The sequence below is a fragment of the Pleurodeles waltl genome, chromosome 7, assembly GCF_031143425.1.
Source record: "Pleurodeles waltl isolate 20211129_DDA chromosome 7, aPleWal1.hap1.20221129, whole genome shotgun sequence".
Classification (NCBI taxonomy): domain Eukaryota; kingdom Metazoa; phylum Chordata; class Amphibia; order Caudata; family Salamandridae; genus Pleurodeles; species Pleurodeles waltl.
In genome coordinates this window covers 1,539,217,660-1,539,361,838 of record NC_090446.1, presented here as the reverse complement: position 1 = coordinate 1,539,361,838, position 144,179 = coordinate 1,539,217,660, and positions in this window count along the sequence as shown.

The following is a 144,179-nucleotide window of genomic DNA, read 5'->3' as shown; positions in this document are numbered from 1 at the left end:
GCTGTGATGATTCTAGTTAGGGAGGGTGTGGAAGCACTTCCTGAGGGTACCCCAACATATACTATGATGGTTGAAAAGAGGTTACATACTTGCGTTTAGCTTTGTCAATGGTGCAAAATCACTAAAAAATAAGGGTGACTAAGCTTTCCTAGATGAGGTGCATTTAATTTAGGGATTATTAGCAGATTAAGAGAAGGTCTGAAAGAAATGAAGCCACATATTTGAAACAGAGATTTCAAAGATGAGCTAAGAGAACAATATGAAATTCTACAGAAACAGTTTGGGATGAGCTAGCACCAATATGGAGGAAGGGTATAGCAGAAAGGACTAGATCATATCCTGTACTTACAAAGACCAGAAAAAATAAATATTCTGAAAAGTTTGTGAGGAAAAAGATAAAAGGAGAAAAAGAACTGAAAACTAAAAATTTGATTCAGATTTTGATTCAAGTGATCACATGTTAGAAGAATTACTGGCTATGTGTTGCTATTTTATGCAGGTCTGATGCCAAATTATGGAGCTCAATTTCTTGACAATGAAACTATAGCTAGACAGATCCAGGTGTTTTGCAAACAGTTAGGGGGTTGTTACAACTCTGGAGGAGGTGTTAATCCGTCCCAAAAGTGACGGTAAAGTGACGGATGTACCACCAGCCGTATTACGAGTTCCATAGGATATAATGGACTCGTAATACGGCTGGTGGTATATCCGTCACTTTACCGTCACTTTTGGGACAGATTAACACCTCCTCCAAAGTTGTAATAACCCCCTTAGTCTGATGCAAGTAGGATCCTAGAAATATATTGCCACTAATGACACAATCAATTGCTGCACAGTCAGTTTATATCGTGCCTGTAACTCAGCAAGTAGTCACTTGTGCTGCAACACAAATGAGTAGAGCTCAGACGGTAACTGGAACAGATGATTTAGTTACTGTAGTCACAACTCCAGCATAGGTTACTGAAATAGTTACATCACAAACAATGCCTGCACAGATTATTCGTACTCACGCTATGATGGTTCAACAACCCCAATTGGTTACACCAGCAAATGGGTTCATCCCAACTTCAGAAAATTCACAGATTGCAGTATGACTCCACCTCAGATCATTCAAGCATTAGGAGAGACAAAACAATTGGTCATTATGACGCAAACAGTACCAGGGAAATATAAATTAGAAGGTGGAATATTTCCTCCTTTGAAGAAGTTGTCAGAAATTATGTGAAAGTAAAAGATGCAGAAAGACTGAGTACTAATTCAAGTCCAGACATTAACCCAACTCCTCAAATGAAGAGACTTTAAATGTGCCAAAACTGAAAGTTGAATTAGAAGAGATTCTTAGAGTGTGTTTGAATCTTGACCACATAAACTAATATCAAGAAAAAAAATGGGTTTCCTTAACTGTTCATGATAAATTAACTGAACTAGCAAATAAATGTGATGTGGATATTACTAAAAGCGTACGATTGCAGAGAAGTTTCATGGTAAAATTAGATGATAAATCAATTGTGCACATGCGTTTTGCCAGGATTGCAAATTCATATTACTGAAATAATAAAATGTGCATGCAAATGGAGTGACTTTCAAAGCAGATGGTCACAAAAACATGAAAAGAAAAAGAAAGAGGTAGAAGAAGTCAAGAAGGAAAGAAAACAAACAGCTTGCTCCGACAAGAAAGAGACAACTACAATCATATCCTTCGAGTCCTTTGTAGTAGTGGAGACCTGGCATTATTTACTGACAATTTCCTGAAATTCAGAGAAAGTCAATGCAGTGGTATACACAGGTTGAGAGATTTGTCAAGATTTCTAAAGTATTGTGGGAAGATTTAAATAAGTTCTTTGATGTTGCGGTTCCAAGTGATTTGTGGGCAGAATGTAAAATTGCTGCTCAATGACCAGAGACAGAACTACCAAGAATACTGTCACAAATGCACCGTCCTGTGTGGTGATGTCTAAATATAATGAGAGGATTAAATTTCTAAAGGCTAGAATTTCACCTAAAGATTTGCATTATTTGAAATTGAACTGAATACAGCATGAAGTTAGAGAAACTGTGCATGAATACTATGAAAGGTTGATGAAGGAATTTCAACAGCATACAGGACAGACACATTTTGATCCAACAGACATGGGATTTTTCATTATCCAGTTTGTGTTAGGGCTGAAACCTCAAATTTGTCCGAATAAACAACAGAATGTGATTTGTTGACAAATAAAGTCTTCGGATGAGATTCTGAAATATGTGCACTATTGCAGTGGTGAGCAGGAAATGAAGCAGGGTAAGAGTAAGGAGGAGTTTATATTGTCAGTGACTAAAGGCCCGATTTAGATGTTGTTGAAATACATCCTGCCGTTGGTTTTCAGTGGGATAATCTGTTCTATGGCTAGGTGGTCCACCCGCTCTATTTAAATACTGGCAGGCCCATACACGAAAGTCTGTCGGCAAACAGCTGTCACCACCAGAACTTTACACCTGTGTTGATGGTTCCATAGGCAACAAGCGGCTTGTGGCAGGACCACAGCCAGTTTTACCACCGGGCCAATTGTGATGTGCCTTTCTGCCAATGTAACTGTGGCAGCTAAACGTCCACACCCGAGTTGGTGGATTAGAATGGACATAAGATGAAAACTTACGTTTTTCTCTTCTTTTCACTTCCCTTTATGCAATAGACCCGACTGCACAAGTCTTGCCTTTGCTGCTGATATAGGACCACTACCAAACAAACCCAGTCATCACCAAAACCAAAGGTAGTGACTGTTACCTGTGACCATCGGCATTGTCTGTGTACATTAGCTGTGAATTCATGCATGTTTAAAAAATACTTGCAGACAACAGTACAATGGCGTGCAATGCCTATGTGTGTAATGTGGTGGTTTAAGAAATTTAATGAAACACACCTCTAGATATTATTTACATGTACAAATTTGGTTCCAACTGACTTCATGCTAAAGTCACCTCTAAACTTTAAACATGTGTTAGAAATTGGGTCTTTGGTTGGCAGTCAGGTTACCCCCTGTCCAAGCAAGGACCCTCACTCTAGTCAGGGTAAAGGAAAATCATCCTCAGCTAACCCTCGCTCACCCCCCTTGGTAGCTTGGCACGAGCAGGCAGGCTTAACTTCAGAGATCTAGGTGTAAAGTATTTGTACCAACACACACAGTAACTTAATGAAAACACTACAAAATGACACAACATAGGTTTAGAAAAATAGAAAATATTTGCTTAAAAAAAAGACCAAAACAACAAAAATCCAACATACGCAAGTCAAGTTATTAATTTTAAAAGAAAACAAGTCTTAAATCCTTTTGTAAACAGGTAAAGCACTGTTAGCGTTGAAAAGTACCTTGGTAGCATCAAAATAACATGAACGGGCGAGTGTGCGTTGAAAAAGGTAAGCAGTGCGTTGATTTCTCACCCTCAAGCGAGATCGTGCGTCATTTCTCCTTCTCCGGTTGGCAGGAGAGCGGCGCGTTGATCTGGGCACTACTTGGGTCCGGGCAGGTGTTGTGTCATTTTTCTGTGCCCAGCAAGGTGCGCATCGAAAATCCGGCCACATGGTATCCGAAAAACTTTGCAGTGTGGGTTGCGACCTGTCAGCCTCCGTCACCAGTGTTGTGCGTCGTTTCTCCAGCTGCGTGGGTTGATCTTCCAGCCACGCTGTAAGTGGAGCATCGAATTCAGCCGCAATGCCAATGGCGTGTCATTTTCCAGCCACGCTCAGGAGGTCACGTCGAAAATTTCCCCGGTCTGTGCGTGGATTTTCAAGCTTAGTCTGCCAGCTGTATCTGTCAAGGCCCCAGGAACTGGATAGGACAGCACTTGGCAGGGCAGGAGTCTCAGCAGAGAGTCCAGTTGCTGGCAGGGGAAGTCTTTGATGCCCCTGAGACTTCAACAACTTGAGGCAAGCTCAGGACAAGCCCTTGGAGATTTCGTCACAAGCAGGAATGCACAAGAAAGTCCAGTCTTTGTCCCCTTTCACCAGGCAGACACAGCAACCGCAGGATAGCTCCACAAAGCACAATCACAGGCAGAGCAGCACTTCTCCTCAGCTCTTCAGCTCTTCTTCGGGCAGAGGTTCCTCTTGATGTCCAGAAGTAGTCTGAAGTCTGTGGTTTTGGGTGCCCTTCTTATACCCATTTTGCCCTTTGAAGTAGGCTTACTTCAAAGGAAAGTCTCTCTTCTGTGTCAAATTCTGCCCTGCCCAGGCCAGGCCCCAGACACACACCAGGGGTTGGAGACTGCATTGTGTGAGGGCAGGCACAGTCCTTTCAGGTGTGAGTCACCACTCCTCCCCACCCTCCTAGCACAGATGACTCATCAAGATATGCAGGCTACACCCCAGCTCCATTTGGGTCACTGTCTAGAGAGAGGTGCAAACAGCCCAACTGTCACACTGACCCAGAGACGGAATCCACAAACAGGCAGAGTCACAGAATGGTTTAAGCAAGAAAATGCCCACTTTCTAAAAGTGGCATTTTCCAACACACAATCTTAAAACCAACTTTACTAAAAGATGTATTTTTAAATTGTGAGCTCAGAGACCCCAAACTCCACTTGTCTATCCGCTCCCAAAGGGAATCTACGCTTTAATCATATTTAAAGGCAGCCCCCATGTTAGCCTATGAGAGGGAGAGGCCTTGCAACAGTGAAAACCAAATTTGGCAGTGTTTCTCTGTTAGGACATGTAAAACACATTTGTATATGTCCTACATTAAACATACACTGCACCCTGCCCATGGGGCTACCTAGGGCCTACCTTAGGCGTGTCTTACATGTAAGAAAAAAGAATGTTTAGGCCTGGCAGGTGGGTACACTTGCCAAGTCGAATTGGCATTTCATAAATGCACACACAGTCACTGCAGCGGCAGGTCTGAGACATGATTACAGAGCTACTAATGTGGGTGGCACAACCAGTGCTGCAGGCCCACTAGTAGCATTTGATTTACAGTCCCTGGGCACCTCTAGTGCACTGTAATAGGGACTTACCAGTAAATCAAATATGCCAATCATGGATAAACCAATTGCATACACATTTTGTAGAGGAGCACTTGCAGTTTAGCACTGGGGAGAAGTGGTAACACACATCAACAACCTGGGAAACAGAGGAAAAAAGTTAGGGGAGACCACGCCAAGGATGCCAAGTCTAATACATGTCATAGATGTAGCAGTCACATTTCTCCTTGTGTAGTGCAGATTTTGTATATCATTAGATTTGATTTAATTCTAAATTTGTTTGTTTTCATATGTAATGTGTATGTGTTTATCATTAACACTTATCAGTTTTAATAAAACACACCTGCATTCACGAGTTACAAAAATAATAACAAATGTAATATTGGTGTCTGTCATGATGATGAATACTTGCACCAAAATTAATATGTTCATCACAAATGTTCATCACTAATGTATGCACTATTCAAATGTGTCAAAAGAAACCCTGTTTTTTTCACTGTCACTATCATACTCTCTTTTTCATTAATAACAGAAACATCAATCAATTATTTCTATTCAATAAATAATGCCAGGACAAACTTTGTGAAAATTAAACATTTAATTCTAAAATGAGATACGTCTTTTACAAATTATGAAATCAAAGAAAACATAAATGTCCAATATTAGATGATGTAGTGCATCAAAATATGGGTCTTTTGCTCAATACCTTGCCTTCTGATTTCATTGACAATGGACAACCTCCTCAGTCAAGGGCATCTAGTGGGTAGAGCAGGCACATCAGTGATGTTTCTTGGGAGGGGTGGGTTTGGATTTCTTTAGAGTCAGGGCCAGGTAATCAGTAAAGGTGGTTGGAGGAGAAGGGTTAGAAGTGGCCGGAGAGGATGAGGTTTGGAAGGTAGAGGGAGCTAGAGTGGGTGTTGGATATGTGTCTGTCTGTTTTGCAGGTTCGTGTGGATCTGGAGTATGTAGTGCATGTTTGGGTGTGTGGGTCTTGGAAGGTGTGTGGTGTTCAGGTGAGTGTGTGAATTTGTGTTTGGGGAGTGTTGGTGTGTTTGTGCTTTTCTATGAGTGCGTATGTTTGGATAAGTGTGGTGTTGAGGTGGTTGGTGTCGTTGTGGTGCGTGTGTCTGTATGTGTCTAGATGCTTGTGCGTCTGGTGTATGTTTGGATGTGTGTCTTTTTGTATGTGTACTGTATTCAGGTGATTGGGAGTGTGTGCATATGGTGGGTGTTTTGCATGTAGGGGTGTGTTTGTGACTGTGTGGGCTTGGGTGCTTGTGATGTGGAGGTAGATGTTGTGGTTGTGGTGCTTGAGGGTGTGCTGGAGGTTGTTGGTTTGGTTGTAGTGGTGCATGTGTCTGTGGTGGTGGGTGTCATGGTTGTGTGTGCAGTGGTTGTGGTTGTGGGTGTGGTGATTGTGGGTGTGGTGGTTGTAGTTGGGGCAGTTGTGACTTTCGAACTGTGAATGACATCCAGGAATGACACCACCTATTGCATTTGGGTACCAAGATCCTGGATGCTATTCAAGATTGCTGTCTGCCTTACAGAGATGCTGTGTAAGAGGTCAATATCCTCTTCACTGAGCACATCTGGAAAGACGGGGAAGAGGGGAGATGCATGTGGCAAAGGAGACCCCAGCCCTCTCGGATGGGTGGGTTTGGGCAACTGGGGGGGGCAGGAGGGTGGGTGGAGATGGGAATCTGAATAGCTGACAAGGTTACAGACTTTAAAGGTCCTGTCGAGTCCACTAGGGACTAGTCTTCTGTGAAGGCCTCTGAAGAAGATGCAGAGATACTGGCCTCCGTGCCAGTGCCCTCACCTTCCATGCCACTGTGTCCATAAGTGTCCGATGTTTTTCCACCCGACACGCAATGGCCAGCTGCATTCTGGCCTTCATGGCCAATGACTCCTTCGCCTGCTGCTGCAGATGCTGAATAGACATGTATAACATTTTTATCTTATCTGAGCAAATAAAAATCGTCATAAGGTTATCTAAAAAAAAAATCCTAATTTCAAATTTTCACCTGATTAAAGGCTACAAAACGTAGGTATACTTGGCCATTACCCCATGCATTTAGGGAACATATTATGGATCCGTTTGCTCACAGTTTAGGAAATTATCATAATTAGTACCATTTCCTTTTAGGTCATTTCACTTAAACACTTCAAATTCGTCATCAAACTGTTTAACACATCTGAATGCTACAGATTGGTTGTTTAGAATAGTGAGCTCATGTCACAAAATAAATATCTAGCGATAAAAGTTTGTAACATGTACATTGTTCATATGCAAAAGTTCCTTTCAATAACTCCTGTACTCCAACATTTATTCATCAACTGGACATAACAAAGGACAGAAAATGTTTTTTGGGGTTCATGTAACTCTGTCACCGATGTGTACACATTCCTGTCTGTTTAAATCAATACAGTCTGTTGAAACAGACTGGCTTACATGCACATTTGAGAAGTAATAAGGCCTCATTCCTGTCCGATACTGTCTACATGAACTGACTTGGATTTTGCTGTGAAACCATATTTATAACAAGTTTTTGCTAAGAAATGTTGCCATTTTACTCATGTTTCCAGTCCTTTTGGACCAGATGCTTATTATCATTTGGTCATTGTACCAACTTATCAATGTATAGTCAGAAACATAAACTGTATCACAAGTGCATTGCATGTCATGTAACCTGTAATAGGACCAACATTACCTCCTCACATTTGTGATAGAGCATCTCACCTGACAGAATCCTCAATTGGGGCATGTTTGATACAACTGTCCCTCATAACATAGACACAATGCAGGTATCTCTTTTTTCTTATGCATGCAAGTGTCTGCTCATAACAGTCCTTGAGTTGTGATAAGGAATCCAGTGGCAACCTTTACCACAAACCAAGACACAAAACACATCATCAAACACCTTGTGCAAAACTTACACCTTCCATAAATCCTCGTGTTCATTGAATGTATGTCAACTTTTATGTTGATGCCAGAAAACTGTATTGTAACAAAAGATAGTTAACCAACAAGAAGAACTCAAAAAGCCAACTTTCCCCCTTGATGCTACTGTTGGGCTCTCAACTGCCCATCAAGGTCCAGATAGGCCACTGCAAGTATGTGTGTCATTAGGAGGGTCAGTGTTTGGCGCACATGCTTCCCATGTTGGTAGAACTGGCTGAGCTGAATTTCTGATGACTTGTGGGTCCAGCGTTGTACATCCTCCTACCTTTTTTAGCAATGCATGCTGTACGGCTTGTAGGTCCCTAGAGTCCACACCTTCTTGGTGATGGCCTGCCATGTCTCTTTCTTTTGATTGGCGTTCACCTCTGTGGATGAGAAAAAATAAAGAAAATGTGTTTTGTGAGGTTTTGTTAGTCTGTATTGCTGTGACACAATTTTGTAAAATCTCTCACAAACATATCTAAAATGTTAGTACAAATTATTTACCAAAATTGTATTTTTCCTATGCAATACTAATTTGCAGTGAATTTGTTGAGTACCCTCCTCACTTTTAATGTCCTCATTTTATAAATCCAGGTAATAAACATTATTTAGTCCAAGGGTCTGAAACATTTCCTTTAGTGAGAGCTACTTCTGATCAGTACAAATCCTTGTGAGCTACTGAAGGCTAAACAACGTGTACATTGTTAGCACACACCCCTACACATAGCTTCATTGGTTTAGGGTCTGACTTAGAACTCAGCAGAGGGTTTACTCCATCACAACGTAACAGATATCCAGTCTACCAAAATCTAAATTCCATACGACATAGTAAGATTTAGATTTCAGCAGATGGGATATTTATCACCGTTGTGATGGAGTAACCACTCTGCTGAGCTCTAAATCAGGCCATTAGTGCCTTATCTTTTCCGAGCCAAATGCAATGGACCTCATTATGAACCTGCCAGTCTAATGACCATCAGGGTTGCGGTCGTGGTCGCACCGCTGCCAATGAGGCGGTCCGAGCATCATATTATGACTGCCGTAGTAGCGCCGCGGTCGGACTGCCAGCACCTCCAGAGTGCAACTTCATGTCGGTCTGGCGGTAATGGTGGTCCTAATCCACCAGGGCAGCGCTGCAAGCAGCATTGCCCTGGAGGTTACGGCCCTCATCTCCACCAGCGGTTTCATGGCAGTAGCACCGCCATGAAAGGGCTGGCGGAGACAGGGTGCAGGGGGCCCCAGGAGGTCCCCAGCATTGTCCATGCACTTGGCACCAGTACATGGATAATACATATAGATTCTCATTTACCAGAAAATGGGATACATTAATAGTGAAAAAGAAAATCTGACAAGTCTAAAACCTGAACGTTTTTTCTTGTACTTTACATGTCTCGCATTTCTTCATATGGTTGTATGTTGCACTTTTACTTATGGTTAAGTGTCTACTGGCCACTGGAAGTAAGGTGCATGCAGTTTGTAAATTGAAATCTTGATTTGTGATTAAATTGAAGTGAAAAAGTCACCTTATTCATTCTGATGAATTTTAATTTCAATTTACAGAGATTTAAATTCACTGTTTCAAATCATTATGTTCCCAGCCAAATTATTTCATTGACTACACACCAATCACGACACTTCACTGAGGAACTCAAAGTGACAAATTAGCATGCCTTAAAAAACAAGTTACTTAGAAATACATATTAGATTCAGACATGTAGCTGTTCATATGGGTTAATACACAACTGGTTGTAGAGGGACAGGACCTCCGAGCTGAGCTGTTCCATCTCCTCAGCAGAGAAGTTAGGGGCTCTTTCACCTGCTTTGCCCGGCATTGTGGCTCCCAGAGGTCGATAACAGCAGAAAAAAAGGAAGAGCTGTTGGCTGCAGTGTTAGGAGGCAAGTGACCTTTTTCCCTAATGCTGCATGCATGTACATGGCATATGTGATTGTCAATGGAGATAAACCCAGCCATTGGCTTTTGTGCATTGCCGTTATACACATTAGCCTATTGCTGTGTCCGTCATGGAGTGTTACACCTACTACACGTTCAAAGTCTGTCTACGGCCGTCAGATTGCCAATGTCCTGACAGCAAGATCAGGCGGCCAACAGTTTAGGATGTGAACAAGTGTAATTTGAAATATGAAGTGCATCACCACCACTAAAAATGGTGGCTAGTTTATTTATCAATGAAAAAATTCTACATTACTGTTTTTTAATACATTTTACACATTATAATGTAAAGTGTAGCTGTGTTTAAATATGATAGTGACACAATTTACTTTATACCAAATAATGTGTAAATAATGCAATTCAAATACGTTTACACATTATTTTAAAAAAAAGTCAAACATGAAAATTTTTATTCTAAGTTTCAAAATCACTAAAAAATGATGCATACATATATGTCACAAAAATAATTTTAAAGTAGACATGAGATGTGTGTTTATTATCAATGTATTGTTTTACCCATTTTTAATGATTTTAAAAAAATTTAATGCAGACATATGAACCCAGGGAGAGGTAGAAGATGACAGACCTTCCCAGCATAGAAGAAAGGGATAGTATCAAGAAATTCAGATTGAAAAGGCAAACTATTCTGGATTTTTGTCATCAGCTGGAGCCAGATCTTTTGTCTCACAATAGGAAGCCCATATTCATTAAACCAATAGTGAAAATCATGGCAGTACTCCATTTTGTGGTCACAGGATCCTTCCAATACACTGTGGCAGTATCTGGAGGCATGTCACAACCAACCTTCAGTATGCTACAAGAAGCCCTTTCTTCAATGATGAAACATATCAACAGCTTCATCAAGATTCTACGACATGTGGATTTTGCAAATTTGAAGTGAGATTTTTATGCTTTGGTGGCTTATCACATGTGGTTGGAGCAACTGATGGAACATATATTGCCTTAGTGGCACCACATACCAGGGAAGAGGTATACCGCAGTCAGGTCTTCCGTTCAATCAATGTGCAAGTTGTCTGCTCACCTGATTTGTACATCTGAAGCGTGTGTACCATTTCCCAGGGTCAACACATGATTCCTTTGTACTTCTGAACAGCAGCATACCCCTTAAATGTCACAACTTGGACCTGAAACGGCTTGGCTTGTTGGTGAGTAAATATGCCAATGGGGTAATTTGCTCTATTTATAGTTAGGAAGGTACAATGGGATGAGCTATTTTTACTCAATATGTTTTTAACTTCCATATAGGTGACTCAGCTTATTCTAACTGACCGCGGTTGTTAGCACTGCTGAGGAACCCAACAACTCTAGGGGAAGTCCGCTTCAATGAGGCCCATGGAAGAATACTGAGACCAGTGGTTAAGACCGGTGGAGCCCTCCTCTACTCATCTGATAAGGTGTGCCTAATCACCATAGGCTGCTGCATGTTGCACAACATAGCCCTCTGATGGGAAATTCCATAGATCACAGAGGATGGAACCATGAAGGGCCACTGGGTGAGGATGTTGAAATGCTAAATGAAGATTAGAGTGGTGAAGAGGAAGGGACTGATGTACATCAAGATGGCATTGATAACTCCATCACATGAGTATAAGTTTACCTTTACATACTGTTAAATTAAATGTCATAACAACTTGTGACATAATTATCATATCGGTTTGTGCTAGAGATTTTTTAGGAATGGTTAGTTCAAGAAAATCCAGGGTAAAGATGTTTGTTATAAAAAGTTTGAACGCATTGAAGACTGGGCTCATTCACATTGGCTGCCTGAGATTGTACTAGTTGACTGTGTCCTCATAACTTGTCATTTGAGTGTATTTTGCCATGTAAAATAATTACATTTTTGTTGTTTTTAATTTTTAGGATCCTACACAAATGTCATCTTCATTTGGACATTTCAAAGTTGTGACATTTGTAGTTATATGATGCTGTTGCAAAGTACAAAAGGAACATGGCTTGATCCTGAGGAAGACACACACTTTGGATATACATATCTTACAGAAAGACAACTTGCACAGTAATTGAATAGATATTATTGAGATTGCATTTTACTTGTTTTCTGTTGAATATTGCCAACAAGGCAATATGTGCTGCTTAATGTGCTCTAACCACAAGTATAAAGTGAGCCATAGCATTTTCCTCTCCCTTCAGCTTGGCTGAATCCTCACTTTGTGCTAAGTGTATGAAGCTGTTGAAGTGTCTCATCTTAGTAGAAAGAACCTTTTGCAGCACCCCCAGAAAGTTGGATGTGACATTTCACCAGATAATGCCACAGTGTGCGGAAATGATCTTATGGCCACAAAATGTAGTAGTACCATGATTTCGACTACTAGTGTTTATTTATGTGGGTTTCCTATTGTGATGGAGGATGTCTGGGTCCAGCTGATGACATGAATTAGTAATAGTTTGTCTACTTAATCTATTTATTAGGATTATATCTCACTCTTCCATGGTGTCAGGGTTTTTAGCAGTGAAAATACAACTGACACAGACTATTTAGCTTATGCATTATTTGTGAATATTTTCAGAATTTTTAAGAAACAATTATTTCTTACAGGTTTATGTAATCAATACATTGAGAGTTGTGATAGGTTATTTTTTTCCTATGGGATAAACATTGCATTATTGTAATTTTGTTTACTTTATTTTATTTCTTGTTAGCTTTTTGAAAAATAATGATGGAAGGAAGGAATAAAGAAAGGAAATACCACAAGAAATACAACATGAGTGGTTGACTTTGTGGTTTTTGAATGTATTGAACAAACAGAGGTAAACATAAAAATGTGGAAAACCAAACCCAAACAAAACAGTCTATCAGGGTGGATGAAAATATTCTTGTAGAAGCTGAATTATTTGGAGTTTAATGTACAAAATACAACTGCCCTCAAAATATGTAAATGAGTCCACAGGATGACAGGGAGTCAAAACTGGAGGAAACTAGGTTCTGCATCTCTTGCTTGTGATGGTGGAGGTCTTGCCATCCTCTCCGGGTGGTCTAGATGAACATCCTGTCCGAGAGGGGGATCCACAGTTGCAGGGGTCGGTGGAGCTGTTTCCTTTTGTGTCAGGGCCTCCCTGTCTGTGGCTGAGACTGATGTATTTTGTCTAGAGGTTGAAGCACCACAGACAGGGAAAGAAGGTAAAGGAATTACAAACAATCAGAAATTAAAAGTATTGATTGGACATCAAATGTGCGTTCAGCTACAAATAAAGCAACTTAACAATTAAAAAATGATTAATAAAATGATTAGACTATTCTGTAATTTTTTGTGATTTACACATACAGGTTCATTTGCATACATGCAAACTTCAGAGATGTCCCGAAAAGCAAAAAGTTATTTAGAAAGTGTACATTACGTGTACCAAATATCCAACCCAACAATAGCGAGAAGAATTGAGAAGTAAACCATTCCAAGGCCAGCAGGCTAAAACTCAGACTATTGGATGACTAAGTAGAATTAATTGCATTCATCATCACATGAACATTGCAAGGTAAATTGTTCATCAATGCTACTTATAACCAGCATAAAACAGGACATTATTGACAATGTTTTAGTCAACATAATATGATTTGTAAAAACAATTACCTCAATTCAATCATATGACAAGGTAACAACATACTTGAAACACCTAAAAAATTAAATGTTCATAGATGGCATAAAATGGTGGATGTCAAATGCATAACACTTTGACTTCTGTGCATATATGGAAGAAGAGTGAGAATGGCCACCATCGCATTGCAGTCTTATTTTCCAGAGACAAAAACAGGGCATCATGGTAGTTGTAATCATTTTTATTAACTATTAACAACACTTGTAAATATGTCATTTAAACATACCTAGTAAAATGTATGCAGTGAAAATGACCACACATTTACAATATGTACACACATATATGAATGAGGTAAACAGATGAAAAGGAAACTTAGGAGCACACTTTCCTCATGTGGAAACAGATGGAGTTTAGAGCCTGTTTTCTTAAGTGCATCACCATACATTGAAACAAACCTATGAACTAGGTAAATGAAAGGAATGATCCATAGGGAGCAACACATAGTGATCATTGTTAAAAAGAGAGATACTACCATGATCATACAAATTTGTTGATAACTAAACACTTTGATACTTTAAAACTTATGTATGTTTTAATGAGGGTGTTGGACCTGGCCCTTTTTGTAGGAACATCCTCAAACGTTTTGCCTCCTTCATCCTAATTTTGCTGAACAGTTTTTGCTTGCTTTAGGACTCCGGACAATTTATCACTGCTAACCAGTGCTAAAGTGCATATGCTCTCTGTGTAAATTGTATTGGTGATTGAATTATCCATGACCGGCATATTTGATTTGCTGGTAAGTCCCTAGTAAAGTCCCTAGTAAAGTACACTAGAGGTGCCCAGGTCCTGTAAACCAAATGCTGCTAGTGGGCCTGCAGCACTGGCTGTGCCACCCATATTAATAGCCCTATAAACATGGCTCAGACCTTCGGTGTCTGTGAATGCAGGCTTGCACTGCCAATTCAACTTGTATATCCACTTGCCAGGCCTAAACCTTCCCTTTTTATACATGTAAGGCACCCCTAAGGTAGGCCCTAGGTAGGCGCATCGCAGACCCGACCTGAGAAGAAAACCATGCACAGCCTCACTTATGAGTAAGGGATCGATGCATCGCTGACTTTTCCGACGCATGCTCTCCTGTGTGGCTTTATTTTTTATATAAACCAGGTACTTTTTATAAAATTAATGTTTCCATTGTTTTGCATGGAGTAACACTTTTAGACCCTCATTACGACCCTGGCGGTCGGTGGAGAAGTGTCAGTAAGACCGCTAACAGGCTGGCGGTAAAAAAAAAATGGAATCATGACCATGGCAGTTACCGCCATGGTCAACTGCCACTTCTCCACTCCGACAGCTGGGCTGGAGACTGCGGTCTCCAGCCCGGCGGCCGTCACCAGACCGCTGACGGTATCAGGACCCTGCATACCACCATAGATTTCATGGGGTTTGGAACCGCAACGGAATCCATGACGGTAGGCTCTATAGGGAATTCCTTCCCTGGCACTGATAGGGGTCTCGCCTACCCCCTTCCCCTCCTCAGAGTCCTCCCCCCACACCCACGACCTCCCCACCACCCCCCAAAGGTGGCAGGACCCCTCCAAAACTCGACACACACAACCCCCACCCCCTACACGCAACTACACAGACACGCTGACATACACACACACATATGCGCACACATTTCCCATACACACACCACACCCCCTGCATGCATACACGCACTCACACACCCCCTCTACACACTCACACGCACCCCCCATGCTCGCACACAACACCCCCCACCACCTCCCCTAACGGACGATCACCTTACCTGGTCCGGTGATCCTCCGGGAGGGAACGGGATCCATGGGGGCTGCTCCGCCGCCAGCTTCCTGTCACCAGAACACCGCCACACCGAATGCTGGGTTGTGATTCAGTGGACAGTGTTCTGTTGACGGGGCGGTGGAGGTGGAGCAGCCTCCACTTCACCGCCGACCGCCAGTATGGCTGCTGGCAGCTTTCAATCCGGAAAGGGGCAGAGGGCTGCCAGCAGTCATAATATGCTGTGCGGAACACCGCCACCACTGGCGGTCTTCAGCACGGCAGTACCTCGGCGGTCTTGCAAAAAGACCACTGAGTTCGTAATGAGGTCCTTATTCTTTTGAAAGTCCATATCTTGACTTGTTCGTTTTGGTGTAGTTTGATTTAGATAAATGTTACATATTTTCCAAACAGGAGTGGTGTCCATTTTGTAGTGTTTTCACAGTATTACTGTGTGTGTTGGTACAAATACTTTACACATTGCTTATGGGTTAAGCCTTTCTGGTTGTGCCAAGCTACCAAGGGGATGGGTGGGGGGGGTTAACCAGGTGTGTTTCTCCTTTGCCATGATTAGTGAGGGTCCTTGCTTGGACAGGGGGTAACCTGACTGCCAACCAAAGACCACATTTCAAACAGATGGGATAAAAATATTAATACCAGCTAACTTAAGGGCAGAAACTACATTTCCGATTAATGAGACATTGATAAGTCCAACATACCAGTCTCTGCAAGACCTTCTCCTCCCAGGGAAAATGTTGTAATGGTGGGCTGGGGGAACCAGCACCAGTCCCCTGGGGCTCCAGGTGAAACTTTGAGGCCAGGGAATGCATTCTCCACTGCAGGTCATTCCACATGACCCACAGGGGTACATGGGGAGTCCTTCGATTTTTAACCAGATTCTGAAAAAGAATCAGGAAACATTGAGTTTCCCTCAAACTTTAGTCCCCAGTGGCATACTTTTTAGTTAAGAGCAAAAAAAAAAGGAAGAAAAAGAAAGGAAGGCCTAACTATGAAAAAGTAATCCTTTTAAATGATCAACTTCCTTGCCCAACCAAAGTTGGCATACATCATCATAGGGAACCTCCTCAAACAGTGATACCTAGTCACGGTGTGAGCTACAACCCCTTCACAAAGAGGGAGGAGCTCTGCTGATGTTTTTAGAGGTATGATAAACCTCAGACGATGAGCAGGATGTTGTCACGATTCACCCTTGGCTTACTGTCCGGATCAGAAGGGGATGGTGTGCGGCCCTGGTTATTGCCAGTCCTACTCTGGATGAGGTAGGGGTGACCCCTTCTGGTGGCCATGGTGCTGTTGACAATAGTACGCCACCACAGTCCGTGCCCTCCAGAAGGAGTCCCAGAGGAAAAACCCCAAGTGGAAAAACCTCCAACAGGAACTCCCTGGAACGAAAAGGAGGACACAAGGAATTAGCACTCAGATGTCTAGAAATACTGGAAAGCAGAGGAAAAAAACTGGAGAAACTGGAGACCACCACAGCAGAAGTGTTGCAACACAGTGAGAAGAAGAGTCAATTCCCCTTGTATACCCCTAGACAGGAAGTGATAGACAGGAAGAAGTAACACAGCCATGTTGGATTGGGAAGGGGCTATAGCAACAGATAGGAACAGATACCATAGCAAAAAGGGAACAGATGCATGTAGGGAAAAAGAGAAGTGAATGATGTGCTAGGAAGGAGAAGGCATGGCTCCATTAGCCAGAAGGAGGAAGAAAAGAAAGCCTTGGAATGGGGCACCCGGTAAGTGTGGGCCTCGAGGGGGGGACGCGGACACTCCACGTCAACATCTGCGCCGCGCGCTGTGCGTGGCGAGGACCTATGCCCAATCCTGGGCACCAGGCCCGGCCGCGGCAAAGGGAACAGCGCGTGGCCGGAAAAAAGGACCACAGCGGGCCCGCAGCCCGAAATACGGACCACCGCCTGATCAAGAGACGCTGCGGGCCGCAGTGGCACAACAGATGTAGTCAGGAGAGCAGAGTATAAACAAAAGAAAAGATGAGATAAGACTGACCCTAGGGTACACAAGTGCTTTTATTAGTGCATCCCTGGGCCAGGATTAACAAAAAGAGAACAGGAAGGATTAAACCTTTCTTTTCATATCACAAAAAGGTTGACATGTTTCTGCCTAGAACCCTCAATGGAGGTGTTGCAGCATTCTTCAGGACTTATTGTGAAACTTCTGCTTAGCTAAGTGTTCAAAAAATGGAAATAAATATAAATTGAGACAATAGGGTGTAGATAGAACCATTCCAGTGGTCCTTGTAAGGATTCAGTCGATAGAGGAAATTGGAGGATCCACTGGTGGATACCTGTGAGAAACATGTGTGAAATATACCACATATGCCATATACAACATACTATACAGATAATATATCAACCAAATCAGCGGTATCCTGTATCCATGGCACCAGCAAAATTTATAGCACTTGGTACATAGCGTGAACGCGTGGTGTGCCCATTTAGGTCAAAGTATCAATAAAATAGTAGAAAGGTAAAGAGATCAAAGTAGAGCTGCAACAGTCGGGTTTAGCGTCTCAGCTAATGTCCTGGCTAGGAGGTCAAGGTACATTCTGTCCTACAAGTTGTACATAGGGAAAGGACAGAGAAGATACAAACAAGGAAACATAATACAAAATAAGAAAGAGAAATAAAAAGACTCCTGGCAGAGTCCAAGATAAAGGCAACTCATTTATCTGGCAAGAGACCCGTGTAAAGTTCCCAATAGTCTCATCCTGCCTCATGAAACCGAAAGCAGATATATACTCTCATATGTCAAGAATCCTCCTCAATCAACACATTCATTACCCATGTAAAGGGAAACATGATTCTGTTAATATTGGAAAAGTTGATGTGGATGTGCACCATGATATGATCACATATAACAATAAAATCACATCACTATTAGTGAGTTCCCCCGTCAAGAACTCTGCAATAGCCCTAGTCCAAAAAAAGTGGTCAGACAGGATCTGAGACCTGGTCTGAGGTTACTGACAGGTCACAGGTGGGATAGCACATAACCAGCAGACAAACTTGCGAACACAAAACTCAGATCAATCCCACAGATAGGCGAAGCAACGCCACAATGGTCTCAGGATATTGGCCCTAATAGAACACACATGGCCCGAGGGGTGTGCTCATTCCCAAACACCATAAAATCAGATGCCACATGAAGTCAGGAGCACACAGGCAATCAGAACACAGCACGTACTGTAACATACAATGATCATGCGCCCCTCAGGCCAGATATCTGGACACATTGCCTGCTGCCCACATTGTGTCCATGCAAGGTCGAGGCCCACCTGCATTTGTTACCCGGATACTATTTATAACTCTATGACAACTGTTCACATTCTTCACCTCAAAAGGAATGCTGTAATTGTTTTATTGTACCCAAAAAGCTGTATAAAACACCACGCAGATCAATTGTACCTTGAGGCAGTCCTCAGGCCCTGTTTCTGTAACTGTTCTCCCGACCGTAATGTTTAAACAAACCGTTCCTGTTTTACTAAATGTCTCTTGTCTTTTGTTATTTCAACATAAATTCACATCTGCGCAACAACCCAACAACGTCTAATTAGTGATAGACCAAATGGGGCACCTAGTTAATACAATGTGCATTTCTATAAACCTTGTGATGTACACACACATGGACTCTGTATCAATAACCCACTCAGTGTAACATTGTGAACTGCACATTTGTGAAGGCCAATCACCCACATGTTACATGCAGACTATAAGGGGTTACCTGACATGTCTACATTTCACAAAGGGGAAAGTCAGGAGGCTCAGACACACAACCACTTTATCGCTAAACTCACCTCGCATAAAACGTGTCCTCAGTCAGGCGCCGACCACAAGCGGCCGCTTCGTGCCCCTGCTCCTGCTTCGGGATTGAGGACAAACAAGAACAGCAGTTAAAGCCGTTAAATTAGACACACTGATGTGTCGTAAGCGCCCTAAAACAAGGAAGAGCTGTGCACACACGCTGCATCACGTGACATACAGGAAAGCTGGGCTTTGTAGTATACGTATATCCAATTGTAACCTACCCTGAGACTGCAGTCGCATCAATCCATGTTCAAGGTTTCTTAGATCGCCATCACACAGGCACACTGCATCAGGCGACAGGTAGGGGTGCTGGGATTTATAGTGCAGTGTAACTAATCTGATTTTCTTTGGATTTTACCTCCCCAAAGACCTCATATGTGTGATCTGATGTTTATCTTGTGAGAGGGGAGAGAGCTGATAGAGCCCAGAACCTTGATAAGTAAACTAACAAGGAGACACGCCTAGGTCCATGAACCTTTGGACAACGTTCGGGGACTTCCCAGTACGAGATATCTTTTTGGCATCACAATCAATATGACAATAACTCAATCAATATTCACAATAGCTAATTATTGAGCTAATCAATAACATTTAATAAGAATCAATAAAGTGAACACACCATGACCTTTCAGTCATGAATAACCACACCAATTTAGTTAGGAGTTGGAATATTTATTTCCCTGAATCTAACATCACCTCCATTTATCTCATTAGCAATTCATCTCATTAGTAACTCTTCAAACTTTGTAATTAGAACACAATTAATCAATGCATAGAGAATATTTATTCAGAATTATCACACCATTAATAAGAAGCAGCTTAGCAAAGTCACAGTAGCACAGAATTCAACAAAGCAAGAACCCAGTCATTTGTCTATTTGCATCAAATATTTGTGAACACCTGAACTAACCTCGAATTAGCATCAGCTTGTTGGGCTTCATGCAAAACAATTTAGCAAACACAAATTTGGAAAACATCTAATTATGGCCTCTATCAAAAGAGCAGTTGGTACCTAGAAAGAAAAGGCAAACAGACAATTATAATTATCATCAGATAGTTACCAATCCAACGAATCGGCAAACAGCGTCAGTCTTCGTCCTCAGGACATCAGTCGATTCACCATCAGCATATATAGGACAAGCCAAAGTCTCATTATGGTATATCTAAAGAATAAGGCTCTTCCCTCATATGGAGGAGAAGTAAGGGCCAGATGTATGAAGCGTTTTGCATGGCGCAAACTGCGGAATTCGCAGTTTGCGCCATGCAAAACACGCATCGCGATGCACAATCCCATTTTGCGAGTCGGTTATGACTGGCAAAATGGGAATGCGACTCGCAAATAGGAAGGGGAACACCCCTATCTGTGATTCGCATCGCGATGCAGAATTGCTTTGTGACCGCGAACGCGGTCGCAAAGCAATTCGCAGTTACAACCAGTGGTCACCCTTTGTGAATGTCGCCCAAAATATTTTTTCAGAGCAGGCAGTCCAATGGACCACTGCCTACTCTGAAAAAATGAAACCAAATGTTTTCATTTTCTCGAGGGTATTGCAACTCGTTTTCATTTAAGGTAAAACTGCTTTATTAAAAAAGCAGTCACAGACATGGAGGTCTGCTTTTTCCATCAGGCCATCATCCCTGTGAGTGCAGGGAATCGCAAGGGGGTCGCAAATTGCGACCCACCTCATTAATATTAATGAGGTGGGTCTTTGCAACCCCCTTGCGATTCGCAGAAGGTGTCTGAGACACCATTCTGCATATGATTTTGCAACTCGGAAATTGCGAGTCGCACCGACTCGCAATTTCCGAGTCCCAAAATCTATTCTTCCTACATCTGGCCCTAAGTATCAGTAAGGACTTAGATAGAGGATGGTTAAAGCATCAGGAAGAATAAATGGCAAAGTCTCAAAAGAGCAATGGCAAAGTATGGCTTAAAGTAGAATGTCCGAATAATGGCTGATTTCTCATCTGGTCATGCGGTTATATCAAAACTGTCGAACTAGCCCTTAATTCCCCATTGGATAATATTTGGTGCATTATTATCTCTGTCCAATAATTCTCCATGCACCTCACTAGAATCTTCCACAAACCACAGTTCTTATGCCGTTGATTGGCTCACTTTATTGACGTCTTCATCGGTTGGAATGTCAGGTATCAAAAGTTACACTTTACGCTCCATTCAGTAGTCCCATTGTTTTCTCCTACTCCAGGCAGCCTTGCACCTGTTACGAATTACACTGTTGCATTCAGCAAGAATGTCTCCTTGAGCAAGTCGGGTCCCATGAGAAAGAATTTAATACGGCTACACACACATATCTAGCCTCTGGAAAAGTATAGTTTTGTGTCCTTCAGGAAAACAGCACATTGTACGTTAGAGAAATATAGTTTAATATGAGACCAGGCAGCTAGGCCCAGACCCTCGCTAACTTAATCCTAGTAATTAATTTAGCAAAACCCAAATACATAGCTCTAATTATGAGATGCTAATACAAATTCAAACATTAGTACATTATTAGTTCATCATTAATAAGTTTCATTAGTCTTCGTATACATTGGTGGCCACTCCCCTTGGGCACATTTCAAACACATTCATTATTTTCTACGTTAACACATTTTCTATGCAGCTTCATTACACAATCTTTGCAAGCCTTTTCATGTTAATATTGATTTTAAAGGACACCCTCCAACAGAGCCATGATTGGTAGCAAAAGCATCCCTGTTCACTTTACTTACAATTTAACCTCCCCACTAGCCTTGTATGTGTTGACCACTGTTCGAGATTTCTAGCTCGCCATTAATGAATAAAATGTGTGATCATTGGAGCGAGCTCACATAACAAAAATAATGGCAGTTCTGGTTTGTAACCCTGTGTCTTTGTAAAGATTACACATAGTGAATAGATACTGTCAATGCTGCAAATGGTAGTGGGTGTCAACCCAAGCGGACATCATGTATTGACAGGGACTGCCTCATCCAAAAGAACTCTGTTAGATCTGGCAGTTCTAGGCATGGTTTCCCCTGTACTTTGTGCTTCTGACCTCCGGTTGTTGATCCTGTGCTAAATTTCATTTTTTGCTGTTTTCAGGACTTTGGGCACTTTACCACTACTGACCAGTGCTAAAGTGCAAGTGTTGTCTGTCTAAATTGCATTGGTGATTGGTTTATCCATTATTGGCTTACTTGATTTACTAGTAAGTCCATAGTAAAGTGCACTATGTAAGCCCAGGGCCTGTAAATCAAATGCTACTACTGGGCCTGCAGCACTGATTGTGCCACTCACAGGAGTAGCCCTGTAAACATGTGTCAGACCTGCCACTGCAGTGTGTCGGAGCCTTACTACTGGGTCTGGCCCATGATGTGCCACTGGCAGGTCATTTGGGGCAGGACAAGGCCTTTGACAGGCTTGTCACCCTCTTTGATTGGCCCCAATGAAGAAAAACTCTGCTGCATACTGCAGGACCTGTGAAACCTGCTAGGTGAGTGGCAAATCTGGAAAGAGGTGCAAGGCTGCTCTTCAACCATTCCCTGTCGTGAGCACCCCTTTCGAGCAGGAGGGCATTGACATTTTAGGGCCTTTAGATCCCAAGACAGCCCCTGGGCAACAGGTTTATCCTGGTCTTGGTGGCCATGACACCTGGTACCCGGAAGCTATCCCTCTGAGTAGGGTGACTGCACCCACTGTGGCCAGGGCACTGATGGGGATCTTTACCCATGTGGGTTTCCCCAAGGAGGTAGTTTCTGACTGGGGTACCAATTTCATGTTGCTGTACACGAAGAGCATGTGGAAGGCATGTGGTGTTACCTTTACGTTCACCATGCCTTAGCACCCCCTAAGCAATGGGTTGTTTGAGAGACTCCACTGTACCCTAAACGGCATGATTATGGGTCTCTCTGAAGCAAAGAGGCATAAGTGGGACAGCTTGTTGCCATGCCTGTTGTTTGCTTACAGGGAGGTAGAGCAAAAGGAGATTGGCTTCAGCCCATTTTAACTTTTGTATTGGCACCCTGTGAGAGGGCCTCTGGGAGTAATATCCCAAGAAGCCGCCTTAGGGTGTATTCCGTTACATGCTGGCCTTCAGGAACCAGACAGCCGGTTTCCAGAAACTCACTCAGGAGAATCTGGAAGCTAGCCAAGAGGAAATGAAATATTGGTACGAGAAGAATGCCACTCTGGTTGAGTTTCAGCCTGGCCAGAAGGTGTGGTGGATGACCCCGGTAGAGGCCTGTGCTCTCCAAGACTATTGGTCTGGGCCATTTGAGGTGAAGCAGTTCAAGATTGATGTCACCTACCTGGTAGACATGCAGGCTCCTAGGAACCCTTTGACGGTACTGCTCGTGAACTGCCTCAAGCCGCACTTTGAGAGGTCCGAGTTGACCATGCTCTTGGTCATGGATTATGGAGTAGAAGAGGAGTGTGAACCTCTCCCCGATCTCCTGTCTGCCAAAGAGCAGGATGAGTCAGTGGATGGTTTTAACCTCTCCCCTACTCTGACTCTAAAACAGCAGACTGAATGTCACAAGTTGCCGGGACAGTTTGCCTCCTTGTTTTCACTCACCCCTGGGGTCACCTATTGGTGCACCCATGACATTGATACTGGGGACAGTCTACCTGTCTAACGCAAGTCTTACGGGGTGACTTACAGAGTGAGAAACAGCATCAAGGAGGAGGTCTCTAAGATGCAGGAGTTGGGGGTGATTGAGCACTCCAACAGCCCTTAGTCCAGTCCTGTGGTTCTGGTCCCAAAGCCTGCTCCGCCTGTTGTCACACCTGAACTGAGGTCCTCTGTTAACTACCGGGGGCTGACTAATGCACTCACCATCCTCTGAACCTATGAGCTTATTGACCAGTTGGGAGTTGCCAAGTTCCTTAGCACGTTTGATCAGACGTGTGGGTACTGACTGATTGCCTTAACTGAGGGGGCCAAAGAGTTGTCTGCGTTCTGAACACCACAGGCTAACTACCAGTTCCAGGTTATGCCCTTTGGGTTGAAGACCGCCCCTGCTACCTTAGAGAGGCTGATCAACCAGGTCCTGGCTGGGATGGAGGGCTTCAGAACCCCCAACTGAATTACATTGTTGGCATCAGCTTTGGCTGGGAGGACCACCTTGTACTAACTCCAGGAAGTGTTGAGGGCCCTGAAGAGCACAGGACTCACTATCAAGACCATTAAGTGCCTGATAGAGCAGGGGTCTGTGGTGTACTTGAGACACCAGGTGGAGAGAAGCAAGGCGGTGCCCCCAAAGGCCAAGATTGATATTATTCTGGCATAGGCACTCCCCCAAGACCCATACACAGGTGAGATTTATCAAGGGATGTGGCACCTTTGTTGCCTCTTGACAGAGCTGAATTCCGGGAAGTAGCTACGTCAGGACATAGATGTGCCATACCGCTTTTGACACCCTGAAGGAGGCCATGTGCACTGGAATTGTGCTAAAGGATCCTGACATTTCCAAAGAATTAGTGGTCTGGGCACTGAAGAAGCTAAAACCTACTTGTTTGGGACTCACTTCTGGGTTCAGACAGACCACTGGCCCCTCAGATAGTTAATGCAGATGAGGGGTGAGAATCCTAAACTGTCATCTATCTCCTTACAGGGAATGGGCTTTACAGTGGAACACCACCCTGTCACAGGACACACCAATGATGATGGTCTGTCCAGGTTCTTCCACCATAGTGATAAGAACTCCCATGAGATCAGGTAGTTCTCCTCACTTTAAGCTGGAGGGAGGGACACATGTTAGACCTGTCAGCTCATGGTGTGGTTTCCCCTCTAGTTATTGCTTCTGAACTCCTGTTTTTTGCCCTATTCTAAATGTTGATTTTGCTTGTTTTAGGACTCTGGGCACTTTCCCACTGCCGACCAGTGCTAACGTGCAAGTGACCTCTGTCTAAATTGAATTGGTGATTGGTTTATTCATGCCTGGCATATTTGATTTACAGTATGGATATATTTGTAGGTCCATACTAAAGTGAACTATGTGTGCCTAAGTACTGTAAATCGAATGGTACTAGTGGGCCTGCAGCACTGGTTGTGCCACTCACATAAACAGCTCTGTAAACGTGTCTCAAACCTGCTACTACAGTGTCCGTGGGGTGAAGTCTTCAACTGCCAGTTCGACCTGGCAAGTGTACCCACTTGCCAGGCCCAAACCTTCCCTTAGTCTACATGCAAGTCACCCCTAGGGCAGGCCCAAGGCAGCCCCATGGGCAGAGTGCAGAGTATGTCAAAGGTAGGACATGAAATTCTGATAAATTAATTTTGCTCTATTGGAAGGCCTATCTCTCCCATAAGGTAACATGGGGATTGCCTTAAAATATCTTTTAAGTGTAATTTCCCATTGGGAACCTATCGGGATATCGGGTTTGAGGTCTCTGAACTTTTTGGTGAAGTGGTTTTTAGCTTGTCAGTTTGAAAATGCCACTTTTAGAAAGTGGATATTTTCTTTCTTAACTATTCAGTGCCTCTGCTTGCTGCTGAATCTATGTCTGGGTCAGAGTAGCAGTTGGGCTGTTTGTGAATTTACTCTACACAGTCACACAAAGGGAGCTGAGGTGTGTCCTGCATTTGCTGATGGGTCTTCCTGGGCTAGAGTAGTGAGAGTAGTTGAAACCTGCACTTGAATAGGGATATACTTGTCCAGTCTCCAAAGCCCTAGAGTGTGCCTGGGGCCAGGACAGGGAGAGGCAGGTTCTTGTGTACTGCAAAGGCTTTCCTTTGAAGTTTACATAATTCAAAGGCAGAGATGAGCATACGTATTGGACAGCTGACTCCAGAACTTCTAAACTGAGGACATTATGCCAGGGAGAAGAGCTGGATGCTGGAGGAGGACCTGCCAATCTGCCTGTTGCTTTGCTGTGCTGGCCTGCTGTTGCTACTTCTGCCCTGGGAGTGAAAGCACTGGACTTTGCTTTCTACATCCTGCTTTCCAAGGTTCCCCAAGCTCTTGAAATGAGCTTGCTTCCTGTCTCAGGCACATCATACACTGCATCTGCCAGTGCCTGGGGTCTTCTGCATAGACTCCTGACTTGCCATGTTGTCCCAAATCCAGTTCCTCAGCCCTTGGAAGTAGAAGCTGGTAACCTAAAGTAAAATCCATGCACCAAGGCCATAGCAGCAGAAAAATTGATGTAGTACCAATTGATGCAGTACCAAATCCATCATTGTTGTGCATCTGGATTCTCCATGCATCATCCCTGGGCATCATTTTCTTCATCGACGCTGCACTGCAATAAGAATTGATGCATTGCCAACCAGGCGGAAAAAGAATCTACGCATCTCCAACCCAGCAGGAAAAGAATCTGCGCATCACCCGTCCAGCGGGTGAATAATTGACGCATCGCTAGCTTTTCCAACACATCACCTCCTTTGCAGCCTGCATCTTATCTATTTTTGACATATTCAAGGTACTGTGTGTTATAAAGATACAACCACTGATTCTTCAGAATTAAGGGCCAGATGTAGCAAACTTTTGCGAGTCACAAGTGGCCCGATTCGCTATTTGCGACCCCGCAAAATCGGAAATGGGATGCAAAAATCCCATTTCTGACTCGCAAAATGCGATGCGAGCCGTTACCGACTCGCAAAATTAGCGACCCAATTTTGCGACCCGCAAATAGCAAGTCGCAATTTGCGAGTCGCAAACCATATGCAATAGCAACTCGCAAATTGCGACCAGTCGCAAAAAGCCCATTTTGCACTACCAATTTACCACTAACTCAGAGCAGGTGGCAACCATTACCAAAGTATAAAAGGAGACCCAGAAGGCATCTGGGTTACTCAAGATAGCGGAGATATACCTGATAGCAGTGAGGAGGAGAGCCCACGCCGCACAGCAGAGGAGGAGCAGGAGCCAGAGACAGGAAAAGATTTACAGAACAAGGCAGACCCTCTTCCATCAAACTGAGGAGGAAATTTATGACAAATATAGACTTAGCAGCGCAGCTATGCTAAATTTAATAGACTTACTCAAAGCACAGCTAGAACTCCAGACTGTGCGCGGCTGCGCCATCCCTACGCATGTACAAGTGCTATGCTTACTGCACCTCTTGGCCTCGGGTAGCAATCAGGAGGTCATTGCTGTGGCAGGTTGGGTATCCCAAAGTGCACTATCACAGTTCTTTAGAGCATTCCTAGACGCCTTACTCACACACATGTCCCGATACATATACCTACCCAGGAATGAGGCAGAAATCAACAGTACCAAGTTGGAATTTTACCGGATTGCCAACTTCCCCATGTCATAGGGTGTGTAGACGGGACACATATTCAAATATGCCCTCCTGCAAACCTGGAATATCTGTTCCGCAATAGGAAGTGTACCCACTCACTCAACATACAGGTGGTATGTGACGCTGATTATATCATCACTGACATGGTTGCCAAATTTCCAGGCAGTACCCATGATTCCTACATTTTTAGGCACAGTGGGATACACCAACGCCTGGAACGTGGGGAGTTTGGAGACGGATACCTCCTAGGTAGAGCTGAATACACCTTGCAGACATGCACACAGGTCAATGTGCAAACCACCCATGCCTTGCTAACAGTGTACGTTTTGTGCCCAATAGGTGACAGTGCATATGCACTACGTCCATGGATACTGACTCCGTACTTAACACCCAGCAATGATTGCGAGAAGCGATACAACAGTGCACATAAGAGGACCAGGAACATCATCGAGAGAACCTTCGGACTGCTGAAAGCAAGGTTCAGATGCCTCCACCGAAGTGGAGGTGCCCTCCAGTATACCCCAATAACGGCATTCAAAATAGTTGTTGCATGCGCTATCCTGCACAACATTGCCACCCGACGTGGGCTACCTCTCACCCCTGAAGACCCTGATTCTGAGGATGAAGAGCTAGAGCAACCACATCACCATCATGGGGATAGGAGCATCGCAAATCAAGGCAGACTGAGACAGGAACACATTGCAAACCAATACTTTGGAAGGTAAGTGCCAACTTCTACCATACTCACCAACATAACAAAGAGTCCATGTGTTAAGTGGAAAGAACAAATGATTTAATAAGTGCAAATAACCAAACTATGTACATGAAAAACAGTTCAGGGGCTTCAATAGTCCACCTGGCATGGGACACATTGACATCATGTGCCCCAACCCCAGGGACAGTGTGGAGCTCACACCCTACGGCGGGCTCGGCCAGCCTGGCTGGTACTAGGTGGGTCAGCAATGCTCTGCCTTGTGCTTCCACTACGTAGCACCCTGGTGTCACCGACAGAGACACTGCTGACAGTGGAGCCCTCCTCACTGTCCTGTGGGGTGTTGCCTGTGCCCCTGGCCACCTGCCGTGCCTCCATTAGGTCTATTGCATGGTTGATACGGCCCGGTCCCCATGCCACATCACCCGCAAAGTGGCCCATGTCCACCTGGAGGCTGACTGTTCGCCTAGACAGCCCAGTTGTGTTAACAGCCAGCCTAACTATAGAGGAGGCCATCCTGTCCAGGCGTTGCAGCAGCTAGCGGTCCCTGCGCCGTGCACTGTCACTCTGTGTTAGCAGTCCTGCCACCAGTTCGCGCATAGACAGTGCAATGTCACCTGTGTTGTTACCAATAACCTGCAATTCCGAATGCACCTGTTGCATACTGATGGCATGATTTCTTTCAAAGCGCTGCAATACCCCACTAATCCTCCTTAATTGTTGATTTTGCAGGCGCTGACCCCGTAGCAGTTGGGCCTCTGTTGGTGCTGTGGAGGCATGCCCTGACTCTGCCTGCTGCTCTGCTGTTGTTATCCTACATCGCCTGTGCAGCGGGGGAGGCTCTGTATTGTCTGACGTGGCACTCTGGCTCGTACCTGGTGCAGGCTCGCACACCACTGTTGCAACAGGTGTTTCCAGAGAGGGCATGGTGTTGGTGGTGCAGGTAGCAGTGTTGTCTCCTCTCTGTGCTGGCTTTAAAAGTGATATCTCTACTTGTGTATGTTGGATTTTTGTCATTTTTGTCTTGTTTAACTCAGATAAAAATTGGCTATGTTTCTAAACTTGTGTTGAGTAATTGTGTGGTATTTCCACTGTGTTACTCTGTGTGTGTGTGTATGTGTGTGTTACGAATTACGAGCAGTGGAATGCACGAAGGGTGCTGTTGCACCCGCTGCACCGCCAATGCCGTAATAAGGGCCACTACGTCTATAGGGACTTGAGCACAATTTTAATTGCACACTGTTTCTGTGGGTACTTGAGAATGACTAACGTAAGATGGTTTTTCAAGAGGGACTTAGGGCCAGATGTACGAATGTCCTGAATCGCGACTCACAATTTGCGAGTCGCAATTCAGGATGCAGGATGGTGTCCCTGACACCATCTGCGACTCGCAAGGGGGTCGCAAAGGCCCACCTCATTAACATTAACATTGCGACTTGCAGCACTCCCAGGGATGGTGGCCTGCTGGAGACAGCAGACCACCATGTCTGTGACTGCTTTTAAATAAAGCAGTTTTTTTTTTTTGTAATGCAGCCCGTTTTCCTTAAAGGAAAACGAGATGCGTTACAAAATGAAAAAATGAAACGTTTCAGTTTAATTTTCATTTTTTCAGAGCAGGCAGTGGTCCAGAAGACCACTGCCTGCTCTGAAAAAAATGTTTTCCAGGCCATTCTCAAATGGGAAGGTTCCCTTTTGCGAATGGGTTACCACCAGTGTGACACTGGTGGTAACTGCGATTGCTTTGCGACCGCGTTTGTTCACAAAGCAATGCAGCATCGCGCTGCGACTCACAATTAGGAAGGGGAACACCCCTTCCTAATTTCGACTCGCAGTCCTGTTTTGAGAGTCAGTAACCAGGTTACCGACTCGCAAAACGGGAATTGGGCATCGCGATGTGGGTTTTGCACGTCGCAAACAGCAAAATTTGCTGTTTGCGACGTGAAAAACCTTTCCTACATGTGGCTCTTAAATATCACTATTATTAGCACACTATCTCCACATGGACTTGAACAGAACTTAACCAAATAGCAACGCTATAGGATTCTAGGCACTAGTACAATCACACCTTGTCCGCGGTGACTTGACTATGATTAATTTAACATACTATCTCAAAAGGTACATAAATATTACTATCATTAACGCACTATCTTTACAAGGACTTCAACACAAGTTTAGACACATCATCTCTGTGGTGACCTGGGCATTACTATAATCACACACTGTCTCTATGGGCACCTAGGCATCACTACAGTGGCACATATCTCTGTGTATTTGGAAATTACTAACCTGACACATTATATCAACAACGGTTTAAATATGACTATCATTAACACACTATTTCTACATGGACCTGAACAGAAGTTTAATCACAAACTATTTCTCTGGGAACCTGGGCATCACTATAATCACATTCTCAAAGGGAGTTGAGAGGAAAGGTATGGGCCAAGACTCATCTTCCCACAGAGCCATATACATAAACCTACCAGGTACCTACAAGGTACCTACAAGGAGACAAGCCCAGATAGATGCAAAGCTAACTCTCGACAGGGACCAGGAAAATGATTAGTTTCCTAAGAAAACCCTCACCAGTAGGGTTACCCATTAGTGGCATGCTTCATCATCGGGTCCTTCACATCCAGCTGTGGAATAGGGTGTGCTGCGATCAACAGAGTACGTGGGAGCACTAGTTTATTTGACTATGATGACGTGGGAATGGGAGGGGGGTCATGAAAAGGTTCAAACTACCTGCCTCCAGGAAAAGCCTATGTTTTAATACGTATTCCTGTGGTGGTATGATTAAAAATTGAGTAAACAGAACAGATAGGCTTATGCTATGAACTTTCCTTTCAAACTGATGTCTACACATTTCAAGCCTACCCCTAGGCTTTTCATCAGGACCAGCAGCAGCTCCCTGGTGCCACTCCTTATAACTAAAGGACAGCACCAATACACACCTAATGTGTAGGTATAAATAGTTAATACTACACCTATTAGCGAACTTGATTCAGATTAAATACCTGGAAAACATAAAAAGGAAGAGTTAGCCTACCCAAGGCAGTAAGTTGCTGCATGCACATAAATACTGTGCCTTCCTAATCCCAACAATACCTTCACACATGAAATACACTTGTGATGCCAAAAGATCAATGAAGGTGATCGCACTCAGTGATGCCTGACCAAAACATTGAGAGAATGACACAACACAACATGTAACACATAAACAGTGTAGATTCATACATTACAGATATTGGCTATGGGTATCATGGATCCTCCGAAGGGAGGGTGGGATTCTAGTCACACTCTGCAAAAGGGAACAATAAGTTATGGGCAAATAGTGTTTTACACCATTGTGTTACCTTTAGGTAGCTGCTGTTCCAAACTGCGTCTATACTCACAACTCCAAAGCTCCAATCCTGCCTCTGAACCTGCATTGGCCCTTCCCAGTGTATTTAAACACTAGCAAATGATGTACGCCTGCAAACCGAATCCTCGTTGCAGTGTCTGACACAACTAGACTGCTCCGGAATACAAAATGGCAGCCAGCATGGAACACCGGGAGATCAACCTGCTGGACCATTCCTTGTTACCTAAATGCTGGCATAAAAAAAAACTGCACTACTCTGGAATTGTTCCCAGGTCTAAACTAAAGACTGCTTTCTTGTGAGGAGAGCAGTAAAAAATACAGAAAATACAGAAAAAGGAGCTATTTGCCCTATATAATATACCATAAACTGATTATTATCAAATATAAATGCTTATCCCTGTGGGGACCTGGACATTACAATAATCACATATCCTCTGTACAGGGACATGAGAATGACTCATTTAATACACTATTTCAACAGAATCTTAACTATGACTATCATTTACACACCATCTCTATAAGGACACAAGCAAAACTTTAATAACACATTTCTTTATGGTGATGTGGGCGTCTCTATTATAATGCACTATCCCCATGTGTACCTGTAATCACCCAATTTCTCTGTAAAGATTTGAGAATGTCTAACCTAACACACTATCTCAAGAGATCCTTATATAGGATTGTCAATAACACACTATCTCTACATGGACTTGAACACAAGTTAATCACACACTATTTCTATGGTGACCTGGGCATCACTATAAACACACTATCTCTGTGGTTACCTGGGCATAACTTTATTCACACAGTATCTCTGTGGTGACCTGGGCATCAGTATAATCGCACACTATCTCTATGAGGACCTGGGCATGAATATAATGACACTCATTCTATGCCTAACCTAACACACTATATTAAAAGGGACTTAAACAAGACTATCATTAACACAAACTCTCTCTGGGGACTTGAAGGCAAGTTTAATCACACACCATCTCTGCAGAGACTTGGACATCACCATAATCACACAGTATCCCTGTGGGAAAGTGAACATCCTTATAATTACAGACCATCTCTTTGGGAACCTGGACATTACTATAATCACACAAAATCTATGTGGGGACCTGGACGTTACAATAATCACACACCATTTGTACAGGGATGTGGGAATGACTCACTTTAATACACTATTTTGATAGGGTCTTAACTATGACTATCATTTACACATTATCTCTACAGGGACTTAAGCAAAACTTTAATAACACACATCTCTGTGGTGACATGGTCATTTCAATGATAATGCACTATCCCTATGTGTACCTGGGCATCACTTTAATCACACACTATCTCTGCAAAGAGTTCAGAATGTCTAACCTAGCACACTATTTCAAGAGATCCTAATATTGGATTGTCATTAACACACTATCTGTGTATGGACTTGGACAAATGTTTAATCAGACACTATCTCTTTGGTAACCTGGGCATCACTTTAATCACACACCATCTTTGTGGATACTTCGGCATCACTATAATCACTCACTATATCTGTGGTGACCTGGGCATCAGTATTATTACACACACATCTCTGTGGTTACCTGTTCATCACTTTATTCACACAGTATCTCTGTGGTGACCTAGGCATAAGTATAATCACACACTATCTCCATGAGGACCTGGGCTTGAATGTAATGACACACTTCCTATGCCTTAACTAACACACAATCTCAAAAGGGACTTAAATATGGCTATCATTAACACCTACTCTCGCTGGGGACTTGAAGACAAGTTTAATCACACACTACCTCTGTGGGGACATGGACATTACTATAATCACACACTATATCTGTGGGGACCTGGACATTACAGTAGTTACACACCATCTGTACAGGAGCGTGAGAAGTACTCACTTGATACACTATTTCAACAGAGTCTTAAATATGACTATCATTTTAACATTTTCTCTACAGGAACTTGAGCAAAACTTTAATACCACATTTCTGCGGTGACATGGGCATTTCTATAATAATGCAATATCCTTATGTGTACCTGAGCATCACTTTAATCACCCACTATATTTGTGAAGATCTGAGAATGTCTAACCTAGCACACTATCTCAAGAGATCTTTATATTGGATTGTCATTAACACACTTTCTCTACATAGACTTGAACAAAAGTTTAATCACACACTATCTCTGTGGTGACCTGGGCATCACTATAATCACACACCATCTCTGTGGTTACTTAGGCATCACTGTAATCACACACTATCTCTGTGGTGACCTGGCCATCAGTATAGTTACACACTATCTCTATGAGGACCTGGGCCTGACTATAAGGATTCTCTTTCTACTCTAACACACTATTTCAAAAGGGACTTCAATATGGCTATCATGCGAACTTAAAGACAAGTTTAATCACACATCCCTGCGGGGACTTGGACATCACCATAATCACCTCCTATCTCTGTGGGGACTTAAACATCACTATAATCACACACTATCTCTGAGGGGACTTGACCATGACTATCGTTACACGCTATGTCTGTGGGGACTTGATTATGACTATAATCACTCACTATCTCGATGGGGACTTGAACATGATTATTATCACACACTTTATTTGTGGGGACTTAGCACATGACTATCATCACACATTACCTCTGTGGGATCCTGGACATCATTATAATCATACACTGCCTTATCACACACCATTCCAATGTAATTATTAATATTACTGCTATCACAAATCATCCCTAATGAGAAGATGTGCTCAAGAGACAAATGTTAATGGCCACGAAACCTCATTGCAGGCACTGTTAAGTCCTGGGCCAGTAACTCTAAATGCTTCAGGCCCCTTATTTCTTATCATTTGTGGGCACTTAGGAATAGGAGGAATGCTGGAATTATGCACCTTTTAGTCGGCTTTCATTAGGACACGTTTGAAAAGCAGTACTATTAAAATCCATCTGGTGATAGCAAAGACAGATGGAGTTTCTCTTATTTGAAAAGACCATTGTGATTTTTGGACAGCATCTTAAGGTAATTACAAATAAGCATACATTTATTCGATACAAATTGATAACTATTCAGTAAATTCTCACTATTGTAACAGAATATCTAAAAAACGATTTTCTCATTACTATCATCACACGTCATCTCAGTTTAGACACTAACATTACAGATCAACTCCAGAGAGTAAAAGTAGTCTAGTGGCTACCTCAAGAAAAAAATAAACTAACTAGTTAACTAACTAATTAGTGTGATGAACACTGGTGTCAGCTACCTATCTGTGAACATGATTTAGCAGTCTTTTCCTGTGAGAAATGTATTATTAGCAAAACCTATTACGTTTGTACGCTGATCTTGTACAGAAATACATATCTGAATAGGGTACTTTTGTAAAGCATTTTAAAATACATATGTAGCCATGTACCCACAAATACATTGAATCACATATGATCACTATGGAACATGTCCCCACAAGGATAGTAACACATGTTCAAGTCCCCATAGGTATGGTTCTGTGCACACGATTAAATAAAAATATATTTGCTAATTTGAAGTAGGATCCTGTAATATGAATTGTTTCTTAACGATTTTCTGCTATTAATATTTTTTTTAAACACTGGGAAAGGTTAGTCCCCACAAGGCAGGTTACCACACATAGGGCCAGATGTAGCAAGCATTTTGCATGGTGCAACCTACGAAAATTGCACTGTGCGCCATGCAAGATGACGTTTGTGATGCTCATTCACAATTTGCGAGTCGGTACCGACTCGCAAATTGTGAATGCGACTCACAAATAGGAAGGGGTGTTCTCTTCCTATTTGCGACTCGCATCGCTATGCTAAATTGCTTTGTGACCGCGAATGCGGTCGCAAAGCAATTTGCAGTTACCACCAGTGTCATATTGGTGGTAACTGTAGGAGGCTAGCCTGGCTTGTAGTGGGTACCAAGGGGTACTTACACTCTGTGCAAGGTCCAGTTATCCCTTATTAGTGTAGAAGAGATGTTTCTAGCAGCTTAGGCTGATAGAAGGTAGCTATAGCAGAGCAGCTTAGGCTGAACTAGGAGACATGCAAAGCTCCCACTATACCACTGGTGTCATATGCACAATATCATAAGAAACCACAATACACAAATATACTAAAAATAAAGGTATTTTATTTATATGACAATATGCCAAAAGTATCTCAGTGAGTACCCTCAGTATGAGGATGCCAAATATACACAAGATATATGTACACAATACCAAAAATATGCAGTAATAGCAAAAGGAAGTGATGCAAGCAGTGTAAAGTTACAGTAGATTGCAATAGGAGCACATAGGTATAGGGGCAACACAAACCATATACTCCAAAAGTGGAATGCGAACCAGGAATGGACCCCAAACCTATGTGAGCTTGTAGAGGGTCGCTGGGGCTGTAAGAAAAAAGTGAGGGTTAGAAAAATAGCCCACCCCAAGACCCTGAAAAGTAGGTGTAAAGTGCACCTATATTCCCCAGAGAGAGCACAGAAGTCGTGATAGGGGAATTCTGCAAGGAAGACCAACACCAGCAATGCAACCAAAGTGGATTTCTGGACGAGAGTACCTGTGAAACAAGGGGACCAAGTCCAAGAGTCGCGACAAAGTCGAGAGTGGGCAGATGCCCAGGAAATGCCAGCTGAGGATGCAAAGGAGCTGCCCCCGGATGGTAGAAGCTGTGGATTCTGCAAGAACAAAGAGGGCTAGAAACTTCCCCTTTTGAGGATGGATGTCCCACGTCGTGTAGAAGCTTGCAGAGGTGTTTCCATGCAGAAAGACCGCAAACAAGCCTTGCTAGCTGCAAGGGTCGCGGTTAGGGTTTTTGGATGCTGCTGTGGCCCAGGAGGGACCAGGATGTCGCGACTTGGATGAAGGGACAGAGGTGGTGCCCAGAAAGTCAGGGAGCCCTCACAGAAGCAGGCAGCACCCACAGAAGTACCAGAACAAGCACTTGGAAAAGGAGTGAACCGGGGCTCACCCGAAGACACAAAAGGGAGTCCCACGACGCCAGAGGACAACGCAGGAGGTTGTGCACTGCAGGTTAAAGTGTCGGGGACCCAGGCTTGGCTGTGCATGAAGGAAATCCTGGAAGAGTGCACAGGAGCCGGAGCAGCTGCAAATCATGCGGTACCCAGCAATGCAGTCTAGCGTGGGGAGGCAAGGACTTACCTCCACCAAACTTGGACTGAAGAGTCACTGGACTGTGGGAGTCACTTGGACAGAGTTGCTGAGTTCCAGGGACCAAGCTTGTCATGCTGAGAGGGGACCCAGAGGACCGGTGATGCAGTCTTTTGTTGCCTGCAGTTGCAGGGGGAAGATTCTGTCGACCCACTGGAGATTTCTTCAGAGCTCCTGGTGCAGAGAGGAGGCAGGCTACCCCCAGAGCATGCACCACCAGGAAACAGTCGAGAAGGCGGCAGGATCAGCGATCAGGTTGCAGTTGTCGTCTTTGCTACTTTGTTGCGGTTTTGCAGGCGTCCTGAGCAGTCAGCGGTCGATCCTTTGGCAGAAGGTGAAGAGAAAGATGCAGAGGAACTCTGATGAGCTCTTGCATTCGTTATCTACAGAGTTCCCCAAAGCAGAGACCCTAAATGGCCAGAAAAAGAGGTTTTGCAGCAGCTCCAAAAATTTAATCCTGCAAAGTCATTGGCACTGGTTGCAGAGTGTCTTTTAGGGTAGTTGTATCCTGTCTCAATAGAGTGTCAGCTTTGCTATTGTTGCTACCAAGGCGGAAGGTGAGGACAAAATTAAACTCCACAAAGAATAGTCCATCAAAGTTGTCTGGGGCTTAAAGCTCGGGCTCACCAAAAGAATTGTAAACACTGTGATGGAATACTGAGCTCCTAATAAGAAATTACCTAATTCCTTAGAGACAGGGTGAACAGCAAACAATTCTTTTTCTGCTTTACTGTAGTTATGTTCTTCTGGAACCATCTTTTTGGATAGTTAAGCTGCTGGGTGTAGTTGGCTCGTGTCCTTATCTCTTTGAGATAGACTTGCCCCTATGGCACTATAGGGTGCACCAACTCCCACAATAAAAGGCCTTGAGGTATCTGGTTTTTGTAGGATAAATTCCTGCCACTGCTGGAATGCCTCGTGAGTTTCTGAGGTCCTTTAGAAAGGTTTTCGTTTTTGAAGCTATTTGGTCAAAGGAGCAGATTTAGCTGATAAATGTTTGATAAATCTGCAATAAAAGTTCTCAAAGCCCACGAATCGTTAGATGTCTTTTGCATTTTGTGGTGTGGGCCATTGTTTAATCGCTTGGATCTTCCTTTTCCTAAGTAGTAATACCCTATGGGGTTAGAATGAAACTGAAATATTCCACCTGAGTGGTATGAAACTCACCTTTGTTGAGCTTTCAAAACAGACCTTGTTGTCTGAGGGTGGCAAGGACAGTGCGTACATGAGTCACATGTTCTTCCATTGATGCTGAATAATTCATGATGTCATCAATATATACTTGGACAAACTTGTCTAGGAACCCCTGCAGTATATCATTAACAAAAAATGGAAATGCTGCAGAAGTGTTACAAAAGCTGAAAGGAATCACACAGTACTCAAGTAAACCATACTGGTGCAGAACTCTGTTTTCCACTCTTTTCGCTCCAAATGGTATGCACCACGAAGGCCCAGTCTGGTATTGATGGTTGCAGACCTTAATTGGGCTAAACGAACTGGGATGAGAGTCAAGGGGTACCTTTTATTGACTGTGGTGGTATTCAAAGTCCTATAACCTATACATGGGCGAAGTTTGGCATTACCTTCAGTATGAAGGAAAGTGGAGAATCAGCGTTAGATTTGGATGGGCGAATTATGTCATCCTGTAGATACTTATCTATATATTCTTGCAAGCTCTGGTTCTCTTGCTTGCTTAAGGCATATATTCTACTGCACTGGATCTGGGTTCTGAGCACCAGATCTATTTGGCAGTCATATATTCAATGGGGAGGCAGGGTTTCAGCACTGATGGCCTTGAAGACAAGTAGTTGGATACCAGGCGGCAATGCCAGCAGTCAGGGCCTCCTTGACAGCACGTCATTTCTAAGACTTCAATGTGATGCGTAATACGTCCTGATGTGAGAAGGGTACCATCCACAGCTCATACTGTTTCAGGTCTTCCCTTTTTTTCCGACTCGAATGTTTAACTTTGCACAGTAAGCAGTGTCAATGAAGTTGCTGGTGGCCCCTGACTCCACTACTATGGTTGCCTGTTCTATCTTTTGGCCAAGCAGTAGTTAGGCCTTTAACGTTAAGTAGGGAACTGAAGACTGTAACGCGTTTGACACAGATTGGTCAGGAAGTATTGCACATTGACTCAGCAAACCATGATCAGGAGACTTTGCGCATTGGTTCGGAGAATCCTCCTGCTTCTTCCTCGAGCTCCTTCGTTTTCCCATTCCTTAGTAGAGTTTTGTATGAAGGGACCCTTGTTTCCTGATGACTTGGGTCATACAGGACATTCCCTGACAAAGTGTCCTTTTCATCGCAATATAGGCGCAAGCCTCCTTTGCAGCGAGGGTCTTTGTCTTTGTAGTGTGGGTAGTTTTACATATCATTTGCGCGTTAGCTTCAGGCTTTAGGCCTTTGTGCACTTTGCCCTGGATGTATTTTATTCATTTGCTTGCAGATTAGAGCCTCTGTGCACTTTGCTCTAAATGCTTTTTATTAGGCTTCGTACTGTTATTTTTCAAATAGCCAGTTCTACAGTTTTGTTTTTTATTCATATCACACTGTTTAGCCTACTTCAGCACTGGATTTCTCCATAACACATTCCTGTTCACTCTGTGCTTCAGTCAAGGATACAGGGGGTCATTCTTAACCCCGCGGGCGGCGGAAGCCGCCCGCCTGGCGGGAACCGCCAGAAGACCGTACCGCGGTCAAAAGACCGCAGTGGTCATTCTGACTTTCCCGCTGGGCTGGCGGGCGACCGCCAAAAGGCTGCCCGTCCAGCGGGAAAGCACCAGCAACGATGGAGCCGGCTCCGAATGGAGCCGGCGGAGTTGCTGGTGTGCGACGGGTGCAGTTGCACCCGTCGAGATTTTCAGTGTCTGCCAAGCAGACACTGAAAATCTTAATGGGGCCCTGTTAGGGGGCCCCTGCAGTGCCCATGACAGTGGCATGGCACTGCAGGGGCCCCCAGGGGCCCCACAACACCCGTTCCTGCCATCCTGTTTCTGGCGGTGAAAACCGCCAGAAACAGGATGGCGGGAAGGGGGTCGGAATCCCCAAGCAGCGCCGCCGTGGAGGATTCCCTGGGGCAGCGGGAAACCGGCGGGAAACCGCCGGTTTCCTTTTTCTGACCGCCGCGGTCAGAATGGCCCCAGAAGCACCGCCGCGGTCAGAATGACCCCCACAGTCTGGTACATTGCCGATAGACGTGGTAGGAGTTTAGACTTGGCATTCCTGCGTAGGGACATTTTGTGATCACGCTGACATCTTAGTTATAAAATCACTTCCTTGTCCCAATACACGCAAGAGGGAGATTCCGACCAGGGAACCACAACTAGACGCTGACTGCCTTGTTGCAGATGCTGAACCAAGATCACAGGCCTTTGCTCAGGTATGAGGGCTGATGTCTCCCCAGTGATACAGACAGGCAAGCTAGAAGCTCAACATGCTGTGCTCTAAATAGAACAAGCAGAGGGAGAGTGGAAACTATTAGGCACTATGATAGCTTTGTTCTTATGTTTTACTCTCCTGGTGACTATTTCAATCCTACTGTGTTGTATTGTTCTGGTTATTGTGGCTCACGCCTTATTATCTAAAATACAGTTGTTTTATTAAAACATTATATAAAACTTATACTGTCTTTGTCATTTGTATATGAGATCATATTGTAAATGAGAGAGTTGGTTTGGATCTGAGTGACCATGACTTCCCTGAGAAGTTCCAAAGATGTCATGCGCTCGGCTGCCCAATCATCTCTTCCCCGTGGGAGAAATGAGGCACTGCTAGTTAGCCGGAGCAAGAACTGGATTTAGGGTGACAGAGTTCTTTAAACGTGGGTCAGACTCAGTCCCCAACACCGTTATCGATCCTGCTGCCTAGAAATCCAGTAGTCTAATTTAGGATAATGAGAGCCCACGCGACATCTTCTTTGGTGAGGATTCTACAATCTCCTCTGATGTTCATGGGCTGGCTAGTTCCCTGGACTGCTGTGGTGGCTTTGCTCTTGAAAATCCATAAATGCAGAACTTGGGTAGTTTCTTGTCACCTTTCTTCTCGGAGATACAGAAGTCTAATCTCAGGGTAAGAGCTACCAGCTCTTTGCAAGTACCTGGTTGATGGTCTACCAGGGCCACTGAGGGCCTGATTTAGAACTATTAGACGGAGTAACCCATCCGCCCAGTTCTAGATCAGGCTCTAGGTCCTTCATGTCATCACAGAGTCCTTGGTGGTATAAGGCTGCCCTTTTTTTTACCTGATTTGTCTCACAAATCAGGTGGCTGAAATAAATGAGATGTGAAGTGGCCCCGGACGTAAATATAGAAGCGCCTACCATGAATAGGGGAGACGCATTGCGTGAGGTGGTACCCGATAGGAATATCATAGATATCCATCTGAAACAGAGAACTCTCTCCTCCCCAACAACCTAGATGACGGACTACCCTCACCAATTACAGAGAAGGTGTGTTCCCAACCCCAGCAATATATGGAAATAGTTATACTTTATTGGAATGTGGCAGGCCTAACTAACAAGATTAATAATGAGCTGGGTGAACTTCATTGAGGATTTCCCTTGTATATGCCTTCAGGAGACTTGGTTATTAAATCCTGTTCATATAAATGGTTATAAGACATTTCACGCCCCAGCTGTACAGACCAAACATGGCAGGGTAAAAGGAGGTCTATGCACATATATTTCCAATAAGACGTGGTTACACAACCCAAAAATGCAAATCACAAAACCCCATTATCAAATGATAGAGTGTAATCTGGATCAGAATACACAGTTAGTACTTATCAATTTCTACAATAGTGCACCACCAAGAGAAGTCCTTCAAATTCTAACAGAGATGGGTGAGGATTTAGAGAAAATATGTGCAAGTAATAGACGTGAGGGGGGGTGATTTTAATGTCCATCTCTGTAAGGAACCTACGGGAAAGGTGTGCGGTTGGGACACTGAAGATTTCGGCCTAAGGCCTCATTTTTCACATACCATCCAAGGAGACGTAATGAACTCAGTGGCCCAGAAACACAACCTGTCTCTTGAAAATGAATTACTTTCTAAAGAACTACAGTTTAAACCAACCTTTAATGGAAGGGGCGCCGACACAGTGATTGACTATATTCTAATGTCAACCCATTTTGCACATTATTTTACTAATTACATAATTCATGATATTGCAATAAGCGATCATTTCCCTCAGAGCCTGGAACTCTCACTAACTCCTGCCTCACAGGCTAAAGCCGGAAAGGTAACGACGGTAAATGATATTGTATTAGCCCCGGGTAATGGCTACACATTGAGATGGTCTCGGACTGACCCACAGGCATTATTGAAACACCTACTATGTGAACACAACCAAGCGTTCCTTGATTGCCTTAGTGAGGATACAGCTCCAGGAAAATGCTTAAGTGCTTTCCTCCAGATAACGCAAGGCATGAAAGAAAGCCCTTACGATCAGGCCGGGAGGGGCAGGGGAAAAAAAAAGGGAAAACGGCTGGTGTGATCATGATTGTACGAAAGCTCATACGAGACTAAAAAAAAAGCCCTAAGTGTCCCTACAAAATGCCCGACTGTAATACGTACTTGCAGACAGGCATACAAGACAACCATAAAAAAAGAGGAAATCTGCTTTGAGAGGAACGTTATGGGACAACTTACACAGAGCTAGCCTCATGAAAGACAACATCCTCTTCTGGAAAACAATAAATACTCTTGTTCCAGGTAACAGCGATACCCCTAGAATGGAAATTGCAATCTCGGAAGAGGACTGGATCACGTATTTCTCTAAGATATATTCCCAACCTAATGACAGAGTCCCTCCGGACCTTTTAAAGGCTCCAGACTCTCAGGAAGACCCACACCTAGCAGTAACACCTCCGTTTAGCCTAGAGGAGGTAGTGGAAGCCATAAATACAAGTAAAGCGTGGAAAGCGCCGGGGCCCGATGGCGTTCCAACCGATTTATACAAAGCTAATACGCAACTTTCGGGCCCTCTATTGACGCAGGTATTGAGGGCTTTCTGTACACAAGGCCCTCCATTGACATGGCGAGACTCTATTATTATGCCTCTATACAAAAAGGCGACCACCTTAATCCAGCTTGCTACAGGCAAATTTCTCTCTTCGACACATCAGCCAAATTAGCGGGAGAATAATTCTAAATAGACTCCAAACATGGGTGGAAGGAAACAATATTTTATCCTCAGTGCAGTATGGCTTCCGCACAGGACTAGGTACAGTGGAACAGGGCTCGAATTTAACCATTTTAGTGGGGAAGTATACAAAGATCAGAGAGGGTAGTTTGTACCTGGCCTTCATAGATTTATCCTCAGAATTTGACTGTGTTCTACACGAGAAGCTATGGGACATCTTAAAAAGAATGGGGGTTAAACCAACAATAGTTCATTTTATAAGGGACCTGTATACAGGGTGTAGAGCAAGAGTAAGGTATGGGATGAGAGGGGAATGTACCAGGTCCTTTGGCATACACAGAGGGGTGTGCTGAGGTTGTGTTCTTGCTCCACTCTTATTTTCATTATAAATAATCTAGAAAGTTAACTGATAAGCAAATGTAAAGACCTTCCTCAAATAGGTAACCGCCCTGTCCCCGCACTCGTTTACGCAGACGATGCAGTACTTATGGCCAGGACACCGCTAGCCCTTCAAAAACTCCTAACCACCTGTATAAATTTCATGACAGACCTGGGACTTACAGTCAACTGCTCAAAAACTTTTATAATGAACTGTGGCAGGAAACTGAGTAAGACCTATAATATTACTATTCATAAGGACAAGGTGAAGATAGCTCCTACCTTCTCATATTTGGGTATAATGTTTGATAAACAGGCCACTTGGGCACATTGCATGAAAACAAAAAAAGATCAGATTATTAAAACAATGGCGGCCTTGAAGATCTTTTCTAAAAAGCTAGGGGGGATTACCCCACCAAATATGGTAAAGATCTATAAAGCTAAGTGCATTCCGGTGGCTATTTATGGAGCATGGATTTGGGGGTATACCAACTGCAATGCGATTCAGACAGCGGAGAATGATTTCCTCAGATACTTGCTAATGGTACCAAATAGTACATCATCATACATTAGTCATGCGGAACTTGGTGTCCCCCTTGTAGTTGATCTGATAAAGATACAGCCATTACTTTTATGGCACAAAGTGTGGACCTCTGAGCACACTGGACTAAATAAGGCCATATTATCCAACTGCATAAGGCTAACACACTCGCTTAGAGTTCCGTGGCTGAGATACATTATAACCTTTTTTTAAAATATGGGTTGCAAAGACTATTACTTAAATCCACAATCACTGGAAAAAATAACCAGGAGAGAACTGAGGGCCTTGACACTGAAGCACTTGGAAGAACAGAGATGGGAAGCTGAATCAAAAAAGTCTACTGTCATGTTTAACCAACTAATTCTGTCTACGGATGCTGTCCAGCCTTATTTAGCAAGTGTGGTAAACCCTCGACACTGATTTGTCCTCACAAGATTACGTTTAGATACTTTACATCGGCTAGTAACCTTTCCGACCATGAATGACTGGAGTACAACTTTAAGAGTATGCCCTTGCGATGCGAAGGCACCCCAATCTACAATGCACGTGGTCCTCTTCTGTAAATTTTATGATACACAAAGAAAACGTTTTTTATAGCCTTTTTTTAAGATCGACCAATTTGCATCAGTGTTGTGATGCGTATTTTAGCCTACAGACTTTATCCTCTATTGAAATGTGTGGAATTTTAGCACATTTTCTTTGCACAGTACTGACTGTAAGGAAGTCCATGGGTGCACTGGACTAATTTTATTGGAACGCCTAGAATTTTTGGTAAACTCCATACTTCTCGGGAATAACTGCAATGAAATTCGTTTCTGCACTGGTTTAAATTTACTAAGGTTTATATACCTGTATTTGAATGAATTAAGGATGTGCACTATTACTTTTTGCCTTATTATTTATCTTCTTACTTTTACCTTTTTATCACGCTATATATATAAATGTGTCACTATTTCATACTTTTATGACTTGTTGAAAGTGAAATAAAGTCTGTTTGATGATGATGAGATAGAAGACCAAGGGCCACATTTATCAAACATTTTTGCAAACACAAAAATACATTTTGGTATGTAACAAATCCAATGTGCGATTCAGTAACTTGTTGCCGAATCGCAAATTTGATTCGCGACTACATACTGATTCCGTATTAGGAAGGGGCATGTCAAGGGCATCCCTTCCTAATACCAAAACGCAGAGGTATTTATGATTGTTTTGTGACCATGAATGCGGTCGCAAAACTGTCGTAGATACCACCTACTTCAAGTAGGTGGTAACCCATTCGCAATGGGGAAGGGGACCCCAAGGGACCCTCTCCCCTTTGTGAATGCATGCAAAACAAATGTTTAAGAGCAGGCAGTGGCCCCACGGACCACTGCCTACTCTTAAAAAATGAAAAGAGAACTTTCCATTTTTCATTTTTAAACACATCCTGTGTTTCTTTAAGAAAAACGTGCTGCATTTTAAATAAAAAATGATTGCTTTATTAAAAAGCAATCACAGACATGGTAGCCACCATACCTGTGATTGTAGCCACTCGCAATGGCGCGCAAATTGCGAGCTACCTCATGAATATTGATGAGGTAGGTCAATTTGCGAGCACTTGCGAATCACAGTATGAAATTCCTGGCGTTTCATACGTTCCAATAGCGATTGCTTAATTGTGATTCACTAAAAATCGCAGTTAGGTAATCCCTATTGTGTAGAATGATACATCTGTCCCCAAATCTTTATTGCTCTGATTAATCTCCAGCTGCTCTCGGTCAGCTGAACTGATGACACTTCTGCAGTCAAAACGTTTTTCAAACTCTGCCTTAAAAAATCGCCAGTTATATAACGGGCTATCTGAATTGACCCGTGCAACTGCCCATAGGGCATCATCTCCCATTAGATAGAAAATGAGGAAGGCTATTCTAGGCACAAGGCAAAGCTGTGGTTCTCACTATGAAGTGCATTTGGACCTGAGTCAAGAAGGTTTGGACTCAGTTTCAAAGAGAGGGAGCACACTGCCTACACTCCAGCAACAAAGTATGACTCCAAAGCATCATGGTAAATGCAGTCAAATTCGTAGTCCGTTCAGAAAGTAATGAAGTTTTTCACCTCCGTAGGTGCAGCAAGTGCTCTATATCCCTGTACACATGTTTCTGGGTTTAGCCCATCATCAGCAGGGAACAGCATGGTATAGGAGCTTGCTTGAAATTCCGCCAAATGTCTTCTCAGGTTTAAGTACCACTCCTGGTGCACGGGTGCCTCCCAAGGCCCATCAGCTGTGGCTCAATGGTGCTGTCAATAAGACAGTTTCAAAGAAAGGGAGCCCACTGGACTCAGGCAGGATCTCCTGTGAATCTTCCGACTAAAGGCACATGAGTAGAGACTGTGACAGACTCTATAGATGGACTCTAATTCGATGTATGAGGTTGTAAAGGAACGGTAGCAAGCAGACCTACTTGGCCTTGTAATTGTGAGATCTAGGAAAAACAAGCGCCAAAGCATGCCTTCTACCCTTGATTCAGATGAGAAGATCCGATGCTCCTCGTGTGTTGGAGTTGATTTAATCACTATTACTTGACTCAGGGTGTGGTCCGTTTTTATACCAAGGCCCTTGGCAAGATGATGGCCGTATTTTTTGAGTCTTGCAAAACATTGAAGGGCATGACCTGCAACTCAAAAACAAAATTTATGCACATGATAGCGCTGAACCTTTCATCGCATAGTTGCCCATTTCCTATCAGCACCTGTCCCTTCGTGGGAGACCATATTGCACTTTGCAGTATAAGGCAATTACTTTTCTCAATTGTGTTCATGTGCAGAAAGAGCAGAGTGTCTTGGCCTGTCTCTTGTCATATGGCAGGGTTATAAAATGTCAACTCTGTAGCACACTGTACATGATAATTCTTCCTTTGTCATATAGAGCTTCAATTCTGGGCATGCTCATAGTGATAGTGTCTCAGTTTTGGGCATTCGCGTCCTCCAGCTCTCCTCCCGTCACAAGGCTGGCCGTTTAACTCCAGGGTAACCGTGCTATCCCCGTTTCTGTTTGCGTCTTCCGTTTCCTCGTTCCTCTCCTTCTCGTCTCTGTCGGCGTTCTTGTCTTTTTCCGTGTCGCGCGTGCAGAGTCCGTCATCTTTTTCTGGTCTCTCGAGAACCCGGATATCCGGGTTCCCTATGTGGCTTCCGGTGTCGCCGTTGCCCAGATACCTGTGTTAGGCGTCGTCCCCGCGGCAGGAGCAGAACACCACTCCAGAATCTGGGGCATCAGGAGCCGGGTTATCGGATAACCGGCTACAGTGGCACTGGAGAAGAACTGGTTGATAACGTGACTAATGGAAATGTTTTGTGAAAAACAGAAACCCTTGATGAAGCAGGAGAAAAAACAAGTTCTGGAGTGGAGACAAGAAGTAACGCACATATTGAAGAATGGGCAAAGACTTACAATAGAAAGAAATCAGCATGTCAGATGAATCAATACCACCGACAATCCATAAAAAAGTGACACAGAACATGACCAAAGCACACTCCAAAGGTAAAAAAGATCTGGAGTGCCTTGTTGAAGATATTCTTCACCTGAATGGAAATACTATATAAACGAAGTTTTGAATGTTCTAAAATCTGATTTCTATTTGTTTGGAGCAAAGAACTGCCAGACCCATTTTGAAAGTCTTTGTCTGAAAAAGAACTATTGATCAGTAGCTACAAAACTGAAAAATTAAGAGACTGAGAAATTTTCAAACTGTTTATTGAAAGAAAAGACTGGCAAAAAAAAGTGAAAAATAAAAAAAAAGAGTACAGGGGCTCGAGAGAAAGCTGAACTGTAGAGATAACATTTTAGAAGAACACAGAGAAGGATTAAGGATTGTTTAAACAAAAACAGATGTAATTAACTAAATTAAAGACTAAAAGAAAATAATTTAAAAGAAGAAAAAATTCTAAATGGAGAAGATCACTAAAAGATGAAAACTAACCTGAAGGAGATCTTGTTCAACTTCACTGAAAATTAAATTGCTGTAATTACACTTTATTGGTAGTAGATGTGAGTACAGAGACAACAGGTGTATCATCACTAAAGATAAATTCAAGATATTTTTTGGAACCTTACAGACACTTACGGTTTTAGTAGGAATACCTATAGTATTAGTTATACACTTTGCACCTGACACAGAGAAGGAGGTGCTAGAATATGTAAATGCAACATCTGAACCAAGTACAGATGAAAATGAACTGGAAGCATCATTTATAGATTAAATGAATGAAGATTATTCAATGAATGTTTACTCGATATTAAAATAAGAATATACTAAGGCTATAGATGATAAGAATAGATACCTCTTTGCACACATGCCATCCTCTTCAGAACAGCAGGTTATTTATCAACATATTTCACTTTGTTATGCTATCTTTTGTAGCATCCTTCTTAGTATACTATGTAGGTAACAAGATTGTGAACATTATTACTCAAACGTTGACATGGTACTTCCTAAAGTTCCACTATTGAAAGGTATGAATTTACACCCACAATCTGAGGAAATGGAGACTGCATGGTATTACTTTAGACCTCTTCTTCCTGTAAACACAGTTAAAGCTTGTGAGAGAAATCTGACATGCTTAATGAAGAAAACGCTTTTATTCTTATGTTAAAAGAAAGAAAGGAGTAACTTGCAAATATTGCATATAAGACAGAGGATGTCCAAAAAAGTGTACGGAGAAAAGAAGAGGTAGAATTCAGAAAGAAAGTATTTGTGCCTAAGCTCAAACTAGATAAAAGGCACAAAGGGAAACAATGCGTGTTTAAGAGAAGAATTACTGGAAGAAAGACACCAGTAGGAAATACTAATTGTGAGCATGTGTTTGAGTTGTGCAGAGAAACATGGCACATTTTGCAGAAGGACATCCCTTAATACACAGATGACTTATAAACTCTGGGCAATACTTTTTTGTGTGGAGAGAATGAATGTATATTTGAGTTTGTCTGCTTAGTGGGATGTTATTCAGTATTTAGACTTACTTATTACTTATCACTTATTTGGAAAAATCATACCTGATGTAGGAGAAGTTTTGAAGGATGAGAAAAAAAGAAATTTGTCAAAAGTTGTTTGATAGATTAACAACTAACACTTCTTGAGCTATATTATTAGGAAACACTTAGGACCTCATTTACAACAAACCGGTGTATTGATCACGATGCGCCAGTTTGCTTGCGCCACCCAGAGACCCCCCTAAAGACACCATGGTAGCTCTGTATTTACAACACAGGACACCATGGCGCTTGTTAGCACAGATGCATCAGAATATCTAATGCAGTTGTGGTGCGATGCTGGACAAGTGCCAAATAGTTGGACAGTAGTCCACAAAGCCCAGGAAGGCCCGTTTAAAACAGCCTAGTGTCACTTTAACGCCTGCATTAGATATCTTTTCAGCTGTAAAAAGGAGTCTGCAAGATGCTCAAGATGGAAAACTGTTGCACATACATACCAAACAAAAATACAAAGATTGTAAAATATGCAAAAAATAGTTCTGATTTCAAACTTTTTTTTAAAGTCTTTTCATTAATAGCGAACAAGTGCACAGTACATAATTACCACAATAAAGGCCCGGATTTCTGTTTGTGTCCCAATGGGAACAAATACTATAAATCAGAACATTACACACCCAACATATTGTACCTGGAGTACGCACTACCCTGAGACAGTGTATATATCCCATCCCTCCCACCCCCTCCCCCCCAAGACCATTGTCTAGACTCTCCCCATTCATCAGCTCCCAGTTGCATATGAGATTCTGTATGTGCTCTATTGGGCACAGATTTTTTTGTATTTTCTGGGGCAGCCCCAGCCCTGATAGACCCCACGTTCTACCTGTGGACACCAATCTTTATTATGTTTCCAATCTTAAATCATCGGGGTCTATCTGCTCCCCATGTTCTAGCAATGTCCCTTTTAGCCGCTTCTGCTGCTAGTCCCAACCATATTTCCTGATGTTGGGGCCATGTTTCCTCCCCAGTTATGTATAGCGTGAGCCATCTGGCATCTAGTGGTATCTCTAGGCCTGTGTCCTGCTGCATTATGTGCACCATCTGTGACCAAAAGTGTTGGATTATGGGACAGCTCCAAAAAATATGGAAAAATGATACAACCAGACCACATCCCCTGTTGCAAAGGTTTGAATCGATGTGGACCATACGGTGCAGAGATCCAGAATAGTATGATCTGTGTAAAATTCTAAGTGGTTTATGGTGACAAGTTCGGTCACCCAATAGTACGCCTGGACTTTCGGGACCGCAAAGCCTTAATCAAACACTCATCTTTGTAGCTTACCAAGGCAGATACGCGAACTGCCTCCATCCCATAATAAACTGCACAATTCGCTATTGATTTTTGCAAAGAATTCAGGCAGTACTTTATGTTGGGTATTCTGTAGGACATATAACAAATGGGGAAGGGCCATAATTTTAAAAAGGACTACCTGACCCATCAGAGAGATCGGTAGCCTCTGCCAGTGTGTTACATTGGCATGGAGGCGTTCTAGCTGCGGGAGGAGGTTCTTCTTGAGGAATGTGTATGGATCTCTTGGGACATAAACACAAAAGATATAAATCAATCTGCAACCACTGTAGCCACGCAACGGGATGGCAGATTTGGTTCTGCCGCGTGTTAGAGGGGAAACCTGGAAATTGTCCCAATTTATTTGATACCCAAAATAGCTCCCAAATATATGTAGAATATGTAATATTCTATCTATTGATTGACTGGGTTTTGTGGCATATCAAAGAATGTTGCAGCATAGAGTGAAATCTGCGACCCCCAGCTCCCAGCCTCTTGAATCCCCCACATGAGCAGGTCCTGTCACACCCATGTGGCTAATGGTTCTAGCACTAGAGCAAATATCAGTGGGGAGAGTGGGCAGCCCTCCCTTGTGCCTCTGTGCAAGGCAAATGCTCAGGAGACCATTCCATTGACTCTAACTCTTGCCCGTGGGTCCTGATACATAGTTGTACCAAAGTGCAAAACTGGGGGCCGGGGTCCAATCTAGCCAACGCCGTGAAAAGATATTACCATTCAATGCTGTCAAAGGCCATTCTCACATCAAGTGAGAGTAGCGTTGCCTCTTCTGCACTTGGGGCCTCCGTTGTGTGCAATATCCTGTATAGGTGTCTTAAGTTAAGTTTGAAGCTTCTGTGCTGCTTAAAACCAGATTGGTCAGGATAGACAACAATGGCCATCAGTGGCCAGAACCTATTATTTAGGATTTTTTCTAATACATTGGCTTCCAGGTTTAGTAAAGAGGCAGGCCGATACAAACTGCAGTTTTTTTTAGGCTTTCTTTTTTTGTGTATCACCACAATTGTGGCCATTCATTGGTCCAGTGGGAGGCCACCCTCATCCCTTGCTGCCTGGAACATGGCCAGCATGTGTGACAGTACTAGGTTGGATATACATTTATATAATTCAACGGCTAGGCTGTTGGGGCCAGTTGTCTTGTCCAATTGGATTCCCCAGATAGCCCTTTGCACTTCCTCCACTGTCAGGTCTTGGTCCAGTGCTGCCCTATTGTCTCCAGAGAGTACCCAGAGAGGAAGGTCTCCGAGTAATTCTCTACAGTTCTCACCAGTATGTTTGTTTACGGCAGCATATGTTACCCCTTTTTCATCTCGTATATCAGTAAACCAGTTGCGACTTCTGTCTCTCCTTTCCAAACATGCTATCAGTTTTCTAGCTTTATCACCTATGTCATTGAGGCATCTTTGGATGGACAGCGCATAGATGCTGGCCCCATTGTCCGCATGCCATCTCAGTTTGTGTTGTTTGAGTCGGAGCCTGTACTCCGAGCCTAGTCCAGAGTGAAAGTCACAGTCACCCTTGCCTCTAATGTTGGTATTTCCTCCTCCAGTCTCCTACACTAAAGTCACCAATCTTTGTTCTTTCTCCAATCACAGCCTGTGTGTGTCCCCTCAGAACTGCCTTAAAGGCTTCCCAAAGTGTACTGACAGAGTCCACAGTTCCTAAATTGTCTTGAAGGTATTGTGTCGCTCCCTCTCTTATTTTCTCTTGAACGTCTCTATCTTTGAGATACCATGGGTCTATCCTGGGGGTAGTGTTGTGTCTGTAGTGGGCCCCATCAGTGTAACTTCGCCCGGGGAGTGATCGGGGATGCCGCACATCAAGTGCATCGCCTTATGAAACCGTCTAGCTTCTGTGCTGTGTGTTCAAGTAATCTAGGCGAGAGAGGCAATTGTGAGTCATCGATTAGTATGTGAACTGTCTTGCAGTCGGATTCTGGTCTCTCCAGAGGTCTATCAAGCCCATAGAGTCTGAAACGGTCTGTAATAGACTAGTGGATGTGCTGCCTTTGGCGCTAGTGAGCTTGTCTTGTACCATGTCTATGGTTTCATTCATGTCCCCCCCGAGTAGTAGGATACCAGGCGGCAATGCCAGTAGTAGGGGCCCCAGCGCTTGGAGGGTGTCTGCGTGCAGTCTTGGTGGTATCTTGAGGAGGCTGGCCCTCTCTGTAGTGTACAAAACTAGGCACAGTGTGCAGAGGATCCAGGGGTAAAAACTGGATCACGTAGTGCTTCAATTATTATGGTAGCTTGGAGGAGCAGTTAGGTCAATCTTGGAGAAGTGCAAAGCATTTGTTGTACTCACAGTATCAATCCTGCAACTCACACACTCAAAAGAATAACTCAAGACCAATGTATAAAAATGCTTCATATTCTTATGACAATTTTAAGACCAAGTTCATTAAGATTTGTTAAGTACTTTTTGAGATATGAACTTGTGAAGTTTATTAAAAATATTCTTTTTGTGTGTAATTTCGCACCATGGAAATCAATGGAGGATAACCATTAATAATGCATATAAAACCAGATAGTAGGTTTTCAAGTTCTTCTTTAGCAGGTTGGTCAAGGCCCTAGTCAAGGGACTTCAGGAACACCACAGACCTCCTGCCAGAGTGCCCCTGTTGTCCTGCAAATGACCCTTGAAACCTGATCCAAAGGGCATCTTTGTGCACAGCTCCTGGCTCACCGTTTTGCTCTGCTCCAGACCACTCTGCACCCCGAAATGAAGAACCTGCTGTGCCCTAAGCGTCCCTCACCCCTTGTGACCTCAACACATCAAGGGGATGTCATGAACCACCTCCAAACTTACCTGCACCGACCTTTTCCAAGTGGTTCCGTGCAGTGGCCCTGCACCAGCTCCAGAGACTTTTCACTGCTGCTCCCTCCAGAATGGGGGGGGGCGTCTGAAATTCTCCAGCTGGCACAGTGTGCCCACCAATGACCTCGACCAACCTGCAAAAGAACAACTTGGTAAAGCAACTTTGTGATTTTAAATGTGTTTTTAAAAGTGACTTTCCATTGATTCCTAATTACGCAAAAAAGACAATTTTTATTAAACTTAAAAAATCCCTATCTCAAAAAGTACTTATTCAATTTTGATAATCTTGGTCTTAAAAATTACATAAAAATCTGACGTATGTTTATAAATTAGTCTCAAGTTATTCCTTTTAGTGCATGAGTGGCAAGATTGATATTGTGAGTACAACAAATGCTTTGCACTACTCCAAGATTGGCCTAACTGCTTGACCAAGCTACCTTAAAAATTAGAGCATTACGTGATCTAGTTTTTACCCCCATAAGCCAACATGTGGGTGCTAGGACCCCCTGCACAGTGTGCCTAGTCCTGTACACTACATAGACTGACAGCCTCCTACAGTGTGCAAAGCCAGGCACACTGTGCAGGGGGTCCAGGCAACCACACATTGGTTTACAGAGGGTGCACTATATGGTATGTGTGGGCATATATGCATGAGAAATAAGCCCCTGCTGTGTCCTGGCCAAACCTGGGACATAGTAAGTGAAAAGGGCAGCCATTTTAATGCATGTGCTGTACACTGGTATATAAGAGGTTCACAGCTGCATGACGGCTACCCTGAACCCTGGGTTGTTTGGTTTCAAATAGCTCAGAATGATAAATCCCAACTGGTGCCCATGTTGGATTTATTACAAAATGTACCCAGGGGTCACCTTAGAGTTGACCCCTGCCAAAGCTAACTATCCTGACATGGTTGCTGACCAATCACAATCAGCCTGCCACCACCAGACAAGCTTTGGAATCTCTGGGGTAAGAGATCCTGCTCTCTGGGATTCAGAACAAGGCCCTTCTTGGGTGGCGGTGCTAACACCCCCTCCCTCAGGAATGTGCACTGCCCTGCTGGTGAGCTTCAAAGGGCATACCAACCTTAAAACGCAACCACAAATCCACTGCTAGCAGCAGATGGCCACCCCATTGCACGCCCCACTTTTGGCAGAAGCAACGGTGGGAAAACAGACAAAGGGTAGGAGGAGTGGCCAGTCCTGGCTTGCACCATCTCTAAGGTGTTGAATGCTAGGTGACCTCCTGCATGGAAGGAAAATAGCCAACCAGGACTTGACAATCACCTCTGAGGGGTTGCTTGGATGTCAGATGGACTCTACAAACCCCCAGCGAGCCTCCATTCTTCAAAAATCGCCAATGATCTCCCACCAGAGTGAAGGCATCACTCTGCAACACCAAGGAACCAAAGACCCAGTGAAGGCCACTTTACTGACTGGCTAGTGACCAAGGAACCAGATGCCGCAGGCAGACCAATCTTTGCCAGTCAGACTATGAGGACCAAACCTACTAGTGTGCCAGGTTTGGTGACACTGCACCCTCCGGTGGCCAGACTGTGTAATAGCCCTAGGTACTCGTCACTTCAGGTTGGACACCCAGATGGACAGTCCATTCCAGACTGAAAATGGACCAGGAGGAAGCCCCAGTCAAGGGACTTCAGGAACCACCCAGATCTTCCACCAGATTGCCCCTGCTGACCTGCACACAACCCTCAAAGTGACCTACCTCCTGCTTCCAAGGGCACCTTTACGCACAGCTCCTGGCTCACCGATTTGCTCTGCATCTGGCCTCCCTTTGCCCTGCACCAAAGATCTAGCTGTGCCCTAAGGGTCCCCTACCCCTTGCGACTTTGACACCCCAAGGAGACCCACTTGACTTACCTTTAAGTCCGCCTGCGTAGTGCTTTTCCAAGTGGTCCCCCGCAGTGGCCTGGCACCAGCTCCATTGACTTTCTGCAGCTGCTCCTGCTTGAACCCGGAGTCACCCAAACTTCGCCAGCTGATCCAGGATACCCAATGACAACCTTAACGTACCTGCAAAAGGAGACACTGGTGAACACATTGCCTGATTTACTGTGCATTTTCCAAATATTTCTCTGTTGATTTCTATGGTGCATAAATATGCACAAAAAGAGTAACTTTATTAAAACTTTAAAAATTCATAACTTAAAAAGTACTTACCTGATCTGGATAATCTTGGTCTAAACATGTTATAAAAATCGGAAGTATTTTTGTAAATTGATCTAAAGTTATTCTTTTGTGAGAGCTCGCTTGCTCGATTCTTCCCACCTCATTAGTCTGCCTGCACACTCCCTTCTTCACTGGCCCAGAGGTATGGCCTGAAGGCCCCAGCGCCAGATCGGTCTTGTCAGGATGTACAGGTGCTCACTGTCCCAGAATCCCAGTAACCCCTGCCCACCATTGCACTTACTTCATGTCTGACAGGAGGGCAGGGTCTGTGGTCAGTTTTCGGCCACTGCCTGTCGCAGACCTCCCTGATCCTTGTTGGCCCATAGCCTTTTAGCGCCCTGGTGCCATACCACTTAACAGTCCCAAGTAGGCCCCAGAGCCCATCACTGTTCATACCACAGGCTCCATCCATGGCCCACAGCAATCACATCCCCAACTTCTGGTGTGGGCCTTTGGTCTCCCTTAAGCATTCCCTCATGGACGACCTCTCCTTTCATATGTGCAACCCATCTGACCTTTGCTGAGTCTGTCTCCTCTGGGGTGGGGGCGGTTTCACAGGCACTGACAGCTCCGAGAGCGCCCTGTAGCTGCCAGTCTTATCCCTCACCAGAGACTCTACGTCAGCCATGCCATCTCCACGATATTTTGCATGCACGTGGCCTCCCTCGTGGTGAGCACGGTCCACCTCCCAGAGGCCGCTGCCACCTTTACGTTCACCAGGTTCTCACTGTCATGATGGCAGTCATGGACCGCTGCAGTGCTCATGGATTATGGATGGATTTTGGGGATAAGGAGTTGGGTAATACGGAGCGTTCTTAGGGTGCGGCCATCTTGCCAGAGCCAAGCCAGGCCCCCCATTGATCTCAAACTTGATCATGAACCTTTATAATCCACTAGTATAGTTCAAAGCTTTGCAAAAGTATTCATCAAAGTAGCTAGTTGGCTTCAGGCAGTAGAAGGAGGGATTCTTAAAACAATACTAGTTCCCATATTAATAATTATAGCTGGCTTCATTTCTACACTAGCAATATATAAGGCAATCAAAATGTTACTGGTAAAGTAGAAAGCTAGAGACATGAATAAAAGAACGAAAAGAGATAGGGAATTCAGTAAAAAAGTGAATAAAGAGTATAAGAGATTGAAGGAGAAAGAAAACTTGAAAAAGAAAAGATGAGATACAGAAGAAGAGGACGAAAATGAACTATAACAAATACATTTGTGATTAAATTTATGATGGCTCCAAACCATCAAAGGGGGGAGGTTGCAAGAGCTTTTATTAGAAAATTAGATTCAAGTAATTAATTAACACATATGATTGAAAACTAGACCTAACCAGAAGCTGCATTTTAAAAGAGCACTTTTCTTTCTAAATTTTACATGACCCACATTTGCTTGACTTGCTTGGTTTGCTAACATTAACAAATTCTGAGGTGCCACAACTGAAATAAAATGTTTCTATTGTAACCTTTGCATGGCCTATTCATGACACTAATTAGCTTGTTTTAAACAAAGAAAGATATAGGCCCTCATTCTGACCCTGGCGGTTTGAAACCGCCAGGGCAGAGGGCCGCGGAAGCACCGCCAACAGGCTGGCAGTGCTTCATGGGCAATTCTGACCGCGGCGGTAAAGACGCGGTCAGAAAAGGGCAACCGGCGGTTTCCCGCCGGTTTACCCCTGGCCCAGGGAATCCTCCATGGCGGCACTGCTTGCAGCGCCGCCATGGGGATTCCGACCCCCTTCCCGCCAGCCTGTTTCTGGCGGTTTTCACCGCCAGAACCAGGCTGGCGGGAACGGGTGTCGTGGGCCCCCTACCAGGGCCCCACAATGATTTTCAGTGTCTGCTTTGCAGACACTGAAAATCGCGACGGGTGCCACTGCACCCGTCGCACCCCTGCAAATCCGCCGGCTCCATTCGGAGCCGGCTTCCTCTTTGCAGGGGCTTTCCCGCTGGGCCGGCGGGCGATCTTTTGAAGATCGCCCGCTGGCCCAGCGGGAAAGTTGTGATGACCCCCGCGGTCATTTGACCGCGGTGCGGTCTATTGAAGCTTTCCACCCGGCGGGTGGTGCCCGCCGCCGGGGTCGGAATGACCCCCACAGTATTTTATTCTTCTCTATCTTACTGATCTGCTTTGGATGTCCAACTTTGCTAACCTAACCTAGAAATTGCTTCTTTATAAATAGGCTTATAGTGTGGAGATTATAGGAATGAAATGACAAAGTCTCAATGAACTTTAAACTCATGCAGGTGTGTTGTTTTTTAGAGACTAAAGTGCATGTGAAAGAATGAGAAAGTAATCAGATAGATGCTTTGTGGAACATTTTATGATACTTTTATGGACTTCTCTTTTTTCACAATGCCAAGACAAGAGATGTTCCTTTTGCAGGAAAAACTAGGCGCCTGAGTGGATGACTATAAACTGTTCCCAGGGAAAGTATGAGGAGTATGGAGTTTTGCTTTGGAGACTCAGGACCAGAAGGACTGACAGCAGAAGGCCGCTGGTTGAGGGAGTGATGGGACGCAGCCAAGACAGCAGCTACAGATTAAACTTCAGACCCAGACTCCCTATCTCTTGGCGGACTTGACACAGACTGATTATTTTCTGCTTTGACTATTCTCTATTTAGAAGACTGTTACAATATTCTTTATGTGTACTGAGAGTTCTCACAAACTAGAATGATGCTAGAATTTGATCTTCTTAGCTATTTATGGACAAAATATTTTACATATTATCATTTTGAATATTAGAATAGGGATAAAATGTGGGACACGCTTCATGCAATGTTCTGTAACTTTGATTGATTAAGAAAGATGAATTAAACATTTATGAGAAAATAAAACTTTAAAACTATAAATAAACCCGCTCATTATTGGCTCTCAGAATATTATTGAAATTTATTGTTGATATGGAATTGCAGCTTTCTCCCTACACTAGTGCCCAAGTTCTCCTCTTTGGGGCCTTAAGAAGTGTGTAGTATTTTAATATAATTTTAAACTTATTCGCTCTCCCAGTACCATCTTTTGTGATGACAGTCTGCAGTGCTGCACTGAAACATAGGCTTGTCATGTCTGTCAGCATCTCTCAGTTTTCTGGATGTAGTTTGCCACCTGGGCTCTACCTTGTGGCTTAGTGCCATCAGGACACATTCTGAGGTATGTGCATGGCTAATGGGCTAACTAAAGAAAGACCAACTGCTCAAGGGTTTCTGTTGATACCCCACTAACATATCTCATTCCAGCTCTGAGGCATGGCAAATGATGCTCAGAACACCACAGATGGCTGTTGCAATGCCACAAGTGCTGTTGTCCCACAAGGCAAAGATCAAGGAGTACAGTGGCCCAGCTTTCACCTCTTAAGCATCTGTCAGTCCACTGCCGCCTTTCACTATGCTTGTAGAAGCTGCATCTGTATCACTAAAATGGTAAACCCGAATAACATCTATGTATGTACCACATAAGGATGCTGGCTTGTGTAAATGTGAACAAATAAAATAATACAGCTAGCAAAAATGTAGGTGTTTATTGGGTGGTAAGTAATACTTATCTGTACATAACATACACCTGTCAGATTATGTGATAAAAGGATGAAACAAATATACATAACACACATATTAAGGCTTCACAGTTGATGTAGGGTTATAAGAAGTAATATATCCAGGCAACAATCAATCATAACCAGTGTGTCATGTCAACACATGTATTTCATAAAATGTAATCAACACATACCTACTGACATATAAACAAAGTGGTTTGGAAATGTGTTAATATAACTGCATGTTTATCAAAGATCATTTTTACTTCATACAATATAACACTCTCAGTAAATCTAAAATTGTAAATGTGTTATAAGCTATACAACATATACGAACATGTTGCTGCTGATTCAATAAATTGATAAGAAATATGCAACCTGTGCATGAATGGGTCATGGCTGACAAAATCTACAAAGTGGAATAATATTTGTGAGCAAAACTTGGTAATGTAAATATTAATACTGTAAGCATTTGCCTATTTAAAATATCTATGCAATGCATCATCAACTCACAATATAGCAGTCATTGTGAATTAAAATAAATGTTGTATATCATGGGTGTAAGGTCAGCTAGAGCCAACAAATGATAGTGTGCAATGATCATTGTTTGTTCGGTCATGTGAAAGCTAGGAGTACTGAAATCAATTGTCTGTCATGATATGAAAATCTGGATCCAAAAAATTGATATCTATATATCAACATGATCAAAAGGCTTCCAGAAAAACACTGTTGATCAAGTGTGAATTAACTATAAAAAACAAAAGGCAAGGGACGTCTGGCAACACAGAAACAGCTTGTTTAGTTAAATATTACGGCCTGCAGAGCAATTACAGAACCGGGGTCTGAGGACTTTCTCTCAATGTACATCAGTTTGGAGTGGGGTTTTATACAATTCTCTGAGCACCATGAAAAAATAAAAACATTCCTTTCTTGGTTAAAAATGCGAACAGTTGTCATGGAGTGATAAATAAGGTCCTGGGAAAAAATGGAGGTGGATCTCGACCTTGCATGGACACAATGTGGGTCAGTGAGTCTGTGTCCAGATGTCCAGCCTGAGGGGCACGTGGTCGCTGCATGTGCTGTGTGTGTTGTGTTCTGATTGGCAAAGTGTTCCTAAATACAAAAGGCATCTACCTTGGTGGTGTTTTGGGGAATGTACGCACCCGTCTGGCCATGTGTGATTTAATGGAGCCAATCTCCTGGGACCATTGTGGTGTTGCTGCGCCTTTCTGTGGGATTTGATGTAAGTTTTCTGTTTGAGAGTTTGTCTGCCAACTATGTGTCACCCCACCTGTGACCTGCCACTCAGTAACCTCAGGACTAGGTCTCAGTACCTACGTACCCACAAATCTTCATGCCGGGGTTGCTGAAGACATTATGACAGGGGAATCTAATAATGGGGATGCAACTCGTTCATATATATGAATGTATCATTGTGTGCATTGACATATGTGTTGAACAGGGAAGTCTGTTTAAAAAAACCCTACCATGCTAAACAACTAAATTACACATGCATCATACTTCTTCTCATATAAAGTCTGCTTAGAGATGTAACTACACTACTACTTCTAAAATGTATATCTCTGTCTCCTGTCAGATGATCACTGCTATGGTCTCAATCCATGGATGATGGTCCCTTAAAATCACATCATGATGGGCAAAAAATATATAACCTGCATTGAGACTGACTCACAAAATTGTTAAAAGAACGTTTGGAGTGATGAAATCAGGTTTCAGATGCCTGGACCAGTCAAGGGGTAGACGGCTGTACTCACAGCGACTGTAAGTATGCAAAATCATACGTGTGTGCCACTTTGCATAACATGTATTGAAGAGTCATTTACATGGGAGCGTGATTCTCAAATGACTTCAGATGATGAGGAGGATGAAGAATCACTATCTGAAGTAGTACACTCAAGGGCAGGTTCTGCCAGTAGAAGTTAAATAGTAGCACATTTCTCTACATAATACTATTACAATAAAGCTGAAAGTTACAGATACCTATTAACATTTGATTTAAAAAATAAACATGCCCATTGTTGTTGTGTTTGTGTGAGTGTCAAGCTACATATATTTTTACTCATATTTTATCAACTTGATTTGGCTTTAACCTGTATGAATCTGGCTTTTCAAATTGTTTACAAATGCAGGAGAATAGTTAAAAAAAGGCACACAAAGTAATGCAGCAAGCCACTTTGTTGCACAGCATTGCATTAAAGGGAGAGGGCAGGAATGCACTATATCCAGATAAATATAGGGTACCTCTCCTCCCTCCATCGTGCAGCGCTGTGAAGCACAGCAAGGTGTCTTGCTGCATTTAGCTGCATGAAAGTGTGTTGAGTCTGGCCCTCAGTGCAGGAATGCTCTGAGTCCTTCTAATAAGTCAGTACCTGACTGAATATAAAAACTGATGTGTGATAAAGAATTTAACATACTTGAAGAGTGGTTTGCTGGAACAAATTTAGCTGCTGATCTTATTAGAGCTTGGGAGACCTCTGGCACTGACAAAGGTCTAGTACCAGGTGTTGAAGTCAATATGTCAGTTGGCAAAATTACATAGATGGATGTGTGGGGTTAACAACACGTTACACCTTCCCAGAGCTTAATAGTGCAGGGTTTTTGTGCACACACTCGCTTCAATGCACATTTTGTATGCCATGCAATGCAAGGAGGCTCAGAGGGCAGTATGAAAACATCCTAAAGTGCAACCATAGCATTACTCTGCATTGGGCATAAAAGACAAGAGAGATAGTTGAGAAGCATCATTTCACTTTAGAAATAAAGACAGAGATATGTATTGTGTGAAGCATGGATGTAAAGATACAAGCACAAATCTTTGCAGACATATACAAATCTTTACAAATAATGTTCAAGTGTGAGTGTGTAGAAAAATGCTGTACCTTTACAAAGTATGTGTAAAGTGGACTACAGAATGATGGTGCCTTGTTAATGAATACTTTGCAATCTGTGTGACAACCTAAAGCACATAAGACTTCAAGTCGTCCCCTCTCATCATTAGAACTGACATTGACTCTCTATTACACATGCCCCTCAGTAATCGCTTTTCCCAGTTGTCGTCCTTCATGGTGTGGTACCCTCAGGCCTCCCAATTCCTGATCTCTTTGAAGGGTCTCCATCGCAACACAAGGGTGCCCACTGGTACAGACTAGTGATATGAAAATACTGTTAGATAGAAGAGAGCATCACTGGTGTACAGGGACACCAAATGTGTCATCTCCTCTAAGTGTGATCCTCCAGTCTTGCAGTTAGGGTTGAGCGGAATTAGAGGAATTTGGTAATTCCACGCTACTCTTGTAACACGGAATTACTAATAAATTCCGCCACCGCGCTCTGGTGGTGTAATTAATCAATCAGCACTAGTTCTTTGTAAACTGGAAGTTTCATGGGTGTGCTTACTGCCTGTATGTTCATTTCCACAGAACGGGCTTTCCCTCGAACCCCCATGATGTTGAACGTATTGCGTTAGTATCAGTAAGACCCTTGCAGTCTTGATAACTTTCACTGAAGATGTGGAAAGTGGCATGAGTTGGTACAACAGGTGTGGTAATAAAGGCTGGCTCTTGAAGTGCACATTAATGTTTGCCTCATTGTATAAACAGATAAGAAGATGCCCGTCAGTTTACATATCAATCACCTCTGCAAGAATTACAAAGTGGCACAAGTTTGTGCCATGGCGATTTGCCCAGCTGCACATTGTGTGTATAGCACTCAAGCCTTGTGTTGACCCTGCTTCTAAGCGGTCCCACATTTGGCAGTTAACTCTCATGCTACAGTGGAGTTGGGTAATTGTGCATCAACGTATAGGGTTTAATAGGGTTTAATATAAATCCAGACACAGGTCCCCTGTATTAGAAGTGCCACTCATCATAGCTCCTGTGATGTCCATCGCTAAGGCGTAGACACTGAAGTTCACTCCTAAACTAACCCTCAGCTCGGAGAATTATGTCTCAGTAACTGTTCTTCAGAAAGCACCAGACTGTTCATGGCTGCATCTGCTGAGCTGGAAACATGCCAAGATCAATGCCCTCCTCAAGAAACCCAAGGCGGACCCAAAGGACCTCAAGATCTTCCGGCCCATCTCCCTGCTCCCCTTCCCAGCAAAAGCCATCCAGAAAATTGTCAACAAACAAATGACTCACTTCCTCGAGGAAAACAACACTCCTGACCCGTCCCAATCTGAATTCCGCAGTAACCACAGCACCAAAACCACCCTTATTGCCACCACTGATGATATCAGGACCATACTTGACAACAGCGAAACTGCGGCCCTCATCCTGCTGGACCTCTTGGCTGCGTTCAACAATGTCTGCCACCACACTCTACGCACACGCCTATATGACGCAGGGGTCCGCAACAGATGCCTGGACTGGATCACCTCCTTCCTCACCATCAGAACCCAGAGAGTCCGCCTCCCCCTATTTCACTCTGAAGCCACCAAAATCATCTGCAGCATACCCCAGGGACTGTTCCTCAGCCTGACCCTCTTTAAAGTCTACATGGCCCTTCTCACAGACATTGTCCGATCTCACAACCTTCACTTCGTCTCATACGCCAATGACACCCATCTGATCCTCTCCCTCACCAAGGACCCCACCACCTCCAAAACCAACCTCCACGAAGGAATGAAGACCATCACCGAATGGATGAAGAACAGCTGCCTGAAACTGAATTCTGACAAAACTGAGGTCCTCATCCTCAGCTCCAACCCCTCTGCCTGGGATGACTCCTGGTAGCGTGCCACACTGGGAACAGCACCAACACCCACCGACCACGCACACAACCTGGGATTCTTCCTGGATTCGTCGATATCAATAACCCAGCAACTCAACGCCGTCTCCTCCTCCTGCTTCAACACCCTCCGCATGCTTCGGAAGATCTACAAATGGATCCCCACTCCAGAAGGATAGTCACCCGGGTCATTGTAAGCAGCAGACTGGACTATGGCAATATGCAGGAACGAAGGCCAAGCTCCAGAAGGCCAAGCTCCAGAAGGCCAAGCTCCAGAAAAGACTGCAATACATACATAACGTCTCCGCATGCCTCATCCTGGACATCCCCCGCTACAGCCACATCACAGCCCACCTGAGAGACCTGCAAAGGCTCTCTTATCAACAATAGAATCATGTTCAAACTCCTCACCCACGCTCACAAGGCACAGCACACCACCGGACCAGAATACCTCAACAGTCGTCTCTCGTTCTACATCCTGACCCGACAGCTTCCCTCCACTGACCTTGCCCTCGTCACCGACCCACGTATCCACAGAACGACTGCCGGTGGCAGATCACTCTCCCTCCTCACCGCCAAAACGTGGAACACTCTTCCCACCCACCTGCAACAGATACAGGACCTACTTACCTCCAGGGGACACCTCAAGACTTGGCTGTTCGAGCAGTAGCATCCCCCCTCAGCGCCTTGAGACCCTCATGGGTGAGTAGTGCGCTTTACAAATGCTTTGATTGATTGATTGATTGAGGGCCCAACCCGTGTTCTTAGTTGCAAGTGTGAGACTCTCCAATGAAGATTACAGCTCCTTGTGCCTCATGGCACCATCCTCCTGCACCAATACATGTGGGTTTCTGCAGTACTAATCCCAGCGAATCCCGATCAGACACAACACCATCCACTGTACCTCCCCGACCACTTCAAATCCACATAGACCCTCTCTCCCTCCAGACGACGAACAAGCACCTTACCCCAGAGTTCAAGCCATGTCCAGACCTCCGCTGGTCAGTCATAGAAGGGTTTTTTTCCATTAGCAATGACTACTAATCTAGCAGGAATCAATGACATATAACACAGCCTCAATGCTTTGAGTTTGTGCCTGACCTCTAGGTACAACTTCCCCTAAGTCTGCACCTTATGTGTATAGTCTGGGTAAATGGCAATGGTGTGATTTTCATAGCACATCCCTCCAGCCTCCTTGGCCACTGTCAGGATACGATCTCTGTCTTTATAATGTGAGATACGGAGAATAACTGCTCTTCTGAGGTCCATTGGGGGGCACCAGCGGTCAATGTGCACGCTGTACTAAAAACATTGCAGACAGCCCCTGCATTCTCAGCATATGATGGATCCAGTCTTCACGGAATCATTCAACAAATGGGGTCTTTACCACATCCAGGAACCCCAGCACGCAAACGTTATTATACCTCGAGCACCCGTCAACATCTTCAGACTGGCTTCCAGCACTTTCATCATTTCCAGTTTCAACCACATGCTCTCGCAGTGCTGTGACCTTGGTCTGGAGATCTGGAGATCTGTGATGGATTCCTCCTCCGCATTTACATTTCCATCAATTTCTGGAGGTCTACCAAGAGCAAATTGATGTTGATAGCCATTGCTTTTATCTTGTGCTCCATGGCCATCCTCAAGCCCTGAATGGCAGCCAGCGGATCCGCCCTCATTGGCTGTTTCTGCAACTGGCCACCCAAGCAGTCTGACAAGGATTCCTTCTTTCTGGCAGATCCTGAGGCAACAGTGTACTGGGTGATAGTGTTGCCTTGCTAAGGGCCATGTGCCTTGTGCTTACCCGTGGTCTCTCAAAGAGGCGGCAGCATGCAGAAGTTACTCAGCAATCAGAACTTCAACTTAATAGGCCTAACCACACACAACCAGATCTAGATACAGGGCCAACTATAGGCCTTTCAGGGAGGCAGATCACAGCAGATCCCTGCACGCAAATCAGTGGCAACTTTGGTCCTCTCCACTCATTCCATGGGCCAAGTTCAGCCCGCCATTCTATATGTTGTTTCTAGCCCAGACACATTTAGGGTCCTCACAGCATGCAGCCCTCTGTGTTACACATTCACCAATGCATTATATTCCAATCAGGGCTAAGAGGTCCAGTGACACAAATGGCTAGGCACACACCACAGTCACCAAGGATAAAGCCCATTGTCTCCCAGAAAGAATTCCAGCAACACAAATGGTCTCTCAGCACCAATGCAGCCACAGGTGTGGCCCCCTCTTGCATTACTGGCTAGGCACTCCCCAGTCATCATCAGTAGCCAACATCATGCCATCTGGGGCTGCTTGATTAGGTCATCCAGCTCAATACCTCTCTCCTTCACATTCCATCATGCGCTGGTCACATACCAGGACTCAAGTAGTGATGTCAGCAGCACAGAGCAGTGACTGCTGAATCGGGAGAACTTCTACTTGGCCCTGAGGCGCGCATCAGCCCTCTGTGGGCTGTGACTGTAGCCCCACCCATCATTGACAGGCTCTCCAGTCGCTGTTTCTCCCACAGCTCCTCTCACCCAGGAGGGAGTGGAATACAAAGCTTACCCCTTGGGGTAAGGGAACCAGACGTTCAATCACTACTGCAGTCCTCTTGCTGCCTGCTGAGTGCTCCTATAGCCAGCACATGGCATTTCCAGTCCCCCAATCCTTGCAGTGAGTCTTTACAGCACTCCTCAGGCCCTCAGCAGTCCGACCTACAGTGCAAGTTGTCAGTATTAGGCCTCCCCAAAGACAGAAATTAATTTTATAGAGGAGGATTATGCAGGTTGACAACGGTGGAAGGTGGAGCTCCTTAGAAGCATGGACTTGCCGCCACCTTGCTTGGCCACACACTATGGGGGTTATTACAACTTTGGAGGAGGTGTTAATCTGTCCCAAAAGTGACGGTAAAGTGACGGATATACCACCAGCCGTATTACGAGTCCATTATATCCTATGGAACTCGTAATACGGCTGGTGGTATATCCGTCACTTTACCGTCACTTTTGGGACAGATTAACACCTCCTCCAAAGTTGTAATAACCCCCTATGTCTTAGATAGTTAAGTTAGATTAAGATAATTTTAGAGAGAGGATATTAACCCCTTGGGTGCCCTGGACATAACAGTTACGTCCTCGGCAGCACGGGTGCCTAGGACGTAACCGTTACGTCCAGATAGGGGCCCTTGGGGAAAGCGCCCCCTCCCCCAGGGGCCTCGCACCCCCCTCCCCTGGGCAGGGGTGGAATGGGAATCCCTTCCCCTTCTACCCCACTCCCCCATCCCCGTGACATCTGATGACATCAGACCACGATCGTGCGCTGACCTCATCAGAGGCCTACCACTCCGCGCTGGAAGCTCAGATCAGAGAAGAAATGCGAAAGCATTTCTCCTCTGATCATGTGGAGGGGCCGAGAGAGGCATCAAAGGAAAGGAAAGGCTTTTCCTTTGATGTCTTCCTCAGCATTTCTGCTGCCCGATCGTGAAGCGATTGGGCAGCAAAAATGCCAAAAGACATCAGGGAGGTTTTCTTTTTATTATTGAATGAGGGGAGCGGTCCCCTGGGCAAGGGCCGTTCCCAGGGGGCAATTTATTTTTAGGCCATATCTGCCCCCCTCTCTGTTGTCGGTGCCAGAGTTCCTCCGAGTCCTGTATGACCCTCCTAACGAAAGATTTTGTTTTAAAATATTTAATTTTTTCAAATGTTTTTTAAACTTATTTTAAGAGCACTCGCCGAAAGGCAAGTCGGCTGTTGCTTTTTTGCACGTGTATTTCTCAGCAATATTATGATCAGAGAGGTTCTGCCTTAAGACAGGTGCCTTACCTATACCTTGCCACTCTATATCTGGCAGCTACACATTCTGGGGATTGTTTTCGAAGTCTTAATATTTTTGTATTTTCTGTTATCTTAATTGCACTGAGGTAAACATCTGCATTTTTCCCTTCCCTATTTCTCTTTTCATCTTTCGTACTCTTTACATGAGAATTGAGCATGTAATTTCAAGGTCGGAAAACATAGAGGAATGTTCTGATATAAATGTTATTGTATAAATTTCCTTTTGTATTCAATTTCTGATTTTATGTGTAAATAGCAATAGAGACTAAGCCCCTCATTACAACATTGGCGGTAAATCACACTTACCGCAGTGCAGAAGACTGCCAACACACCGCTGCGGCCGCTGAAATCCGCCACAGCTATTACGACCAACAGGCCGGAATCCGCCAAAATCTAGACACCCACACAAGTCCGCCACACCAAAGGTCAGTGATAAACTGGCGATAACAAAACCTCCACCGTTACGCCAACAGGAATACGCCCACACTATTACGACCCACGAATCCATGCAGCGGTCTTTCAACCGCGGTAAACCATTGGCGGTACACACAGCCACGCTCAAAATACACACACATTTACAAAACACAACCACATTGGACAATTCAAAATACACACACCTGATACACATACACACACCACTCCCACACACCACACCACTATAAAACACACCCACATCACCCAAAAACCCCTACGAGAAAATCTGAGACGAAGCACATCACCATCAACAAACAAGCATCCACAGGCACACAACACCATCACTCACACAACATCCACGCACCTCACACAACACACACAAACACATCCCCTCACACATCACAACACACACCACCTCACACATCACCCACACCACACCACGGCTCCCCAAAGACACCCCAGGTTCTCTGAGAAGGAGCTCAGGGTCATGGTGGAGGAAATCGTCCGGGTAGAGCCACAGCTATTCGGTTCACAGGTGCATCACACCTCCATTGCTAGGAAGATGGAGCTATGGCACAGAATCGTAGACAGGGTCAACGCAGTGGGAGAGCATCCAAGAACTAGGGATGACATCAGGAAGAGGTGGAACGACGTACGAAGAAGGTGCGTTCCATGGTCTCAAGACACCAGATTGCAGTTCAGAGGACTGGCGGCGGACCCCCACAACCTCCCCCACAACTAACAACATGGGAGGAGCAGGTCTTGGCTATACTACACCCTGAGGGCCTCGCAGAAGTAGCAGGAGGAACGGACTCTGGTAAGTTAAATCTTACCTATTACATCCCCCACCCTACCTGCATGCTATCACATAGCCCCACCCTCACCCTCACCCTCATCACTCCAACACCTCACATATGCCCCACTATCACAAACCACACATCCCAACACCAAGCCCAGCATGCAACACCAAAGCATGGACACCCATCACCAAAGCATGTCCACACAGATCCCCAAACCAAATATCACGCAAGGTCCTAGACAAGAATGTAAGCACTGGGGTACAGGGTCACCCACCCATTGCACACCATGGCACACACAGATGCAATAATCATGCCTTTACACCCCTGCAGGGCCCCTACCCAACGTCACCGGACAGGAGGTTCCAGACATGTCCACTGCCCCCACAGAAGAGGCCCACAGTGATGACAGAAGCTTTGTCCAACTGGATCTAGATGACCAGCCCGGCCCATCTGGGACCTCAGGACAGTCGGTTCCCCACACACTGGCACATGCCACCACAGAGCCTCCCTCCTCAGGAAACAGCAGCACAGCATCCACCCTGCGGGCCCATCCCTCTGTCCCCAGGACACATCAAGCAGCAGTGTGTCCACCACTACAGGGAACCCAGCAAACCCACAAACCCAAGAACATCAGGGACCTGGGGCAGTGGCAGTGGGCACACAGTTCGGGGGACAGAGGAACAGGAAAACAGGGGAACTGGGAGGACTGCTGTGCGACAGGGGGAGGAGAGGCCCAGGGAACCCACTCTCCATGAGGCCCTCTCCAACATCATGGGAGCGTACCATCATTCCTAGGAGACGATGGCAACGGTACTGGCCAAGTTTCAGGAGACCCAACGGCTGCAGGAGGAACAGTATTTGGGATCATGGAGGGACTCAAGTCCATCAACACCACCCTGGTCACCATTGTAGGGGTGCTGAAGGACCTTGTGAACACCAGGGGGGACACTGTGGCACAACAAGGGGCCCCTGACATTAGCCTCGATGATGGACAGCCCACCACCTCCGCCGGCGCTAGTGGACAGGAGGCACCGCCACAGGACCACGACACCAGCACCCCACCCCCTGCAGATGGAGAACCACCCCTCAAACGGTCCCTGAGATCCAGGACAAAGACAGAGAACAATGCCAAGACCCCCACCAAGAAATGAGACCACCCTGAATGTCATTCTTCTGTCCCACTTCTTTACCCTGTCCATCCTTAAACTGCCCTAGCTCCACTTCCTATGCCCCTTTGGACAATGCACCTGTGAGACAAATAGACTACACTCTGCCATGGAGATTCCTCCACCATCACCCCTAACCATTTTACAACCCCCTCCACTATTTTGCACTTAACTAAACACCCTTCAATCACAAAACAATCTGGAGTCAGTCTGTGCTTTCACTAATGTGCAATTGCAATAACTGAGGAAAATAGCAATGTCCATTGTATTGTCAACATACCGATGTCACACAGCTCTAGTCCATGAGGTAACATAGCAGAGGTCACACAGTGGGACCCACATCTGTGAAATGGAAAGGCAAAGTGACAGGTCAGGGTCCATACACTGGGTGAAAGTGACAGATCACTATGATAGATCTAACTATTGTATGAGATGTGACGTCTTCTTACTTATGTTTCACTGGAAGTATTGATGGATCACGTTGTTTCTGTTGTTGATATCCTCTTCTTCTGCCTCCTCTTCTTCACTGTCCACAGGCTACACAGCTGCCACAAGACCTCCTTCTGGACCATCCTCCTGCAGAAAAGGCACCTGTCATCGCAAAGCCAGGTTGTGCAGCATACAGCAGGCCGCGATGATCTGGCACACCTTCTTTGGTGAGTAGTATAGGAAACCACCTGTCATATGGAGGCACTGGAACCTGGCCTTCAGGAGGCCGAAGGTGCGTTCGATCACCCTCCTAGTCCGCCCAATGGGCCTCATTGTAGCGTTCCTCTGTCCTGGTCCTGGGATTTCTCACTGGGGTCAGTAGCCATGACAGGTTGGGGTAACCAGAGTCACCTGCAAATGTCGAGGGACAACTGTTAGACACACACTAACCCATAGGGACAAACCCAGACAACTATTCACACGGTATAGGGTCCTTGTCCTCACCTATCAGCCACACACTGTGCCTCTGGAGTTGCCCCATCACATAAGGGATGCTGCTATTACTCAAAATGTAAGCGTCATGCACTGAGCCAGGAAACTTGGCGCTCACATGGGAGATGTACTGTTCGGCCAAACACACCATCTGCACATTCAATGAATGGAAACTCTTCTGGTTTCTGTGCACCTGTTCACTCCTGTGGGGGGGTACCAAGGCCACATGTGTCCCATCAATGGCACCTATGATGCTGGGGATATGTCCCATAGAAGTCACCTTTCACTGTGGGAAAATCCTCCACTTGAGGGAAAATGATGTAGCTGCGCATGTGTTTCTGCAGGGCAGACAACACTCTGGGCAACATGTTGGAGAACATAGGCTGGGACATCCCTGATGCAATGGCCACTGCTGTTTAAAAAGACCCACTTGCCAGGAAATGGAGTACTGACAGGACCTGCACTAGAGGGGGGATCCCTGTGGGATGGCGTATAGCTGAAATCAGGTCTGGCTCCAAATGGGCACACAGTTCCTGGATTGTTGCACAATCAAGTCTGTAGGTGACTATTACATGTCTCTCTTCCATTGTCGACAGGTCCAGCAGCGGTCTGTACAATGGAGGATGCCGCCATCTCATCACCTGCCCCAGCGGACGTGCCCTATGGATGAGAACAGCGAGCACAAAGTCAGCCAACAATGAGGTAGTAAAAAAAGATTTTATTGCACACATTTGTCTATCAGCTATGTGCCTGTCTCTGTGTGTATAAAAAGGCCTAGATATGTGTGACGCATTTACAAATAATGCCATGTGGCTCCCTGAAATGGTGGCTGCTTGACCTGTAAGGTGGGACAAGGGGATATTGTAAGAGGCTGGCCTGGCTTGTAGTGGGTACCAGAGGTACTTACACCTTGGTGGTCATTCTGACCCTAGCGATTGAAAACCGGCAGGGCAGAGTGCTGCGGAAGCACCGCCAACAGGCTGGCGGTGCTTCAGGGGCCATTCTGACAGCGGCGGTAAAGCCGCGGTCAGAAAAGGGAAACTGGCGGTTTCCCGCTGGTTTTCCGCTGCCCCAGGGAATCCTCCGCGGCGGCGCTGCAAGCAGCGCCGCCATGGGGATTCCGACCCCCTTCCCGCCATCCTGCTTCTGGCGGTTTTCACTGCCAGAAACAGGATGGCGGGAACGGGTGTCGTGGGGCCTCCTAACAGGGCCCCATTAAGATTTTCAGTGTCTGCAAAGCAGACACTGAAAATCGCAACGGGTGCAACTGCACCCGTCGCACACCAGCAACTCCGCCGGCTCCATTCGGAGCCGGCTTCATCGTTGCTGGGTCTTTCCTGCTGGGCGGGCGGGCGGCCTTTTGGTGGTCGCCCGCCCGCCCAGCAGGAAAGTCAGAATGACCGCGGCGGTCATTTGACCGCGGAGCGGTCTTCTGGCGGGGGAACTTTGGCGGGCGGCCTCCGCCGCCCGCCGAAGTTGGAATGACCCCCCTTGTGCCAGGTCCAGTTATCCCTCATTAGTGTAGAAGAGGTGTTTCTAGCAGCTTAGGCTGATAGACGGTAGCTATGGCAAAGCAGCTTAGGCTGAACTAGGAGACATGTAAAGCTCCTACTATACCACTGGTGTCATATGCACAATATCATAAGAAAACACAATACACAGAAGTACTAAAAATAAAAGTACTTTCTTTTTATGACAATATGCCAAAAGTATCTCAGTGAGTACCCTCAGTATGAGGATAAGATATATACACAAGATATATGTACACAAACCAAAATTATACAGATAATAGCAAGCAGTGTAAAATTACAGTAGATTGCAATAGGAGCACATAAGGGCAACACAAACCATATACCCCAAAAGTGGAATGCGAACCACGAATGGACCCCAAACCTGTGTGAGCTTGTAGAGGGTCATTGGGACTGTAAGAAAACAGTGAGGGTTAGAAAAATCGCCCACCCCAAGACCCAGAAAGTTAGGTGCACCTACTACCCCCAGAGAGCACAGGAGTCGTGATAGGGGGATTCTGCAGGAAGAACAAACACCAGCAATGTAACAACAGTAGATTTCCGTACCTGAGTACCTGTAAGACAAGGAGACCAAGTCCAATAGTGGCGATAGTGCCGAGAGTGGGCAGGAGCCCAGGAAATGCCAGCTGAGGGTGCAAGGAAGCTGTCACCTGTTGGAAGAAGCTCGGAGTTCTGCAAGAAAGAAGAGAGCTAGGGACTTCTCCTTTGGTAGACAGATGTCCCAGGTCGCGATGAAGCTTGCAGAGGTGTTCCCATGCAGGAAGACCACAAACAACCCTTGCTAGCTGCAAGGGTTGCAGTAAAGTTTTTTGGGTGTTGTTGTGGCCCAGGAGGGACCAGGATGTCACCACTTGGAAGAGGAGACAGAGGGGGCGCCCAGCAACGTAGGGAGACCTCACAGAAGCAGGCAGCACCCGCAGAAGTACCTGAACAGGCACTTAGACGAAAAGTGAACTGGAGTCCACCCAAAGTCACAAAATGGAGTCCCACGACGCCGGAGGACAACTCAGAAGGATGTGCACTGCAGGAAGGAGTGTCGGAAACCCAGGCTTGGCTGTGCATAAAGGAAATCCTGGAAGAGTGCACAGGAGCTGGATCAGTTGCAAATCACGAGGGAACGAGCAATGCAGTGTAGCGTGGGGAGGCAAGGACTTACCTCCACCAAACTTGGACTGAAGAGTCACTGGACTGTGGGAGTCACTTGGACAGAGTTGCTGAGTTCCAGGGACCACGCTCGTTGTGCTGAGAGGGGACCCAGAGGACCAGTGATGCAGTCTTTTGGTGCCTGCGGTTGCAGGGGGAAGATTCCGTCGACCCACAGGAGATTTCTTCAGAGCTCCTGGTGCAGAGAGGAGGCAGGCTACCCCCAGAGCATGCACCACCTGGAAACAGTTCAGGAAGCCGGCAGGATGAAGCGATACAAGGTTGCTAGTAGTCGTCTTGCTACTTTGTTGCGTTTTTGCAGGCGTCCTGAGCAGTCAGCGGTCGATCCTTTGGCAGAATGCGAAGAGGGAGATGCAGAGGAACTCTGATGAGCTCTTGCATTCGTTATCTGGTAAGATCCCCAAAGCAGAGACCCCAAGTAGCCAGAAAAGGAGGTTTGGCTACCTAGGAAGGAGGATTGGCTACCAAGAGAGGTAAGAGCCTATCAGAAGGAGCCTCTGATGTCACCTGCTGGCACTGGCCACTCAGAGCAGTCCAGTGTGCCACAGACACCTCTGTTTCCAAGATGGCAGAGGTCTGGGACACACTGGAGGAGCTCTGGGCACCTCCGCTGGGAGGTGCAGGTCAGGGGAGTGGTCACTCCCCTTTCCTTTGTCCAGTTTCATGCCAGAGCAGGGCTGGGGGATCCCTGAACCGGTGTAGACTGGCTTATACAGAGATGGGCACCATCTGTGCCCATCAAAGCATTTCCAGAGACTGCAGGAGGCTACTCCTCCCTAGCCCTCACACCTATTTCCAAAGGGAGAGGGTGTTACACCCTCTCTCAGAGGAAGTCATTTGTTCTGCCTTTCTGAGCCAGGGCTGCCTTGACCCCAGAGGGGCAGAAACCTGTCTGAGGGGTTGGCAGCAGCAGCAGCTGCAGCGCAGACCCTGAAAAGGCAGTTTGGCAGTACCTGGGTTCTGTGCTAGAGACCCGGGGGATCATGGAATTGTACCCCCAATGCCAGAATGGCATTGGGGGGACAATTCCATGATCTTAGACATGTTACATGGCCATGTTTGGAGTTACCATTGTGACGCTCTACATAGGTAGTGACCTATGTTAAGTGCACGCATGTAATGGTGTCCCCGCACTCACAAAGTCCTGGGAATTTGCCCTGAATGATGTGGGGGCACCTTGGCTAGTGCCAGGGTGCCCTCACACTAAGTAACTTTGCACTCAACCTTCACCAGGTGAAGGTTAGACATATACGTGACTTATAAGTTACTGAAGTGCAGTGGTAAATGGATGTAAAATAACGTGGACGTTATTTCACGCAGGATGCACTGGCAGGCGTGTGTAAGAATTGTCAGAGCTCCCTATGGGTGGCAAAAGAAATGCTGCAGCAGGAAATTATATTGGTGTACCAGTATGCAAATGTGAATTGGTAAATTTAGTCGCTAGCCTGTTAGTGACAAATTTGGAAAGCAGAGAGAGCATAACCACTGAGGTTATGGTTAGCAGAGCCTCAGTGAGACAGTTAGGCATCACACAAAGAACACATACAGGCCACAAACTTATGAGCACTGGGGTCCTGGCTAGCAGGGTCCCAGTGACACATAACGAACATACTGACAACATAGGGTTTTCACTATGAGCCCTGGGCCCTGGCTAGAAGGATCCCAGTGAGACAGTGAAAACACCCTGACATACACTCACAAACAGGCCAAAAGTGGGGGTAACAAGGCTAGAAGGGGGCTACTTTCTCACAGATATGAGGTAACTGCGCTGGCGTTCTACACCGTCGCGGTAGGCAGTCGTTGACCGCAGCGCAATCCTGCATTGGCTAACATTGGGCCCGATGGGTCCAGGAGCCAATGACGATGTACGCTGGCGGTGACTGACCCCGCCGCCAGCACCGCCAGCGGCCCCGTGACATCCTGAGCCAGTGGCACCACTGCAGACATGGTTGGCATCCCCAGTGGTCAGTCGTACGGGGCTGGTGGTCAGTTCCAGTAGCCTGGGCAGCTTGCATGTTGCACCACCGTCAGTGGAGTGTCACATCCACTACCTCAGTCCTTGGCAGGATGAAGCACTCTGGGCACAAAGCCCCCTCCAGAAGCAGTGAAGAAAGGCATCCACTACCTCAGTCCTTGGCAGGATGAAGCACTCTGGGCACAAAGCCCCCTCCAGAACCAGTGGAGACTGTTATCCACTTGAGAGACTGTGGCTTTGCACTACCCAGGATAAAGCAGTGGGCAAAGCACCCACTGGAGAGACTTTAGAGACTGTGGCTTTGCACTCCCCAGGATAAAGCAGTGGGCAAACCACCCACTGGAGAGACTTGAGAAACTGTGGCTTTGCACTCCCCAGGATAAAGCAGTGGGCAGACCACCCACTGGAGAGACTTTAGAGACTGTGGCTTTGCACTCCCCATGATAAAGCAGTGGGCAAACCACTCACTTGAGAGACTTTGAAGACTGTGGCTTTGCACTCCCCAGGATAAAGCAGTGGGCAAACCACCCACTGGAGAGACTTGAGAGACTGTGGCGTTGCACTCCCCAGGATACATCAATGGGCATGGAGCCCCCTAGTGGAGCTGGCATCGTGCACTCATCCGGCTGAGGTGACCCCTCTTCCCTTCCCCCTGAGGAGGTGCCTGTTTCATTTCGATCTGATGCCCCAGCAGTGTTCTCTCCATTTCGAGTCGGGTATCAAGTGTGGGCCTCGCCCATGCATTTGGGCTCAGTGGTCCACGGTCTATGAATGGTGCAGTACCCGGACTTGAATTGTTGGTGAACATAATTGTTTATACTGTATATACATTTTTGACTAATGGATTTTTCTTGATTACATATGGTTACAATCATTTCCTTTTGTCATTGCGTTCTTCCAGGTGGAGGGTTGGGGGGTGTATATGTAATGTTGCATCATGTATTTGTGTGTATCGTGTTGTGGGTGAGGGTGGGGTTGGGGGTGTTGCATGTTGCATGTGTGTGTTTCTCTCTCTTTTCCCTCCCCCTCCCCTGTGTTGTAGGTGCAGTACTCACCGTGGTCTTCGACGCCGTCGTTCGTGCTCCTTGTAGAGGAGCAGGAAGACTATTGCAGGGAGTATTTGGATGTTCTGGCTCCATGGCGTCCTGGTTCCTCGTGGGGTGTGTGGAGGGGAGTGTTTCCCCTTCCAAGTCCTGTTTCCACCATGTTTTTGTTTGCGTTGGTTCCGCCCTGGAAAAGGTGGCAGATTGGCCTCTCATAATAGTGTGGGCGGTACATTGTCTTCCACCTGTCTGTTGCCGGTGACCACCATGCCGGTTGTTTGTACCGCCGTGGCAGTGGGAGTGTTCAAGTGGCTGTCTATGTTGGAGGTTTCCGCCATGGTCATGATCCAATTTTTTTTACCGCTGGGCTGTTGGCGGTTTTACCGCCGCTTTAACACCGACCGCCAGGGCCTAAATGTATGGTTGTAGTGTGTATCTCTTATGTGGACCTCATTTGAGTTCCAAATCATAAATAAAAATAAATTGAAAATTGAAAATTGAATTAGTCTGTCAATATGACTTCTTCTGGGTTGTGCATTCATTCCTGGGATGTGAAGCTTGCTTTATTTTTTCAAGATTCCCCAAGTAACTCTTTGTGGAAGTGTTTCTTTGTTTTTCCTGGATGTCATTGCTAAAAGAGGCATAGCTTGGTTAATCCGTTTAAATACTTTGCTGTTGTGTGAAATTATTCAGTGGTTATCTGTGGTTTGCTGTTTTGGTTTGATTCCACAGCAGTTGAAGCATGCTTGCACTGCAAAGCGTTCTTATTAAGATTCTCCTTTTTTAAATATTTCATAATGTAGACTACATTACCTTTTCTGCGAGTTACCTTTATTTGCTCTGTGAGCTGCTAGGTGTTTTCATATGACTCTTCGCATATGTGGAACTGTTTCACACTAAAGAATATATTGTTACCTGAAAACTGAGCTTTGAAATACTGTTTGTGTAAGATGTGCCAGGCCTTACATCTTTCCAAACAAACTGGCCTGAAGTGATATTTGTAATTCACAAGTTTTTTTCGCAGCTGTTTAATAATTGTGATATTTAATTTAAAGTATTTTAATTGGTACAAATAGAGGCTGGAGGACATGAATGTTTCTATAGAAAGTACTGCATTTGTTAAGTATACATTTTAATTTGTATTCGGTCTTGTTGCAAGTCTAAACAGTTATTTTTTTTTCCTTTGCAGTGAAAGCATACATCTCCCCCCTTGCCCAGTTTGTAAAGCGATATAAAAATGACTTCCAATGTACAAAGTATTTGTTGTTCAAAAAGGTACGTTTAATTGTAAAACAAGACGATCCAGAGTAACGTTACACCTCCTTCCACCTGGCCTCTTCTCCGCTTCTCTCCCAATGGCCCGCCTTCCACACTCATACATTCCACACTCTGTGCACGCTCAGAGTTTGTTGACATTCAACTCACTCTGAGTTAAACTGAGACCCAACACATCTTTTCCCTTAACCGAAAACAAATTAATAAATATTCACAATACCTCATACCCAATACTAAATTAAAACTAATACCAAAGAATAGAACCCCAATTTCCACCCCATACCTGTTTCCTTAATACTCAATCATATGACAGAAGATATACATTACATTTTCACAGAAGATATACATTAAGTTTTCCTGAGTACATTAAGTACATTATCTTGATACTTTCTTGGCTGTGTCCTTTTTCTTTGAATTACTTTTGGCTCCTCTTCCTTGTTGAGCTTGTTGCTTCCACTTGTTCTTTCTTTGTTATTGCCATTCATTTTCCGAGCAATTGACAACTTTTCTTTGTTCCACCACTTTCCATCATCCAATTTAATTCAATTTTTAAACACTCTTGCAACCAATTTAGGTGATGAAAACTTTGAGTCCTCCTTATGAATTTTACAGACACTTTTAACCTTCCCCACTTTTACATAAGTTGTCTACCTTGGCTCCCCAATATACCTTCTTTGAGCTTACACCCTTCTTTCACTCACTTTATCAACCAATTCTCTGTCAACGACAAATTCACCCATCCATTGTCTTGCTACCTTAGTTGCAGGAACCCTGCCCCTCAGAAAAACAACAGGGAAACCTTTGTATCTGCGTTGAGAGTTGTACGCACAGCCCACAACAACTTCTTGAGCTCCAATTTTCAATTCAAACCACTTGTCTTAGCCAACTGTAGATTATCGTTAACAACTCTATTGAATTGTTCCACCAAACCATTGCTTCTAGGATGATACAATGAATTCTTTGTTTGCTTGATGCCGATAAGTATCACAAACTGACAACCATTATCAGTCAAAATTCCATCTGGTATTCCTTCCTTTTCAAACGCTTAATCAAGTAACTCAATAACCTTGGTAGTATTGGGAAGCTTCACAAACGTGAGATCAGGCCATCAGCTGTCAAAATCCATGAGTACTAATCCATATTCCGTCACGCCATTTGACAGCACCATAGGACCAATAATGTTCATAGAAATTTTACGCCAGGTACACTTATCGCTTCAACTGGAGTAGGTAGTGTGACCTGAGATTTGTCGCTCACAGCACACATTATACAATCCCTCACAAAGTGCTTCACACTTTTATCCAACCCTGGCCACCAAATATCGTCTCAGATTCTCCTTTTCATTGCCCTTCATGAGCCAAAGTTAATATCTTGTGCCTTAGACTCCCTGGCACCACCAATACACTTGAATGTATCAAGGTATGATTTACCACAAATAACTCTTCAAAAATCTGTTTGTAAGCTTCACTTATACTCTCCTTGCATTTCAACTCTGTCTGTTCTTGTGATAAAACACCCAACCTTCCACTCATCTTCTGTCACCTCTCCTTCCAGATGACTTTCAACAGAGCATACAACAACCTCAACCTCACTTGATCCTACTTCATCTTCACTGCTCATATTTTCACTTGGAAGCCACGAAAGATAATCCGCTAACACTTTTCTAGCACCAGGTACATACTCAATGTGGTAATCATATGCTTGCAATCTGTATTGCCACTTGGCCAGCCTAGGACAAGCATGTTCCGCTCCTTTTGTAGAAAATACCTGCACTAAGGGTTTGTGATCCATCCGAACTGTAAAATGTTTGCCCCACAAGAAAGTCTTAAAATGCATAATACCCCACCAGCAAGCAAGTGCTTCTCTTTCTATAGTCCATTACGTAGGTTCTGCACTTCTCAGGCTGCAAGAAGCAAACGCAATTACTTCACCCTTACCCAGTTTCCATTGCAATAAAACTGCACCTAAGCCTCTTTGGTCATTATTATAGTCTCATCCTTAGTATCGAATGATTTTAACGGAATCGCCTGAGCTAATTCATCCCTTAATAATTGGAATTCGTGCGCACAATTCAAACCCCATTCAAACCTAACAAATTCCTCATATTAAAGGACTTCTCATCCATAAAATACCTTACTTGATCCTTGTTTTCAGGAGACTGGAAATCCTCAATTGCCCTAACCAAACTAACCTTAGGTTCTACCCCATGCTTTGAAATCTTGTGCCCCAGATAATCTATACACAACACATTAAATTAGCATTTGTTCGTACTGAGAGTGACCCCTTTTTCCTTTAATATGGATAACGCTCGTCTCAACCTCTCATCATGTTGATTCTGATTCTTCTCAAAAATTAAGACATCATCCTATAACACGGCAATTCCCTCAATATTGTTGTACAAATTATCCACCACCCTTTGGAACACAGCAGAGGCAGAAACCAATCCAAACAGCAGTCGTTTAAATTGGAATAAACCCTCCGGATTAATGAATGAAGTTAGATGCCTAGACACCAGATGTCAATTGATCTGATGATAAGCCGAAGCCATATCCAACAAATTTAACTTATTGGCCTCCTTCAAGGTGGACAGCATCTCAGTAATATCTGGGAATTGCAAAGTGATCAATCCAAATTTGACAGTTCAAATCACATAAGTCCACACACACATGCGAATGGACCCATTTTCCTTACGAGCTATAACAATGGGAGCAATCCAATCAGCCGATTCAATTCTTTCTATCACTCCTTGATGCCACAGTTTGTCAAGCTCCTGCCTTAACTCCTGTCCTAAAGCTAAAGGAACTCTATGCACCCCATGTATTTTTGGAATAGCATCATCCATCAACTTGATGCTAGCACTCGATCCCCTGGCCAACACACACCCCTGCACTACCTTTCACCATTACACCGCCGACGAACTCCACCCCTTAAGCCCAGGTCGTTCCTCCATCTGCTGCCAGTCCGCTCCAATGCGCACCAGAGGACCCTTCTCTTGCAATGCCTGCAACTTCACCTGCAAGCCAACCCCGAACACCATATCAAAACAACAGACTGCCACCTAACATGTATCCTGCTGAACACCCGCTCCGTCCACAAACAGGCAATTGAACTCTGGGACTTACTGACCACTCACTCGCCGGACATCGCATTCCTCACCGAAACATGGATGAACCCTGCCTCGGAACCAGACATAGCAATAGCTTTACAGATAATTTCAAAATCACCAGAAGAGACCGCAACAACAAACCAGGAGGAGGAATCGCCACAGTCCATAAAAACACCATAAGAATCTCCACCAACTCCGACGACATCATCAAGTCCGCCGAGCACCTCCACTTCACAATCTACGTAAACACCAACAACACACTCAGAGGAACACTGGTCTACAGACCCCCGGCCCGAGACCAGTTCTGCGACGACATCGCCGACACCATCAGCTCCCAAGCCCTCGCCTCAACGGACTACATCCTCCTGGGCAACCTGAACTTCCACCTGGAAAATAACAACGATACCAACACCACCAACCTAATCAACAACCTCGCCAACCTTGGCCTCAAGCAACTTATCACTTCACCAACCCACTCTGCAGGCTACACACTCGATCCCATCTTCTCAACCAGCAACCACATTGCCTTCAGCCACACCACCAAACTCTACTGGACAGACCACCGATGCATTCATTTCTCCTACCAGAAACCAGTCACTCAACACCACCGCACACAACCGCCCAATGCAACTGGAGCAAAATATCCAATGACCAACTGATCTCCACCCTCGCCCAGACCTCCCCACTCCCTGGGACCTCAGACCCCAACACAGCCGCCACCAACCTGCACCACTGGATAGAAGACTGCGCCAACACCCGAATCAAGGCCAGCTGGTTCACCCCAGATTTACAGGAATCCAAACGACGATGCAGAAGAATGGAAAAAAGCTGGCGCCGTGACCCCACCACCTCCAATCGCTTAGCCTTCAAGGAGGCCCTACGCAGACATCACCAATTGATACGCACCGCCAAAAAGGACCCACTTCAAAAACCGCATCAACACCACCGCTCACAACAGCAAAGAACTCTTCGGCATCATCAAAGAGCTATCCACCCCCAGGGCCTGCTCCAACGAACCCCAGCCATCACAGGAGCTCTGCAACTCACTCCCATCCCACTTCCGTCGAAAGATAGAAGAAATCCACAACAGCTTCAACTCTCAGTCCCACCAGCTAACTGCAAACACCCTCGAACCCTACGCTCCAAGCAACACCCACCTCCTCCACACCTGGACCCTGGTCAACACAGAAGACACCGTGAACACCATGGCCACCATCCACTCCGGATCACCATCGGACCCCTGCCCACACCACATCTTCAACAAAGCTAACACCATCATCGCCCCCCATCTCTGCCACACCATTAACAGTTCCTTCGAATCAGCCACCTTCCCAGAGAGATGGAAGCACGCAGAAATCAACGCCTTGCTAAAGAAACCTAAGGCAGACCCTGACGACCCCAAGAACTACCGACCGATCTCCCTCATCCCCTTCCCAGCCAAGGTCATCGAAAAAATCCTGAAGAATCAACTATCCCAGTTCTTGGAAGACAACAAGGTACTTGACGCCTCCCAATCCGGATTCTGCAAAACCACAGCACCGAGACCGCACTCATTGCTGCAACAGACGACATCAGGACCATGCTCGACAAAGGAGAAACAGCAGCACTCATCCTCCTGGACCTCTCTGCAGCTTTCGACACGGTATGCCATCACACTCTCCGCACACGCCTCCACAACGCTGGAATCTGCGACAAAGCCCTTGACTGGATCTCGTCATTTCTCACGGACAGGACCCAAAGAGTCCACCTCCCGCCGTTCCTATCAGAAGCCTCCAATATCACCTGTGGTGTCCCTCAAGGATCTTCACTCAGCCCCACACTTTTCAACGTGTACGTGGCCCCCCTCGGCAACATCGCACGAACACACCACATCAACATAGTCTCCTACGCTGACGACACTCAGCTCATGATATCCCTCATGAAAGATCCCACTACTACAAAGGACAGCCTCCACCACGGACTCCACGCCATCGCCAGCTGGATGGAATCAAGCCACCTTAGGTTAAACACAGACAAGACGGAATTACTCATCTTCGGCACCAACCCCTCAGCTTGGAACGACTCCTGGTGGCCCACCTACCTAGGATCTGCACCCTCACCCACCACTCATGAACGCAACTTGGGCTTCATCTTGGACTCCACACTCAGCATGACTCAGCAGGTTAATGCCTTCTCCTCTGCTACAACACCCTCCGCCTGCTCTGCAGAATCTTCAAATGGAGTCCCATCGAAACCAGGAAAACCGCCATCCACGCCTTGGTCATTAGCCGATCGGATTACGGAAACGCCCTATATGCAGGAATAAAAAACAAACTCCAAACAAAACTGCCAAGAATCCAGAACGCATCACCCGCCTCATTCTGGACATCCCACACTATGACCACATCTCACCCCACCTCAGAGACCTACACTGGCTACCAGTATCAAAGAGGATCACCTTCAAAATCCTCGTCCACACACACAAGGCCCTCCACAACACAGGTCCCGCCTACCTCAACGACAGACTCACCTTTCACACCCCCACCCGCAACCTTCACCCTCGCCTATGTTCTTCGCGTCCGCCGCACGACCGCCGGAGGAAGATCATTCTCTCACCTTGCCGCAAAGACCTGGAACTCCCTACCACTCCACCTCCGCCTGACCCAAGACCTTCTATCTTTCAGGAAGCACCTCAAGACTTGACTTTTCGACCAGTAGCTCCCCCCCCCCCAGCGCCTTGATACCTTATCAGGTGAGTAGTGCGCTTTATAAATCCCTGATTGATTGATTGATTGATTGATTGAAAGGGAAGATAGAGCATGCCTGAAATCTACAGTGGCAACGCATCTCTCAGGCCCGGTGAAATCAATTGCACAGTAATCTTACTTTAGTACCAAATATTCAGCATATGTTCTCTCTTACAATGCTGTGATGTGGCACTTTGCACTTTATGGATGTTTTTCTCAAAATGGGTCTTTGTTCACAAAAGTTTCCTCATTGCCCATGTGATGGCAAGTCAACTCAGTCCAGAGTGCACTTTGTTCCTTTTCGTGATTTTAATAGGGACTTAAGAAAGCAAATATTGAGACCAATGTTTTTAAAGGCAAACCTATTTATTATAAGGATGCTTTTAATTTTATTCGAAATCATGGTAATGTAACTATAAGTCATGTATCTGTTTACATTTTGAAAGCTTTTCATAACAGTAAACAGCTTTCATATTTAGATGTTTTAACTTACGAAGCAGAGGAAGGAGGTTTTAAATTATTAAGTTCTATAATTAATATGTTTGTTTTCAGTGTTTTGAACTTGTGGATGACTTTGGAGGCTTATTTGCATGATTTTATCTTTGTGCCTCTTTTGTGGATATTTTATATTTATATCTGAATAAAGATATTTAATGAAAACAAAAAACTCAGCCTAACATTTGAATGTGCAAAGCACATGGTCAACCCAAAGGGTACCTGGGAGTTAAATGACAGGTGTGTACTGATCCTTAAGTTCAAACTGAGCTTGCCCATTGCCCTGTTGGATGCTTGCCTTTCAACAAAACTATGTTTCAGGGTTTTTTGTATTTTCTAACTTTGCAAGCAGACATATTAGTAACTGGCGGTTTTGATGACGCAGTTGTTAAAAGCTCCTCGTGTGAACATTTTTACTGCCTTTTGTAATTAACACAACTGTTTTCTGTGCCCACCTCTGCTACTCTGTACTTGTAAAAGACATTTCAGTATTAGTGTTTTAGAGCTAAAACATGTTTGTTTTATTTAGCAGTTATTATTACACTACTTTAATTCACTAATAACAGGAGCGTGAACCTATGAGCTATACAATGATGGTTACATTTGTTCCTGGTATCCGATTGGCTCAGATTCTATTCACTATCTGTGTTAGAATTTCCAATGTTCTTGTAGTCTGACCAGTAACTCCTTTGGTGACTGTAACTATGTATGTAGAGCGGATGAAATCACGGCCTCCAAATTAAAACCACTTTGGAACTATGATTTGTTGGATAGTTTCTAAGCACTGATAACAATATTTAATAAAGTTTGGATAAATGCCCAAAGTCTACTCTGAAATGCAGTCTTTGTCTACTAAACCTATCTCTGAGATCTAATAAATGAAGGAGACGAGCCAGGGACTGTGATGCTCTTTCTACTTTATTGGTGAATTGACACAAGGGACAGCAGAATCCAAAGAAGTTGCTAGAGAATAATTATGGAGTAAGAGAAAAGGAAGATGATCCCTTGTGTGGAAAGTTGAAAAGTAAGTGTTTCCAGTAGTCAGCGTTGTTGCAGAATTCATCAAAATGGCCTTAAGACCAGGGTCCGGGGTACCCTGCAGGAAAGGAAAACAGACACTGCTGAATAACTTACTCCTGGATAATTTACATACTGACCCTCCAAGCAGACCACTGTAAAACTAACTGGTGTTGTGTTAGCAGACATCTTTGGCCGTTGTGCAGCCGCGGCCCATCCACAGAGGGAGAGGATCCATGCCACCTCATCTTTTGCCCCTCAAGAAGAGTGTCTGCAAGGCTGATCAAAGGTCAGCCTGACAGACACTCTTCATTTTCAGGCCAGACAGCCAGGCAGCCAGGAGCCAGACTTTGCTGGGCTGAGGAGGTCACAGCTCTTGTGGGCATGATATCCTCAGCAAAGGTCCTTAAAGCCCTCCCCTTAGGTGATGAAGGGTAGTGCCATTCATTGGGAAGCAGCCTTATCCACAACTCTGTAACAACAAAGTCGTGGACAACGAAAGTGGAACAACGCTTTTGTTAACCACGACTTCGTTGTTTGGTGCCTTAACACGCATGTGCTGAACCACACACCTTTGGCTCGGGCCTTTAACTGCTACAGTGAGCTGTAAGGCTATAGCAAATCCCATGTAATGCATGGGAAATTAGCAGATAATTGAATGGTTTGTCTTGAAGATTTGCAAATGCCCTCAAACATGACAGTTTGTTGGCATTTCCAAACTACTATCGGACACCCTCAAAATTGTCAGTTTTAACCAGAGCTGGAGTAGCACTTTTTTTTACTATGGGAAGGAAGATCTCTTGGAAGGTACATATGTGAAGAGGTTTCTTCACAGGAAAATATTTTCCTAATAGAAAAAGGAAAGAAAACATGTTCAATAGCACATCAGGACAATTGTGCACTGGGGAAATTTGAGCTTGGAAAGCTTGTCACATGAAATTCTAGAGTCATACATAGAAATCTGTACTAGGCAGATGCTCTTTTGGGAAGCCCTGTTCCAATATGCTTCTGACTCACAGCTGCACTTTAGCTTGTCTTTGATAGAAGAAGACATCTTTAAAATTAAAAAATAAGTAAATTGCTGCTGTTTTTTTGCATTGTGTTACTTTGCATGACAGGCTGTAAAAACATTAGTACATATGCACCCAGATGTAGTTCTAATGTCTATTGCAGAGGACCTTCATAGATGTTATATTATGCTATGTTATGGTATTTATTTTACAAATTTACAGTAACATCAGATACTTCTCAGCATGATTCACAAATAAACATGTAATGATGAATTTTTATATAACACAGAATTTGTGTAATGTCATGTGATGTAATGTTTGTAAAAGGTGATGTCCTCCAACTCTGGTTGATGGTTTTGATCCTAATTATGAGGTGTCAGTGGGATCTAATTTGTATAACCAAGATTGGGAAGCATTTGATAATCAATGTAGCAGGTAGAAATATTTCTGTTATTTTGGTGGTTAATGAACATGCAAACTTATTTAAGACTCATTTTAAAATGTCATATATATACTGTTGTGATTTATCTTGATTATTTTTTTAAATTCTGTGGATGCTTTGAAACCTCCCAATAAACTAATTTGATCTGAACCACAATTTGTAGTTGTGCCTGTTTCATAAAAGTAAAGGACGTTCCTTTGGGCTGCTTCCTCTTGGTAAATTGTGGCAAATGTTTTTGAATGAGTAGGCAATGATCCAGGGGACCACTGCCAACACTCACATAAAACTTCAAAAAGTAAATACATTTTTTTTTTTTTTTAAGGTGAATTCAGCCCTTTCTTCTTTAAAGAAATTGGACTGCTTTTTTCCCCCAGGGCTTTTTCCCTGGGACCTAATGTGGCTCGGGATAGGGACCCGCACATCACCTCTCTTTTTTTCAATTAAATTTGGCGCCGGGGATGCAGTACTCAGGCTCCTTGAGACTCGGGAGAGGTGGTGGTGGTTACCGCACCCAGCTCCCCTTAATATGTATTGCTTAGTGGGTGCCCTGGGTGGGCACTGGGGCACTGACCTTTAGTTTTAAGAACCTTTGGTGGATGGGGTCCCAAGGATGTCAATAATGTCCCCCCCCTTTTAAGTTACATATGGCCCCGGGTAATAGTGTTCCCAAAGCTTACTAAGGCTCTGGGATGGGGGCCACACGGACCCTCTCCCCTTTTTATTGGAATGTGTCCCTGGAGGATGGAATCCAAGGGGTCAATTAGTCCTTTAGGAGGGGGGCTGCATGCCTCATCCCTCTAACATATATCTTTTGGCCCTGGTAGATGTTGTCATTGGGGTCCAAAGGCCACACCTACACTGCCCACACTGTCTGTGCATTTGCGAGGGGCTGGCAGCATGTAGGAGGTTGACTGCCTTTGGGTAGGTTTGCCACAGGGCCTAGCCAAAGGTGAGGCTTTTTGGCTAAGCCTTAGAATAGCACAGCATGGGGTTGGCTGCCTGCAGGGAGTTGGAAGCAGGGTCTGGCCACAGGATAGGGTCCCCGGGGCCTAATAAGGCATGAGGATGGGAACAGCACTGCCGTTCCTCTTTTTTTAATGCAATTTGGCTCGGGGAGAGGTGCTATGTTTTAAACATACAAAACCACTGAAAATCACCATTTATAGTTAGCTCTGGTAACCATAACTCATGTCCTATGGTAACTATAACTCATTCCCTCGCTATGCACAGCTAATTACCCCACGCATTGCATCACTAATGACATTCACTGAAAAAAAACAAAGGTTAGAGAAATGTTATAGTTAGGAAATAGAAATTTACTGAAAAAAACTAAAGTTGCAGGGATGTTATAGTTAGGTTCGGAATTTACTTGTACAAAACCATAGAAATTCAGCAGTTAGAGTTATTTCAAGTAATTATAACTGGCTCCCTAATGTAACTATGACTTATGCCCCCACCATGCACAGTTTTTTCTTCAATAATTTGACTGCTAATGTTTCATTTATATTTTTAATGACGTTATACAAGTTGCTACGAGTGTTTTAACATCTGAGGTTTTTAGCAGTGCATGGCTAGGGCGCAAGTTACAGTCACCCTCGGACGCAAGCTCAGCTGTCTGAAAGTAATCATTCAAGTAAGGAAATCTTAAACGTACAGAGATATAAGACTAGAACTTGATTTTACCTTCACTTGTTATATATCAGCGCTTATCCTAGACCATGCTAAAAGGGAAATAAAGAACATTGTTTACAGAAAATCATAAAATGGATGTTCATTTCAGAATTCATGCTGTCCTGTTGGTTTATGTGTGGTAGGTTGGAGATGCTGCATATTTCAGGAGCACTGAGGTGGATCCAGCAGTTCATGTGCACCCAGCCGGTTTGCATATACTTCAAAGGAGGTCACAGCTGAAACAAATGTGGAATCTGCCCTTTAGGGTAGACGAGGCCATGACCTCCAATTTGCAGAAGGAGAGGAATGAAGCCATCACACTTAGTTTACTGCTTGGGTTTTTGTGACTCTTGTGCTCCTTGTGATCCTTGGTGCTACTCATCTACCCATACTGCACCACTGATCTTTCTCAATATTATCCTGTGACTGAGATTTACAAATGTTGCTCTGCTCCCTGCCCTAATCCTTTAACTGATCACATCAGCTACAATATACATGAGAATACACCACAGACTGAGGGGTTTGATTTCCAGCCCATGCAGAATTAACCATCCTCTATCAGTTTGGTTTATTCCACTGGGTTAGCAGATTCATTGATGCTCTGGTGAGGTGCTTTGCATTCTGTTACTCCCCCACACCCAGGTTTAATTTATGTTGCTCTGCATGCTGAAGGACTGTAGTGAGTCTGCAGAACAGTTCTCAGATGTGAGAACACAGTGCAGCTTAGACCACCCTGCACAACAGTAGTGGACACTGACACTACTTCCATAACCACACAGTAATCCATAGAGCTACTCACATATCCACTCAGTCACTCATACAATCACTCATGCAGTGACAACACACTCATGCACACACTCACCTATCCATACAAACGCTCATGCAAGCTTTCACTCACTCATACACCCACTCACTCAACTATACAACCACTTATGCACCCTCTCACTTACCCATACTGAAACTCATGCACCCACTCACTCACCTATACAACCACTCACGTACCCTCTCGCTCACCAATTCAGTCACTCATACACTTACCCATACACCACTAATGCAGCCACTCACTCACCCACAGATCCATTCATGCACCCACTCAACCACCTATACAGACACTCATGTACCCAGTCACTCAGCCATACAACCACTCATGCACCTTCTCACTGAGCATTACAGCACACTGCACATAATTAGTGTCTGATAGAGCAGGGAGTGGACAAGGATTGCACTGATTTATTCTGTCAGAAGAGAGGTAAACGGGTATAGGCCTCACAATAGCGTGTCTCCTGCAGCTTTTACTTTGCTTAAAAACACAACGGCCATCTGGATGCAATTAAGGCAAGCAAAAGTTGAGCAAACTGTGGAAGCAAATTGTACCTAATTCTTTTGCTAGCAATGAAAGGCAAATAATGAGTAAATTGCACATGACTTCCCATTACTGGTTGTGGAAATGGTAATTGGGTGCAATCTAACCACATGATCCTATGCTCACAACATTCAAATGCAAACTACTGGGAATGGAACATGCACACCATTTTCCAAGCTTACATTATTCATACCCTGTGTATTAGACTTACATGAAGGTTGGGGGGTATGTATGTACTTAAATAGGTGATGTATCAATACACACATTACTCAGGAAAACAAAAACATAATTCAACACAGAAAGAGGAGAATGTATCAGAGAGAGTCATTTAAGGAAAGAGTGCGAGACAGAGAGGGAAAGATAAAGATAAAGACGAGACAGAGTGAGAGTCAACGGAAGAAAAGAGAGAGGGATGCAGAGAGAGTATGAGGAAGTGTTAACATGAAGTGGACGTAAGCGAAAAAGCATATTTGACCCAACACTATTAACACAAAACCAGGGGGCATATTTAAGAGCCCCTAGCGCCACAGGAGTGTCACTTTTTGTGATGCTCCGGTGGCGCTAACCACTGCTCCATATTTACAAGAAGGTATAATGCCACTTTTTGTGGCATTACGCCTCCTTGTAAATATGGGCCCCTCTGACGCAGTTTTGTGCGTCAGAGGGGTGTGCAATGGGTGTTGCAGTGGGCATTTCACCGCAAAACCCATTGCTTTTGATGCTGCACTAGATTTACGAGTTGTCATAAACCTGAAGCAGCGCCAAAAACTAATGCTACCCCAAGGGTGTCGTTAGCATGGCGCAACAAGGAGGAATGCTTTTATTCCTCTGCGTTGTTTGCTTTTTCTATGTGTGCTGAATTTTATCAAATTAATTGTTATAATAAATCCTACAACTTACAATTGTTGGATTTAATACAACTTGTTCAGGTAAAGAGTTTTAAACTCTTCCTAAAAAGTTGACAACTTTAGCCCTGTAGTGTCCTACTCTGATTGGCTAGGCTGCCTTGATGAGGTGTGAGGTAGCCTGGGCTGCACACAAAGGAATGTGCCTGTGGGAGGAGAACTTCACTCAGCAGATGGAGAAGCAGGAAGGGGGAGGGCTGCCAAACTGGTCTTCAAAGACAGGGAAGGACATTTGGAGAAGCCCAGCACCTCCTCACATCCTACAACCCCAAACAAATAGGTGCCCTCTTGATTAGGTTAGGAGAGGGCAGGTGAGGGGTGTGTTCAAGATTTTTAGCCACACCAGTGGGTGGGCTCAGCCAGATGTAATCTCCAAACATCTGTTTCAGCCATGGTGGATTTTTGTGGAATGTTGCTCCCTGGGTTTGATTTTTGCCACACTTCCAAGGAAGTGGTTTTCACAGGGGGAAGGACCCTGCATCTGAATGGAGAACCAGGACCCCACTATTTTTCACCCAGGGGCAAGGATGAAACTGGCAGAGCTGCACCCACACCTGAGATCCCTACAACAAAGAACTACAGGAGAAGAAGGACTGCTCTGCTGGACCCTTAACCTGCACCTGAACACTGCACTCTAGAAGACTGAACCAGCTGCACACTTGAGCTTCACCACAAGAAGGACTTTGCCTGGCTTCAACTGGTTCAAGGAGGGACTCCCTGTTTGCTACAGGTGAAAAATTGCTAACCAGAGTCTCCTGCACCAACCCCTGAAGAAACTGTCTAGTGACCAATTTGGAGTGTGTGCCAGGTGCATTCTGGGAGTTGTAGTCCTACAGGGCTGTCCTCATAGTGTACAATGTGAGGAACATTCATTTAAGTAGTAGGAGTCAACTCAATGATTACTTAGATAACATATGCACAGAAAGGGTCATATAACGAGTTGACTCCTCTCAATGGGTCACACCCATTGTTGTGGGGAAGATGAAGAATGGGGGCATAAGGCTGTGTGTCAACCTCAAACCATTAAACTAGACCATCTGTTTCCCTCTTCTGAAGAGTTAAGAAATGTCAGCTTAACTGGGGGGACACGGTATTCTCCAAACTAAGGGCCAGATGTAGAAAGCTTTTTGCATGGTGCAAACTGCGAAAATCGCAGTTTGCGCCATGCAAAAAGCCTTTTGCGATGCACATTCACAATTTGCGAGTCGGTACCGACTCGCAAATTGTGAATGTGAGTCGCAAATAGGAAGGGGTGTTCCCTTCCTGTTTGCCACTCGCATTGCTATGCTAAATTGCAAGCAATTCGCAGTTACCACCAGTGTCACACTGGTAGTAACCCATTCGCAAAAGGGAAGGGGTCCCCATGGGACCTCTTCCCCTTTGTGAATGTTGCCAATAAGGGTTTTTCAGAGCTGGCAGTGGTCCAATGGACCGCTGCATACTCTGAAAAACCGAAACCAAAAGGTTTTGTTATTTTTTTTATTTTGCAACTCGTTTTCCTTTAAGGAAAACGGGCTGCACACATTTTTTTAAAAACTGATTTATTTAAAAAGCAGTCAGAGACATGGAGGTCTGCTGACTTCAGCAGACCACCATCCCTGTGAGTGCAGGGACTCACTATGGGGTCGCAAAATGCGACCCACCTCATTAACATTAATGAGGTGGGTCTTTGCGACCCCATAGCAACTCGCAGTTGGTGTCTGAGACACCATACTGCATCCTATTTTGCGAATCGGAAATTGCGAGTCACACCGACTCGCAATTTCCGATTCGCAAAATCGGACTTTGCTACATCTGGCCCTAAATCTCAAGACAGCCTATCACCAGTTAGAGCTGTGTGAGGAGTCCAGATCCTTGATCACGTTCAACACTTCATTTGGGCATTTAGACTTTTGCTATTGCCATTTGGACTGGCCTCTGCAACATCAGTTTTCCAAAAATGTATGGTTGAGTTGTTTGTGCAAAAGAAGCAAGCAACTGCATATCAAGACAATATTCTGGTGTTCATCAACAGTGTGGACAATCATTTGAACATAGTGGGTGAGGTGTTGTGTACTGTACAAAACCTTGGGTTCACTGTGAAGAAGAAGGCATCCTGCTTCATATTGGCTGGAGTGGAGTATCTGGGTCAAGTGTTATCAAGAATGGGCATCAAAACAAAGTCAGATTTCGTAAATGTCATCAAAGAAAGCCCTGAGGATAAAGAACAACTGAAATCTTTCCTGGGCATGTGTAAGTATTATTCCTGATTTATAGATGATTTTGCCCTACAAGCTGAACCTCTCAGGAAAATACTATATAGGGATGAGAGGTATGTGTGGCTCAATGGTGAACAAGAAGTGTTTGAAACTCCAGCGCTTATGGAGTTCAGGCATGACGTTTCATTTACTGTGACAGTAGATGCTAGTAGTGTTGGCTTTGGGGCGGTCTTCACCCAGTTAGTAGATGGAAAAGAAAACATGGTAGCATTCGATTCAAGATGTTTATCTGTAGCCCAGCGGAACTGCAGCACTATTCAGAGTGAAGCCTTAGAGTATGTGTCAGTGACAAAGCATTGTTCTGCCTACCTTTGGGGTAGAAATTTCACACTTTTTACATACCACAAACTTTTAGTGTTTCTACTATCCGGGAAGTATTTGACTCATGCTAGTCATAGTTGGTTTGGTTGTTGGCGAAGAATGTACAAATTCAATTTTTTTCTGAAACATATTTCCATAACAAGGGATTCCAGGGCCAATTTCCTTTCTAGATTCCCTGCGGATGGAGGCACCAGTGATCAAAAAGAAGATCAACGTGAGTGTGGGTGCAAGGATTGATGTGGTGATAGTTGCTGATGGTGCGATAACACTTTGGGAATGGAATACTTGCTCAAAAAGTGATGCATGCAAGATTGTCCTGAGGAGATTCATTGCCAAGTATTGCTCCTGGGAAAGAAATTTGGGAGCAGAGTTCAGGCCTTACTTCAAAGTTAATGACGAGTTGTCAGTACAATGGGAGTTAGTTTTGCAAGGACATTTGTTGATTCCTCCAGCGGATTTGAGTGACTGGTTGGTGGAGTTGGCCCATCAAAGACATGTAGGAATGACTGGTACCAAGAAGAGAATGCAAATTTATTATTGTTGGCCAGGCATGGATGATGAGGTTGAGGTGATCTTGGGCAATGGTGCTGAATGTAATGAGGCTGATAGGTTTATAAAATTCTGCTGTCCCCTGTTGAACTTCCTAAAGGGCCTTGGGTGAAGATAGGTATGGACTTTATTGGGCTTATGTATGATTGCTTACCAACATGAGAATAGCTTTGGTTGTAGTTGATTATTTTAGTAGGTAGGTAAAGTGTAAGTTTACGAGGAAGCTGCCAGGCACTCTGTCATTTAATTGTTATCTATTCTATTCAGGAGGGAGGGCATTCCTCTGGATATAGCTACAGACAATGAGGTTCAATTTAACTACCATACCATGCAGGTGTTTTTGAATTCATTTAGCATCAATCATTTCAAGGGCCTGGAATGGTGGAGTGGGTGAACAGAATATTAAAGGAAAGCATAGAATATTCAGTGTTTATGGGAAATAATCTATAGAATTCTGTTCAGGGCAGATTGTGGAGCTATTGTAACACGCCACACCCATCCACTGGTGTGTCTTCATGCATGTTGCTGAGGGGTAGACACTATTCATTAAATTGTACCAAATTGGGTCCTGGGAAAAAACAAATGAGGCTGACAGGTTGCCAGAAATTAGAGATGTGTGTTGCAAGGTAGAAGAAGTTCACATGAAGAGCAAGGAAAGGTATGATAACTTGAACAGTGTGAATGACATGCAGTTTCAAGTGGGAGATGTGGTGAAAATAAAGAGACCTCATGGCCAGAAGAGAAATGGTTCCAATTTTTTTCCTGCCAAGCAGGTGGTTAAGGTGTCCAATCTTGGGATTTTGATGGAGAATGGAAAATGGTGAAGCAAGAGGTGCGCTACTGAGGTTAAAAAGATGGATGGGAGGCAAGATACGAATGGGTCTTCTACAATGGAACATGAAAGTAATGCAACACATTCTATGGGTTGGTGGTTGGAGAACAAGAGAGGTATCGACAGCTTGAATGCAGAACAAGGTGTAAGGTTGATTTCACCTAGTTGCGAGTGAGGAGATGGAGATGGTGTTTATCTTGCAGGGAGTGGAGACACACATATTTCCCAGGAAGGTGCAGTGGATACCAGTGGTGTTCATGGTACTGTTCCAGATGGGAGGGACTGGATGATCACATGTTGCCCTAAACATTTATAGGACTATGTTCTTAACTGATGTCAATTGTTTGTGGGACCATGTCCTTTTCCATAGATATCATGTTTGTGACGTTTTGCCAGCATCTTTGGTCATTGGTTTGTTTTGTTTTGTTTTATTTTTTTATATATATATTGTTTTGGTTTTGTCAGAAAGAAATTTTTGAACTTAATTGTTTATGTTTTAAGTGGGGAAGAAATGTCTTATGTTTCACATAGGATTTCAGCTTGGGTTCCTCGCTGCGCGTTCGAGGTCCCTCAGTTGATGCGGGAGCTGGAGCAGTCAGCAGGCTCACCGTGCGTTGGCTGGCTGGCTTATTCACTCAATTAAACCTTTTTAACACATCCTGTTGAGGTCCGTATTATTGGATATAACAAGAGTGTTTCTGTGTTTGAGAAGAAGGAAAAAGCTTGTACTTTGCTTTGTTGTTCAAATATTTCCATATGTGAAGAGTTGAACCTGGACATTCAAGATATAAACTGGATGGCAATAAAAAGAGATATTCTGAAGACAAGAAGAGGAAATCCCTGCTTAAAAGAGAGGAAAAGTGATTAAGGATGTGATTATGAATATGATACCTATACCACATCATGGTGATGCACAATGGGCAGGTCAGTGAGCATGAGAATCTTAAAGGCAAGAAAGAGGTTGAGGTATGTGGCTCTGAGGGGAACAGATCTGCCATCCTGGTAGAGTAATCCAGAAAAATGGGTACATGGTGAAGAGGTTGAAACCTTGAGAAAAAAGAGCAGGAGCTGATATAGGTTAAAGGAAGAGAAGATGGTGTTGTGGAAAACACATGCCCCTGAATGTTCACTAGTCCTGTACATGCACAATGCACTCTTGCCCTGGAAAATCTATACAGGAAAAATCCTACGTAAAACAATAAAATCATGTATGCATGAGAACTATCTGTGCTGGAAACCAGAGCCACTTTTAAACCTAAAGTGTTCTTATACTGAGATCCTGCTTCTAGCATTCTCTGTGATCCAATAAAAGTTAAAAAGCAAAGTATTTTTTATTTAAACTTTAAAACCTTATCCATCGCAAAGTTGGTGTGGCTTCTCAGAATAGTGCAGAATGTGATATTTATTAAGTCAGACAGAACAGTAAACATCAAAAACTAAGGAAGACACAGAAGTGTCTAAAAGTCAAGCAAGCTGGCATAGCCCATTTCTCCTAGAAACAGGTAAAAAACCAGGCCATGCTGTCCCAGAGGTTCTGGGGAGGGGGCGAAGCACTGGTGTGACCAGTTGTCCAGGTGCCTTTATTTGCATGAAAGGAATTTTTTTATAGGACGTAGGATACATCGGCTAAACTGAATATCAAGGCAGGGCCGTGTTAAATCCAGGCTTCTATCACTCAAAGGAATGCAGAGGGCAAATCCCAGTTCTGGTCTCCTGGTGTGCACGCTATACAAGATGAGACTGTATAAACAGCTGCAATCTGCACTGAGGGTCTCCATGCAGATGAGTTTGTTTCACTTTCTTATCCTCTAAATTCCTCCAGGGCCGGCTTTAGGGCAGTGCAACAGGTCCAGCCACACCTGGCTCTGAGATCGGGGGCGCTGAGTTAAAAAGCACCTGGGGTACAGTTCTTTGTGTGTTCAGAAGTATTCAGGCAACAATTAAAACATCAAGTCATCTGTAGTTATGAAGCTCCTTCTAGAAAGAGATCCCAGTTTTGTCTAGTGGCAGTTGTAACTCATAATCCAGTAGCACAGAGGGTTTATATGCCTACTGCGCAGAATGTGTACAATGCAGATTACAAACCTGTTTTTTATGTGGATAGTTCAGTGGGTTACTGCTCTAGTCACAGAGATCCATTAATTACTTGCAGTTCTTCAGTTACAATCCTGAAATAGTACAGTGACTTAAAAACTGGCATCAACTTGCTGCATGCAAACTGCACTGTGTAGGTTAGGACATTATGGGCTTGATTACAAGTCTGGTGGTCTTAGGACCGCCATGTTGGCAGTGGTGGTCATACTGCCAACAGGCTGTCGGAGCAGAACGCCAAATTATGACCCTGGCGGTCTTTACAACAGAATACAGCCAAACCACCGCTGGCACCACCAGTGCGGTCTACCCGCCACAGATGACAGAAGCCACCTGCAGGCCGGTAGAAACCATGTTTATGCCGGAAAGATTACGAGCTTGCACACCGCCAAGGTTATTGCTACGGTTGCACCATTACGGAAACCCAGGCGGAAACCAATTGTATAAAAGGAGACACTCACCTTCAGGAAGACATACTCATTCAGAGCTGCCATGGAACCTGAACTACACGTCTTTGCGCTGCTCCTGTTCGCCCAACGACTTGCGACGACGACAGCTACGGTGAGTACACACACTTACCTGTCACTGTTGTAAAATGTCAAAGTACCTACTAACACTCAACAAACCAACTGGGAAAGGTTGCGAGGGTGACCCACATAACCACACATGCACTCTCACAGGCAGCCACATATACACATGCACATACACAGTAAACACACTACGGCCATCCCACACACACATCAATAACACACACCTACCCCCAGAAACACAGCACTGACACAGTCACACACAACAACACACAACACCACCAAACGACACCACAACCCCAACACCATTAAAGCATTGGCAAGCACCCACAACATATACTGCCTGTTGACAAATCACACATACAACACAACGTACCACCAACAGGTGGCAAACACACACTATTACACAACCGTACAACACAGCATTCAACATACCCCTACTAACACACATCACAACTTATCTGACATACCATTCACCACACTCGCTCATGCACGCAGTCCAAGCAGACAAAGGCACACAACACTACAACAAACACATGTCAACACAAACACCACTCAATACCATCACAACAACATGTCTCCAACGTACACATGCCTATCACACAACACACACCTATCACAGGGGGACAAATACACTGCACACAACCTCACATGCTGCCCAGACAAAACAGGTAGCACAACCACCCCTTACACACAAATACTCACACACAAACAATGTCAGCCAGGAACAGATATGCCCATAAAAAACAAATGCAGGACAAAGATGTAACTTCAAAACCAACAACTGGTTGGCCCAATTATGTAATAAGGGAATAAATAATAATAAAATGTCCAAGGCCAGAAGCCAGTCCAAAATAACAATGTCCAGCATGCACACAATGCACATGTGTGCCCCCAACTTGACTGTCATGTACCCTCCACAAGTAGGGGCATCAAGGGGGCAGGCACCTCAGGGATTAGCAGGGGTGGGGGAGTGGGCTTTTGATTGAGACAGGGAGGGGGACCTTTGGGTTGGGGCTTGGGAGGGGGGTTTAGGTCTAGGCTTAGCAGAGGGTTGGGTACTCATGGGAGGGGTAGACTTCTTGGCAGGGGGAGGGGCATGGGTACTTGCAGGGGGGAAGGGGAGGTCTTGGGGGGAAAGGGCCAGCTTTGAGGAGGGACACAGAACATTTAGGGGTATCACAGGGTGGGAGAGGAGTAGGGGAAAAGGCAAACTCAGAAAAGAAAGCCTTGTTAGACACACGGAGACGGTCATAGCAAAAGGGTTTGGGTGTGGCGGGAGATGGAGTGGTTGTCTGAGGTATTGGTGTGGATGTCTTGGGTGCATGTATGTGTGACGTATGCAAGTGGGTGGTGGGTGTCTGTTGGGTAGATGAGGGTGGGCCATTATGTGTCTTGGGAGGAGGAGGGGTGGAGGTGCTGGGGGATGCCGTGAGGTGTGGGTGGGTGAGTGTCAGTTGGGGTGATGACTGCACGTATGATGGATGTGTTGCATGTAGGTATGTCTGTGGATGTGGTGTCTGCGGATGTAGTGACTGGGGTGGATGTCTGAGGGTCTGCTGTTGTGCTGTCTGTGGATAAAACAGGTGTAGTGGCTGGTTCTGTAAATGTTGCTGTGGTATCTGCAGGTGTATCTGGTGTACTGTCTGTGATGCTGGGGCTGGTGGGGGTGTCAGGGCAGGTTGTGACTGTTGCTGTGTCTGCAGGTGTATGTTGTTTGTGTGCATGCCAGTGGTGTGTTTTGTGGTGCTTGTGTTTGTCAGAGCTACCCTTGGATGTTGAGGTGGATGCATGCTTGTCTATTTGTGTGCTTTGGCTGGGTCGGGGAAGAGAGGGTTGGGATTGGGAAGAGGAAGGTGGAGGGGGGACGGAAGACAAAGGGTGACTGGCTGTCATCAGTGTGGAGGCCAGAGCCTGAAAGGATCTCTGTAGGCAAGCCAGTGCGCCGTGAATTCCCTCCGACAACATTACTCTGTTGGACTTGAGCTGCAAGACCCTGGATGGAATTCACAGTGGTCGATTGACCCACGGAGATCTACCTCAGGAGGTCAATAGTCTGCTAACTGAGGGCAGCAACGCAGACAGGGGCATGTGCACAGACAACTTGGAAGGGAGCTGCAGGGAGGGCAGTGGTAGAAAGTGTGGTGTTGGACAAAGATGGTGCTGGGTGGACCCAGATGGGTCTACCACCGCTAGGGAGTGTCCACTGGAAGGGGATTACAAGGATGATGACGTCGATCCTCTCTCCCTGTGGCACTCCTCTTGCCCTCTGGGCCACTGGGTCTCTTGCTGTCGGTGGTCTCAGCATGCCGGGTCCCGTGGCTGGCAGTTTCCCCACTCGTCTGTACCACATCTCCTTCACCTGTCAATGCTGATGCACACAAAAAGAGCGAGAGGGAGAGAGAGAGTATCACATTTTTCACAAACACAAACATCACAACATGCACATTAGTAGCTATACATCTCCTACTAGGAAAGGCCCAGTCAAATACCCTTCATAGCCTACATCATGTCACAAGAAGATACTTCCAACCTTCCCATTTGACAACAGTCTCACTGACAACATAAGCCAACTATCTGACCACTACTTGACTATCCCATCAAATCACTTGTTACTCAAAAGCATCATGCACTAGATGGATTGGCTAAACCAAAACATCCCAGCTCTCCACTGGCCATCAAAACATCAGTCTAAGGAAATGCAGGTGACTGATAACACAATATCATGCCTACTCAGCCTCCACACCTGCCCAGTCTATCACCAGATGTCATGTAAGGTTAGTCTCAGGAATACACTACATTTGTCATTCCCATACAGTGGGCATCACTAATTTGCAGTACATGTCTGGGAAACATCTATCTAAATACTAGTTATAGATTCATCAGGAGTTTCTGCACCCATTAATCAGATACAATGTCACATAGACAAACAACTCTATGTACTGCAATTGGGGGCTACCTAGCACACAGGATACACCCGCAGTCAACCACAGGGAGCATAGTTACACCAGCAAAACTATGGACACCATTCATTGAGCTTGAAGAGCTCATACCATTCCACCAGACATGCTGAATAGATGCCTCTACATGACAACATAAGAACACCTACATCACTAACAACTGTCCTGACATGTGATCCTTAGTACCTAAGTAGAGAGTTAACACTTACACAACTGATTACCAAGGTACCCATGAATGACACATGCACCTAGAGGAAAGCTATTTTACTTACAACATATCCCACAACACCAACAGGTGTATGTGATATGGAACATCTGCTACACCATTAACCTCTTTGGTGCGGGCGTCGGCCACTGGCCGACGCCCACACACCCTCCCTGGTGCGGGTCACGACCAGTGGCCGACACCAGGAAGGGCATTAATAAATCCTCTGGTGCGTCGCACCCGAGGATTTTTATTTTTTTTTAACTTCCCCCGGAAGACACGGAAGCTTCCGTGTCTCCCCCTGCCCCCCACCCGCCCCTTGGTGTTTTCCCCATCAAAGCAGGAAGCAGTCTTGCGGCCGCTTCCTGCTTTGATAGGGAAAACGGCCTTTTCCACGTTCGGGAAGGCCTCGTAAGAAAGGGGAGAGTCTCCCCTTTCTTACGAGGCCTTCCTGAAAGTGTTTCTTGGCCCCCGATCGCAGCACAGCTTTCCCCTTTCTTACGAGGCCTTCCTGAAAGTGTTTCCTGGCCCCCGGTCGCAGCTGTGCTGCGATCGGGGGCCAGGAAACACTTTCAGGTTTCCTGGCCCCCCCGATCGCAGCACAGCTGCGATCGGAGGGGCCAGGAAACACTTTGAAAAGGCCTCGTAAGAAAGGGGAGACTCTCCCCTTTCTTACGAGGCCTTCTGAAACTGTTTCCTGGCCCCCGATCGCCGCACAGCTGCGATCGGGTGCCATGAAACACCACTAGACACCAGGGATTTCACTTTTGGGGGGCGGCCCCCACGGAAAACGGGCCCCCCCGGCATAATTTTTTTTTTTTTAAAAAGGTAGGTGCCCCCTGCCCCCTCCCAGGGGATTTAAAAAAAAAAAATAAAAAAAAAATGAAATGACAGGGGGTCGCCCGTGGGCAGGGTGACCCCCTGTGGGGGCGATTTTTTTTTTAGATGTTGTAGGGTTTCCCTGGGGGCCATTTTGGCCCCCAAGGAAACCATACAACAACTAAAAAAATATATATGTATATATATATCTATATATCTCTATGTAGATAGATATATCTAGGTACATGGATATATCTATAGATACATCTATGTAGATATATATATATATATATATATATATATATATATATAGAGGTAGATCTGTATCAAAGAGAATTATAAAGCGCGCTACTCACCTGTGAGGGTCTCAAGGCGCTGGGGGGGAGGGAGGGGGGAGTGAAAGGGGCTGGGAGGTTCACTGTTCAAAAAGCCAGGTTTTGAGGCCCTTCCTGAAAAGAAGTAGGTTTTGGGTCTTGCGAAGGTGGGTTGTGAGTGCGTTCCAGGTTTTGGGTGCAAGGTCGGAGAAGGATCTGCCCCCGGTGGTGGTGTGTTTGATGCGGGGGACAGAGGCGAGAGAGAGGTCAGCTGAGCGGACGTTTCGTGTGGGGGTGTGGAAGGTGACTCTCGTTGAGGTAGGCAGGGCCTGTGTTGTGGAGTGATTTGTGTGCGAGGATGAGGATCTTGAAGGTGATCCTTTTGTCAATGGGGAGCCAGTGGAGGGATTTGAGGTGTGGAGAGATGTGTTCGTGTCGGCGGAGGTCGAGGATGAGTCGTGCTGCTGAGTTCTGGATGCGTGTAGTTTGCGCTTGAGTTTTAGAGTGGTGCCGGCGTAGAGGGCGTTTCCGTAATCAAGCCTGCTGCTGATGAGTGCGTGAGTGACAGTTTTTCTGGTCTCTGTGGGGATCCATTTTAATGTTTTTCAGTATACGGAGTTTGTTAAAGCATGAGGAGGTAAGAGCGTTGATTTGTTGGGTCATCGAGAGGGAGGAGTCTAGGATGATGCTGAGGTTGCGTGCGTGGTTGGCGGGGGTGGGTGCAGGGCCTAGCGTGGTGGGCCACCATGGGGGGTCCCAGGTGTTTTTGTGTGGGCCAAAGAGGATTATTTTGGTTTTGCTTGAGTTGAGTTTCAGGTGGTTGGCTGTCATATATATATCACTTTTGTCAATATGTGTGTGGTTTCCCTGGGGGGAAAAGGGTCCGACTTGTCTAGTGGCAGTTTTAGTGTCATAAAGAAGCGCAGAAGGTTTATATGCCTACTGCAAAGAGCACATCTGTATTTTATGTAAATAGCTGAGTACATTAGTAAAGTCTATGGAGAGATGAAGGGCACTTTTGCTGGGTGGTAATGAGGGAATCCGAGGAGGAGGGAGTGGGAGCACCAATAATGATTGTTGGACTGGGCACAGGAGGTGCTAAAGACTGTGACGAATGGTATGTGACAAGGTGTTTTTTGAGTGTCTTGAAAGTACGTGCTGATTGAGCGAAGAAGCGCAGGTAAGGAGGCCTCTACTATTGCACGTATCTCACACACACCATCGATTTTGTGACTGTCTACGTAGGCTAGTGTTTTAGAGCAACAGTTTAGTCAATAGCAGAGATGGCATCTTGATGGATGACTGCTGCCTGCACTCGGGTTACAGAGGACCGCTCTGACATAGGATCAGAGACTGAGACATCAGATACTGAGACAGCATCTGAGGGATAGGACAATGGCGCAGACTCTGGGAGTGATTTTTCAGTCAGAGGAGTCCCATTTGAAAACTCCTCTTCCAGTACATTATGAGGGAGGTGATGAGGACAGTCCTGCTGTCCCTTCGCAAGCTGTTCATGCAACTGGGTAATAGTGGGTTAGGCCAACCCAGAGAGCAGGTGAATGCGGCGGCAAGCAGAGAGAGAGTGCTCTCTTGGGAGCTCCCCAGTTTAGTTCAGCCCCAAATTCCACCACCCAAATCATATTGTGGAGACATCAAAATTGTCTATGGCAAAACAAACTGGTTTTGTAAGGCAGGCACCTGTGTTTTTGGTCCTGGATTCGGCGGCCATATAGAGAAACACACTAAACCCAAACATTTCTGGAAACTAGACATTCGGGGGAGTCCACAGAGGTGTGACTTGTGTGGATTCCCCAAAGTTTTCTTACCCAGAATACGCTGCAAAGCTGAAATGTTGAAAAAAAACTCTATTTTTTTCGCATTTCTGTCACACAAACTACAGGAATATGCTGGGATCCACAACATTCCTACCACCCAGTGACTCCTCACCTGTCCTGATAAAAACACTACCCCACTTGAGTGCCTACACCTAGTGCCTGTGTCAGGAATGGATCACCCCAGGGTCAACAGCTGCCTCACGTAAGGACCAACATTGACCGTTGTGTGATCTATTCCTGTCGCAGGCACCAGGCCTAACCACACAAGTGAGGTATCATATTTATCGGGAGACTTGGGGGAACGCCGGGGGGAAGGAAATTTGTGGCTCCTCTCAGATTCCAGAACTTTCTGTCACCGAAATGTGAGGAAAACTTGTTTTTTTAGCCACTTTTTGAGGTTTGCAAAGGATTCTGGGTAACAGAACCTGGTCCGAGCCCCACAAGTCACCTCATCTTGGATTCCCCTGGGTTTCTAGTTTTCAAAAATGTGCTGGTTTGCTAGGTTTCCCCAGGTGCCGGCTGAGCTAGAGGCCAAAATCCACAGGTAGGCACTGTTTTCTATGAAAAAATGTGATGTGTCCACGTTCTGTTTTGGGGCACTTCCTGTCGCGGGCGCTAGGCCTATCCACACAAGTGAGGTATCATTTTTATCGGGAGACTTGGGGGAACGCCGGGTGGAAGGAAATTTGTGGCTCCTCTCAGATTCCAGAACTTTCTGTCACCGAAACGTGAGGAAAACTTGTTTTTTTAGCCACTTTTTGAGGTTTGCAAAGGATTCTGGGTAACAGAACCTGGTCCGAGCCCCGCAAGTCACCCCTCCTTGGATTCCCCTAGGTCTCTAGTTTTCAGAAATGCACAGGATTGGTAGGTTTCCCTAGGTGCTGGCTGAGCTAGAGGCCAAAATCTATAGGTAGGCACTTCTCAAAAAACACCTCTGTTTTCTTTCAAAAATTTGGATGTGTCCACGTTGCGCTTTGGGGCGTTTCCTGTCGCAGGCGCTAGGCCTACCCACACAAGTGAGGTATCATTTTTATCGGGAGACTTAGGGGAACGCCGGGTGGAAGGAAATTTGTGGCTCCTCTCAGATTCCAGAACTTTCTGTCACCGAAATGTGAGGAAAACTTGTTTTTTTAGCCACTATTTGAGGTTTGCAAAGGATTCTGGGTAACAGAACCTGGTCCAGGCCCCGCAAGTCACCCCTCCTTGGATTCCCCTAGGTCTCTAGTTTTCAGAAATGCACAGGTTTGTTAGGTTTCCCTAGGTGCCGGCTGAGCTAGAGGCCAAAATCTACAGGTAGGCACTTCTCAAAAAACACCTCTGTTTTCTTCCAAAAATTTGGATGTGTCCACGTTGCGCTTTGGGGCGTTTCCTGTCGCAGGCGCTAGGCCTACCCACACAAGTGAGGTATCATTTTTATCGGGAGACTTGGGGGAACGCCGAGTGGAAGGAAATTTGTGGCTCCTCTCAGATTCCAGAACTTTCTGTCACCGAAATGTGAGGAAAACTTGTTTTTTTAGCCACTTTTTGAGGTTTGCAAAGGATTCTGGGTAACAGAATCTGGTCCGAGCCCCGCAAGTCACCCCTCCTTTGATTCCCCTAGGTCTCTAGTTTTCAGAAATGCACAGGTTTGGTAGGTTTCTCTAGGTGCCGGCTGAGCTAGAGGCCAAAATCTACAGGTAGGCACTTCTCAAAAAACACCTCTGTTTTCATCCAAAAATGTGGATGTGTCCACGTTGTGCTTTGGGGCGTTTCCTGTCGCAGGCGCTAGGCCTACCCACACAAGTGAGGTATCATTTTTATCGGGAGACTTGGGGGAACGCCGGGTGGAAGGAAATTTGTGGCTCCTCTCAGATTCCAGAACTTTCTGTCACCGAAATGTGAGGAAAACTTGTTTTTTTAGCCACTTTTTGAGGTTTGCAAAGGATTCTGGGTAACAGAACCTGGTCCGAGCCCCGCAAGTCACCCCTCCTTGGATTCCCCTAGGTCTCTAGTTTTCAGAAATGCACAGGTTTGGTAGGTTTCCCTAGGTGCCGGCTGAGCTAGAGGCGAAAATCTACAGGTAGGCACTTCTCAAAAAACACCTCTGTTTTCTTCCAAAAATATGGATGTGTCTACGTTGCGCTTTGGGGCGTTTCCTGTCGCAGGTGCTAGGCCTACCCACACAAGTGAGGTATCATTTTTATCGGGAGATGTGGGGCAACGGCGGGTGGAAGGAAATTTGTGGCTCCTCTCAGATTCCAGAACTTTCTGTCACCGAAATGTGAGGAAAACTTGTTTTTTTAGCCACTTTTTGAGGCTTGCAAAGGATTCTGGGTAACAGAACCTGGTCCGAGCCCGGCAAATCACCCCTCCTTGGATTCCCCTACGTCTCTAGTGTTTAGAAATGCACAGGTTTGGTAGGTTTCCCTAGGTGCCGTCTGAGCTAGAGGCCAAAATCTACAGGTAGGCACTTCTCAAAAAACACCTCTGTTTTCTTCCAAAAATTTGGATGTGTCCACGTTGCGCTTTGGGGCGTTTCCTGACGCAGGCGCTAGGCCTACCCACACAAGTGAGGTATCATTTTTATCGGGAGACTTGGGGGAACGCCGAGTGGAAGCAAATTTGTGGCTCCTCTCAGATTCCAGAACTTTCTGTCACCGAAATGTGAGGAAAACTTGTTTTTTTAGCCACTTTTTGAGGTTTGCAAAGGATTCTGGGTAACAGAACCTGGTCCGAGCCCCGCAAGTCACCCCTCCTTGGATTCCCCTAGGTCTCTAGTTTTCAGAAATGCACAGGTTTGGTAGGTTACCCTAGGTGCCGGCTGAGCTAGAGGCCAAAATCTACAGGTAGGCACTTCTCAAAAAACACCTCTGTTTTCTTCCAAAAATTTGGATGTGTCCACGTTGCGCTTTGGGGCGTGTCCTGTCGCAGGCGCTAGGCCTACCCACACAAGTGAGGTATCATTTTTATCGGGAGACTTGGGGAAACGCCGGGTGGAAGGAAATTTGTGGCTCCTCTCAGATTCCAGAACTTTCTGTCACCGAAATGTGAGGAAAACTTGTTTTTTTAGCCACTTTTTGAGGTTTGCAAAGGATTCTGGGTAACAGAACCTGGTCCGAGCCCTGCAAGTCACCCCTCCTTGTATTCCCCTAGGTCTCTAGTTTTCAGAAATGCACAGGTTTGTTAGGTTTCCCTAGGTGCCGGCTGAGCTAGAGGCCAAAATCTACAGGTAGGCACTTCTCAAAAAACACCTCTGTTTTCTTCCAAAAATTTGGATGAGCCACGTTGTGCTTTGGGGTGTTTCCTGTCGCAGGCGCTAGGCCTACCCACACAAGTGAGGTATCATTTTTATCGGGAGACTTGGGGGAACGCCGGGTGGAAGGAAATTTGTGGCTCCTCTCAGATTCCAGAACTTTCTGTTACCAAAATGTGAGGAAACCTTTTTTTTTTAGCCACTTTTTGAGGTTTGCAAAGGATTCTGGGTAACAGAACCTGGTCCGAGCCCCGCAAGTCACCCCTCGTTAGATTCCCCTAGGTCTCTAGTTTTCAGAAATGCACAGGTTTGGTAGGTTTCCCTAGGTGCCGGCTGAGCTAGAGGCCAAAATCTACAGGTAGGCACTTCTCAAAAAACACCTCTGTTTTCTTCCAAAAATTTGGATGTGTCCACGTTGCGCTTTGGGGCATTTCCTGTCGCAGGCGCTAGGCCTACCCACACAAGTGAGGTATCATTTTTATCGGGAGACTTGGGGGAACGCCGGGTGGAATGAAATTTGTGGCTCCTCTCAGATTCCAGAACTTTCTGTCACCGAAATGTGAGAAAAACTTGTTTTTTTAGCCACTTTTTGAGGTTTGCAAAGGATTCTGGGTAACAGAACCTGGTCCGAGCCCCGCAAGTCACCCCTCCTTGGATTCCCCTAGGTCTCTAGTTTTCAGAAATGCACAGGTTTGGTAGGTTTCCCTAGGTGCCGGCTGAGCTAGAGGCCAAAATCTACAGGTAGGCACTTCTCAAAAAACACCTCTGTTTTCTTCCAAAAATTTGGATGTGTCCACGTTGCGCTTTGGGGCGTTTCCTGTCGCAGGCGCTAGGCCTACCCACACAAGTGAGGTATCATTTTTATCGGGAGACTTGGGGGAACGCCGGGTGGAAGGAAATTTGTGGCTCCTCTCAGATTCCAGAACTTTCTGTCACCGAAATGTGAGGAAAACTTGTTTTTTTAGCCACTTTTTGAGGTTTGCAAAGGATTCTGGGTAACAGAACCTGGTCCGAGCCCTGCAAGTCACCCCTCTTTGGATTCCCCTAGGTCTCTAGTTTTCAGAAATGCACAGGTTTGGTAGGTTTCCCTAGGTGCCGGCTGAGCTAGAGGCCAAAATCTACAGGTAGGCACTTCTCAAAAAACACCTCTGTTTTCTTCCAAAAATTTGGATGTGTCCACGTTGCGCTTTGGGGCGTTTCCTGTCGCAGGCGCTAGGCCTACCCACACAAGTGAGGTATCATTTTTATCGGGAGACTTGGGGGAACGCCGGGTGGAAGGAAATTTGTGGCTCCTCTCAGATTCCAGAACTTTCTGTCACCGAAATGTGAGGAAAACTTGTTTTTTTAGCCACTTTTTGAGGTCTGCAAAGGATTCTGGGTAACAGAACCTGGTCCGAGCCCCGCAAGTCACCCCTCCTTGGATTCCCCTAGGTCTCTAGTTTTCAGAAATGCACAGGTTTGGTAGGTTTCCCTATGTGCCGGCTGAGCTAGAGGTCAAAATCTACAGGTAGGCACTTTGGAAAAAACAGCTGTGTTTTCTATAAAAAAAATAGGATGTGTCCATGTTGTGTTTTGGGGCATTTCCTGTCGCGGGCACTAGGCCTACCCACACAAGTGAGGTATCATTTTTATCGGGAGACTTGGGGGAACATAGAATAGCAAAACAAGTGTTATTGCCCCTTATCTTTCTCTACATTTTTTCCTTCCAAATATAAGAGAGTGTGTAAAAAAGACGTCTATTTGAGAAATGCCCTGCAATTCACATGCTAGTATGGGCACCTCGGAATTCAGCGATGTGCAAATAACCACTGCTCCTCAAAACCTTATCTTGATCCCATTTTGGAAATGCAAAGGTTTTCTTGATACCTCTTTTTCACTCTTCATATTTCAGCAAATGAATTGCTGTATACCCAGTATAGAATGAAAACCAACTGCAGGGTGCAGCTCATTTATTGGCTCTGGGTACCTAGGGTTCTTGATGAACCTACAAGCCCTTTATATCTCCTCAACCAGAAGAGTCCAGCAGACAAAACAGCATATTGCTTTCAGAAATCTGACATCGCAGGAAAAAGTTACAGAGTAAAACATAAAGAAAAATGGCTGTTGTTTTCAGCTCAATTTCAATATTTTTTTATTTCAGCTGGTATTTTCTGTAGGAAAACCTTGTAGGATCTACACAAATGACCCCTTGCTGAATTCAGAATTTTGTCTAGTTTTCAGAAATGTTTAACATTCCGGGATCCAGCATTGGTTTCATACCCATTCCTGTCACTAACTGGAAGGAGGCTGAAAGCACCAAATATAGTAGAAATGGGGTATGTCCCAGTAAAATGCCAAATTTGTGTTGAAAAATTTGGTTTTCTGATTCAAGTCTGCCCGTTCCTGAAAGGTGGGAAGATAGTGATTTCAGCACCAGAAACCCTTTGTTGATAGCATTTTCAGGGAAAAAACCACAAGCCTTCTTCGGCAGCCCTTTTTTCCCATTTATTTTGAAAAAACAAAATTTTCACTGTATTTTGGCTATTTTCTTGGTCTCCTCCAGGGGACACCACCAACTCTGGGTACCATTAGAATCCCTAGGATGTTGGAAAAAAAGGACGCAAATTTGGCGTGGTTAGCTTATGTGGACAAAAAGTTATGAAGCCCTAAGCGCGAACTACCCCAAATAGCCAAAAAAGGCCTCAGCACTGGGGGGGAAAAGGCCCAGCAGCTAAGGGGTTAAGTCAGGCAGAAATGACAATAACCATAACCATAACTGTCCAAACAGCCTCAGATCAGCTAAGGTAAGTCTAGGAAAAAGTAGGCAACAATATATAATCAGACACAAAGTATCAATTGACACATGATGTAGGAAGCAAGTGGCATATATAGCACTCATATAGGTATGGCATTGGCTTATCTAGAATGGACAATACACATGGGCTATGGGTTAAGCAGCCTAGCCACTTGCCTTCTCTACAACAAACAAATTGGGATACACGTTTTTGTTTTAAACATGTCAATGAAATACCATGAAATGTGAAGGTCTAATGGACTACCTGAGTTCCACATTGTAGGATGTCCACCCTTATGAATCTTCACATTTCCCATTGTATGAATAGGACATGAAAATGGGGACACCTCCACAAACCTCATATGGACAGTACTAAGTTGGACAAAACAAAAGCCAGATTTGGATGACAGCCTCACATGAAGTGTGCAACTATTTCAGGACACAGGATTACTTGGCCTGGAACTCATCTGTCAGACTCAATATTGCACATAGAGCAGAACCTGTGAAATAGGAGTAGACGCCTTAGAGTGAGCTGCATGACCTACCATTTGGATGAATGGCCTTGGGGACACTAGGTGGGAAAGATGATACAGCAGGGAGAAAATATATATGGCTGAGTAGAGTCACACATATGACTCAGTCACATGTGCATCTCCACATGCAGTCATACTATTTACTACATACAGGATATCAACTTGTTTCCATGGACATTACAATGGCCACATCTGTGTCTGCATATTGGCAACTCGAGCATCATGTATCCCACGTAGTCAACATACCTGAAGCACCTACAACATAGTCACAGCTGCAATACATAGACAGCATACAGTAAACTATCAGAAGAAAGTACATGGGTTCTGTCAGTACTTACCCCCTTGTGGGCGCTGAGCTGCCCTCAAATGTCCATCTACCTCAGAGTAGTCCACCGCCAAAATGCGGGCCTTTAGGGGGGTCACGGTCCGATGGGCACCCCTCCCTCGGTGGGAGGACATCCCCAGCTGGGCCTCTGTGGTCTTCCAAGCCCAGCATCTCAAGTCCTCCCACCACTTCCTACAGTGGGTGCTCTGTTACATATGGACCCCCAGGGTCTGCACTTGCTTGGCGATGGCACGCCAGATTCCCTTCTTCTGATGGGCGTTGACCTTCATGGATGACACAGACAAAAGGAAAAAGTCATGTTCACATGCATCATACCAACAATAGTGGACAAAACACATCAGTAACAGCAAGTGGGCACACATTCCCATTCTCTCAGCTCACACTCCTTCACAAAGTATCAACTAAATGCATCAACACCTTCACTAGTTTACATTAACGGTACACCTTCATACACTACATCTATAACACATTGGTATGACAGTGGACTCAACTGCTCCTCTGGTGCACCATATAGCTGTTCATACAGGGGTACGACCTCCTCCACTAGCTTCTCCAGTTCTTCAGGGGTGAAAGCAGGGGCCCTATCACCTGCAGGATGCAGCATGATAGCTCCCAGAAGCAGTACACAGCAGCTCAGGTCTTTGAGGTCTTGCTGGCAGCAGTGTCAAGTGTCAAGTGAGCAATACTGCAGAAGATGGTGGTCACGCCTGCCACGAACATGACCATGACCGCCGGTGGGCATCACCATTGGCCAAAGTCCACCAAAGGCAGCAATGTGTTCAAATGGCAAATAACACCGCAGTTGTGACCGCCTACCGCCATGACGACTTCCACTGGCGGACTTAGGTCATTTCCACATGTCCCGTACAGTAGGTCAGGTGGCTGCCATTTTGAACACATTTCATGTATGGAAGTGTATAATAATCTGCGTCATTAATATACCCCATATAGTGCTGTACATCTGTAAGTACTGCCCTCATGTTTGGGTGACTTTTTGTCCATCTGTGCTGTAAATGCAGTGCTGTCAGAGGACATATGGTGACAGCAATGTATAAGTACTCTGAGGTTTCTATGTGTTTCGATAATGTCAATAATGTCCAAAAATATGGGTGACACGTCTAAACGATTTATCCAACAAACATTTCCAGTAACAGGTGAATTATTAAGTGTAATCTCATATGTAGCTGAGGCAATGTGCACCAAGAGGGGTGTCATCAGATGCATAGCTATGTGCTATACTGTATATGTCTGAGATAGTAGCCGCCCTCGACAGCTGTTATGTGTGAGTAATTTAATTAACTGTACTTCATGAGTGCATGCTGCCTGTCACATACTACGTGTACATGTTTTTACATAGTTACCCTGCCATGAGGAGAGGAAGACGACCACCAGTATACAGTCCACGACTAGAACTGCACACCATGGAGGAAAGACATTGTATTCAGACATAATGTCTGAATCGTCATACTGTCATGGATCTTTGTCCACAGTTGGAACCAGATATGATGCTTGCCGTTCGCAGTCCGTATAGCATACCTCCCATCATTCAAGTCTTGTCAGTGCTACTTTTCCTGGCCACTGGCTCCTTTCAGAATACAGTGGCTCTAACTGCAGGGATATCTCAGCCCATGTTCAGTCTGGTTTTGAAGGATATACTGTGTGCATTGTTGAAACACCTGGACAGCTACATCACGTTTCCTCAAAGAGCAGATTTGGCCTATGTGAAGGCAGACTTTTATGCAACGAGACACATTCCACATGTGGTTGGAGCCATTGATGGCACTCATCTAGCCTTGGTTCCCCCAGTGCCAATGAACAGGTGACTAGGATCAGGACATATCTACCACTCCATCAACGTTCAAGTGGTGTGTCTAGCAGACAAGTAAATTTCACAAGTCACAACAAAGTATCCAGGATCAGTCCATGATTCCTTTATCATGCGGAATAGCAATGTCCCACTGCTAATGAAATGGCTCTACACATCAAATGTGTGTTTGCAATGTGTGTCTCCTGCCATCATGTTGTTGCATGTCCCACATACATGTTTGTGTTGTTCAACCATTTTGTTCACAGGTGACTCTGGCTATACAAATCGTCCTTTGCTGTTGACACCAGCGAGGTACCCAACCATGCCAGGGGATGTCCGCTACAAGGAGGCCCACAGGAGGACAAGGTGTGTAGTTGAGCAGACTTTTGGGGTCCTGAAGGCAAGATTTAGGTGCTTGGACTTATCAGAAGGAGCACTCCCCTACTCACCCACTAAGGTATATCAAACAATAGTTGCCTACTGCATGCTCCACAATCTTGCCCTGAGATGTCAGATACCATTAATACCAGATGAGGGGGGTAGCAGAACCTGTGGCTGGAAATGCAGAAATGGCAAGTGATGAAGAGCCAGAGGAAGATGAAGCAGGAAACTCTAGGGCAGATCTCTTCAATCCTTACTTCAACTGACTAATAGGTCTGGGAAGTTGACCTATTGTTGTGATGTAATTATGCACCCAGATGTTCTCTGCAGCATTTGAATTTCCTCCAACATGGTGCTGACTTGGCCCATCATGCCTTGGGAGCTTTGGTAGGCTTCCAAGGCTTGGGAGATGGTTTCCTGGTCAGTTATGCCCCTTTGAGGCCCATTCCTCTGGCCCACAGCATCACTCCAACATAACCTACCTCAAGTACCTGTGCCCCTGGCACAGTGTGCCCACTCCCAGTGTTTGTAGGTCTATTATTGTCCGGGGTGGCCAGGTTAGACTCAGGTAACCAGTACTATGGGGCACACAATAGATGATACAGTCCTTGGGACACAGGTTTGGGGACGAATGGTTGACTGTGATGTTGATGCTACAGGGCTGGGAGGGGTTGATATCGGCAGGGTGAGGCTGTGTCATTGACTGACCAGGTGTCCCAGATGGAACAGGTTCTACCTTAGCCCTGACATCCAAGGGTGTTGTCCTCACTGGGGCCTTCATCCAGAGGGAGAGTGACAGTCTATGGTATCCTCTCCATAGTGGCAATGGCATGGTTTCCAGTGGAGGGAGGGAGACACAGAGTTCAGGTTAAGATGGGAGTATTGTTGCATTTGTGTGTGATGCAGACAGTGCCTTAACATGATTTCCAGAAATTACATTTACAGCTGCTGCACAGCATACCTTAGTTGTATATGCAACTCTATGGCTCAGTTTTTATAGTCCATGTAAAGAGTTGTTAGACTAGGTTGGTAGTGATTGTACTGCATCTGATATTGTTTGATTATAGACATGATTTTTCACCTCTGTTACCTACTGAACAGTCAGGGATGGCACTATTGTCTCCTTGAAGGAACACTGCAAGTGAGAAAGCAAGGGACATTGGCCTGTATCTGGATGTACTGCATGTGCATCAACTTATACATCTGACTTCCAACCCTGGTGAGTCTGTTTCTAGCTTGAGATCTTTAATCTGTGGTCATTAATAATGGGCACACAACTATAGCTGTGTTTTGCCTGGGATGCAAGAGTGAGTGATCCATAGCATTGCTGTCATTGTCATGTACTATTTCACACTAGAACAATCAAGATGGTATGGATGCTAAATTAGTTTAACATACATGATGTAATATTTTGTGCACATTCCAGGTTTTCACAATGATGGGATAGTGCATTCTGGGAGTTGTAGTGATGTGATTAGCCAGTAGTTCACATGCCATTTCCAAGGGCTGTGAGGTGAGATGAGTTCAGTGGAGATGTGGCATGCCAGAGAGGGGTATTAGCTGATTTGGACAGAGGTGTAGTGGGTGGATGTTAATTGGGGTGGGTTTAGATGGTGAAGGAGCATGCAGGACAGGAGAAATGTATGACATGAATGTTGGGGGTACTTACCAGACTCAACTACCCCAGGTATTCCTATCAGGCCCTCAGGATGCAGGGTGCTCAAGACCTTCCCTTCCCATAAGGTGAAAGTAGGGGGAGGAGGTAGGGGCCCACCGCCAGTCTTCTGTACGGCTAGCTGGTGCCTGGATGCCCTAGAATGCACCTTCCCCATAGGTCGTTCCACCTCTTCCTGATGTCCTCCCTTGTGCGTGGGTGACTACCTACAGAAGTGAGCCTATCGATTATTTCTTTGCCACAACTCTTTTTTTCTGGCAATAGATGTTTGTTGGAACACCCTTACAATCTCATCCACCATGACCCCCAACTTGTCATCAGTGAAACATGAGTGTTTTTGTGGGGACATGGTAACGGTTGTGGAGATGTGTGAGGGTGTTGTAAGTGGAAGGGTGCAGTGTTTGGTAAATGGTGAGTTGTAGGTGCTGTGATGTGACGAGGTGACGGTTGAAGTAGATTGTGTGTGCTAGTGATGTGTGTATTGTGAATGTAGTGCTGATGTGGGGTGAGTGCTGAGTGAAATGTGAATGTGTGCCTATGATGTAAAATAGCAAATCTATTTTTTTTACCAGTGTCTTGGCGGTTTCTGAAATGTGGCTGTTTTTTGGCAGAGTTCATATTGTGACTCATAATACAGCGGTCATACGATCGCCAACTTGATGGTCTTTTGGCAGCTGCCACTGCATCAGTCTTATCGTCAGACCGCCAAACTCGTAATGAGGCCCTACGTCTTTTCCCAGTTTTTCATTATCTATTCTTAATGTTGCTAAAAGGGGTCTTTAGGGTACAAATACGTTGTTATTAGTAAAGTCATCCAGTGGTGTAACAAGGGCCCCTGCAGCCCCCTCAGTGCGTCTGAGCTCCAAGGGGGCCTTCTCAGCAGAGTACCCTGGCTTGAGAGCTTCTGGGTGAGCCTGGAGGGGAGGCTGTCCATGTACTTTTCAGGGAGGCCCCCTCAAGTCTTGTTAGGCCAGTGAAGTCTTCCACTGTGGTAGTAATTATATACTGACATCGAAGCAAATTAAATGAATGTGAGAGAGGGGCTATAAGGGAGTGAGGGGCACTGCTGGTTGGTGATAGTGAGGGAGTGGGAAGAGAAGGAGGTCTTTGGAGGGGTGTGCAAAAAAAAGATTGTTGCATTGTGCGCTTGCAGCACTAAAACCGGCCTTGCATTCACCTGAGTGGAAGAAGGCTGGGAACAGCACTGATATCTAGAGCCTAACTGAAGATTGTCCACTCATTCTGTGGCATGCTTCAGGCAGCTGAATGTGGCCAGACCAACTGATTACCAGATCCTGCAGCATTGAGTTGTGAGGTGGACTTTTTCTCAACGCTCCTCCTGCTAACATTAGATTTGCTTTAAATTTATTACAAATTGATTTCAATGACCTTCAGACAGGACGAGACAATAGGCAATCATAACACTTTTCACCAATGGAGCTCCAATAAAAATGTTGCTTTGAAAAGCAAAAAATGATATTTAAATAATTAATTTAATCCTGCAGATTGCTGTGAAGATTGCTAAACAGCTTTCATATATATCTGGGTCAAATTTAAGGATCATTGTATAGTATATATTGTAGGAAAGTCATTCTTTTTGGCATTGTTACCCCCACATTGTGCCTGACGCTACTCCAGCAATACGAGGATGGATCCCATAGGAAAAATACCTACATCAGTTTAACGCCTGCTCTGAGCAGGTGTTAAAATTCGAATGCAGTAAAGTCGCGGAATGACGCAGTAAAATGTAAATTTCACTGCGTCAGTTCTGCACAGCTTTTTGCCTTTTTGCCCAGGAACGCCTACATGGCATACATTATACCTGGTGCAGGTATAATGTGACGCAAGGCTTTACAAACTGATGCATTGGGCCCAATGCATCTGTTTGTATATATGGAGCAGTGTAAAGCCCTGCTTAGCACCACCACTTTGTAAAAAAAAATGAAGCAATGGTTGCGCAAAGGCCTTGTAAATGAGGCCCAATGTTTCCTGGTACAGTAGGAAGACCCTGGGGTACAGGACTACTCCAAGGGTGTCTTTCAGAACTGTATGTAATATTTGAGGATTACTACTTCATTTCTTTGAAAATGGATTGCAAAACAAACAGTTTGCTAATTTTTTCTCCAGATGTTCATGAAGGGGGGGTCATTACAGGTCCTTTCCATTGTTCTTAGTTTCTGTGATGTTAGGGAAACATACAATGAGTCACTACACCCCTATTCTGTACATCAGTAACTTGGAGATCTTTTCTTCCTTATATATATGTGGAAATAAACTCAAACCTATGAAAATAACAGAATCTCTAAATATCCAGGTTAACAGTAACCAGTATTGCAAAGATACCCTAAGTGACTTACACCCAAGGTCAAATTAGGGAACCTTCTGGGCTAACAGCAGGTTCAAGCTCTGGTATTTGCCTCTGTAAAACAAAGAAAGAAAAGAACATTTAACAGAAATGCGTCCTTTGAGACAAAATGTGATGCATTACAACAAGAATCCCTCCACCTTTTAATACCTGTACATTTGTGTTACTATGCATCAAGATTGAATTTGAGAAGCTATTCAAGCAGAAGTGTTTGCTAAAACGGATACAAACGATCATCATTTCAGACTGGGAAATTAAAGATCAATTTACAATTTTACCTCCTGAACTCTAATGGGCCAAGTCAAGTGCTCTAGTGTTTCATTACAATTACCACATAAGCAACACTTTGAATACATCCACCTCAAACAGGAAAGGATTTTCCACCACAGCGGCAGCTAAGAATGACAACAAACGTAAGGGCCTCTTGGTGTAACATGTCTCACTCTGATAGTGTGAAGGCTTATTTTGTCTATTACGTATTTTTCTGTAGTTAAAATATAAATGAAACATATTTGTTTTTTTCCAATAGATATGTACTTCTGTCTTTGATAGTTCTTCAAAAAATGCCGATGTCCCCTGATTATATTTTTACAAAGAAAGTATTTAAATATGATTTAAAGTTGAGACAAGTTAACTTGTCACTTCTTGACATGAGTCTACCCCATAGCTCCTAAAATGCTAGACTTCATTCTGGAGTGGGATGTCTTCTGATGCAGGTGGAAAACTTGCTTATGCACTTCCTGGCCAAAAAATGAAAAAAGCCACAAGATTGAAGAACTGACCTTAGTCATGAAGGCTGTGGTTGTTTCTGTTCGATCCCCTTTCCGGTTCGAACAAATACTGTCCAAGCCAATGGGTTGCGCCTTTTAATGGTATTACACAAGCTTTGTCTTCTGCAGCCACAAAAAAGAATACAACATTTGTGTTTTCTGATGCGGGACGACATTGGATTTATCTATGATGATGAAGTGCCTTCTCGTTTTGGTTATGATCTTTTAGTTTACTGTTCTGAGTGAAAAAAGTACAAAAAAGGTCAGAGAAGGTGGGTAAAGTAACATTAACCAGGGGAGGACAGAGCAACCAGTGCTTAATTTGAGCAGGTGGTCTCCGGTGCTCAGCACCAGCACTTAATTGACAGCACCAACACTTATGACAGTCTGCCATATGGTGGCACTGTTTGTTTCATTTAGAGACAAGAACAACATCCATTGTTAATTAATTAAATGAACACTATGCATGACTAACACCTGCTCCCAAAACCATTCTTTTAGGTTTGTGAGCCTGGAATTGTCAGAACTGTCACCCTTGTAGTGTGACGTTATTAGTTGTGTTGTTACTGTAACTGGCAGCACTGTCAGTGGTAATGGGCACTACAAGTGAAAGTGGCCTCATGAGTAGGGCCGTGTCACTTATTATTTTACAAATTAAGCTTTGGGAGCAACACGGAAAACACTGAGATGTGAGTTTTTGAGGGCAAAGCACCAGACCCAGAAAACAGATGCACTCCAATGGAGTGCTGACAGAAAAAGAAAAAAAAGATGTTCCCTGAAGGAGATCAGTAGAAGAATGCAAATCAACCAAAAATAAGGCTAAACAAGGCATGTTTCAGGAGATGGACAAAACACAAGAAAATGGAGGCCAGCAGTCATTTTTTTCTGTTTTTATTAGTGATATAAAGAAAACGTTCCAAAAAAGTAAGAAACAGAAAGAATGACATGGATCCCAATACAAACCACAATCACACAATGAGGAAAAGAGTCAGAGTTTCCCAGACATCAATGGAGAAACCAACAAGCTACATGGATATACCTCAATAGGATGAGACCAGCCACAGTAAAACATTTTTGCAAAGCAAACAAAACATTGTTGTGTTCTTGTAGCAAACACAAACCTAAATTCAGCAGTCAAGGAAAGGAGTGCAGGGGATGTTTCATGGAGGGCGGAGATCATCCCTTGCCTCCAGGTTCTGGACAAAGCGGTCCCGGATCCTGGCTCCTGTCCCTTTACCATCTTGTCTGTGGGATTCCGCCAGGATGTCTGTTTCCTCATGTGCAAATTTAAGCAGTGTACGAAGCCAGCACTGTTTCTCAGAGGAGATGATTTCCAGGACATAGCACATAAACGTTTAAGCAGTGTTTGCCAGATCAACAAATCTATGTAGATATTTGTCTTCTGTGGCCCTTGTAAGAATCCCGAGTAAGCAGGACTCAGGTCTATGTGGAAGCTGTGCATCAACCAGTGTGGATGTTATTGCTATGATATCTGTTCAAGCGCCCCTCTGCACCAGGCAATCACACACCATATGGAAAAAACCCACTTCTGGTGTACCACATCTGAAGCATGATGGTGAAGCAGTTGGGAACATATGTGCTATTTGACAGGGCATAAGGTAAATCTGGTCGCCGTAGTTAAATTGTGAATAGCGAAGGTGTGGGTTTCATGAAAAATTTCTGACTTGGCTCAATGACTGCAACCAACTGTTTGTCTGAGAGTGACGCATTAGGATGGGGGGACCAACGTTCTTATGGACCAGTTTCTGGTGGGGTATTGTAAAATAATAGAGTAGAGTAGAAGGCTGTGACAAAGCGGCGCACATTACCGTGAGTAAGGGCCATGTGAAGGGGGAGTGTGGATGGTTCTGTTTGTGGATTGTTCCGTCCGCTCTCCCTCCTCAGTGTGCAGTGACATCCCTATGTACCGCATGGTATATGAAGAAGTGGCCAGCACGAATATTGTAAGAGTTCCTAAGGACCTGGAAAGAGAGTAAGAAGCCATCCTCATAAAGATTGCCCAACCATAACAATTCTGAATAGACACCATTGTGTTAAAGAAATTTCTGGGTGCCGCTCATAGTTACAGATATTGTTAGCTCAGTTTTGACCCGCACCAGCGGGTGGTTATATGGGGCACAAAGCGAACTCAAATATCCACGCTCAAAGTGTATAGCCTTCAGGGCAGGGAATAGGTATCCCTAACTCATGGTTTCAAAGGTCCTTCTCAATATCGAGTGAGACCACCACCAGGACTCCAGGTCCAGTGTGGCCATCCTCCATTAGGCTGAGCAAATATTGAGGAAGGAACTACAGTCTGGGATAAACCCGCTCTTGTCCACATGTATGAGGTGTGTATGATAATAGGTAACAACTGGTTTGTGAAAACCTTGCCTAGTACTATGTAGTCAAAATTCAAAATTAACAGGGACAGTAGGATTTCATCTCCAGGGGGCCTCAGCCTGGTTTGGGGGGTACCACAATAAGGGCTTCTCTCAGGGTATCTGGCAGCGTACTCCTGTCTCATGTCTCGTTATAGACCTCTAGGAGTCAGGCGGCCAGTGTGGCTGAGAAGGTTGAATAGTACTATATGGAGAGCCTGACCATTCCTGAGGTTTTAGCACGGGACATTTGCGTGATCGGTAATCTAATCACTTTAATTTGCGTGGAGCATCAAGTTCTGCACGCTGGAGTGGATCTAACCATGGCGGGGGAGATTACAGAAGATGGCACCTAAGGTGTCAGTAAATGCGGTGGGTGCCTCCGAATACAGGGTACAATAGTAAGCTAGAAAAGCCTTGTTGATTTCCAACTGTGTGTTAACAATATGGCCATCATCTAGATGAATGGCTGATATCAGAGTTTGCGAGTAGCTATCTCTAAGCAGCTACATTAAAAGTTGACCCAATCCGTGGCTTTCACTGTGCAGCCGGGTCAGATAATGTTTATGGTCTAGTTTCCAAAGGTATGCTTCAGTGTTGCGGTGGTCCTCTCACAGTTGGTGAAGTCTATCTGTCTCCACACTAATTTGCAGCAGACACATGTCAAGCTACTGCAGTTCATCTTCCTGCATCCTAGGCTCCATGTGGAGCGCATGGCTCACTCTCCAAGTTGTAGCAATACAGTAGCCATGGACAACTACTTTAGGCACCTCCCGCTCCATTGTTCAATGAAAGGCAGTCCCCAGATTTAGTGGAAATATTATGCGTTGTGCAAAACCAGTTTCTCACAGAAAGGGACATCCTGTAGCGCTTCAGTTTGCAGTCGCTATGTGGAAATGCAGGAACATGCCTCACCACTTTGTAGGGTAAGTAAACATGCGCAGTGATCAGAGAGTGTCTGTGCTAAATATTCAGATTTAAGTACCAGGGGATACAGCTCTGCAATACATAGATCGATCCAGGTGTTTAACTTATGGAGGGGGGAATAAAATGAGATCTCATTGCTGTCTGAATGATGGAGGTGCCAAACATCATGTAGCATGCCAGTTGCTAGTAGATAACCATTGCCGAAGTGCTGGTAAACCATGCCAGCACCCAGTAATGGCGGGGTTGAAGGGACCCTTAAGGTGTCCGGTGGACAATTGAAATCCTCTCCCCAGATTACAGAAGTATGAGGGTCTCGAAGAAAGGCTGGACCTAGACAATTCAAAAACAACTGGTAGGCGGAATTCGGAGCATATCTTGCCAGTACTGCAACGGGTGAGCCGTCAAATTGACCTTCTACCACCACATATCACTCTTTAGGACTGCCTTATCCATTGTCATCGTAAAAAGGCCACCAGATGCAATCCATTTCAAGACCCCTCTCGCATACCCCAACAACATCATACCATACACCTTGCTCCTTCACCTTGTGCAGAGCCTCTGCAATTCCAGCGCTATCATGTGAGTTTTCTGTAAGTATGTTATATATATGTGCAATGTTTTAAATAGGCATAAACCAGATGCTGCTTTGCGGGGGAACCCAGGCCTCTAGCATACCATGTAAATAAGTTGTTTTGGAGTATGAACCTGTGTGGGGTTAGGGTCATGTCAGTCTGTAGTGGGAAGTAAAGCCCTGCTGGGGAAGGGAACACACAGCACTGTTGAATAAGTAATGGCTGTGTGTGGACATAGCTCGTATCATCAGTAAACCATGTACATAAAACCTTCCCATCATGCATTCACCCCCCTGTGCAGGCACCAAGTGGAGCCCGAACAATAACAGTATAGCAAAGGCACAACAAACCAATAAGGAAAACAGATAATCAAGATAAGTCCGATTCGATATGTAGGTTATAGCAGTTAGCTATCAGGCCCCAAGTAAGACCTGGGATAAGCAGGCCCCATCGAACAAGTATTAACCCCTCTCCATATCGCTCAAGCATCTGGCCATGGGTTGAAGCCACGACCATTCCAAGGGCATAGGACCTTACCAGTCAGGGAGTCTGTAGTCTGTTGTTTTCAAAGTAAGTCATCCGCTAAGCGAGGGGTAATCCATCACTTCATTCGTATCTGAGCCTGCAGTGGAGGTACGTTTGCCCAAACAGATTGCGGTTACCGTGTTGTACCTCTGCTTCTGACTGTGCATGCTGCTTGATAAGTTGATCAGCGGTGGGCCGGTTTCAACATTTCCCCATGTGTCAGCATTTCAACCTTGGCATCTGCCACCCCTCCAGCGGTTGGGTCTCCAGCCACGGGAACACCATTAGTTTTGCATGAAGACATGTGCAGGCATTCTGCAGGGAGGAACATAAGAGGCCATTCTCACCGTTGATGATTTTAAGTCATGTTGGAAATAGTAGTGCATGTTGGAGCCCTAGGTTGCGGAGTTGCCCTTTAACAGAGGTGTAGGAATTGCACAGTCACTGCACTTCCCTAATGTTGTGGGGATAAGCAGTAATGGTGGCACACTCAAACTGCCAAGGGTCTTTAGAACGAAACAGTTGAAGGAAAGGATAGGATCCCGATGTTTGAAGTTCAGAAGTCGTGCAATGACTAGGCATGGTGGGCTTTCTGTTGGTGGGCGGGCGGGCTGTCAGGCGGTGCGCACGTTCTATAGAGAAGTTAGGTACTTTGCCCACTAGGAATGTAGACTCTAACCAATGTTCAAGGAAGGAATTTGATGCTAGACCCTTCTGTACATTCTGGGAACCTGGAGAATTATATATTGTTGCAAAGTGATTGTTCCTCGGCCCTTCTCTGTCAGGTGGTGCTATCTGCATGCAGTTCATAGAGATGAGATTGTACCACCTGCACCATAGGGTGCATTGAATCATTTAATTGACTCTTTCCAGCAGCTTCTGGTGGTTAGCATGGAGCAAGCTTACATCAATGGACACTGAATCTATCTTTAAGTCCAGCATAGTTTTTGTGTCCTGGAGTATCTTCTCAAATTGTCTCAAATGTTTGTCCAACGTAGCTTCCAAGTGACAAAAGGCATCCATTCTAGGTGGTGAGTCTCTGACAGTGTTTATGGGTCCAAGCCCTTAGGAGGGGGGCCGGCTACCTTGGTGCATTTGGTTTCACCATTGCTGCACTTGGAAGGAGTCAGTGTTATCTGGGGAGCACTCAGGGCATTTCACTCTGCAGTGCTTGGCACAATTGAGCATCCTTGTTCCAATTGGACCTATTAGAAGCAAGTTATCCCAGACCTGAGTGGGCCAAATAACACATCTGTCAGAGCTCCTATGGGTGGGTGTGACCGGAGGGTGTCACCCCAGTGTGTTCTCCAGCACAAGACCAGAGTGGGAATGGTGAAATAGTTCTTGCATTGCTTCCCCTATGACTGAGGTTAAGGTGACATATCTGAGTCTCGTGGGTTTTGCTCAGATTACATAGTGGACACTAGGCCTAGGGGCCCACGGTGCAACTATGTCCCGCTGTTCCACAAGGAGCACAGGGTTATCCGACTGCTGATTTTGTGAGGTGTACCCCCGGCTAGGTCATCTACCCTGCAGGTACTGGCAATGGTCTCAGGTTCCCGCAATTGAAACAGGGTAGGAGGAAGGGGGGCCAGAGATTATTAGGGAAGAGAGCACTGCCCGCACTAATCAACGTTCTGTACTGGGAGCAACCACCCAGTTCTTGGCAGGGCAGCCCAAGCCAGAGGGTCCCCCATATGCAGAGAGGGACAGTTAGTGTTTTGGCTGATCATCGGGTGTCCAGATGAGGCATGCCAAATTCTGTGAATACAGGGTGAGTCTTCTGTTGCTGCCGATGTTAGAGAGGACTGTGTCCTACCATTTGGCAGTTCTTCTACCAGTCAGGGTGAGGAATTATCTTCCTTTGTCTCCCTGAGCAGCACTGCTGTCCGCTCAGCTGCTAAGTACCTCACATAGCACGTCATGCACTGATGACCCAAAGTACAAGGCAAAACCTTTGGTGATGCCACTGAGAGGGGAGGAGGACTGCATCCCAACATCTGCAGATGCCTGCACACAATCGATTATCTGGTCGCTGCAGGGACATTGAGCTCATTCAGAAGTCAAGGATGTCACGATCTTGCAGTATAAGGTGGAGGCGTTGGCTTAAGCCTTACTCAATCACAATGTTGATTGGGCACCTGATACTGTGCATGGGCTGTGGAGTGAAGACTATAGAGCTTATTACTAGGGCTCCAGAAGCCACCCCAGGGAGAATAGTGAAGGATGCACTGGAGGCCCGGCCAGAGATCTCATTTAAGCGACAGCTCTGACCACCATCTTGGCCATTTTCCAATCAATAGAACAGCTCTCAAAGAAGAAGCAAATCAGACTGACAAGAAAGCTAACCAATAACTGACCCAACACCCACTATAAGTGTTGGTATTACCCACACTAATCCTTTGACAAATGACTGCTAAAGGCTGTGTGTAGGCACAACTTTAAAAGATCTTTACAACATTTTAACTATAAGGTCCTACAGATAGAACAGTGTATTGAGCAGTTCAGACTGGATTATTTTGGATCTATGAAAAAGCACTTTGCAGATAACTTCTTATTTACATTTTATATATTTATAATTTGAAGAGTACGGAGAAAAACATGAAGTTTATGCTTATGTGCCAAAGCTAGAGTTAAAACCAATGTTTAAGCTCATCCATCAAACCACATATCTGTGTGTCCACAATGATATTGCATCAACTGCAGCCACCATAAATCACTGGCAACTTGGCAACTACAATTTCCATGGAACAAATCTGTGCTCAAAAGTAAACTGCAAACAGCTGTGTTACACTTCCTAAGATAACATGCACTATTCTTGGGGAAGGCAGTCATGGGAGAATTGCTTCCACCCTGCAGGATAGTGTAGATATCAGTTTGCAGCAACCCAAGTTATGCTAACATTTTTGTGTCAAATTTTGAGGGCAGTTTAATTTACAATTCTGCGATATGGCAAACACATCTGATCATGTTTTTAAAATAGACCAATGACATTTTTTGATTTGGAAATGCTCCAGTGAACACTTTGAACAGCAGATTGCTGACCTCAATCAGAAGAACCCCAGAACTCAGTTCACACATTCCATCCATAAGACAAGTGTTACTTATCTGGATGTTCATCTTGAACTCACACTTGTGTCTTTCCACTAAAGTCTTTAAGAAGCCAGCTGAACAGAACAACAAGCTTCTATTTAGAAACACCCACTGCTGTTGAAACAACATCTTCCTTTTTCACACTTCATTTGCGTGAAACGAACTACGACCGATTCTGACATTTGCACTCAGATACTTGCTGCATTCAAAAAGTAGTTCATCAAATGCTGGTACCCATAAGAAGTGTTGGATACTGCTCTTCATTGCACGTCCACTTTTGATTGTTCAATATTGTTGTGAAAAAACAGATTATGAAACCATCACATGGGGTTTTTGTGTCCAAATTGTCTACTCAACCACCATCAAAGTAATGTCAAGCATTGGTGAGAACTCCTCCAAATCAAACCAGATTTTAAAGGACTTTTCGCAAACAAACCCTTCTATGCTCATGCATACATCCATAATTTGATAGAAATCGTATTGTCAACTCTGCAAAAGAATGTCACATTGACCAAAGTGATGAGGAAGCGCCAGAAGTACACACACTGCAGCAACTTCATTGTAGGCAGCATCATTCCTCACCCACAAACAGGCTGTTGTATAGCTATTTTTCCCATATTTTAGACATGTTATTTTATCAAACTAGGCCTGCCGTTGTGCACTTTAGCCCAGTTACATTTTATTCAGCATTGCTTTTCTAGCAATAGCCACATTTGCGGTGTTGTTTTATTTTCTCCGTCTAATTGCTCTTTCGCCCAGGAAAGCATTACGTTCTTAGCAGGACATTCATTTCACTTTGTACTTTCCTCAAGGCTGCAGTCAGATAAGGTTGCTGGCAAAAGGGGTACGCTATGTCTCCAACATTCCCAGAAACAAACACAGTCCTACGTAAGGACCTTTCTAAGAATGTCAACTGTTTTATTAAATAAACACTCTTTTGTCCCATACACGTTAGAGGGAGATTCCAGCCAGATGGCCACGAATGCATGGTGATTGCTGATTGCGTTTTCTACAGCTGCTTGCATAGACTACCAAATCCCTGGCCTATATAGGGATGGTGTCTCTCTAGACTAGAGGCTTCTTAGGTATGGGGGATGATGTCTTCCCACGGAGGAAACCTGAAGGGCAGGTTATGCTTATAATGCTGTGCTCTAAAATAACAGGTAGGAACGAAATATATCACTCCTAGTAACAGTATGGTGGGACTATTTCTGAGTTTCACTCTCCTTGTCACAGTCTGGTTCTTATTGTGTTTTATCATCCTAGTTAATGCAATACATTCAATTTTATCTAAGATACAGTTGCTTAAATAAACCCTTATAAACTATGGCCCTCATTCTGACCCTGGCGGTCGGTGATAAAGCGGCGGCCAACCCGCCAACAGGCCGGCGGTCCAAAATATGCAATTCTGACCCTGGCGGGAACCGCCAACACAGCCCGCCGCATTAACACTCCGCCCGCCACGGCGGAACAAACAAACAGCGCGGCGGTCCCCGCCAACAGCCAGGCGGCAGACAATGTACCGCCCACCCTATCACGACCCACCAATCCGCCACCTTTTCCGGGGCGGGAGCACCGCCGATAAAAACACGGCGGAAACAGACTACGAACGGGAAAACGCTCACCTCCACATATACCACGCGAGATTCCGGCAGTATGGAACCCGAGTTGCAGGTCATCCCCGCACTCCTATACCTGCTCCTGTACCAGGAGCACGCCCGGCGGCGTGGAAGACATCGGTGAGTACTGCACCTACGACACAGGGGAGGGAAAAGATTACCGGCACACACCCACCCACCCACACCCACTACAACACACACATCAATGCATTCCCACAGATCACTGTCACAACCCACAAACCCCCCCCTTCCGAAATAATGCAAAGACCAAAAGAAGAGATCTCAAACGGGCAGATATATTGAAAAATGGACAGCAGTAATCCAAATAAATAAATAAACTATGTACAAAATATATACAGCTACTAAATGTAGTCCAACCACTGTCCGTGGACCACAGGGGTCCTGAGCAAAGGGGCAAGGCCCAGTCCCACGACAAGAACTCCACGGAGAGAACACTGCAGGGGCATCAGAAAGAAAAAAGGACAGGCACCTCAGGGGGAAGGGAAGGGGGGGCACCTCAGCCACTTGAGTACACGACGCCAGATCCACGAGGGGACTCCATGACCACTGGCCCATCCTGGGGAGAGCAAAGCCACAGTCCAAACAGTCCATACAGTGGGTGGCCTGCCCACTGGGCCATCCTGGGGAGAGCAAAGCCACAGTCCAAACAGTCCATACAGTGGGTGGCCTGCCCACTGGGCCATCCTGGGGAGAGCAAAGCCACAGTCCATACAGTCCATACAGTGGGTGGCCTGCCCACTGGGCCATCCTGGGGAGAGCAAAGCCACAGTCCAAACAGTCCATACACTGGGTGGCCTGCCCACTGGGCCATCCTGGGGAGAGCAAAGCCACAGTCCAAACAGTCCATACACTGGGTGGCCTGCCCACTGGGCCATCCTGGGGAGAGCAAAGCCACAGTCCAAACAGTCCATAACAGACTCCACTGCCACTGGAGGAGGCATGTTGGCCAGAGGACATCCTGCAGCCCTGCCCGAGACAGATCCTGCCCTGCCACGTCTGCCAAAGGGCCAGCGGTTCCTGCCTGGAAGGGCCCAGTTCAGCGGTTCTTGCCTTGAAGGGCCCAGTTCAGCGGTTCTTGAGACGGCGGTCCCCAGCGGAGCGGTGCTGGAGACGGCGGGGCCCAGTTCAGCGGTTCTTGCCTTGAAGGGCCCAGTTCAGCGGTTCTTGAGACGGCGGTCCCCAGCGGAGCGGTGCTGGAGACGGCGGGGCCCAGTTCAGCGGTTCTTGCCTTGAAGGGCCCAGTTCAGCGGTTCTTGCCTTGAAGGGCCCAGTTCAGCGGTTCTTGCCTTGAAGGGCCCAGTTCAGCGGTTCTTGAGACGGCGGTCCCCAGCGGAGCGGTGCTGGAGACGGCGGGGCCCAGTTCAGCGGTTCTTGCCTTGAAGGGCCCAGTTCAGCGGTTCTTGAGACGGCGGTCCCCAGCGGAGCGGTGCTGGAGACGGCGGCCATTCTATGGCCAACTGCTCATTGCCTGGTGGTGCCCTCCTGGGCAGCGGGGATGGTGCTCCTTCAATGCCCACCTGGGCTGTGGGTGGTGGGGCCCTCCTGCCCAGCTGGGCTGGGTCCTCCCTGGGCAGCGGCTATGGGGGTGGTGGGCTCTCCCGGGGCAGCTGTGCCGGTTCCTCCCGGGGCAGCGGCTATGGGGGTTGCGGGCTCCTCCTGGGCAGCTGTGACGGGTCCTCCATGGGCAGCAGGCCTGCTGCCTGACTTCTCCGCCTTGCTGCCCTTGCCCTCCTTAGTCGGGAGTCTGTGGCCCTTTCCTCCCTTTGGAGCTGTGGCTGTTGACGGTGGCTGGCTAGTGTCCTGGGGGGATATCGAATCCGGGCTCCGGCGGCGGCCCTTCCGCCTTCTGCTCCTCTTCCCAGGGGGTGGGCTGGCTGTCCCCTTGCTGCTGGGCGAAGATCCAGACCTGCGGGCTGGTGGGCTCCAATACCCCTGCACCCTTGTCAAGGGGGCTGCAGGGCTGGTGGTGGCTGAGGTGCTCTTTTTACCCCGACGAGAAGGAGGGGGGGGCTCAGGGTCAGGAAAGAAGGTAGCAGTAGAGAGATAGATTTTCTTGGGACAATGGAGAGTGGTAGGTACAGTGGGTATGGGAGTGAAGGGAGAGGATGTGGTTGTAGGCGAGACAAGTTTGCTGTCTTTGGGTGCAGGTGCAGGAGCGGGAGGCTGTCGTGAGGTGGATGGCTGTTGGGTGGGTGGGTGGCTGCGTTTGTGTGGTGTGGAAGAGGGGGTGACAGACACAGTGGGAGAGGACACAGGGGACGTGTAAATGGCAGTGGGGGTGGTGACTGCACGTGTGCGGACTGGAGTGGAGGGTGTGCTGGTGATGGAAACACTGGCTGATGGTGAGGTGAATGAAGGTGTGAGTGTAGACGTCACAGGGAGGGAGGAGGGAGACGAGGAGGTGGGGGTCACAGAGGTGGTAGTGACTGTTGGCATGTCTGCATCAGAATGTTGCTTGTGTGAATGTCTGCGTGATCTGTGGTGCTTATGTTTGGATGAGCTGCTCTTGGGTGTTGAGGTGTGTGCAGGCTGGTCTGATGGTGTGGGTGGGACAGGCAGAGGAACAGGAGACTGGGAGGAGGGAGTTAGTAGAGGGAGGCAGGAGACAGGGACAATGGCTGCCGTCAGTGCTGAGGCCAGAGCCTGGAACGATCGCTGATGGGCAGCCTGACCCGAATGAATGCCCTCCAGGTACGCATTGGTGCGATGAACCTCCCTCTCCACCCCCTGGATGGCATTCAAAAGGGTAGTCTGCCCAACAATGAGCGTTCGGAGGAGGTCAATGACCTCCTCACTGAGGGCAGCGGGGGTAACAGGGGCAGGGCCTGAGGTGCCTGGGGCGAAGGAGATGCCCGGCTTCCTGGCAGAGCGGGCACGGGGCGAACGCTGAGGGGCTGCTGGTAGGGCGGAGATGGTGCGCTGGGTGGCGGCTGTACCTGTAATGGCGGGGGCACGGATGGTGCCACCCCCGCAAGGGAGCTCCCTTCCGAGGACGTGTCCGTGTCGCTGCAGGGTCCAGTTGTCCCCGTTGTGGAGCTCCCCTCGCCCTCCGTCTCACTGGTCCAGTCAGACTCTGTGGCATGGCCCTCCTGGGCCATGTGAGATGCAGCTCCCTCCTGCCCCGATGCCACTTCTCCTCCGCCTGATGATGCTGATGCACACAAGCACAGAAAGACAAACAAAAAGGGGGGAGGAGAGAGAAATAAAGAGATTTTGAGTACATGGATCACCAGTACAGTTAGCGGACATGACAGACACAGATGCCCCCTGCACTAAGTTGCGCACTTGGGGTCCGCTACGCATTCCGTGGAACATGCCCTACACGCCTAGAGTTGACAACTGCACCCATGGATGACACGGCCCAGGGATGGCTGTACTGACACACTACTGAGGGTGGTGGCTGGGGACACAGGGGCTTACGGGGGTGCCCAGCCTACAGATATCGCCCTGGCCTAGGGGGACCCACAGCCCTCCTCCCCCACCCAGACACCTCCACTGCGCGACAACAGAGTAGATAATGCTTGTACTCACCCCCTTGTGTCTGCTGTGCTGCCCTCACGCTCCCATCCAAATCAGGGTAGGCCACCACCAGGATCCGGAACATCAGGGGGGTCAGTTGACGGCAGGCACCCCGCCTACGTTGGGAGGCCATCCCCAGCAGAGACTCGGCGGTCTTCTTGGTCCCGCGGCGGATGTCCTCCCACCTCTTGCGGCAGTGGGTGCCCCGTCGATGGTGGACCCCCAGGGTCCGGACTTCCTTGGCGATGGCACGCCAAATCCCGATCTTCTCATGGGCGCGGACCTATGTGACACGTACAGGGAGGGAGAAATACCACGTTCAAGTTTGTCTGCATTTTCGTTGCCAGTGGCCCAACGCCCCCCATCCCCGCCAGGCCCCCCGCCAGGCCCAACATGCCCCCCATCCCCGCCAGGCCCCCCGCCAGGCCCAACATGCCCCCCATCCCCGCCAGGCCCCCCGCCAGGCCCAACATGCCCCCCATCCCCACCAGGCCCCCCGCCAGGCCCAACATGCCCCCCATCCCCGCCAGGCCCCCCGCCAGGCCCAACATGCCCCCCATCCCCGCCAGGCCCCCCGCCAGGCCCCCCGCCAGGCCCAACATGCCCCCCATCCCCGCCAGGCCCCCCCCAGGCCCAACATGCCCCCCATCCCCGCCAGGCCCCCGCCAGGCCCAACATGCCCCCCATCCCCGCCAGGCCCCCCGCCAGGCCCAACATGCCCCCCATCCCCGCCAGGCCCCCCGCCAGGCCCAACATGCCCCCCATCCCCGCCAGGCCCCCCGCCAGCCCCAACATGCCCCCCATCCCCGCCAGGCCCCCAAGCCAGCCAGTGGCCCCAAATCCATATTGAATTAAACTCACTTGTTGGTCTGGAGGACCGTAGAGTAGCGCATACTGGGGGAGGACCCCATCCACAAGTTTCTCCAACTCCTCTCCAGTGAAGGCAGGGGCCCTTTCCCCAGTCGCAGCAGCCATTGTCCCTTCCAGACCGAGGTCACAGCAACACTTGCAGTATAGGTCCTCTCCTGTGAAAGTTCAAGTCGCAAGTGGATAAGTAGATAGGAAATGGCGGTCACGTCCGCGGCGGTGCGTACCGCGGACGTGCGTACCGCCACCGCCGGAGCCCTTCGCCATTGGCTCCTGAAACCCATAGGCTTCAATGTTAACCAATGCGGCTTCGCGCCGCGGTCTTCGACCGCCATTTCGAGGGTCCACATGGCTCAATTTCAACTGCGTCACACAGGCCTAGGCCTTGCATAGCCACTCAGACACGCCATTCACTGCATAGAGAATCGTTTACTGTGCAAGCTGTGAGTACGTACCTGTGGGTTGCTTGACTCTGTGCTCCATGTTGTCCTTCCTAGGCACCGTCCGCTGGGTTTGGCGAGGAGACGGATGAATCCTCGCGTGTACCGACCGCTGGTGGACCTGTCGACAATGGAAGAACGCCACATTATCCTGACCTACCGGCTTGACCGTGCCACTATACATGAACTGTGTGCCCAGCTGGAGCCCGACCTGATGTCCCCCATCCGCCAACCCACAGGGATTCCCCCTCTGGTGCAGGTCCTGTCAGTACTCCATTTCCTGGCAAGTGGGTCATTTCAGACAACAGTGGGAATTGCTTCTGGGATGTCTCAGCCCATGTTTTCGAAGGTGTTATCCAGAGTGTTGTCTGCCCTGATGAAATACGTGAGGAGCTACATCATTTTCCCTGAGGTGGGCGAATTGGCTACAGTGAAGGGTGATTTCTACGCCCTTGGACATATTCCCAACGTCATTGGTGCCATTGATGGGACCCATGTGGCTTTGGTTCCCCCAAGAGACAGGGAGCAGGTGTACAGGAACAGAAAAAGTTACCATTCCATGAACATCCAGGTGGTGTGTTTGGCTGACCAGTACATCTCGCATGTAAATGCCAAATTCCCAGGGTCAGTGCATGACGCCTACATCCTGAGGAATAGCAGCATCCCTTACGTGATGGAACAGCTAGAGAGACACCGTGTATGGCTATTGGGGGACTCTGGGTACCCCAACCTGTCGTGGCTACTGACCCCAGTAAGGAATCCCCAGACCAGGGCAGAGGAACGGTACAATGAGGCCCATGGGCGTACTAGGAGGGTGATCGAACGCACCTTTGGCCTCCTAAAGGCCAGGTTTCGGTGCCTGCATATGACAGATGGATCCCTAATGTACTCACCTAAGAAGGTGTGTCACATCATCGCGGCCTGCTGCATGCTTCACAACCTGGCTTTGCGCCGCCAGGTGCCTTTCCTGCAGGAGGATGGTCGAGACGGTGGTGTTGTGGCAGCTGTGGAACCTGTGGAGAGTGACGAGGAGGAAGACGACGGGGCTGAAACAGACAACAGGGACAGAATCATTGAACAGTACTTCCAATAGGACACAGGTAACAATTCAAACATAATTTAGTAAATGTGAACTACTCTCCTGCATCTCTGCTGCCTGTCTATTTGCCCCAGTGTATGATGACTGAGTTGTGGCTTTTCCCTCCCTATTTCAGATCTGGGGTCCCCACTACGAGTCCTGTGCTTCGTTTCCCCATGGACTACAGCTTTGTGGCAGCTGTTTGTTGACTTCACTATGTACAAGGACATATTTGCACTGTCATGTCAATTACAATATTTTGAAATCACAGCCAGACTCCAGATAGTTTTGTGCAAAATAGGTGTTTATTTCAGTGCTCAAAATGGGATGGGTGGTTTCAAGTGGGTGGGGGCTATGGTGAAGGAATGTCCATGGCAGAGTCCAGAGTAACAGTCACACAGGTGCATTGTCCATAGGCCTGTGGAGAGATGGAGCATGTGCAGTTCAAGGATGGACAGGGTGACAATGTGGGACAGTGGGATGACATCAGGTGGTATCCTTTGCTGGCGGGGGTCTTGACATCCTACTCTGTCTTCTTGCGAGATCTCAGGGCCCTCTTGCGGGGTGGTTCTTCTCCTGTAGGAGGTGGGGGTCTGGTGGGCTGCTGTTGTGCGGGGGCCTCCTGTCCACTAGCGCCGGCGGAGGTGGTTGGCTGTTCTTGGTCCAGGCTAGTGGCAGGGGCCCTTTGTTGTTGTTGAGTGTCCGTCCTGGTGTTGATGAGGTCCTGCAGCAGCCCTACCATGGTAACCAGGGTGGAGGTGAGGGCTCTGATGTCCTCCCTGTACCCCCGATAGTGTTCCTCCTGCAGTACCTGGATCTCCTGGAACCGGGCCAGTACCGTCGCCATCGTCTCCTGGGAGCGGTTGTATGGTCTCATGATGGTGGTGAGGGCCTCGTGGAGAGTGGGTTCCCTGGGCCCGTCCCCCCCCTGTCGCACAGCTGCCCTCCGAGTTGCCCTGTTTCCCTGGGCCTCTGCCCCCTGGCCGGTGTGCCCACTACCACTGCCCCCAGGTCCCTGTTGTTGTTGGGGTGGTGGGTTATCCTGGGTGCCCTGTAGTGGCAGACACACCGCAGATTGACGCGCCCTGGAGACAGAGGCATGGGCCCGCTGGGTGGGAGCTGTGCTGGTGTTCCCAGAGGGGTTTGGGTCTGTAGTGGCCTGTGCCTGTGTGAGGGGAACCGACTGTCCAGAGGTCCCCGATGGTCCGGGCTGGTCATCAGTGTCCAGGTCGACAGAGCTGCTGTCATCGCTGACGGCCTCTTGGGTGGGGGGTGTGGAGAATTCTGGGCCCTCCGTGGTGGTGTGTTGACGGTCGGGTCCTGCAGGGGTATAGAGGTATGGTTATAGTTTCAATGTGTGGCATATGGGTGTATCTGTGGGTTCCCGTGTCCCCAAGTGCTGGCATTCATGTGTGGGGGCTTTGGTGAGGGTGGCTTGTGGGGGGGATGTGTATATGCATTGGGCATGCTTTGGTGATGGGTGTCCATGCTTAGTGGACGCATGCAGGCCTAGGTTTTGGGATGTGTGGGTTGTGATGGTGAGACATTGGCAGGGAATAGGTGTGCTGGGGGTGGGGGTGAGGATGGTGGTGGGGGTGAGGATGGTGGTGGGGGTGAGGATGGTGGTGGGGGTGAGGGTGAGGGTGGGGGTGAGGATGGGGGTGGGGGTGAGGGTGGGGATTGAGGATGGGGGTGAGGGTTGGGGTATGATTTGGCATGCAGGTGGGGGGAAGCAGTAGTGAAGCTTCAACTTACCAGTGCCCATTCCTCCGCCGACTCCTGCGAGGCCGTCAGGATGCAGGATGTTCAAGACTTCCTCCTCCCATGTTGTAAATTGTGGGGGTTGAGGTGGGGGTCCTCCGCCAGTCTTCTGCACGGCGATGTTGTGCCTGGATACCATGGAACGCACCTTCCCCCGTAGGTCGTTCCATCGCTTCCTGATGTCTTCCCGATTTCTGGGGTGCTGTCCCACAGCGTTGACCCTGTCGACAATCCTCTGCCATAGCTCCGTCCTCCGGGCAATGCTGGTGTATTGGACCTGTGTGCCGAAGAGCTGGGGCTATACCCGAACGATTTCCTCCACCATGACCCTGAGTTCTTCGTCTGAGAAGCGGGGGTGTCTTTGGGGTGCCATGGAGTGGTGTGTATGATGTGTGGGGTGGAGTATGTGTAGTTAAGTGTGTTGAGTGTGGTGGTGTGTGTTGTTTTGTGTGTGGATATTGTGTGGGTGATGGTGTAGTGTGCCTCTGTGTGATGGTATTCTGTGATCGCTGATGTGTCTCTCAGTGCTTCTTTCTGAATTTTTGGTCGTAGGGGTTTGTGGGTGATGTGGGTGTGTGTTTTCTATTGTATTGTGTGTGTGGGAGTGGTGTGTGTATGTGTATCAGGTGTGTGGAATTCATATCGTCCAATGTGGCTGAGTTTTGTTCGTTTGTGTGTATTCTGACCGCGGCGGTGTGTACCGCCAATGGAAAACCGCGTTTGAAAGACCGCCGCGTGGATTCGTGGGTCGTAATGGCATGGGCGTATTTCTGTTGGCGTGACGGTGGAGGTTTGGTCACCTCCACTTTTCCGCCGACCGCTGGTCTGGCGGTCTGTTGTGGCTGTCGGATTTTCGGAGGTTTGGCTGCTGCGGGTCAGAATGACCGTGGCGGGTTACCGCGACCGCGGCGGAGTTATGGGGGATTTCTGACCGGCGGTAGGCGCCTTTTACCGCCGAGGTCAGAATGACCACCTATATTTTGACTCTGTTTGTATTTGCCTGTGTGAGACTAATGTAACTGAGAGAAATGGATGAGATCTGATCGACCACGATTCCCCTGCCACAATCATCCCTGCTCTTGGGCAGAGATGAGGTGCTGCTAGTTAGCCAGAAAACCCAGATTAGGCAGACAGGCGTCACATGGTGTAGAACTGTACTTAGTGTAGGAAAGTACCCTCTTTTAGCCGTGATTACCCCCATTTTCTGCCTGATGTCAGTGTGCTTGACTATGTTCACTGGGATCCTGCTAATCAGGACCCCAGTGATTATGCTCTCTCTCCTCTAAATGTGGTTGTTGCATACTGGTAACCCAGTATTTCACCCACAATTGGCATACTGGTGGTCCCTTACAAGTCCCTAGTATATGGTACTCAGCTACCCAGTGCATTGGGGTCCCAAGGGATCATTATGGGCTGCAGAATATCCTTTGCCACCCATAGGGAGCCCATGCAAAGGCTTCTGCAGGACTGCCATTGCAGCCTGCGTGAAAAGGTGCATGCACCCTTTCACTGCCATTTAATCTGCACCAGGTCACTTAAAAGTCACCCCTATAGTAGGCCCTACAGTCCTGAGGGCAGGGTGCAGAGTACCTGTGTCTGAGGGCACCTCTTCACTAACAGAGGTGCTCCCACAACCTCCAGTACCATTTTCCTGGTCTTCAGGAGTGCAGGGACGCCATTTTACGCATCTACTGAGCATAGGTCACTACTTATGTTTAGCTACATAATGGTAACTCCAAACATAGGCATTATTGGTAACAAACATGTTGGAATCATACCCCCAGGCCTTTGCAAGCATTGGTTGTATGATTCTGTAGTATTTCATTTTCTATAATGTTTATTAGTTTTAGTCTTATTTCCTTTCTGTTGGAACATTGTATCTTTGAAAGTGCTATTATGGTATGTTCCTGCCCCCCCCCTTTTGTGGGCGTTCTTGGCTTTTGCTTGGAACATTGGTGTTAGGTTCCATATGGCAGTTGGTGAAACGAGCCTGCTCTTGGTGTGGGTGAAGTTTCTGTATCCTGCTGTGTTATACTGAAATAAAACATTTTGGAAGAAGCATCTACCACGTTCTGGTCTGGAAATATTTCATTGCCTCAATAATATTTCCCTTCATCCCCACATTTTGGTGACAAGTGAACTGGGAACCGGATTCTCTGTTTGGGGACTTTCAGAACTTCAATGCATCTATATTTTGAGGTACTGTTATTTGCTCGCTTGTAATGCTTTTTATTTAATGCTCTTGAGAATCGCGTTACTTTGTACTAGCAGTTTCTCGTTTTGTTTTCATTATTTTCTGCGAGTGTCCTAGCTGCCTAGCAACTCTCCTCGCTAATCAACAGTATTAAGCCTCCGTCAGCTTTCTGTGGATGCTGGGTGTTGCCCGGCAACATTCCGCGTGCATTCCAGCGCATGAGTGCTCAGAAGGATCTGAGCGTTGCTGGGTAACCATTTTCACGCTGTTTCCACGGACGTCAGCACTCACAGGACGCTGGCCGTTGCCTGGCAACATTACTCGTGCATTCCAGCGCGTCAATGCTCAGAAGGATCTGAGCGTTGCTAGGTAACTATTTTTGCTGGTTAACCATTACGTCAGCGCTCCTAGGACGCCGGGCATTGCCTAGCAACCTTCCTCGTGCTTCTCTCCCAGCGCTTATTGCGGAATATCTGAGCATTACCAAACTCATGGATGCTCTCTTCTTCGTTGCTAGTCCATCTTAATGGGGAACACTCCATGCGGCTATTCCTCAACGTCTTTGTTCACATTTTCAGCGTATGTTGCTGAAACTCTTCTAGGTTTCTTGGCGACACTTCTCATGCGGTGATCAAGCTACACATTGAGTTTTATTATACTTTTACTCCCTGATTTATGCTTCTATTTGTTCTGACAATTATAAATTTCCTACATAAGTTTTTAAACAATGCTCTTTAGCAATGTGTAGACTCTAATATTCATTTTCCTTTCAAGTTGTTTAATCTTGTACTGGTGTTCAGGGTTCACAAAGTTTTCTACAATTTTTTATTGTCTGTTTTTTAAAATATGTCTTTTTACAGAACATTACACCTCAACCTTTCTTTCTTTCTGTTCCTGGTGATCCTCCTATTGCTTGGCCTAAATGGCAGAAAGTTTTTTTGACTTACCTCAAAGTTTGTGGAATCAATTTGTCGGCGGAAAGGGAGACGTCTGTGCTTCAACATTGCCTTGGTCAGGAGATTTTAAAAACCCTTCCTGCGATTAACTTTTCAGACGGAGCTGAAGGAGACACTTCTTTGAGTTTGAAATCACTTTATTAAAGTTAGACAGACATTATTTGCAGAAAATTTCCATTATACTTCAGAGGTTCTACTTTGGCAAATGTAAACAGAATGATGAGGAATCAGTTGAAGTTTTTGTCACCAATCTACGTAAACTGGCTGCTCGTTGCAATTTTGGTGATAGTGTTGATGAACGCATTCATGACCACTTCATGCTTGAATGTAAAAGTGCTAAATTAAGAGAAGCGCTCGGGTCTAAGAACGACCCTACTTTAGATGAAGTGTTGCTGATTGTTAAGCAAATTGAGCATTTGGAGGATTGCATCGAAGATTTAAAGAACTCTAAGATAACTTCTAAGTCTTTACAAAAGTTGGACACAAAACAAAAAAACAAACAAAATGTTAATGTGAAAGCAAAATTGTTCTGTTTTAGATGTGGTTCTTCTTCACATTTAGCCAATAACAAAGTTTGTCCTGCTTTTGTGACCACTTGTAATAGATGTGGGAAAAAGGGGCACTTTGCGAAATATTGTAAGGCATCTTTGAGGACTAATGTTAAAGTGAGTGAAGTTGAGTGTGATGATTCTGACCATTACTTCATTTTACAAGTTGTTAATGATGTTAAATGTGTTTCTGTAGTTCGCTGTGACTAATCTTCAGATGCTTTTGAACTAAATGGAGTTAGTGTTCAAATGATGATAGACTCGGGAGCTAAATCATCATTGGTCTCAGTGATAGATTACGAGATGTTATTCAACAGCGAATTCACTCTTCATGAACCTGATGTTTCTCCGTACAGCTATGGAGGGAAACCTATAGAATTGAAAGGTTATTTTGAAGCATCTATTCAATTCAAAGGTAATAAGACGTATGGTAAGATATATGTTCCTGTTATTGGTGATACCATTTTGAGCTGGCCGCATCAAAAGGAGCTGGATATCATTTTGAACCCTAATTCTGAGACACAGGTTCAGGTTCAGAAGATTTCTGAATCTGAGCCGCATGGTTGGGTTCAGAGAGTTTCTGATTTTGAAAATGACTTGATGGGGGAGCTTCCGGATGTTTTTAGCACCAAGGTGGGGTGTGTCAAGGGGTATAAGCATTGCATTGTTTTGAAGAGTGATGCCAAACCTATTGCTTGCAAAGTCAGGAATGTTCCTATAAGTGTACGAGACAAAGTTAAAAATGAACTTCAGACGTTACAGGGCGATGGCCGAATTGAGGAAGTGGAAGCAGCACAATGGATTGCTCCAATAGTCGTTGCTGCTAAAAAAACAGGTGTTATTAGGCTGTGTGTTGATTTACACAATTTAAATAAGGAGATTGTGGAAGATAAATTTCCATTGCCTAATATTACTGAAATGGTCAGTTCATTAGGTAATGCAAAGTTTTTTACCACACTTGATTTAACTTCTGCTTATCATCAAGTGCAACTGTGTGAGGAATCCAAATTGCTTACTTCTTTCATCACACTGTTTAGCATGTATAAATTAAATGGGATGCCATTTGGTCTTTGCTCTGCAGCAGCTGTATTTCAAAGATTAATGAATGATATTCTCTGTGACATAAATGGTGTTTTTTTTTCAAGAAGATGTTCTTGGTTTCACCGAGACACGTGAACAACATGAAGAAAAAGTCAGAGAAGTTCTTCAAGTATTTAGATCTAAAGGTGAGACTCTGGAAAGGGAAAAATGCAAATTTCTGAAGTCGGATATTGTTTACTTAGGGCATGAAATATCTGGAAATGGTGTCAAGCATACGGAAGAGTTGGTTAAGGCTACTGTGAATTTATCTACTCTAAAAAGAAAGGATGATATACAAGTTTTTTAGGCATGGCAGAGTTTTATTCCAGGTATGTCCCAATTGTGCTAAAAGGTCATGTGCCATTGGAAATCTTTTGAAGAAGGGTTCAGAATTTCTATGGACAAATGAATGTGAGGAGGAATTTCTTGACTTGAAAAATGCGTTGTCTTCTGCTCAATCTCTTAGTAGTTTTCAGACAGGTTTGCCTTGTTGTCTTGTTATGGATGCTTCAGAGAAAGGATTGGGTTGTGTTTCGAAACAGTTGAACAATGGCAAAGAGAATACTATAGTGTTTGCTTCACACAGTCTACGTGGTATGGAGTTCAGGTATTCTACAATAGAGAAGGAAGCATTAGCCATATTTTGGGCTGTCAGAAAATTCAAGCAATTTCTTTGGGGAGTACGTTTCCATGTGTTTACGAATCATAAGCCCTTGCGAGTTTTTGAGAGAAAGGGACTTGATAATATTTCATCTCGCATTTGTAAGTAGGTTATAGGTTTACAGGATTTTCATTTTGAAGTTAAATATGTTCCTGGATGCAAAAACAGGACAGCGGATTGCCTGTCCAGGATGGACTCTGTAGTTGCTGATGATGATGTTAATGATGATTCATGGCAGACTGATGATGAGGTTATGGTTTGTATGGTAACGGAGGGTTGTATCTTCGAAATGGTGTGGTTGGATGAATTGAGTAAGGATAAAGAATTATTAAAAGTTAAAAACCTACTATTGTCTAACAAGGTATTACCTGATTGTGAAAAGGATAATATGGCTTTCAAGAAGGTTTGGGGGGAACTTTCTGTTCAGAATGGTCTGTTGTTGAGAGGTTCTAGACTAATTCCTCCATCTACTTTACGTGAACAACTCAGAAACCTTGCTCATTCTGGTCATCAGGGGATATCTTAAACAAAAGAGAGGATGAGATGCACTTATTGGTGGCCTGGGATGGATGTTCTCTTGTAAAGGAAGGTGAGAGATTGTGTTGATTGCAAGTTTTTGGATAAGGCGCTGAAGCCTAGAACCCAACCTTTGGTTCTAAAAGAAATTTCTAAGGAGGTGTGGGAAGAAGTGTCCATTGATATCATGGGTCCGATTTCCTGTGGGGCTATTTCCAAGTATGTTTTAGTCCTTATAGATATGTTGTCCCGTTGGCCTGAGATTTTAATAACTACTGAGATTACAACTAAGACTGTAGTGAACTTACTTTCAGAGGTGTTTGGCAGGGAGGGTAATCCAAGATTCATTCTTACAGATAATGGGGTCAGTTTACCTCTAAACTTATGTGTGACTTCTTGTCTATAAGAGGTATTGTTCATAAGAAATGTGCTTTATATCATAGAGAATCAAATGGAATGGTAGAACGCTTTAACAGAACTTTGAATGAAACTATACAGTTAGCTAAACAAATGGGTGATAATTGGGAGTTGATGATTAAGTCCAAAGTGGAAGAATATAGATTCACTCCACATTCAAGTATGAGCCAATCCCCTTTTGTTTTATTGAGAAAGCGTGTTCCTCACACTAAAGTGTGTCCTCCCTGGGTGAAAAAGTACATTACGGAAGATTTTGCTTATGAACTTCAGAAGTGAGTAGGTTTTGAAAAAGACAAATATCTTCAGAATAGAAGAAAGAAAATTTATGACAGTCGTAATACTGTGAAAGAAAGTGATGTGCAAGTTGGGAATTTGGTCAAGATTAAGTTGCCTGGGAAAAAAATATGCTGGAGCTTCTCATTTTAGTAAAGTATTTAAGGTTACTAAACTGTTCAAGGGGTCTGTTAAGGTTGACGATGGTCACATTTGGAATCTCAACAGAGTTGTTGAACTTAAGTGATTATTCTTCTCAGATATATATGTGTATATATATATATATATATATTTTTTTTTTTCTTTTATGGAAAGGAAGGTGGTGTAGTATTTCCTTTTCTATAATGTTTATCAGTTTTAGTCGTATTTCCTTTCTGTTGTAACACTGTATCTTTGAAAGTGCTATTATGGTATGTTCCTGCCCACCCCTTTTGTGGGCGCTCTTGGCTTTTGCCTGGAACATTGGTGTGAGGTTCCATATGGCAGCTGGTGAAGAGAGACTGCTCTTGGTATGGGTGAAGTTTCTGTATCCTGCTGTGTTATACTGAAATAAACCATGTTGGAAGAAGCATCTACCAGGTTCTGGTCTGGAAATATGTAATTGTCTTCATAATATTTCCCTTCATCCCCACAGATTCCATGCACTCTGAGTGTTCCTTAGAGGACCCCCAGTATTGCCATTACAGCCTTCTGAGGTTTTCCAGGCAGTCCCAGCTGCTGCCACCTCATAGACAGGTTTCTGCCCCCCTGTTGCTTGAGAAGCTTGAGCCCAGAAAGGCAGAGCAAATGTTTTCCTCTGGGAGAGGGGTGTTACAACCTCTCCTTTTCGAAATAGGTGTTACAGGCTTGGGAGGGGTAGCCTCACCAAGCCACTGGAAATGCTTTGAAGGGCATATTTGGTACCCTTCTTGCATAATCCAGTCTACACCAATTCAGGGAGCCCAGTACCTGGTCTGGCGTGAAATTGGACAAAGGAAAGGGGAGTGACCATTCCCTTGTCCATTACCACCCCAGGGGCGGTGCTCAGAGCTCCTCCAGAGGGTCCCTGGGTTTTGCCATCTTGGATTCCAAGTTGGTAGGAAACTCTGGGAGTGGCCAGTGCCAGCAGGTGACATCAGCACCCTCCCCTGATAGGAGCTTACCTGTCTAGGTGACCAATCCCCCTTTCAGGGCTATTTAGGGTGTCCCCTTTTGGTGGTTCTTCAAATTCGGATTGCAAGACTTCAGCAGGAATCCTCAGCATCCTCCACTTCAACTTCTCACCGCAGAAACTGCATCTGGACTCTCCAGGAACTCTACAAACTGCAACAAAGAAGCAAGACACCTTCTGTGACATTGTATCTTCAGCTCCTGCCAACAACTGCAACTGTTTCCCGGTTGTACATCCTCTGAGGACAGTCTGTCTTCAGCCTGCACCAGAAGAGTGAAGGAATCTCCCTTGGGGTGAAGGAGTCACTCCCCTGCTTCAGCAGGCACCTACTGCAATGACGACCGGCTGCATGGATCCCCTTGCCTGCTGAGCTGCATGGATCATGGGTGGTGGACTGAAGTGGTCCTGATGGTCCTGATTGTCCAACTTTGGTGGAGGTAAGAGCTTGCCTCCCCAAGTAAAACAGTACCTCTGTGCACTGCGTGGTTTGCAGTTGCCAAGGCTTGTTGGCATCCTTCCACAAAGTTCTTAATGCATCTTGCAGCTCCAGCCCCCAGCACTTTATCCTGCGACGCACATCTTCCTGAGGGGTTCTCCGGCGGCGTGGAAGCCTTTGTCTTAGTGCTGTGTGGGCCTCCTTTTGTATCTTCTTTGTCCCCATGCTGTGGGACTCCAGTTCACGCTGCCTGGTCTTCTCTGGGCTTTATGATTTGCGGAGAGCACCCGCTAATTCCCCCTCCTGGGTAGAGTCCACCTGGTCCTTCCTGGCCCCGGGCAGCGTAATTTACGACTAACTGAGAGCTTTGCGTGGCAGACTTCAGAGACGCAAGCTAGACGGCAATCCTCCATCCGGTGTGGGACATCATCTGCACCAACCAGGAATCTGAGTCCATCTTCTTGGGTGCAGTACTGACTGTTCTTCTCTACAGGTCCTCAGGTCCAGGAATCCACTGTTGGTGTCTTGCAGTCTCTTCTGGTTCTTGCATAATCTTCTTTTTCGTATCTGTGTGTGTTCTGGTAAAGTTACTGTGTTTTACTCCTGCTTTCCTGGGCACTGGGGTGAGTTCTAGTACTTACCTTTGTTTTTTTTTTAGTACTCCCAGAGACCCCCTACACACTACACTTGCCTAAGTGGGAAACCAACATTTGCATTCTACTTTCTTAGTATATGGTTTGTGTTCCCCCAAGGACCATTTCTAACTATTGTGATTTTCACTAATTGCACTGTTTTCTGTTTTCATGCACATTTCTGCATACTAGTGTATATGATTTGTGTATTACTTACCTCATACGGGAGTACAGTCTCTATGGTATTGTTTGCATTTGTGTCACCAAAATAAAGTACCTTTATTTTTGTAACACTGGGTGTTTTCTTTCATGTGTGTGAGTACTGTGTGACTACAGGGGTATTGCATGAGCTTTGCATGTCTCCTAGATAAGCCTTGGTTGCTCATCCACAGCTGTCTCTTGAGAGCCTTGCTTCTAGACACTGCATTTCACTAATAAGGGATAACTGGATCTGGTGTAAGTACCCACAACAAACCAGGTCCACCTCCTACACTTAGTACCCCACAATCTATGCGATTCTGCCACCCATTTCCATTAACCTCATTAGGGTAGTTAGAACTTATGCGACAGCGCAAATTGATTCAGTTGAAACATTCGGGGTACTGTAATAGCCAATTAGGTGTCCTTGTGGTTTGATATACATGGGTAAAACAGCGAGGCACATCAAGGTGCACATCACAGAGCAAAAGAGCATAATTAGAAACTGGAACAGAAATTTGTCTCTTGCAGTACATTGGATGGATCACCATCACAGTACTGCTCAGTTTAGATTAGCAGTGCTGGAAACCATTATGGTGAATCCTGAGATCAACACCTAAAAACGGTTATCACAATGTGAAACTGATTGGATTAAGAATTTGAACAGTCTCAATACCACAAACCTCAAAGATAAATTAGAAATGGCTTGTTTCTTGTAGTCTTTGATTCTTGCTGACACTTCTGCTTACGCCTTGCATAATGAATTACTATACCAGCATAAGACACACAACTATTTTTATGCTCATCCATAGATATCCGTTTTTGCTCACTATGCACTTAACATGCAACCACCACTCACATGTGCAAACAATCATTTGACAAACTGGGGTATGGAGTGAGCTGTTTAGTTGTTACTAGGTGTCAATTGTGGCAATCCATGTATTATGTCACTGTTCTTGTTTGGTTTCATTCAATGTCACTAACTGTACATCTTTTTCTGCTTAGCATTTTCATGCATATTCTGCCACTGCGTGCCATTCTCTTTTGAGAATATACTTTTACATTCTTTGCCACTTCTATTTAACTGTATGCTGTCATGATTATCTCATTAGTTTCCATCAGACTTATACCATGGTGTATCATGTGACAAGCAGTGATCAATATATTTTCTAACTTTGGTCATGCATCATTTGACTACTTTCTGACATGATTGTTTTATTTGTTTTCTGTACCCATATTTCGTGGGCTCATCCGATTTATACTGTGTTTTCACTTTTTCTCCTTTTTTCCTATTCACTCCACAATGTATTTATTTCATGGTTATGGAGTCCACGTCATTATCACATCTTTTTTTTTCTCAGTTGCTGTCTTAGCTGACAGACTGCGAGACCTTTTGCAGTGTCTTCTAACTTTTTGCCCCCACTTGTGACCCCATAGATGCTGGTTTTCTGACTCTGAAGGCACCCTGAGATCTGATAACTAGACACAGGGCATTTGCTCAGATTAAAAGTGTATGCAAATTAGGCAGAATTGTAAGTGGCATGGTAGCCTGACTATAAGTCTCCAGTATATAACAGGGCATGGAGAATTAAAGGTCCAGTGCATTTAATGCACCTAG